The following is a 105,308-nucleotide window of genomic DNA, read 5'->3' as shown; positions in this document are numbered from 1 at the left end:
TGGTCTCCGATTTTTCGTCGCAAACGTGATTCACATCGCAATTTTTCGATCCAGAACGTCTCTAATAAATAACCATCTAACCTTAGTATGCATGGTCAAAAAAATGTCTCCATCAGAAACAATTCTCTATTTTCCAACAGTTATTGACACTGACCACTCAACTTGACTCCACTGCCTAAAATACATTTGGCTTATTAACAATAGCACTGTTATTTTTAGGCCAGCTTCCCCAAAATTTGAATTATAATCTATATCTTTAAATCCTGTGAAAAATCAACAGCTGTGATCCAAACATGTTTGGCAAAACCAAATCAGGATTATATACTTCAGGTTCATAAATTCAATGTTACTAATTAATCAAATACTATTTACATAATTATGAATTCCATACACAAATGTATTGCATATTGTGTTTGTTACCTAAGCAGTTGTACAATACATGATTTCTCTTAGCTGAGGACAGTTGTTTAGTTTACATTTACTCTCATGTATTGTATTTCGACATCTCACCAGTCTTGTTCATGTGCAAAACGTTGCTTGGTAGGTTCAAATTGTTTCAACCTATATAAAGCTATATGATTTGCCCAATAACCCATTCTTTTCTTCTTGAAACATTGAAACACTTGCAGTAGCTTTTTATTTACTTGCTTGGATTTATTTATATGCATTGTATATCTCTTCTTTTTAGTATAGTTTAGAAAAGCATCAGGGTATTATCTACTAGGCAGGCTCTAATAATGACCATACAACTCTGCCTCGCCTCGTTAGTCACCGGTTAGTGCTCAATATACTTTGCCAACTTATCAGGCATTGTTACTTTCTTCCGTTTCTTACTTTTTTGTGGTGCGTTCACGCCCATTTCTTTCTTGGACAGCTTCTGATTTGACTTGTTCCTGGCAACTTCTGCTTTTTAACTGCATTTTTAGGTTCATTATAATATGTTCGAATTCTTCTCTTCTGTGTACAGACAGGTCGTTTCTGCCACAATTCGTCTGCTGTGTCTCACATTTCTATCAGTTTTCTTTTCACACAGTGCCCATTTTGTAGGAGTGAAAGCCCAGCATCGACCAATCTTGCTATTAAAGATCTGTACATTATGCGCAGAAATTTACCAGTAGAAATCGTCTTCTTTGCGAAAATTTGGTGTTTTACTGTTCCACTTGATGAATTTACTTACTACTACAGCTGAAGATATCCTCATGCATCACTCAAGTCAAAACTGGCATTATTGGCAACTATCTAGAGAAGAAGAGGAGAAGGAATTTATTTCATTTTTATTTATTTTTTATTAGTCTACTTATGTTGTATATCCAGATGGTGTTAGACTGTGTGAAGGGGCTGCATGAAATCTCACGAAATTGAGTGAGACATGAAGGAATTTTCGTATTTGCTTCAATCATGATCTTTAGGCCGTGTTATTTAAATACGAGACATATATCTTTTTTGATCTGTTCAATCTCCTAGGGCGTGGCGTCTAGGGCGGCTAAACCTTCATCCCTGTAGAGACTGATTCGGATGTCCTTCCCCAAGCATGTTACAATGGCTAGAAGCAGCCCACAATTTCCACTGTTGGATACCAATAGCTATGATAACCATCTTGTTTATTCTGTTGAGGATTTGTTTACATATCTTTCCTATTTCAAATTGTGATGGACTAATTACTTTGCAAACTTTTTAAAGCTTGGTTTGTGGTGTTCAAAAATTATGAAAGAATCTTTCTTCATGCAAACATTTATTCGATCACCAATTTTCTAATGACATGGCAATTTTCCTATTTATTTGCGTGATTTTTGTAGCAGTAGCATCAGTAGATCTTATGTAGGATATTGTCACATTCTTTGCTAAGTATTTATGGTGAACGAAAATTGTCATTTAGATCATTTTTCGAGGGGGTGATTGACTAAGCACTCATCTCAAAACAAAGTTTTGTGTGCTGAGTACACTAGGCGCTAAGTATTTTTCTGATACCCTGGTATCTAACTCATCAGTGCAATGCATATTTTGGGACAAAAGCTATATGTTGTTGACTATATATTCGTTGTCTACAAGAATTAATTTCGTGTCTTTGAAGTCGGTTATTTAGCTTGTAAGGAAATCCAGTGCTCAAGTTCTGGACGTACAGGTGGCTGAGTGTTCCAAATTGCATTAACTTCTTCTGTCAAACTACACTATCACATATAAAATCTAGCTTTGGTGAATACTTCTGTTGGCTCGATCACATAGATGATTCAAATGCATGTGTCACTGAGTGTTATTTTTTCCGCAGCCTGGAAATCATTGGTTCAAAGAACGGGGCTGCTACTCAGAACAATGTCCACTTTTAAAATAGTTGCACCCTCCAATTTCAAACGTGGGCTATTTTGAGCAAATAAATAATACTTTCATAGCAAATGCTAACAAAGGATGCCGGTAGAAAACTGTCCTCAAGCAGAAATAAACACCATGCTTAGAATAATGGGTATGAGGCAGAGAGTGGTATAACTAGATATAAGAGTACAATATTAGTAGTAACTATAATGAAAATACAAGCTATGTACACATATAATTGTAATGTAGATGTACTTCTAATACACCAAATTGTCCAGAGCCAAATGTCAATAATATGGTGCCCGTGTGTTTTTAGTGAAGATTCTTGTCAACATATGCTACTGTTTTCTCTAGTATCTGAGGTATTCAAAAATATTGTTGTCAATTTTTTTTCACTCTTATGACCTAGGTCAAGGTCAAAGGTGAGGTCAATACGCGGGAAGAGAAAATCACTCAAAGGCCCATATTGTCGCCTGTAAATATTAAGTAGTTTACTGCAAACAGCTTTACATTACTTTTACTGACATGATTTTACACAATACAGCTTTTGTAGCTTCTCGGAGCAATGGAAATGGTTCTGTAACTATTTTTCCATGTGCACACTGTGATTCAAGCTATGAGTGTATCTATGTTTTTTTAAGTATGTGTGTCAAATAAGGAATTATTCAAAATGATTGTAAGGCAAGTGACTCAAGTGAAGTGTAATCAAAACACCACTGGTGCAGATAGCTGTAATACATTTGTGAAAGAACGCATAATTAAATGAGAAGTCAAACTTCAAACATGGAAGACCACTGCAAAATCAATTACACAGAAAATGGCTGACAAGGTGATAGAGTTGAAAGATGATCGTTCTTTATTTGCACGACTACTTGTATTGGCAAGGTCTCGTCCAAAAGAGAATGTTCGTGAATCACTTGGACAATATGAATTTTCTCCCATTGCAAGAGCCTTATATGATTGTACAAGAAAACTACTACCTTGTACAGACAACAGTAAGCTAATGTCATGTCTGGAGAAACTCTCATCAAATGTTCAATGTGTAGAATACCTACAAACACACACAATGACCAATATGAGCCACAACCATACATGCACACTGGCATGGCATTTGTCCAAGAAGTGGGAAACCCATCTGCACACGCACTATGCAACAGATAGAAAGATACATTGAATTCCATGTTATATTCGATCGCTATGATCTAACAGTAGGGTCATTAAATGCAGCAACCCGTAGTTGACGTATGGGTAATGAACCTGTGGCATATCAGCTTTCAAATACGGATTGCAGACGTACATTGGAAAAAGTTTCTTGCCCATAGTAGAACACACAATCAACTGACTGAATTTCTTTCAAATAAAGTCATGAACAATTTCAAAACATCGCCTCAGGTTGCTATTGTGGTATTTCGACACACACTACTTTCAAACAACTTAGATGTAAGTCATCTCTACAGCTCACAAGAAGAGGTGAATACGAAATTACTGCTGCATTATGAAAATATGGAATGACGCCGACGAGGAAGTATCACGACTCCAGCCTCTGTATGTGGTCTGTGGTGGTTTCCAGGCTCCAGCAAGACGTCGACAAAAAGTTGTGACTAAGGTCAAAAGTTGAAACAAGCAAGCTTATTGCGTGGTAAAAAAGGAAAGACGGTATCTGGATGTTTGAAAAATAACAAAAATCTATGTTGCCGTAACTCGATGTTTGGCTAACTGTTATTTAAACTTGGAGGTACTGAATGTGGGCGTTCAACAACAACCAAAATGCATGATGCCCGTAACTCTATTATTAACTGTTAAGGTAGAGATGCAGTTTACCTGACAGGTATTTAATTAGTTAATTAGGCAACCAAGATGACCTCCCTTGTCCATAAAACTATATATTTTCGGAAAGCTTATTGTGTGAATTTTAAAATTTTGTAAGTATTATTTTATGAACACTGTAGTTTGAAATATGCACAAAAAATGTGTTTTTTTTTGTCAAAAGTGATTTAAGGATGTAGTAGAGGTTATTGCTATTGCAATTGCATAGCACATTTCTGAAGTAACATATTCTTTGAATCCCATCAAGATTATTTTTGGTACCCTGTTTCAGAGTTCACATAGGGGAGAGTTGTGTCGTATTTTCTAAAGTCAAAGTGGTAGACAAACTATTGTGGAGCAGCTGGGAGTCGGGATCAACTCTCTAGACTAACCCCAAATACCGATGTTTACTTAAGCGTGAAAAATCACAAAAATATAAAACACACTGTATCTCAGATTTATTCAAAATGTATTACCCTCCTAAACCATCTCTACAATTGTTTTTTCAAGTTAAATGCATGATTCATATATTCGTATAAGAGAATATGGAAAAAAAGTAAATTTGATATTTTCAAAAAAACGTCTACTACATCCTTAAAAAAATTAGCTTTTAAACCAGGTATCTGTTTCCTGTCAAAATTGGTTTACGGGTACATCTGTTTACTATGAAGAAAGTGCCGTCTTGAAATCTGTCTACCAGTTGTCAATTTTGCTGGACAGCAGCTCAAATTTCACTAATTCAAGTTTATGCATAAATTAACATCCAGACTAGTTGTCTGTGCGATTGTTGTAACACTGTTCAATCAAAAACAAAGCCCCGACGGCGTTTTGAAGATAAACACATTGTCAATCATTTGTGAAAATTTCAAAAGAAAAGGTCAAAGCGTCTAGGAGTTCTTTTTTTTAAAGTTCTGGGATGTGCACTAAAAAGAAGCTGAAATAATTGCTAATTTGCATATTTTATAGTTAAGTAAAAATATATGCTGATTCACATCGCCATTGGATTTAATAGAGTTTCACTAATTATTTTAATTTCAAATTTTCATAGAATACAGATGTTCATACAATGCCATACAAAATTTTCAAAAAGTGAAATTTGTCAAAATTTGCAAAATAAACTGCATCTCTACCTTAATTGAACATCGAGTTACAATTTGGACGTGGTTTCAAAGATATGGGCGTGGTAATTTCTGTAACTCGGTGTTCGTAACTCGAACAATTCAGCATCTCGTATTTTAGAAGTCTTGAATAAAGGCTAAAGCTGTCAAATGTTAGATCTACAAAACATTCATGAACTTTATTCAACTTTTTGGTTTGTTTGTTCGTTGATTGTTTCTTTACCGTGGTACTTGTTTTGTAAGAATGTTTTTATTTTTAAAGTTACCTGCATGTTCTTTAAAATGCCATTGAACATTTTTTATGAGCAGCTTGAGATGACAATACCCCTGAACCAGACTTGTGAATTGTAATCATTAAACTAGTGTTCCATGATTCAGGATATGTATTAGAAATAAAAAGGTTATGCAATGCATTTGCGAGGTAATCTCCGCTAATTTTGAACATTTCATTACAAAGTTTATCTTCAACAGATATTCTTTTTGTTTTGAGATTACTAAATTTCTATTTCAATTTCTCCTTGTTGTTCTGTATAAACGCAATTTATGCTATTATCTAAGTCTCTCACAATTTTCCAGAATTGTGTAGGATCATATTTTGCGTTTTCTAACTTGTCCTGGATTATATTTTACTTCTGTAATATGTATTTACGATGAATCGCGTTTACAATAAACCTGCAAATATGTGTCAACGAACTGTAACCCTGCCAATTTACTCACACGTGATATTTCTCGGAAAGTTCTAAGAAACGATATACTTTGGTTGAAAGGCTTCGTCTGGCTGAAATCACAAGACTTATACAAGCCTATCTGTGACTTAATGTAGTCTGACCCGTAAATGGACATTTCTACTGAACATCCTTCCATAAAACCTTTGTAACATTCAAATAAAACAAGACCCACACGTGTTCCTCAAATCTGTTGAAGAAATTTCGGAAACCTGGATTGCTGCGTATCGAATCGGGATACCCATATCATTATTTCGACCAGTATTAACGATACATATGCTAATATTCTCTTCTCCAAGGATTCCGGAAATTCAGTCAAACACCTACCCTAGAAATTCCTGGGAGTATACCGTTCGTAGGCAACGTCAAAAAATACAAATACTATGATAAACCGTTGAGAATTAGCGTCGAAATTCTGCTATTTGTGAATGTATTGAATTACAAGTACATACCTGTACAAACATTTCTGTCCACAATGGAAATAAATAATGGCATTTTGATTATCCTTTAAAAGCCCGTCTGCACTGTACCTATTTTGCTGTACTTTCTTCGTCACAAAATGTGTTCTGAAAAATGTGTTCATCATCATTTACTCTTGACCATCGAATCCTGTACAAACTGGACATTATCGTTCTACAGTTGGGTTAGGGATCCGAATGAAACTTTTTTTGTCACTTGTGTTATAAATTGTTTTCCATTCATTGCACCTAAAACAGCTTCAAGATTAAGGTAGTGATGCTGTTTACCTGACAGGTATTTTAATTTGTTAATTAGGAAACCAAGATGACCTCCCATGTCCACAACACTATATATTTTCGGAAAGCTTATTGTATGAATTTTAAAATTTTGTTAATATTTTTTTGTTATGGACACTGTAGTTTGAAATATGCACAAAAATGTGATTTTTTAGTCAAAAGTGATTTAATAAAAAATAGCTTCTAAACCATGCCTCTGTTTCCTGTGAAAATTGGTTTACAGGTACATCTGTTTACTATGAAGAAAGTGCCGTCAGTTGTCAATTTCGTAGGGCAGCAGCTCAAATTTCAGTACTTCAAGTTTATACATAAATTAACACCCAGGCTAGTTGTCTGTACGATTGTTGTAACACTGTTCAACCAAAAATAATGCCCCGACGGCGTTTTGAAGATAAACACATTGTCAATCATTTGTGAAAATTTCAAAACAAAAGGTCAAAGAGTCTAGGAGCTATTTTTTATTTAGTTCTGGGATGTGCACTAAAAAGAAGCTGAGATAATTGCTAATTTGCATAACAATTCACTCAGTAAGAAGTTTTCTAATGCTCATAATTAAAATGGCTGTAACAATTCCAAATTTAAATGTATTATCATTTTGTAAAAAGTTAAATATAGTGCATAATATGTAGATCCCGTTATTTCTTTTTTTCCACCATGTTTCTTTTTTATTATTTATGTACAGCCTTGCTAAATCTTGCTAAGCATGTTTGACAGAGAATGTTTGCACCTGTTATCTATATTTTAAAATCGTCTTTTGAGTATGTTCAGTCTATAGCCAATGTCACTCCCAAGTGCCCACGAACCTGCATCTGAAAATTAAACAATGGTCATATCAACTTAGTGTGGGTCACTGTTCTAAAAACAGACTCTTCAGGCATTTGCAAAACAAGTTTTCAAGAAGCTGCTAAATAAATCATAGATATGAGAGTTAGGGCAAACAAATAACGGATACATCGGTGGCATTAGCTGATGAATTTAAACGCTGATGCATTGGTCTGGATCACACAGTAGATTCAGCAACTACAGTCTGGCAGCAAAGGTGTAGAATAACATCTTGAAGTGACCCAAAAAGTCATAACAAACAAATAGCGAATGACATGTACTTTCAAATTTTAGAATAAAAAAATGAAAATAATGTTCGAAAAATCAAATTCAAGTGCTGCAGATTAGGAATGAAGTATTGATTGACAGCTAAAATAAGGTTGTAAACCTCTATGATGTTGCTCATAACTGTTTTTCAGCCCAGGCCCAGAAATGCGTCTACACACAACTGGGCTGAATAAAAACAACCTTATATACCGTCGAAACTAGCAAGTATAAATACAGTGGATATCACATTAGTGTTAAGACACGTCAATTGATGATTTGGGTTTGCAGGACAAGATTAAATCATCCAAAAGACACACTAGATGTTTTCTTCAAAGTTAATATTGATGAGAGCTGTGCGTTTCAGTCAAACGACGCAATTACATGTCTGATAGGGCTGTGACAGAAAAGAAATTTAATGTTCTTGAATAGTTTCATAAAACAGTCCTTTCACGTACCTATGCTAATTAAGATACTCATAAAAACACTGGTGGTAGACAGATTTTGTTTTTTCTTCGTCTGAGGATTTCATCATTGTGGTTTCAAGAACTTTATAAAAAGCAAAAAAACAACATCGTTTTAAATTGCCATGGCAATAGATTTAATATTCTGTTTGTCAATGCAGCACATTGTAATAGACTACAACTGCATCTATTTTGTCAGCAACGAAACTGATACATTGTAGCATGCTCGACTTCTTAATTGACAACATATTTGTTGCGTTTGGAGGACAAACCATCGGCACTCCAACAGGAACCAATTGTGCACCCTTGCTGAGCGGTTTTATTTCTTTACTCATATGAAGCAGAAGTTCTTCAAAAACAAGCCCAATTGTTTAATTTTACGTTCAGGTACATAGATGATGTACTATCCATCAACAATTCTACTTTCATACATCCACCTGAACTAGAAATAAAAGAAAATGATATACTCCTACATCATATCTCGACATTTATCTAGAATTTGATTCCATCTCTACTAGACTATATGACAAAAGAGATGATTTCGATTGCGCCATCATTAATTTTCCACATATTTCCGGTACCATTCCACGTGCTCCAACCTATAGTGTATATATTTCACAACTTTTTTCGCTATGCTAGAGTGTGTAGCACATTATGAAGTGCCATAGACTTCTCTAATTCAAGGCTTCTCTAGAGAGCATCTTGCCAGGACATTCGAAAGATTTGTTGGCAGGTATTAAGAACTTGTGAGAAAATATAATCGTACTGTTAAACAGATTGTCTCTGTTGTCATTTGTCCAATGTAGCAAAAAGACCACTGCCTGAATACGATTGATATATGTCATGGGGTCCATATGTCATGCTCTCACTAACTTGTCTGTGTTTGTGTCTCTTTTACTTTCCCCTGTTAGACATATAATTTGGATTTTGGATTAGTATGATTGTTATTTCTATTCCGCTGTTTTACAATATATAGTCGGGAATATGTATTGTGATCGAAAAGTTATATTTCAAAGCTTCTAGGAAATATTTGATACATTGTAGAGTGAATGTAATGTGATGTGGAACACATAACATACTGAGAAAATAACTGTACATCAATACCACTGTACTGTGCTGTGTAATAATAAGATACCTCGCTTCTACATTTAGATACTGTATAATGAGGCAATAAATCTGTTAATCTGAGTATATGAACATCTCTAAACCACACAAAGCACTATACTTCGATACATTCTGAACATTTTGCTAACTACTATTTATCTTTTGTGAAACGTTAAGTTAAATGAAATAGTTTCCAAATTATTCTTCAAAATATATTTCACGCCGGGTAAATATCACTGAATGCTGGTGGTATGTGCCCTAAACAATAATTATGTGACACTATCAGCATCTATTTATTGTTTTCATTGAGTGGTCATGTGTTGGTGTCATCCGGATTACCATTTAATTCCTTTAATTCGTTATCACTGGAACGATGTATCGTCGTTACTGTCCGGTTTGGATTCGCGACCAGTTATCTATAGCCTTTTCCGTCTATTTCCGTAATAGAATTCCATTCATCTCTCAATTCACTCCATGATGAATTTTTTGGTGGATTCGATATTTCCCCAAAGTATTTCTCAACATTAGCCGTCACATCGGCTTCAGCTGATTCCTAGGAATGAAAAGGCTGCGATGATTTTGGGCAATAAACAAAAATTATGTGCCTTTTGTATTTTGAAGTGCAGAATATAGTATTATTAGATTCGTGACAATTTAAAGTTGGAAATATATATGATGATGCATTTTATTATAAATGATTGGGCGATTGTATTAGCACACTTGCTCCTAAGATCGGAGAATTGGAATGACAATTACATAATCACTTACTACAAGTATCCTGCTAGCAAATACTAAAAAATAATGATATTCATCAGATTTCTTCTACACAGATTTTGGTTAATTTCTAAAATGTTGTTTTAGAGGGTATTTGTAACATTTTCTGTTGCAATAAGTGGCATGTTATGTATGTTTTGTCATTGAATTGACCTATATGCTAGAGTTGTGCTGTCCCTCATATCCGAGTCTGCAAATAGGCAGGAAATGTTAACAGGAAATGATAGCACTATAAATACAAGCTACGGAAATAAATAAATATTATCACGTGATCTCGTGATATGATTTGTGTAAACAAACGTACTTTCACAAGACATGCTTTGGTGAAAAGACCTCACCTTAGCTTTGGAAGCGAATATTCTCTTTCTTCTCTATCATATAGTGTAGCATACTGTCGTTGTTCAAACGTAAATTGATCACAACATTGTATTATCCAATATAAGCAGATGGCTATCACAGTGGCAGATATGAGTATGAACCAGCCTATCATTTGCGATAATGCCTTATCATCTTTTTTTATTACGGGAGAAGAATTCTTGCTGTCGCACCCAGTTGAACTTACACAGGCAAAGTAACTGTCAAAGAGGTGAAAAATTACTTATTATTACTTCAGTATGTTAACACAAAGATAAAGTATAATTTATGGTATGGTATACAAATGAGATGTTTCACTCAATTTGGTTGTTCTATTCGGAGGATGGACTGATTAGGAGTAGTTAGTAGATATTCAAACGTCTTTGAATCTTGGCATACGTGAATTGCATGCTTATTTCACTTGAGTTTCCCTCTTCCACATTTGTGTTCAGCAAAACTTGACCGAATATTCTTGTATGCAGAAACCATATTGTGTACGCTTAATATGAGGTTATTGTGAGAATACCGCAAAATATACATGAAAGCAGTACGGCGATCGTATTGACACGTAGTGCATACTTTTACGTATTCTTGTGACAAACTTATTATTATACATCTTTGTTCTACCTGTAATTATAATGTAGTAAGATATAAGTTTTTGCAATGTGTAGATGTTTCCGCTCAGTCGTGCTTCTGCGTCCAACAATGTAAACAAAAAAAGTATTCGAATGTGACGTAAACGCAATGCGCATTTTAAAAATAAAAAATAAATTCGAACGTTCATACAGCGTTTTACGGACAGATGAATTATATTGTTTTTCCTGACAGAGAGATAATAATGTGTAGTATTCACATACATTAACACAGGTTTCTCAAACAGATAAATTCGCATAGTGGAGCTAAGAGGTTTCTGGGCCACAATAGGTCTGTTTGAAATTAAGCGATAGTAGACCATACACATTTGTTATTACTGTGGACGTGTGAATGAAAGGAGCACCTAATCACCAACTTCGTCAGCAAACTTGCTAACGAATTGCCTGTGCTGATTCAAACTGGCATCTGGAGATCGTTATTAGACTAGGTCACCCCATTTTCAATTGGAGGCCAAGATACGTTTAGAGAGGGGCATGATCGGTATATGAATTTTCCGTAATAATTGTTATCGTTGTTGTAATTGTACTTTATAATTTATTACATTTAATAATAGCGCAAAACGAGAAAAGATGCGAAAATTTAGCATAAAGTAACGACTTGAGAGTGCATCCCTCTCAGTAAATATCATTGCCACCATTTGAGTATTAGGTGGCCCAAAGTGTTTCAAATTGATAACAATCTCCTTTAACACAGGCGATTTGTTAGGAAGTTTGCTAACGATATTGGTAATTAGGTGTTCCTTTCATTCACGACACTAAACACGTGACTTACTCGCCATCCCAAAATACCACAATTATCCAGACAAGAGGGGCCAATGTTGCTTGAAATATGGCATTTTCCAGATTGCGAGCCATAGTACGTTGACAACATGTGTTTTTTTCTCTATGACAGCAACCAGTTACCAGCCGCCACAATGTGTTATTAATCAATATTCCTGTTGAAAAAATAGTAGTAGTGTATGTTTGGAATTGTGTTAGTATGTTCACACTAGGCTAACACATTTTATTTATATGTTAAAAGTAAGGTTTTCAAATTAAGTCAAAACGGTTTACTCACCACACCCAAATAGCAATACAGCTGGAGCAAATATAAAGAGCCATCCACACAGTTCACGGTTTGTACAGGGACAAGCAAAAACAGCCAACTATAATATTTCTTCAATTGCAGCAGTAAGTAATAGAATAATTAGGTTAGCAATAGACCCTTTGTTTTTATTTACTGTGGAGCCCAGCCGTTTAAGCGATCCTTTTATTTAACCAGACATAGTTTCCTAATGACAGAAATGAAACATGAACAATCTTACTTATGTGCCTTTTACGACCATATGTTAGTTAAGACTTTCAACTCCCATGGCTAAGAGTAATGTTGATCAAACCAGCCTTAAAGATTGCATCGACACCGGGCCATTAATCGGATCTCACTGCAATCTCCCGAACCAATTCAGTCGCCTTAAATGACGATATCGGGAAAGTGTTCTTGCAGATTTGTCTCGATCCAGCTGATTGCAAGTACACTAAATTACTGTGGTGCTCCGATACCAATAATACAAATAGTGTCGTTATTACATATCGTCTGCTGCTTTGTGTTGTTTGGCGTCTTTTTAAACCAATTAGTACTGAATGCCGCGATGGAAACATTAACGTATGACAATCCGGAAATACGCGCTGTCAATGACCTTCAACAAACAATTTTATTTCATGAATATGACACCGATCTCCTCACCACATGTTTAATCTCCGCTCATGGTGTTCAAATACGAAACTATTCGCCAAATTGCTGCTCAAAACAACAAGGCCAAATTCTCGCTTATCTTGATATTGGAGTTCTATGCAGCCCCGAAAATAACATCCTCGGCCTTTTTTAATACAAATACTATATACATGACAATATTGCCGCTGATCTACGCGAAGTGACCGACATAACATTGAACGACAATAACATTGAAATACACGTCTTAGCATAAGCGTTGTATTCATTAAAACAAGACCTCCGTCGTGGAGTTGCTCCTGGCAACAAAAAAAAACATCGACTTTACCACGATTGAAACTAATGGCTGCCGTGGTTGCTATGCAACTTCTTTGCCTCTCCACTGATTTCAAATACAATATTATACGTCAAGTGTTGTGAACAAAAAAACATACTCGGATAAAAAACAAAGAATTAAAATTGAAAATCCAAAATTTTGGAAGTTCATTAGATTAGATTAATGTTTAGGAGATGTCTTGATTCAATACAGATTCGCACATATTGTTCTAAAGGAATTGACAGGGTTTATTTTGTTGAAATTTGTCGATATTATCATTGCATCGCATTATAGAATGGTTCTGTGTTGGATATCGACAGGGCAAGACATCTTCTATCTGATTTGTGTTACAGAGGGCATATCCTTTTATTTGCTGGCATCTGAGTATGGTGCCTTGTTTAAATTATCAGTGAATGTTTATTTAGAGGAAACTTACTAATAAATTCAATATTTCAAATGTTTGTCAAGTAATCCTCTAAACTAATAGTTTTTTTTAAAGATCGGTAGGTTCTATTGTCATCATATGCCTATTTTTTCCAGTTTACCGAAAATGCATTTTTTAATTTACTATGTCCAACTTTCTTGATTTGTCAATTTTTTTACCAGTTTTTTTTTGTATATGTGGCAATGTAATGCAAGCTTATTTGACTTATTTGATTGTGACCCGTAAATAGACATTTCTGCTAATCACCCTTCCACACAACCGTTGTAATGTTCAAATACAACAAAACCCACAGGTGTTCCTCAAACCGATTGAAGGAATGTCGGAAAAGTGGATTACTGTCAATAATCTAACGTCTCAAACCAACATACCGATCCTATTTCTTCGAGCAGTATTAACGATAGACATGCTAATGCCCACTTCTATAAAGGATTCCGGATAAATTCAGTTAAATTCAGATACCCGCAGTCAGATTCATAATACACCTCCCCTAGAAATTCTTGTGAGTATACCGTTCGTAGGCAACGTCAACAAATACAAATACTATGATACACTGTTGAGAATTTGTGCCGACGTTCTGCTATTTGTGAATGTATTGAAATACAAGGACATACGCCAAGAAACATTTATGTCCACAATGGAAATAAATAATGCCAAACTGGATTTAAACACGCACAGAGCTATTAGGATATTATCGTCACTATTCGCCAGAAGTCATTGACAACAGTGACGGCTTCCTTCGCACCCACGGTCGTCTACATAATACTGAACTAAACGGAATTTACTGCCCGGGAATATATCGTGAAATACTTCGTCCCGCATACATGTTCTAAATATACCGATGAAAATAATTATTTAACATGTTTAAACGAAATGTTTGTTTGCTGATTCAAAAGTTCATATTACGTGTGTTTTTTGGTGAATATGGTCATTGTTACGAGGTCATGGGGTCGAATCAAATATTAACCCAATATACCCAAAAATTGTCATTATCACATGCCTTCATCCGCCCGCCAGTCTAACACACACTTTAGAATAGGAACATCCGGGGATTGTTGCGGTCCAGTGAGCCATGTACAGACCATCGTCAATAGCAACGAGGCGCCGCAATTCTCTGGTAGTTAGCTACTCGGTACAGCGACGGACATCACGTTCAGTGGTTTTAACGGTACTTTGCTTCTGGTGTGCTTCTATAAGACCGTCCACTTCGTCTGGTACTTCATTTTCTGGTGCTGGTCCAAGAATTTCATCAAGATGGCCCCGTCATATCGACCGTAAGCACTGCATAATATTAATTTCGTCTGTTGCATCCATTATCGTCTGCAGGTTGTCAAGGGAGCCGGTTAACAGGATGCGTAAGTGTAGTATAAGGCAATACCTTGCTTCTTAGCACCCGAAGTTATTTTTGAAATTGTGCAATATGATACAGACCCCAAAGCAACGCCACTATTATATTTCATGATAATATCAATTTCCAAAAATATGGTTAAATACGTATGGTGGAATAAATCCCAATTCGCTTGGCTACAACATTTCATAAAATGGTGTTGTTTGTATAACATAAATTACACATTATTTATGTTATACTAACAACACCATTTTATGAAATAGGTTTTTCTGACAGTCGTGCAATATGTCCAGTGAAATCCTCGCACATTTGATCTTTGTCATACTCTACAACCATTCTGGCAATTTGTTTTCCACTGATCACAAAAATAATACCGAATGTTAATAATGATCTCAACAGAGATCTGTTCTATTTTTATAGAATAGCCTTCCCAAATAAAAGAAATTCTAATTTTTGAATAGTTAGTCACTAAACCATGTACACTCAAGCAATAGAAGAGACATGTTGGTGAACTAGCCTTGCATTGTGATTGTTTTATTGTTTGCAGTCTTAAAAACACAATTGTTTTCACAAATAAAAAACTGAAAAAGAAAAAATAATGCAGACCTCATTATATTTTTGAGTGGGCCAGCCAAGTTTACGCATACAAACATACACATACTATCTATATTTAATTTATTTTATTTTATAATATTTGCTCTGAATTCTTTAAAACTAATTTGAACACTATTTCGCTTGATTTCATTGCATTTTTACATTGACTAGGCATACTAAAACTCATAGAAGTAGTACATTGTAATTTAAAACACTTAATTAAAGATGTAATTAATCCAGTAATTCACCAATGTGCATAGTTGCATCAAGTAAGGGGTAGACCAGTAACAATAATAAAGAAAGAGAGGGAAGGAAAAAAAATCCGAAACATCAACTGACGTGCCTTAACTCTAATATGATATTCACTGTATTTATACCCATACTCGGTAGTCTCATCGGTATATAGGGTTGTATGTTCCTTCACAACAAACACTTTCCCAACTTGAACTCGAGAAAGTGCTAGTCTATGAATTCTCATCTTGTTCACATTAGACTTGCCAGGCAGTATCAGTACTTCACACGACAGTCGAGCTGCCATGATTGTCTAGAAGTGTGTTTACGCGTTTCTGGGTCTAAGATGAAAAACATTTATGAGCAACATCATAGAGGTTTACAACCTCATTTTAGCTTTCAGCAATTTCTTCATTTCAAATCCGCAGCACTAGAATTTGATTTCCAGGCTTTATTTTCATTTTCTTATTAAAAAAAGTGAAAGTACATACGCTTGTTATGGCTATTTCTGGTCACGTAAAGATTCTATACTTTTGCTGTCAGACTGTAGTCCAGACCAATGCATCAGCGTTGTCTTGCCGAGGTTTAAATTCATCAGCTAATGCCACCAATGCATCCGTTATCCATCCGTATCCATCCCATGCGATATGCGATGGCGACTATTTATGATACCTTTGATTTTCTCAAAGGTCTTGCACAGTTTTGAAAACGATCCACTATTGTTTGCCCTAACTCTCATATCTAAGATCTAAGATTTATTTAGTACCAACATTTCTTGATAACCTCTTTCGTAAAAGCCTGAAAGTTTCAGTCTCGCAGTACTGGTACTAAGGGAGGTGACAAATAACTTTTCCATTCTTTCACCAATATCCGTGGTACTACACTTGTATTTGTGAATGATGTCTTGAGTTCAGCCTGTACCATTTTCTGTTACTGTAATCCACAGTTTCAATTTCTAAAGAACAGATACTTACAAACATAGTATGGTCTGATATCATCACGGGTGAGTATAACAGTGTTGACCCACACTAAGTTGGTGATACTCAAAGTTTCACCAATGTTTAGTTGTAAATTTAATCCTAAAGTTGTTTTAGGTGAAATAAATTGAAAAGGACATCAAATAGTCTAATTACAACATATCTTTAGTAAAATAGATTACACTTTGCACAGTTTACATGATTACAATTGAAAGACCATCATCAATCATTGTATAAACAATTGGGATAATCTTAGTATGTAGAAATGACACCAATATTAAAATAAATACAATTTTACAATTGAAGAGTTGTATTTTGAAGGTAGGAAAACAAGATAAAAACCCATTTGTGATAATGTTTTCACTATTTTTCAATAGAAATACAAAATTAACATAATTATCATTGTCACCAGGCATCTGGTTCGTATTATGAGAAAGATATTATGTGTTGTAGATAATGGTTTAATCACGTATTTACTATTTTAATCAATCACACGTTGTACACATGTAATTATGTACTTAACTTTCATAGTATAAACTAATCAGAGATGGGTTTTATAGCCCAGAGTTAACACTTCACGAACATAAAATTGTTTGTGTCACGTGACCCAAATCTCACTCTAGCTTTCATAGACGAGTATCCGGGCGATTTAATGATTTACACATTAAACTGTGTGATGTCGTGGTATTTACAAATTGATACAGCGTGGTTCCAGGGTCCAACAAAACGATGTCAACGCTTTTCCTGACCCTGAAATCTGGTGAATGGATCAACGTACTACCATAGCCGAACTCGGCGTCCAACAGCGAGGTCAGACGTTGAACTGGGAAGGAAGCCTGGTGCTACGGTTGCGAAGGTAGAATTTAACACTCCAATTCGTGAACTCAGACTGAAACGATTCGACGCCACACTGGAAAGATTAGGTACCGAACATTCCTACACACACTAGTTAGTCCCTGGCTTTCAGTTATTATACTATTTGTTAATTGCTAGATTTGTTAATTTCCTGACCAGTTTGTGTTTTGTATATGTGACGAGTATGGAATGTCGTTTCTCTCTCTTGTCCCAGGATCGTTGCCGACCTTGATATGGTGTCTACAGTGAGTAATTTCGTATCCGCCACATCTTACTACCCAGGTATTTGCGTTGGTGCGTGGTTAGGATCGTGTTCAGCGCTGAGCTGTTGCAAGACCGTCTATACTATTTTGTGTACCTAATAAACTAGAATTTCCCGTAATTCATGATTAACCGGGTACATTACTGTTCCAAATGTTATATGCATGAAATAGTATTGAACTATACTGGCATCACTCAGCTCAAATTACCCCTGTGTTACACGAAGTAAAAATATTGAATATTATTGGGTATTTTGGGTTAATATTTGATCCGACCCCATGACCTCGTAACAATGACAATATTCACCAAAAAAAAACACACGTAATATAAACTTTTGCATCAGCAAACAAACATTTATAAATAATTATTTTCATCGGTATATTTAGAACATGTATGCGGGACGAAGTATTTCACGATATATATTCCCGGGCAGGAAATTCCGTTTAGTTCAGTATTATGTAGACGACCGTGGGTGCGAAGGAAGCCGTCACTGTTGTCAATGACTTCTGGCGAATAGTGACGATAATATCCTAATAGCTCTGTGCATGTTTAAATCCAGATCAGTTCAACATTATTTATTTCCATTGTGGACATAAATGTTTCTTGGCGTATGTCCTTGTATTTCAATACATTCACAAATAGCAGAACGTCGGCACAAATTCTCAACAGTGTATCATAGTATTTGTATTTGTTGACGTTGCCGGTATACTCACAAGAATGTCTAGGGGAGGTGTATTATGATTCGGACTGCGGGTATCTGAATTTCTCCAGAATCCTTGGAGAAGGGGTCGAAAATATAGGATCGGTATGTTGGTTTGAGACATTAGATTATTGGCAGTAATCCACTTTTCCGACATTCCTTCAACCGGTTCGAGGAGCACGTGCAGGTTTTGTTGTATTTGAATGTTACAACGGTTGTGTGGAAGGGTGATTAGCAGAAATGTTCATTTACGGGTCACAATCGAATAAGTCACAGATAAGCTTGCATTACATTGCCACATATAAAAAAAATGGTCAAAAAATTAACAAATCAAGAAAATTGGACACAGTAAATTAAAAAAGTACATTTTCAGAACACTGAAAAAAAATTAGGCATATGATGACAATAGAACCTACTAATCTTTTTTTTTTTTAAATATTAGTTTAGAGGATTATTGAATTTCTTAGTAAGTTTCCTCTAAAGTAATCATTCACATAGAATTTAAACAAGGCACAATACTCACTTGCCAGCAACACAAATCACAAATCAGATAGAAGAAACAAAAGTCTGTGTTAAATATCACTATTTTTTAGTATTTGCTAGCAGGATACTTGTAGTAAGTGATTATGTAAATGTCATTCAACTTCTCCGATCTTACGGAACAAGTGTGCTAATACATTCGCCCAATCATTTCTAATAAAATGCATCAGCATAATATTTCCAACTTTTGATTTTTACGAATCTAATAATACTTTATTCTGCACTTCAAAATACAAAAGGCACACATTTTTTGTTTATTGCCCAATATCATCGTTGTCTTTTCATTTCTAGAAATCAGCTGAAGCCAATGTGACGGCTAATGTTGAGAAATTCTTTGAGGAAATATCGAATCTATCAAAACGTTCATCATGGCATGCATTGAAATGTAAATGGACTTCTATTACGGAAATAGACGGAAAAGGCTATACTCCATTAGATAACTGGTCGCGAAAACTCAAGAATACCGAATTAAATGGTAATCCGGATGAAACCAACACATGATCACTCAATGAAAACAATAAATAGATGCGGATAGTGTGACATACCACCAACATTCATTGATTTTTACCCGGAGTGAAATATATTTTGAAGAATAATTTGGAAACTATTTCATATAACTTAACGTTTCACAAAAGATAAATAGTATTTAGCAAAATCTTATTGTTTATACTATAAAAATCAATAGTAAATAACCAAGAATCATAGTTTCTGTCGATGTTTGCCAAGTTCATGTAACCATATATGTTTTTATCTGAGATTTTCTATCTTTGAATAAGTGTACAATAAAAGCGTATTGTAAACATTGAAGACATAATATCGTGATAATCAACTACCTGAAAGACAATGTATATTTTTCTTGATGGATTTTACAGTCACCAGTAACTCATACAAAATAATTTATCGAGAAAATGAAATGCTTATTTTTGATGAAGACAAACTTTAATATGACACCACCGTCATTACAGTGTGATTGGTCTATATAACTGTAGAAAGCGGGATTGATAGCAGTTATTTTACGAATGTATCAAAATCAAGTGCTTTGTGTGGTTTAGAGATGATCATATACCCAGATTATCAGATTTATTGCCTCATTATACAGTATCTAAATGTAGCACAGTACAGTGGTATTGATGTACAGTTAAGCTCTCATTATGTTGTCGTATTTCACATCACATTACATTCACTCTACAATGTATCAAATATTTCCTAGAAGCTTTGAAATATAACTTTTCGATCACAATACATATTCCCGACCATCCATTGTAAAACAGCGGAATAGAAATAACAATCATACTAATCCAATATCCAAATTATATGTCTAACGGGGTAAAGTAAAAGAGACACGGACAACATAACTCAGACGCAAGTCGGTTAAAGAATGACATATGGACCCTATGACATAAGATGTCAGGTGTTTCGAAAAGAGTGAGCACTTCCTCCATTAAAATCATCTCTTTTTTTTGTTATATAGTCAAGTAGAGATGTGACCTTTGGGATCAAATTCTAGATAAATGTCAAGATATGATGCAGAAGTATATGATTATAACACCCAACCTTGTTCACAACATCCACTATGGATTCTAAGACTTCATTGCCAATTACTAAAAGTATCTCATCGCCTGGAGATCGGTGAGCAAAGTATTTCATGTCTGTAACACCTAGTTTCTCGAACAAGGTAGGTAATGTTTCTATTTTTTTATTTGCTTAAGATTCTTTGGCCAAGCAATATACTACTTGAAATACCTTCAGCAAGACTTTGACATTCTGAAAACAAGATACTCTATTCAGAAGGGAGGCAGACACTGTATTCTTGTGCAACACGCTTGTTGTTGTTGAAGGTCAGCAGGAAAAAGTTTCCGACTTGTTTTATGGGTTGAAACCACAATGTTTCCTGCAAATGAGACAAAATACAACCTGGCCTTCAACATAAACACACCACCACCATCCTGTTCTCATGCAGTAACTATTGTTTCTGGAAAGAATCTACTCATGATTTAAATGCCTTGGTAGAGTACTCAATCTTTCCTCCTCTGCTTTACTGAACCCAGTACACCCACTTGTGAGAATGGTGTATTTTGTCATTATCAACCCCGGGGAACAAGTCTTGCATGACTTTAGTTGCATCTTGTTTCTTGATAAGAAAGGATTTACACCACCAGAAGTTTGTGGTGTCTGCGATTTACTAGTAAGTACATGCCCAGAGTGACAAGTGTCTTCCTGCTTAGCATCGGACACTGGAAATGAAACAAAGTATAGTACTGGTAATCAAAAATGTGTATTTTTTTCTGGCCAATACTACCGTTAAGCCTATTAAAGCGAGTTAGCCAAACAATTGTAAGCTTTACCATCCTGAGGTAGCATAGCATCTGAACCAAAGGAGGTTCGTGACTGAGAGAGTTTGAAAGAAGGTTTCGCACTCCCAAGGTTCAGCTTTTTTACATAACCATCAGGTGATACCAGAAACTAAATTTTATACCCTAAAGGCAAAGAATAAAAAAATGCAGAATAAAATTCATATGCACAAGTTACCGGTATATTCAGCAGTTTCTTAATGTTTGCTTTTAGGGGGTAAAATTTAGTCTTGGGTATCAATGAAATATTTCATATATGTTTGAAAGATTTGGGGTATTTACACTATATGATCAGGCTCAAACATAATCTATTCATCACACACTGAAAGACAGATAAACTAAACAAATTATCAATTGGAGACTTGAATTCATTCAATACCACATGTCACCATTGAAAATAAATTACAGTATACCAGATAGCATTGTACAACATAAAATGCCAAACATCACTGAATATACATTATTTCAACACAATTTGATTTAGATAGATAAACAATCGGCAGATGTGGTTATGGCATCTTTTATAGACGACCGATTATCTTGTAAATGTATTACAAGGGACTTAATATTACCTTGTTGCGCAACATTGCTTGCTTCAGATATCTTATATTGATACCTTATCCAAAAAAGTCGCCGATTCTTCTTCATTATCTATGAAGAAAAATTATGAAAAATTAAATTCTTCAATTTTTGGATCTTCTATATTAACTCTCATTAAATTGTCCACATGTTCAGTTTTCAACCTATTAAGTTTTGATTAGATTATCTTGGCTAACCCCTCTCTCACAATCCACAGTAGCCATGGGAATCAGGAGACGTCTGCTTATAATTATGTGCCAGATTTGCTGTAAATTAAGATGCATGTATGTACGTAACTCATACTTGCACACTTTCCATTCATCTCTGATTGTGTTGGTATTTATTATGCTGGGGTGCACAACTGCATCATTCTCAATTAATGTTGTGAGCTCATCATCCCCATCCATAATCATACATGTCAACGCTGGTTAAAGGCAAATTCTTTTGGTACTAAGGTTCCAAATGCCTGAAGAATGCCTTTATTTGGAAATTTATTTCAATATTTTACACTAGTTGGCTAATAAACTCTTGTTTGGATTTTCCAAACCTATTTCTGCTTGGAATACCATCTTGAATATTATCACATGAGTGATATTGAAATTAATGATTTTCATTTTGTATAGTGGGCACTTCATAAAGAAATTCTTTGAGATTAGATCCAGGAACATCATTTAACTCCTACAATGCACTAACTGTACTGAGTAGCAGTGGCTGTACATTTGAAAAATCACTATCTGATTTCTAAAAACACAAAGAAAGTCTTTTTACAATTGCTAATGTATCCCTCAAAAATGCAGTAATGCCAATAAACTTGTATGTTTTAAATTTCTTCAACAATTCCTTTGATTTGAAGTTATTATATAGTTCACAGTCAGACTCCAAACAAGTTATCAGGCTCTCAGTTGAAGCGTCTATGGCATCCATAGCTCCGCCAAATGACAACTAACGTGTTTCGAACACAGGTTTGTAGAATTGATTTGATTCCTGTAACACATGTTTAATGTTATTAAGAGAGCGCAATGTTTGGGGGAATCGTGTAAATATTAGTAAATGGAGTTGACAGTAGATGAGCAATGCAGTGAGTGTTGATATAGATGCTTGGATTTCATTCTTGTTGAAACACCTGTCTTGGAACCTATTATGACTGATGCACCATCAGTAGTTAAACAAACCATGTTATGAAGGGATAATTCTTTGGCAGTTAGAGTGTCAACGATACAGTCATAAATGTTGTCAGCATTAGCATTCTCAGTCATTAACTAAAGGCGGAGGAGTCGTCACCTGCGCTTGCGTCAGATGGCCATAGCGTGTCATGGTTTACAAAAAAGTGTCTACCTATAAGCGTTTGTGTTTTAGCGTGTTATGTTATCGTCGCTTGGGACTAAATTCTCGTGCGTGCGCAGGTGAAAAAAATGATTTTCGGGAATGCCATTTTTCATAAACTGCAAATACATATTTAGGTATTGTTCTACAGATACATCAGTACCTTCGTCAATCATAAAAGAGTACAGCTTGCCAGGTTTTTTCAGTATATCATTTTCAATGTGAACAGAAATTGCCTCTCGAAAGTCTGTCACAGACTCATGAGTGTAGGTTGCTATTGAATCAACATTGGAATGCCTGAACACCCTGAAATAAAAACGAGAAAGATTTTAGAAGGTAAGAAACTAGCTTGTATAACACATACTCTGATGTAATCGTTGATTATATTATTATAATAATTTTATCTTGATCAATATGAATTTTGTAAACGAGTAAAAACATGTCGACATTCGGCAACAGTATTGGAAGCATAAATATAATAATATTGATAAGTTCGTCGTCGATATCAATAAGTTTTTAATTATACGGTCTGGATAGTAGGAGCTAGATTTTGAATTAATTGCACTGATTAATTTATTAATAACTAAAGCCACATCTCTCATCACCAATCACACTGGTTTGTATAGTGATCATGAATAACATAGCGATCTAAAAGGCTTTCGATTATAGGGGTAAAGAGATCTTGATGCAAGGTTCGGGCCAATATGTACAAAATAATTATTAAAGGCTTTGATAATATCCCTTTGGTTAAGTAATGTTTTCCCCGTGTCAATCTTTAATTCGCTTGGTAAGGTTGTGTGATTCGTATTGCCATTGCCAACAAGGTCATTAATTATCTCCACGTTTTACCTGAATCACCATGGTATTTAGTGAACTGGGAGATGTTATAGTTTTTCTCGGCTTTTCTCAATAAGTAAGTAAGTACATTCCTGTATCTTTTATAATTTGTAAGTTCCGTTGCACCATAGTTACTTTTCAAAATCTTGGTAAATAATTTTTGTTTTCCCCTAATTGATCTTCTTATGGCTTGCCTATTTTGGTATTAGTGATTTTCACTTTTTTAGTTATTAGAGGTACATGCTTTTTACACACTTCGTTAAATTTACGGTAAAATATTTCACAAGTCTTGTTGACATCGGTAGAGTCTTATATATCATCCCACGATACATTTGAAAGGTCTTGTTTCAAATTAGTTGACTGACGATTCTTAAAATTCCTATAATAAATAAGTTGCGAGTGTGACATTTTAATAGAGAGAACATTCTCAAAAACGCCACCAGTTTGGAGGTGATCTGATACATTAGTAAGAACACCGACACAGGAACTGTGCATTGATAATTAATTGTACTGCTGGTTTTGGTAACTCGTATTGGAACAGTAATAAGTTGGTGTAAGGAAAGGCTTTGAAAAAAAATAGAATGTATCTGAAATATTATTTTCTTTTTAAATATCAATGTTAAAATCAATGTTAACATTATTTCATCGGTAAAATATTAGCTGACACCTGCGTTCAAAGTATCGATCGTCATTTCAAACGTTTCTACGTCCAATCATCAAAAATAAACGATCTTGAAGCCATATGCAAAATTAAAATCTATAGAAAAATACAACTATGCAACTGGGCTTAAGATCTCACCAACGTGTCAAGTGATTATTCAATATCAGACGTGAATTCACGTACTAGCATCCGATTAACTCAACTTGACTTTTTGATGTCTTTCAAATCTTGTTTTACAATAGAAAGGATATATCACGAAACATTGCATCGTCTCAAATTTATTATCTTTACTATTGTTACGTACCAGTAGCAGCATTTTTGAGAGTGAAAGTGTGAAAGCTGTGCAGTAAATATGTTATTTATTATTGACCGTAGCAAGCATGACAACACCTTAAAGTGCGGTAGTCGTCGCGCTGCGCATGTGCGAGATATATGGGTCTCATATAAACAAAGATGGCGACTTTGACTGTTGCGCAGATCAACAAGTACGAACTGAGACGTTTCCAAGCTTAAATTAGGCAATTTTCAAGGTATCAAAGGAGTCACCGTCGATAATCAGTGCAAGTCGCGCCCAGGTCAAACCTCATACTTGTGATTTCCATTTGAAGAACGTATTGGATTGTTGGAAAACCAATGTTTATCAACACAAATGTCGCACATGCGCAGCGCGACGACTACCGCGCTATTAGCGTACGTGCGTCACGGTCATCGCTATAGTTCAACGATACCAGGATATGATACTGCAAATTCTTGAAATTAACATTATTCAAAGAAATGGTCAATGCCATATCGCCATATAGTCCGCCATCTTTATTTTAATATTAGATGCAACCATTATTTTATGGGGAAAAACGGGTCATAACTTGAGGGGAGTTAACACCCATGATTTTAAAAATGCCTTGATCAATAAGAGTCTAAGTTACAGGGAACATCATTTAGATTTTTAGTGGACCAATAAATGCATTTGACAGGGAAATATAAAAACTCTACCACAACAACAATTAATATATATATTCAAGGTACAGAGGCCACCGGCCTATAAGTACAAGTAAGATATGTTAAAAATGTATTACAGAGCGAGTAATAACTGTGTGTGCTAACTAGGATAGTTGTGCACTCCATCTACGTCACTTAATGCACCTCCCAACCACACGCTTTACCATGGCTAGTCCATGAACAATCCAGAACAACTGTCGTATATCTGATAACACTTGGTTTGGACCAACATGTAGTTGTTGTTCATGGTCATTTTGAATGATCAGTTTCGTGACATGATGATTGTGAGAATATATAATTGGATATCTAGCTTGCTGACTGATGGATGTGTTCACTGGTCATCCATCGATGTGTAGAATTCCATTTTCAAATTTAGGATTTATCTTTCGTAGTGGGCTTACATAACCTTCAGCATCTTTAGCTTAGAATCTTCACTCAGAATGTTTAGCGGCCAAGCAAACTCTTTGGGAAATGAGCTTTGTCAGACAATTCTGCAAATACCAATGTTAGCAACTCAAAGTTCATGAACTGTTAATAGGCTTATTTTCAATAAAGTAGATCTTCTTAAGTACAACTTAAACCGGATGAGCCATGCTACACTCACTCGTAATTTACATCCAGAGGAGTATTTATGAAGCAAACAGCTCCACATATCTGTACCCATTGTATTGCTCTGGGTGGTGATAGTCACTTGGACTTTGTCATTGCAATCAATTTCTGGTAGAACAGTAGGAATGCTGGGCCATGTAACTATGTTATTACTGCCTCATTAAAAAAAATTTCCTCGTTATGCATAGTCTGCTGGATTGAACTCTGAAGTGACGTGGTTCCATTGTGATGGAGATGAATCGTCATGAATAATATGTAGATGTTAGAGCCAAAGGTTTGAATTATCATAGCCATGTTGCGAATATAATTGATGACAATTGTTGAATCCATCTTGAATTTGCCTGCTGACCTTAAATTGCTGATGAGCTCACAACATTAATTGGGAATGATGCAGTAGATTCAGACGGAAATGTGCACCCCAGCATAATAAATACCAACACAATCAGAGATGAATGGAAAGTGTGCAAGTATGAGTTACGTACATACATGCATCTTAATTTACAACTGTAGTTGCCATTAATTCAAGCCTTGGCATTGTTCTTACCTTGAGAGGAGTGGCCCATCAGCAAACAGCAATGAATTGTACCATTTGTATCTATCAGCCATAGGTACGATGCAACCCCATAACCTCCTAAAGAGGCATAAGAGAAATTGTGGAGTTCCATTGCATTTGACTGAAACCTGTTGGCTTGTAACATCTAGGTATAGCTATTGTCATCAAAGTGGGTAGTGTCTTCCAACATTCTCTCCAACTCGACAGTTGATCCTCTGGGAATTTTTCATCCCATTCATACCCAACACGATATATTTTTTGTAAGATACGTTTTGTCGGTAAAACAAAAGGGGACAGTGAATCCAAGTGGATCATAGACTGAAGCAACAATAAATAACATCTCCCTGTGAGTCTCTTCGTTCAGTCTGTCACCAATTCCAAAGTTAAAGGCATACTTTTCCACATCCCATTGAATGCCAAGTGCTCTGTCAATTGGCAAGTTCTCCATATCTAGATTCATCACTGAGGAAGCCTCTGGAATCAATGGTAAGATTTCCCAACATTTTGATAGCCATTTTATTAGACTTCAGAAAATCACCTACGCAGAAGTTTATGTATATAGTATTCACAATACAATTGTCACAATTACTTCTGTTGTCATCTGCAGTTCTCTTCAAAGCATATGCTGCACAGCTTGGGACGATGTATGCATGGATGCATTCGCTCAATATCAGCAACAATGGCAACTGGCTCCTTTCAAAATTGAAGAAGTACTCCCACAAGGGAATTATTAAGATCAGGATTTTGCTGAAGCTGGTCATTTAGAGATGTGCCTTAGTATTTGGCAGTGCAGTCAAACAACTCTCACCTTCCCTGGTTAATTCGGATGAATTCCTAGATGAAGTAAATACCAAGTAGAACCATACTTCTTTGCTGACATCGAACATTCTTTTTGCATGACCCTGGGAGATGTTATCATTCAATGTGCCTTCATATTTCTCCATAAGTTCAGGATCTTTCAATAGACTCCTCTTCAGTAGCTTCAACCTCTTTAGTGCAAACTATTTGTTGTTGGATCTTCCAGCAACATGCATGCCCTGGTATCAAACAAATACTCCGAATCCGCATTGTACATGCGATGGAACTGAGAAATTATAGGTTCCAGACACATTAATAAAATTTATGCTGGTACCTCTACACTTCTTTCTGCCCATTGGTCCAATAAAGTTCGATCATAAGGTTGCTTCCTTTTACCACGGCGCTCCTCAAGAACCCAATTTGCTTCTGGGACATCGTTCCCAATAAGGAGAGTGACGTCTTTAACTTCTATCTCTGGTAATTCTATATCATTCAGGTGAGACCATCGGTCACAGTGTAATGCCTGCTTATTGCTATTGAGAGGGGCACCCACAGACCTCACACAATGAATAAATTCACTAAAATGAGGGATTTCCTTGGTGCCAGGATGTGGAAATTGATGACAGTCAATGGCTTCTTCAACACAACATTTAAGAAATACAGGAGACTTGCTTGCAGAGAAATGCTAGGGGCGCCGCTGATAGTAGGAGATCGCATAGCAATTCATACAAGTCTTGATGATAATTGAAGCCTGTATCACTTGTCTAACAATATCACAGCAGAAACACACAGTTGAAATGGTGGACCACAACTGTCCTCAGTCTAGCCTATTTATATGCATAAAGGCATAATTAGGCATAATAGGCACAATTCAGGTACACCACCTGGGTTTCCACATGAGCCAATCAGAATGTGGTCTTGCTAGCAGTAGGCAAGTCAGTAGACCGTAAACATCTTTTGTTATGTAAATCACACGCAGATGGATTGCAATTGTCCTTCCAGAGTTGTACACAAGTATGACCTGCCAATCATCTTTATGACAGTTCTCCCACGGCAATACACACCATTACTTCCCAAGGTTCCATGCACACTTCTATTTGTAGGGTTGAGGTAATATATAAAAAACATAGAATAAAGGATGCTGACATCGTCGCTTTAAATCCAACTTGGTCAGAATACTGTCGTCTGCTATCAGTAATCTGTCCATTTTCCAGACCTTATCAAGTTGATTTGTTTGTGTGGCACTACATTGCGCCTTGCTTCCAATGACATTAACATGCCTCTCATTTTTAGCTGTGGCAGGAGCTTTCAGATTACTTATGCTGACGATCAGATATATCCTTTGCTGAGTTTGATGTTGCAGGATGAAGCAAAAGATGTTGATAGGGCAAAAACATCCACTTCTACAATTCCTATCCAAGTGAGGAGGTCTTGCTTCTAGGCAGCAGTCACAGAGCCTGCGTTCCCTGCAATCCTTTCTCTCTTGGAACGGTTTGAAAGTAATTTCCGGCAATGTTGAAATGTATGGTTCCCACTGCAAAACAGACATCCTCTCTTGCCATTGGCTTCGATCATGGAAGTATCATCAGTATCAGCATCATTGGAGGTAAATTTGGAAGGACGATATATGAGAGTATCAGCTACATGTGTAGCCAATGTAGTAGCTTTATTTGGCTTTTGTCTTGGTCTGGCATTTGAGTCTTTCTCCATCTGGCTCAGATTCTACCAATTTACAAAACCCTGTATTTGCAATTGCTGATCTCTCCATAAAGGTGCAGAAATCCATGTTCCAATGCGTCTTCCATTTGGTCATCTATTTCTTCCTTTGAGCCAGGAGACTCCATTGCTTGGAATGCCCATTCTCGGCGGCTCTGATCAAAGTAATTCTTTCTTTCAAGCTAAATCTTGTACTCACTTTCGACAACACCTCTTGCTATTGGAGGTAGGCACTGCATGTACTCATGACAAATTTTCTTATACGAGTTTAATATTTTCTCAAGAGCATATCTTCCCTTGCTTACTTCAAGGTATGCGGCTTTTGTGGACATCATACTGTCTATCTTAGTGTATACTTTGGTAATGTGACTGCCATATAAATCTGCTGATTTCTTCAAACGATACATCATATCAAGTTGCATACTGGCTCGGTCCAGGTCGAATAAAGTGTCCCTATTTTGCGGATATCTTGGATTCACACTCATTTCCCAGCCTTGCACGGTTTATGATCTAGGATACAACGATATTCACAACACTATATTCACTTGATAGCAGTATTGCCAGTATGTACAAAGTATGAAGTTAACAGAAAATTATGATCGTCAGCAAAGGTTTAAGGACAGCAGTGGTCGTGCCGCGTCCTGTTTGATATGGGACTCATAGCAACGTATACAACGCATGTAAAATACATTGTTTATTTACATGAAATTCGAACACGTGCTGCGCGACGACCACCGTGCTTTAAACGAGAACTATGTAGGCATCCCATGCACCCCCCCTAAAACTAAATTCTAATATTACTGAAAGCACCCCAGGGATATATACTTAAGGAATTTTGATGTTACCAGTGAAAAAAAATGTCCCATGGTGTCCTAATTAGCATATTTCCAAGATGACTGCCACCCGCACTCATTAAAACACTGGGTATCATATCTCAGTTACTACAAGGCTGATTTTGAGGATATTGGTATCAGTATTATGGTTTTCTGGGATGCTGAATAGAATGACAGGATCTCCAAAGCAATTGGAGGTCAAGGTCACATCATTTAGGCGAAGGTCAAGGCAAATTGTTAAAAAAAAACAGGTATTATTAACCACTGCGTCGTCATGAAAAATGAAAAAAGAAGTTTGCTTATTGCTCTAAATATTTATTATTCCAATTAACAAATAATAACTCGAAAAAAAAGTGACCCAGGGATGAGAGGCCTAGCAACAGTAATGGCTCCACTGTCAATGAGCTCGATGGCATTAGGGTGACTGGGCTCCAAGTTGGTCATGAAAGCCTCAAACCATGACAGGTACCTGTGGATAAAATGTAGTGCATGTAAACTATTGTTACATTTTTTTTCAGAATCATGTTATCAAACAAAATCATTAAATACCTGGAGTAGTTATGTCCGTCATATGCGAAGAACAGGTTGGCCATCTTCCCATTGCACACATGGAAGAACGTCCTATTGTTTGTCTTCACGGCATTTATGAGCATGAAGACTAGCCGTTGATGGTCCATGACCGACAGCCAGAACACTGCAGTTTTCCCAAGGTGCCCTTTACGAACTTTGTCCTCGTAATCTAGGTACTGCTGGATTATGCCAAGTGTTGAGGCAGCCTGTAAAACAAGTCTGAGATTCTGGCTTGTGCAGGGCTTGATAGTGTTGAAGAGAGCTGCAGGAGAAAGCTGGATGTGCATCTCTTCAATGAAAACCTCAAGCAGCAACCTCTCTATTGACTCACAAACAGTCTTTAGGCAGAACAAGGCCTTGGCATATGCCTTTCCAGTGAAGACGCTTTTCAGACAGCCACTGGTCACAAATTGTGCCTCAACAGAACTTCAGCATACACTGAACCTCTGCACTTGTGGTTGGTGATCATACCAATGTAATTAATGGATGTGTGAATGGTCCAAGGAGGATAACATGGTCCTTGAACTTGTCAGAATATTTCCACATCAGTGGAAGTGCCTTCATACAGACACCGAGATCAAAGGTATTGATGATGTACTTCTGACCCACTTCTCGTGTAGCCTCCTCTGATCTCAGTAGTAGCTCTTGCACTGTCATACTGGGTGATGGGCTGGTTAATGGGTGTGTAATAGTCAATGGTAGATTTTCTATCAGGTTTTATACCAGTTACTGAGATGCAGCCACCCAGGCCAGGTATCTCCTGTTTACCCTTGCTTGAGATCATCCTGTAAAAAAAACAAAAACACAGTTCTATAAAACTGCTATAGACATTCTATAAAACTGCTATAGACATTACATACAATTACTATAGAAATTATATAAAACTGTTATATGCATTATAAAATTGTTCTAAGAATGACTCATCAATAAGAATACGACACATCTGCACTGATATGCACTAAATATTTTTGTGACTCATAAATTGACAATGTTTTTTTTTTGCAATCGAAAGATCGCTCATTTACTGAAACATCGCCAATGGACAAGATTTTGAATGAGCGGTGTATCGCACAGACACGTATTCAATGGTTGTGTGTAGGTATTAATTTATATTGGTATTAACAATTTAAATTGCGCTTTTATTTTTTCATGACAGTTTTTCTTTCTTTTGAGTTAAAGATATGTTTAACATATATGATGCAAAATAAATAATTTCTGCATCTAAAAAGAAATTTTACAGAAATGAATTTAAAAAAATGTTAAATTACAAAATAAGACACTCAAACAATTTACAAATCATTATTTGTCAAGACAAAATTAAGAATAAAAAGTCAAGAAATTTTCTATTTGGACCACATTCTGGTGATACCACATGATACAGTGATAACATATCTTGATAACAAATTGAATAATGACGAAATAAAATACGCGTCTTTTTTGAAAGCACTGTTAAATTACATAAAGAAATGCTAATCATTTTAACTATATGCAAATTAGAAAATTATTTTCACAGATATGAAGACAAATGATGAAGTTCAAACGTAATACTTGTCATTAGCGTGACAAGCTTGATTGATATATACCACATATTACTGTAATACATTTTCTCACTGATATGCCAGTTTTTTTTTAATACGCAGTCGACGTCAGACGTATAGGTTGTCAATTGTATTATTTTTACTTCATATCAGTTAAAATAGTGGAAAGTACTCAAATTTGTAATTGGCACAGCGCAGCCGACGGTTGACTTGCAGCTTACTTTGTTGTCATAGAAATTGTTTCCAGTTAAACAATGTCGTACTAAACGCCACTCCGACAACTTGTTACGTAAACGGTACTTATTATATGATAGTATGGTTTATTAACGTAAGCTAAAATAGGTTGACATTCAGTATTTAAATATTTTGCTTCCACCAACGATTTCGCGATTCACGGGCAAAAAAATGAAATACAGAATTGAAGGTATGGGCGGCCACGGGGTACGGCGAATATATTACTTTATATTTACTAGATTCTATTATTCTATATTATTTAAAATTCAGCCCAAAAATGTTTTATATAACGACTTTCAAAAGACTCGCGAGTCTCTATAATATAAATATTTGCTTTCAGCATGAATTAGTGTGTTTGCTCTTTGAAAACAAAATACGTCATTACAAGAATTAAAGGGCCAGTTCACTTATGTCAAACAGCTGATTCGCTAATGTGCCCGCAATGTGTGATAAATTTCTCGTTAAATTCCATCTTCACCACAAATCAACAATATTCTCCCACAATAAATTATCGCAAAAAGGAAATATACTGTTGAAATATATAATAGTAATTATTCATATGTACAGCGTCATTGACTGTATAATAAAGACCTAATAGATGATTCCCGTTCACTGCAGCACATTATTAAGCATGGAAATACCCACAGAATATTTTCGCGTTTGTCGAATCCCACGCGATGTTTGACGCCACTACAACGATATGACCTTTGTTTGTCCTGTTTTTGACTTTCGATTTCACTCATAACGCGGGATGTTTAACATGACAACACGCCCTCTGGTGACTGCTTTATGTTAATCTGTAGAATGGCAAAACGTGATTATGTTCGATTTTGTGATGCACAATGTTAACAGAATTTGAATTCAGTAGACGTCGTGTTCCCAAACAGTATTTTTCCACCAGGGTGGGGGCAAAAGTGGGAATTAATCACAAACAATACTTCCCAGCATATGAAATGTTGCCAGCTGTCGATAATTCAAGCATTGGAAAGGAATTAGTATGTTGAGTTTTTTTTTCATTTGGCAATGCATCACACTCTCTAGGGGGAATTTGACACAGTTGAAAAAACAGCTCGGTAAAAAATACTGATAGGTGCATCCCACTGCATGATGTGGTTTATTCATATATTGGATGAGATGCACTCAGTAGATGGAAGGCTGAGTACATTATGTCCTGTCGTTGTTTTTACGAGTACGATAACAGTACGGCGACACCGTTGTCCTGTCGTTGTTTTTACGAGCACAATGAACAGTACAATGACATAATTTTGGTGTAAATAACTTGTTGCTGTTTATGACGTATTAACGGTTAAATTGAATACTCCCGGGAAAGGTCGTGTGGATGTAACATCGATACTTTCAGAGGCCTCCTCCTTTCCAAAATGCAAAATTAAATTAGTCTTTACACAATATTTATGATTCATGAAATATATTTCATTGTTAAAATAGATTGTAGGTAAACATTTTTCCATCAGAAATTACGTTTTTTGAAGAGTAAAACTCAGAAACGAATTTTAACTACCGGATGAATGTCACAAATATCCACACAAAAAAGTTTTCTTCTCGACGGATACATCAAGTGGAAGTACAAAAACGAGTAGGTGAGAAAATAACGGGATATTGAGTTTATTCTGTAGCAATCGAAGCTATCATTGAGGTTGCCGAACGTGGTAACATGGGCTATACCCTGCGCCTCGTACACCCCTACGTAACACCGATTTGTTCAACTTGTAAATTAATAAATTTTGAGTGTACGGTTTCAGGGCTAATGCAAAATCATTGAAAAAATGTCGGGTCCGGTTTGTGTGTATGGATAGTGTCTAGCGTCTTCTAGAATTGAGGAACTCTCTATTTATTTAACGAACACAACACCATCGGGGCTGGCTTTTCATTAAAAAATATCATACATCAAATAATCCCAGAGGCGGTTTCTTTCGAAGAAACCACTGCTATACCCTTGCACGGGGCCCACCAGGGTAATTTCAAAGGAGTCTTAGATGCCCGAGTACATACCTTTAACAAATTACGTTGAGGGATTTCGAGATTCTGACGAATCGAGCGAAGTTTCGCAAGATATTGGAAATGAAATATTTAATTATATATTTTTGTTAATATTATTTTATTAATAAAAGCTTCTGAGAAAATGTGAAAAACTATTAAAACGTTATATGTGTAGAAATTAATGATGCCCCCTCCCCCATACACACATACTAATGGCGCGAGAACGGACTGTAGTCACGTAAATGTTGGGATTAATATTCAAGATAGTATTCTCTGGTTGCTCTAGTGGTGGTGGTGGTAGTGGTGGTGTTGGTGCACAGTAGGGTAGTATCACACGTGGGTGCTCCTTTGTTGTAAAGCAACGCCCCCCTCCCACTGAAATAAATATAGAAGCTAAGAAGTACTTGTTGCTCTTCGCATAAATTGGCCTGCGAAAGTTTCGCTTACTGGCTGTTCGTCAAACTGAAGTAACTGTTCGATATAATTGAGACGTGTCACTCTATTTTGCTCGAGTTCATATAAACTGTGCGTTAAGGTAGAGATGCAGGTTTGTGGGCACTTGGGAGTGATTTTTTTTTTTTTGCTTTTTATTATCCAAACAGTCTTGGCTATAGACTGTTAAAATTGTGTAGAATTGTGAATAGTGGAACATACTCAAAAAACGATTTTAAAATATAGATAACAGGTGCAAACATTCTCTCTTTTGATATATAGAAGATAATATTTGGTAATCGTAGTCCTAAATAACTATTAAAAATAGCTAGACGTTTCGAGCAATGGCTCTTTATCGATAGCATAGAAGAAAGTGTTATAAGATTGAGTGCTTAGCAAGATTTAGCAAGGCTGTACATAAATAATAAAAAAGAAACATGGTAAAAAAAGAAATGACGGGATCTCCATATTATGCACTATATTCAACTTTTTACAAAACGATAATACATTTAAATTTGGAACTGTTACAGCCATTTTAATTATGAGCATTAGCAAATTTCTTATTGAGTGAATTGTTATGCAAATTAGCAATTATCTCAGCTTCTTTTTAGTGCACATCCCAGAACTTTAAAAAAATAGCTCTTAGACGCTTTGACTTTTTGTTTTGAAATTTTCACAAATGATTGACAATGTGTTTATCTTCAAAACGCCGTCGGGGCATTGTTGTTGGTTGAATAGTGTTACAACAATTGTACAGACAACTAGCCTGGGTGTTAATTTATGCATAAACTTGAAGTAGTGAAATTTGAGCTGCTGCCCTGCAAAATTGACAACTGGTAGACAGTTTTCAAGACGGCACTTTCTTCATAGTAAACTGATGTACCCATAAACCAATTTTGACAGGAAACAGAAGCATTGTTTAGAAGCTAATTTTTTTTTAAATCACTTTTGACCAAAAAAGCACATTTTTGTGCATATTTCAAACTACAGTTTCTATAAGAAAAAAATACTAACAAAATTTTAAAATTCATACAATAAGCTTTCCGAAAATATATAGTTTTGTGGACAAGGGAGGTCATCTTGGTTTCCTAATTAACTAATTAAAATACATGTCAGGTAAACTGCATCTCTACCTTAAATACCAGATTAAGCATGTTATTTTTGTAGCGCACACAGTGTAATAATATTACGTGATATCATATTGCTCATAAATGTCAGCTATCCCTAGTACGAGTAACACGAAATACATTGATTACTGTCAATTCTTACATTTCGCACGATATTTCTCTAGACACCATACACTACGATGGTTGTTTGAGATAACCTTTCTACGTGATATTATGGCGGCAGTCATTTCATTGATATACATGTAATATTACAGTACGCTTTAGAATAGATTTGTACATGTATTCGAAGAGCTGGGGGTGTATATTCGTTGCATCAATATGTCGAGGTTACCACTAAGTTCAGTTATTAAAGGAACCCCGGCCTATCGTCAAATCAAAACGATCTCAATTGACTAAAGTTATATGCACATACATTGTAGTTTTATGTCGATGTCGCGACCCTTTAATTAACCCTTATCCTTGCAGTTGCATGTCCTTTTATATTGGTTTAACCAGATAAGGGTTAAAGCCCCCTAAACAGAAACGAATACATGGAATAGAACGTACGTATATTTCGCCTGTACGAATCAATTCCTTGCACCTATATGGCACCTTTTGTACTTCGCATACCGTTTCAAAGTTAATCAAAAGCATTAATTGTACTCGCTGTATTCTGAACTCCGTTCATTATTTTTTAATGATTTGTTAAGATTTCCTAGTATTTTTTCATCGGGTGTCATAGTTTCTTTTCAGCAACACCCAGGGGGATTGAAACGCTTCTAATACCGCACAAGGAGATGCAATGTCAGTGTTTCCATAGCAACGGTCTCTAGTTTGTCTTTTCTACCTTAAATTCGCTTATTATAGAAGCCTCGAATTATAATTCTGAATTGTATTTGACGGAGGATTGACGTCACCATCCGCTGAACACGTGTTAGTGACTCTCATCGTGACGCCGACGCAATACCCCGCTGTATTTACTATACGTATTAGCACGACTGGGTATTGCTCTCACACGAGTCAGGTGTCCTGATTTTAAGCTTCAACGCGAGTGGATGGATCCACGTGAAGACAAGGTCAACTGTAATGACTGCATACCAACCTCATGATCATTGAGAAAATTGATTTTCCATTTGATGGTCAATTGCACAGTGTTGTGGTTTCCATATCTTACGAGTGCTGATTACCCATTAAGAAATGTACAATGAAGCGATTGGGCTCACACCATGCTGTTCGCACCAATCTACGACGATGAACATTGCACGCGAATAGTTACTGTATACAGTTTGCGATAAGTCGTTCCTGTCTTGATTACCTCTTTGCGTACATGCTTTCGCGTCGCTCAGTAGAACTTGCTTCAAGGTAGACCTGGTTCAAAGGTTGGACTCTTCGGGTCGCAATGTGACATTAAATAACGATGTTCCGATGAGTATTGCAGTATATGTACACAGTGAGGGGCAATATTACAGTGTACTAAACTACTTTATTTTGAAGAGTGACTCCTCGGCAAGGATTAATAACATATATGGGAGCGGAATATCAAATTGCAGACTAACATTGCTGTAAGTATTAAACCTCTTTCATCAGTAGAACATATTTTAGATTGTTGAACAGCCACTATGAAGGCTATTTTATGAGACGGCCTCACCGAGAGCCCACATAGATACTATGAATATCACGCACGTACCACCTATCACCAACGTTATCGATAGTAGGCCTGTAACATTATAAAGTTACATCGGTTTCTCCAACAATCGTGCGTTTCCTAAGGCTATTTTTTTTTCTCTCCTGAAAACACGCTTGAAAGCGACTACCAGTACAAAGCGGCATGTTTTGATTAATCTGTTTATTGTATCGGTTGTAGTCTTGTTCGATGTTTGTGTTCAATAACTCCCATATAAAAGAACGCCCTTGTTGTCGAAATCTTCGCTTTTTCTGTAGTATTATTAGGCGTGTTCGAATCGATTCATACATTTTGATCTTTTCAGATTATGAATCAATTTACCAGTAACAAAGTTCGTACTTCTTAATCTTCACAGTTCGGTTATAACTGTTAATAGTGATATGATGTTATGAATCCATGCTCGATTGACACATGATAGATACCAATGATATACTATCGTGACTGATATGTGTCGTGTGTGTTGTTTGAGTACGTTTTCAAGTCCGCCATTTTGTTTATCTTCGCTCACAACTACAAGTGTCTTAACACTGACTTGTTATCATAGCACTAATTTGCAGGAAAGTGTGCGATTTAACGTATGTCGAATTCCTAAAATATGCCTAGTCGTTTAGTGTGAATGTATGTAAATACTAGGTGATCGCCGGGAACAAGCTTTGCACGTGCCAACTACATTGCTGACGTAATCGAGAGGAATATCGCGCGACAAATGGCCCATTGATAAGAGATTGTATTCTATGATTGTTTTAGAAATACTCTCTATGGGACTCGTCAAATACCCATAAAACCCTGACAAATAACAGACTATATGGCATGCATGACGATTATCGTGATGCTTTAAAGAATAATCGCCTCGCCATTGTGTAATCTGATTGGATTCTAACGCACAAAGTCAGCAAGGGGCAATACTGAATGTATTCAGATGATTTATGAAGACTCGGTTAAGATTCTGTTTATTATGATGAATACATATTACGGTGTCATACATGTTCTTCGAACGTGACATTAATCGAACGGGTATGTACACGAATCCATAAACATTTATTATTTTCGATTTTAACAGATCACTGGACTCGTGAATAATTGCGTCTGGCTTTTTGTTGCCATTTTAATCCTTGTACCATTTCGAAGTTTTGTAATTAATATTAAGAGGTTAATTCGTACCTAGGTGTGCCTTGCCGTAGTGATTATTTCGGATAAGCTTTTAATAGCGATATATTGTGCCTTAGAAACAAACAGCGAAATTTTTAGAGCGTTCATACACGGTGCTTTGTAATATACAACGCCTTGTCTCGCACCACAGTTGTCGCGTTACGTGGTGTTTTATATGGGCTTATACGATGTGCACAATGCGTGTAAGAAAATATTGTTCACTTAATCGAAATACGAACGCAACTGTGGCATTTTAAAGCGAGGGGGTCGTCACCTGCGCACGCGCGAGAATTGAGTCCCAAGCGACGCCGAATAACAACACATGCCAAAAACGCAAGGCTCATGGGTAGACGCTTGTTCGTAAACAATGACACGCTATGGCCATCTGACGTATGCGCAAGTGACGACTCTCCCGCTTTAAAGGCCCATGAATCGTCGCGACCGCGCGAGTTCGAAGTGCGTTCTTACAATGACGTCACACGCGGTCGCGACAGTCACCGTACAGTTCAGTGCTGATCGTAAGCGCGAACGTACATATCAAAATAGAAGTATTCGTATTGCGCGTGACGTGGCCAATATACCAGCAGTACAATCACATGGCATCTACAAAAGCTTCAGGGGAATGCAAAACACCCGGATGTCACTATTAGAAATTTGCGTTAAGGTGCAATAATATGTCATATTTTTGTGTTTCAAGCGAAATTGAAAAATATCCTTCCAAAACTAACCATATAAATTCAATTTGTTCAATCCACGACTACCGAATTTAATCAGCTCAGCATGATGACATCGCGGCTCTCCCAGGAAAACATTCCTAACCACAAGAAAATTACAAATGGAACTAAAAATTGTCAAATAGCGACAACACCACAATCCACGATGAACTTGACATTTAGATATATACTATAAAAGTGTGCCATTTTAATTGTACAACACAATCAATAAATATGGGGAAAGTATTCAATATAGGGTCGATACATGTCCACTGTCATGTCAAATTCAATGCAGTGTCTAAATACACGAATGTGTCGATAACAAGGGTACATGAATGTGTCAATAACAGGAATACATGAATGTGTTAACAACACGAATACAAGAATGTGTTGATAACAAGGGTACATGAATGTGTTAATAACACGAATACATGAATGTTAATAACACGAATACAGGAATGTGTTGGTAACAAGGGTACATGAATGTGTTAATAACACGAATACATGAATGTGTTAATAACACGAATACATGAATGTGTCAATAACACGAATACAGGAATGTGTTGATAACAAGCGTACATGAATGTGCTAATAACACGAATACATGAATGTGTTAATAACACGAATACATGAATGTGTTAATAACACTAATACATGAATGTTAATAACACGAATATATGAATGTGTTGATAACACGAATACATGAATGTGTTAATAACACGAATACAGGAATGTGTCAATAACACGAATACAGGAATGTGTCGATAACACGGGTACATGAATGTGTCAATAACACGAATACATGAATGTGTTAATAACACGAATACAGGAATGTGTTGATAACAAGGGTACATGAATGTGCTAATAACACGAATACATAAATGTGTTAATAACACGAATACATGAATGTTAATAACACGAATACAGGAATGTGTTGATAACAAGGGTACATGAATGTGTTAATAACACGAATACATGAATGTGTCAATAACACGAATACAGGAATGTGTTGATAACAAGCGTACATGAATGTGTTAATAACACGAATACATGAATGTGTTAATAACACGAATACATGAATGTTAATAACACGAATATATGAATGTGTTGATAACACGAATACATGAAAGTGTTAATAACACGAATACATGAATGTGTCAATAACACGAATACGTGAATGTTAATAACACGAATATATGAATGTGTTGATAACACGAATACATGAATGTGTTAATAACACGAATACATGAATGTGTTGATAACACGAATACAGGAATATGTCAATAACACGAATACAGGAATGTGTTGATAACAAGCGTACATGAATGTGTTAATAACACGAATACATGAATGTGTTAATAACACGAATACATGAATGTTAATAACACGAATATATGAATGTGTTGATAACACGAATACATGATTGTGTTGATAACAATAGTACATGAATGTGTTAATAACACGAATATATGAATGTGTTGATATAACGAATACATGAATGTGTTAATAACACGAATACATGAATGTGTTGATAACACGAATACAGGAATGTGTCAATAACACGAATACAGGAATGTGTTGATAACAAGCGTACATGAATGTGTTAATAACACGAATACATGAATGTGTTAATAACACGAATACATGAATGTTAATAACACGAATATATGAATGTGTTGATAACACGAATACATGAATGTGTTGATAACAATAGTACATGAATGTGTTAATAACACGGATACAGGAATGTGTTGATAACACGAATATATGAATGTGTTGATAACACGAATACATGAATATGTTGATAACACGAATACATGAATGTGTTGATAACACGAATACATGAATGTGTTGATAACACGAATACATGAATGTGTTGATAACAATAGTACATGAATGTGTTAATAACACGAATACATGAATGTGTCAATAACACGAATACAGGAATGTGTTGATAACAAGCGTACATGAATGTGTTAATAACACGAATACATGAATGTGTTAATAACACGAATACATGAATGTTAATAACACGAATATATGAATGTGTTGATAACACGAATACATGAATGTGTTAATAACACGAATACATGAATGTTAATAACACGAATATATGAATGTGTTGATAACACGAATACATGAATGTGTTGATAACACGGATACAGGAATGTGTTGATAACAATAGTACATGAATGTGTTAATAACATGAATACATGAATGTTAATAACACGAATACATGAATGTGTTAATAACACGAATACATGAATGTGTCAATAACACGAATACAGGAATGTGTTGATAACAAGCGTACATGAATGTGTTAATAACACGAATACATGAATGTGTTAATAACACGAATACATGAATGTTAATAACACGAATATATGAATGTGTTGATAACACGAATACATGAATGTGTTAATAACACGAATACATGAATGTTAATAACACGAATATATGAATGTGTTGATAACACGAATACATGAATGTGTTGATAACACGGATACAGGAATGTGTTGATAACAATAGTACATGGATGTGTTAATAACACGAATACATGAATGTGTTAATAACACGAATACATGAATGAGTTGATAACACGGATACAGGAATGTGTTGATAACAATAGTACATGAATGTGTTAATAACACGAATACATGAATGTGTTGATAACACGAATACATGAATGTGTTGATAACACGAACACATGAATGTGTTAATAACACGAATACATGAATGTGTTGATAACAAGGGCACATGAATGTGTTGATAACATGAATACATGAATGTGTTAATAACACGAATACATGAATGTGTTGATAATACGAATACATGAATGTGTTGATAACACGAATACATGAATGTGTTAATAACACGAATACATGAATGTGTTGATAACACGAATACATAAATGTGTTAATAACACGAATACATGAATGTGTTGATAACAAGAATACATGAATGTGTTAATAACACGAATACATGAATGTGTTAATAACACGAATATATGAATGTGTTGATAACACGAATACAGGAATGTGTTGATAACAATAGTACATGAATGTGTTAATAATACGAATATATGAATGTGTTGATAACACGGATACAGGAATGTGTTGATAACAATAGTACATGAATGTGTTAGTAATACGAATATATGAATGTGTTGATAACAGGGATACAGGAATGTGTTGATAACAATAGTACATGAATGTGTTAATAATACGAATATATGAATGTGTTGATAACACGAATACATGAATGTGTTGATAACACGAATACGTGAATGTGTTGATAACACGAATACATGAATGTGTTGATAACACGAATACATGAATGTGTTGATAACACGAATACATGAATGTGTTAATAACACGAATACATGAATGTGTTAATAACACGAATATATGAATGTGTTGATAACACGAATATATGAATGTGTTAATAACACGAATACATGAATGTGTTGATAACACGAATACATGAATGTGTTGATAACACGAATACATGAAAGTGTTGATAACACGAATACATGAATGTGTTAATAACACGAATACATGAATGTGTTAATAACACGAATATATGAATGTGTTGATAACACGAATATATGAATGTGTTGATAACACGAATACATGAATGTGTTGATAACACGAATACATGAATGTGTTAATAACACGAATATATGAATGTGTTGATAACACGGATACAGGAATGTGTTGATAACAATAGTACATGAATGTGTTAATAACACGAATATATGAATGTGTTGATAACACGAATACATGAATGTGTTGATAACACGAATACATGAATGTGTTGATAACACGAATACATGAATGTGTTAATAACACGAATACATGAATGTGTTGATAACACGAATACATAAATGTGTTAATAACACGAATACATGAATGTGTTGATAACAAGAATACATGAATGTGTTAATAACACGAATACATGAATGTGTTGATAACACGGATACAGGAATGTGTTGATAACAATAGTACATGAATGTGTTAATAATACGAATATATGAATGTGTTGATAACACGAATACATGAATGTGTTAATAACACGAATACATGAATGTTAATAACACGAATACATGAATGTGTTGATAACACGGATACAGGAATGTGTTGATAACAATAGTACATGAATGTGTTAATAATACGAATATATGAATGTGTTGATAACACGAATACATGAATGTGTTGATAACACGAATATATGAATGTGTTAATAACACGAATACATGAATGTTAATAACACGAATACATGAATGTGTTGATAACACGGATACATGAATGTGTTGATAACAATAGTACATGAATGTGTTAATAATACGAATATATGAATGTGTTGATAACACGAATACATGAATGTGTTGATAACACGAATACATGAATGTGTTGATAACACGAATACATGAATGTGTTGATAACACGAATACGTGAATGTGTTGATAACACGAATACATGAATGTGTTGATAACAAGGATGTATTATTGTGTTGACAACAAGGACACGTGAAATTATTAACAGCTAGAGTACAGTATTACTGATGCGGTGCTTTATAAATGCATTAACTGATTGCATATAATTTCCGCACGAGTTCATGTCGCCGTATACGGACTTAAAGATTATCATGCTCAATCGAATGAAAACCCGTACGAGTCGAGCATGTGCTTTGCTTTTCCGAGCTGATTCATTGCTTGAAAATCTTCGGAAATAAGTGCAATAATCCAGATCTCGTTTCTATGGTTATTTAAGTATCTGCTCCTGGATTTCCTATCAATTCATTTCTCGGGATATTCTGCACAATGGACTGATTGTAATCTGAACAACAACTTGAAAGGTAATGTTAAAGGGCAAAGTGCATTCTTATAGGATTTCTGTGGTATGTGACTTGGCGATGGCGTGTTGAGCTAGTCTGTAACATGGAAAACAAATTTAATCAAAACTCGCTTGAGGTCACCAGTCAGATCCCAGATTAGAAACAGAAAAGCTACATATCGAAATCGCAGAGACGGGTTTATCGAGGATTTTCTCTGTAATTGTCCAGTCTTAAAATACCATCGATTCATGTTCACTAATTCCTGAATATATCATTTCACGATATGCAAAATATCATCTTCCTGTTGTAATGAAGTGTGCTTGTTTTCATTTATGTTTTCTTCCTTAAAAATTGCTATATTATTGAATAAAATATTTGGATTATGAGATACCTTAGAAATCAAACAATAGTAATAATTGTAATAGACATGACTGTATCGACTTGCATGTTGTACAGTATCATATTTTAGGTGCATGTTGATTTTTAGTGAAACAAATGACAAATAGTTAATTAACAATATTACAAGTAGCGGGTTTATTTGTTTCCATTTCCATCGCAACTGAAATTGAACGTCTAAATATTTGTTTCAGTTCGTGACATGGTGCTTTTCCCTCGTAACAAATCTTCAACAACCGGAATAACGATGTACAATATATATTACATTTCGGATATAACATTAAAACCTTGTGACATTTTCGTAGTACATTACTTACACACTAGTTTTTTGTGGTTTTGCGATTTTCCCGTGAGTCCTATTATAATGTTTTGTTGGACAAACATCTGTGATGAATTCCTATCAATGAATTGAGGTCATGGTTTCTGTATATATTTTTTTTACAAATAGAACACATCTGACCAAGATCTGTAGCGAGGGATAGTCATTTGACAAATTGAATTTATACACGTTTTAATTAATATAGGATTGTGGTATTATTTATTAACACTGTACTATGAAAGGGGAGTAAAATCTATCTACATGTCGCAGTGTTTCGTTTTCTTCTATTTATGTATTTTTTACTTTTGGAAGTATGTGTGAAAAAAACATTGGACATAGTTTACGAAATTGTGTAATTAGTTTGAACGATTTTTTTTTAAACTTTACATCTACTTGCATGTTTATAAATTGAAATATTTAATTTAGCTTTATTATATACGTTATGAATAGTGCTGAGGATAAAAAAAATCTGTTATTGGGTAAAATATACATTGTTACGTTATTGTAATGTGAACCTTGTATATCATGCTAATTCAGACGATAGTGAGTATGTGAGTTCCTGTCGAGGTCACGCGGTAACATTTAAATACGACCTTTTCTGGAAACTTTTCTGTGAAATTTAAAATAAGAATACATCTATTCGATGCGGCACTGTGAGCGTATTGCGTTTCCCTTCGGTTGCCTTCACATGTATAGTACTGTTATTTTAGTTGTGCAATAGGCGTTCACGGCGAGTGGGCATTATTTGCTTCAATGATCTCGTCTGAGCCTGTATTATGACGCTCTATTTCTTTTTACGGTCTTAATTGGCACGTATTTATGTTACATATGATGGATGCGAAGGAGAGCAAACCCCTGAATGTGCTGAGTTTCAAAAGATTGCGAGTATATTTTCGATTCTTGACTGAATCCTATTTTGTAGGATGTTTCTTCCGATTACAATCACTCCGTGCTTGAGTGATTAAGTGCACGTGACAGGGCACGAAGTGTATATATATAGTACGTGCGTGATAGTGATCTTTCTCACCTTTTTATTTGAATGGATACAAAGAGGCGCGGAAGGTTATTTCTTCAGATAATATAGGGGTAGGATGTGACCGCAGTCGTTTCCGTGAATTGTCAACAAGCAACAAAACATTTATTTAAAACATAAAGAGGGAGGTTTCATTGTGAATTTCGTATTCATATGGATATTTCATGGTAAACTTTCTTATAGAAATATTTTTCCAGGAAGGCTATGTCTGTGTGTTATTTTTTCTTTGGGAATAATTCTTTTTAATCGATATCTAAATTGAATTATGCTGCCTTCTATAAAAAAGCATGTTTTGAGATTTGACAGGTTTGACCGTACTTGAAGTGAAAGCAATTGATTGTTCATACTCTGCTTGACGCTGTAAACTTGTTTAAAGCTGATACAATTTAAAAATAAAATATGGAAAACCGTATCTGATTAAGTTTTTAAGAGTTTTTACCAATGGTGGCTAATATTACATTGATTATCGTAGCTAATTTCAAATTTGTAATTTATTACAATTTATTGTAGCCACGGCCTAAATAAACTTATTCATTTTCCCGGCCAAAACCCAACATTTACAATTCACTACAATTGATTTTATACTGATGTGTTGTGACAAGACATATATATATTACACAATATTGTATTATCACCATTTTAACCAATTGAATTGCGCCAATCGCTATTGAAATAATATATCATTCTTGTAAATTTATTCCCGCTGTATTTATTCATGTAGGGTTGTTGCTTGTGTTGAAGGAAAACTTAATTACGATCAATTTCAAATAGTTTATCAGCTCGTTACAACAACTGAACGCTCTGACGCGTGTAATTGTGTGTCTCCGCGTTGTTATACGCTGACGATTTTCATAAGGTTTCACGGACACTTAAATTATGTGAAGTTTATTGGTCGGTATTGTAATCGAAATTCAAACAATAATAATTTGTTGAAGCAAAATCTTCAACTGAAACCTAATTCAATTCTCCACTGAATTTAATCCTAGCTAATATGTTAGATGTACGATTTCAATTCCAAGTTTCCTCATCAGTTTGGCAGCATCTGCCACTTTTATCACAACATGGCCCGATTTTAAGACAAACACGCCATTTTATGTAAAGCATAAGCCCTCCCCCATAACGCCACCAAGCTGCAGGTAATTATCGCCAATTTATGGCACTTCTTACACCGACGAGAATGTTCAAAAAAACAATTAAGCCCTGGATATATTTATCCATGAATTTGAAGTGAAAGGATTGTTTCTATATGGTTCTATATAATCAGTGTCTGTGCTGTAAAAGTTGTTCTCGTATTTCATGGTATACTAGTGTGTTATAGACCTGGGTACTATATAGAAATTACTCTTTTGGAACGTGCTGCTGAACTGAGAGCGTTTTTTAAAGATTCTATCATAGTATGTGGATATATATATGGGTCTTATTCACTGCCAAATGTGTCTAAATTAAGGGCACAAATATCTGGCAGATTGTAGCTGCTCGGGTGGATGTTTTTGAATTAATATGGATCTTTACACAAGAATCGAAATACCGCATAAATATCGTTAAATTGTTTTCAATCACGCCCCAGGGACGCCTTTCATGTAGTCCAGGCAGATATACGCAGTAAAATAGGGAGCGCAATACCTTTAGTGACTACATGTTAGTTTACATATGAGTTTGCAAAAAATGGACTTTGACAAAAACATGGATATAAAAATGTTAAACCCATTTGCCTAGTTTTGGCTTCACTTCCCAGAGTTAAATATGGGTTCTCCGTCTTTGAAGCTACAACCAGCGCTAGGTCTAGCTCGTCCAGCATTCTCTGCTTTCCCCTATCAACATCGAGAGTTAACTTAAAGCTGAACATATAATTCACAGTAACAATGCATCAGTCATTAGTAACCGCCAGTAAAATACACAACTGCCATAATCCCTGCTTCCATAGGGAGACTGAAACCATGCACGTGGGTTAATATTACATATGCCCCGGGATTTGCCCTCAAGATCTTGTTTCTCAATTGTACGCGTACATGAGTATACAAAACTATGTTAATCCCTATATGGTTACATCCCATGATCCGGGTTGTAACATTCCGACTGTGGTGCAAATGGCTAGATCACAAATGTATACGTCAAAAGTAATAACTTAATAGAAGTCAATCAATATTAATGTTTTCTCAGATTTGTTGATAACGCAATAAAGTTAAAGTTGCGAAAACGTGATCATTGCTGTGTCCACAACTACAATTATCCGGTTTTACTTATTCGTTGCTTGACATGTGTATTTATTTATTTATTTATTTATTTATTTATTTATTTATTTATTTATTTATTTATTTATTTATTTATTTATTTATTTATTTATTTATTTATTTATTTATTTATTTATTTATTACAACTCTGAAAGTAATCTACCATGGGATCACACGTACACACACAGATATTATAAAACAAACTGAACTATCTATCAACATTCTCCTTAATGAAAATAACCATAAGACGCTTAAAAATTGGTAAACTGGTACATTGCCTAATATTGTCAGGTAGAGAATTCCACACCCTTACACCACGCATACTGAACATTCTGTGCTTATTCCCTGAACGAAATTTGGGTACAAGCATATCCTGATGTGCTGCACCACGAGTTTGATATTGATGTACTTGATTCATCTGAGTAAATTTGTTGCATAGATACAGTGGAGCAGTACTATTGAGACATTTGAAAACAAGGATAGCAGTGATATAATGAATACGCTGTCTAACTGAGAGCACATTCATTGAACTAATCGGATTGAACTAAACTAAACATAGTCGGAAAAACTATTACTACTCATAATTAATATAAAGCTTTAGATTATATGAGACGGCTGAATTGAGAACAGTCACGTTGAGTGCCCGGGGACAGTCAGACAGCGAGTCTAAAACAATCAGCTAATGAAACTATGACGAACATGACGAGTCACAAAACAGTCGTATCTAGCTGTATAATATAAATAATGTTCTGGACGGAACGCTGCCTGGCAATGCGACCAGTCAGTCAGTCTAGTGGGCAGGCGGCGCGTCTGAAGGTTTTGTTGTAACGAACTGAGGCATTGAAGCCGGTAACTTGGTTGTGACACAGCTCGACTGAAATCGACTTCGTTTGTGTTTAAAGCGGGGGAGTTCTTACCAGCACTGTGTAATGTGGCCTAGTAATAATTCACTGTTTAGATTTGTGTACTGTTCGTACTTGACCACATATGTACGTGTAACATATGTATGTCTACATTTGAACGTGTATGTGTCATTGTTTACAAACAAGCGTATACCCATGATCCTTTGCGTTTTTAGCTTGTATTGTTATCGTCGTTTGGGACTCAATTTCCGCGGTTGCGCAGCTGACGACTCTCCCGCGTAAAGATTTATGCATATTCAAAAGTTAAACAAAAATGTCATTATTGAAGACCACGTGTTCAGTTATTACCACAAAGCATTTTATATTGTATTATGTTTAATTAGAACGCCCTGAAATTAGCTGTTAAGTAAGTTACTTTAATTAAATGCATTCATTGTGCAGAAGTTTAAAGCGGGAGTCGTCACCTGCGCACGCGCGGGAATTGAGTCCCAAACGACGATAACAACACACGCTAAAAACGCAAAGGCTCATGGGTAGACGCTTGTTTGTAAACAATGACACGCTATGGCCATCTGACGCATGCGCAGGTGAAGACTCCCCCGCTTTAAATATGAAATGACACATTTTAGAATGTTTAACCATAAAATCATTTTCATTGCGTATTCCCCAATGATTGTCTAATATGTTTGAATTACATAGTTTGTCAACTGTGCGTACGTTCTGTTCATATCGTAGTGTTCTTGGCCGTGCATATTCTCGTCTCGTCTCCGGAGACACGTGATCTTTGCTCGAGACGCCTCCCGTGATTTGTGTCGTCTTCTTTGTTTCACATATCCCGTGTAGATTTATCAACATGAAACGTGACACATGCGAGAAAAGATAGCTGTTCCCTGGAAGAGCAATATTCTAACACTAAGACCAATCACATTCCATGACACAGATATATCTGGAGTATCTCATTATGGTTTATTGGACACCGGAAATGCAGTGTTGCATCTTCAATACATTATGACGTCATGGTCGCCAGTCTAAATATGTAAATAATTTGTTTCCGCTGAAAACTTTTTCAGAATCCTTTACATTATAATACCCATATATAGTTTAGTCTACAATTTATAAATAGCTAAGGAATTACTGATATGTACACTGAGCAATCAGATTTATCATGGACATGGAACTGATTTATAATTGTAATGAATTAAGGAACTTGCGTAACTGAACTCTAGCGCTTTTGCTTTCTCTTTTATGTCCTTTATATGTATGCCGGCTGCCTTTGATACTGACTAAACATATAGCGAAAAAATGTGTTAACTCCATATTAAACGTTGCAAAGGATTGTGGGATAGAAAATTGAACTGTAGAGGGCGTTTGGGGCTCACAACTTTTCCGTCGAGCCCTATATTAACATCTGCTGTTCACCTCTTATGTTTTCGAGCAACGCGTTAATTTTTATTTTAATGAACCTTCCATTAATTTCACCGAGAAGATTGTTTTGAAGAATTTGGGCTGCAAGTTGTCTGACTGTAATAACCGTAGTGATAAGTAAGTGTATCTGATTTTTACTCATTTATTCATTCTTTTTTATGTTTTATTATTCTGAATACGACCTTTTCTTGAAACTATTCTGTGAATTTAAAATAAGAATATATCTATTCGATGCGGCACTGTGAACATATTGCATTTCCCTTCGGTTGCCTTCACATGTATAGTACTGTTATTTTAGTTGTGCAATAGGCGTTCACGGCGAGTGGGCATTATTTGCTCCAATGATCTCGTCTGAGCCGTATTATGACGCTCTATTTCTTTTTACGGTCACAGTTAAAAAAAAATGCATCTATCTTGTCTACTAAAAAGATGTGGTTGAATTTAAATCAGTTTCACATTTTAAGTGTTTATAGAAATTTTAATGGTGGACATCTTTTAATAAGATTTATCCTTTTTTGCCTCAACTCTGGCTTTGACTCTGCTGACACCCTCAGGTATCCACGAGATTCTAGAGAAAACTTGCTGTTGATGTTGCTGTTGCAACTCAAAACACAGCAGTGGTGTCCTTTGCTAGGCATAGTTGACTGTAAATTAATTAAAAAATAGATACTGGTATTCCATTAAAAGGCATTAAATTTTAATTTCATCAAAATACATATGTACTGATGTATGAGAGTTATACAGATTTTAATATCTCACATACCAATAATCCAATTAAATATTTTGATTTTATACTTCTTCATATATTAGTATCAAAGATCCCCCCCCCCACCTTTCCAAAATATGCCACGCCCCTTCTGAGGTGCTAACATTATGTCTCTAATTTGAGTATTAAATCCCAGTAACAGGATGTAACCCAGCTTAAAATTCCTACATTAACATTACACAGGCCTGTCTTTTATTCACCTGAGATTACACCAGTCTCAAAAAAAAAAGGTCTCAGTCACCCTTTGCAAAGATTCAAACCTAAATTGTGAAGTCCTCCATTGTTCCATCGTGGAACTACTGATCGGTTGGAGCTTGTGTTTCTTTGTTGTTGTTTTTTGGGTTTTTTTGTAGCAAATTAGCCATGTCATGCTATTGTGCCTACATATGTTATGCAATATCCACAGTCATAATAAATTAAATGCGAAGTTGAGAAACGCGTTTTTCATACTCCTACAAAACATGAAAGAATACCATCCGATTTGTTTGAGCAACATTAGGCCAACCGCTAACAAAATTCAGCCAAATTCGTCGTTTCATGTTAAACTTTTGAGTTGAAATGACAATTTTGGTTTCAAATACCCCAGGAAAGTGTTCTATATTCTTCGTGTAATGAGGTTTTCTTATTCAAGGAATTTTTCCACACAAAAACGAATAATTCGGCCGAATTTTGTTAGAAGTAGTTTTAATATTACCCCTAACAGACTGCGAAAGTTTGGTATTTTTCCTGTTTTGTAGGAATTTTGAAAACGCGTTTCTCAACTTGTCTCTTATTTAGTTCCATGCCGTATTCAAGACGAATTTCTGTGTTTAACGTACTCTTGATCATATTGTAAGCTGCACAGAACACGGCTAGACGATCTGGAGCATAATTGCCCCGGCGATCTAAATATGCGGCTGATTGCCGAGACCCTGTTCAGCAGAAAATATTTTGAAAAAATTACATTGCTATAATGGATGCAATGCTTGTTGATAGAATACAAAATTCATAGTATAACTGCAAAGTTCAAATTTCTCTGTATAAAAAGTTTATTTACATTTGTATTTTAAATGCAACCACATGCATTGCGTACTTGATTTGCAGTATGCTAAAAAAATAGATGCAGCATTAGTACTTTCACTCACACTCAAAGTGTGGGAAGCAGTTTGGTAATACTTCGTGTTGTCATCGGTACTGGCTGTAATTTGTTGCCATGTAGATAAATTTTCCCGCTATTTTATGTTAACCTCTGATAATTCTCACCAATTATCAGTGAGACGTTCGAGTCGCACCAGTAAACTGTGTTTTCTATTTACAGGTTTTATTTCAAAATTTCACACCACCACCGAGTGTCCACGGCGAAAAATCTTACCGTTATTGGCAGGGATAATATCAATTGTAGCTGAGCTGCGAGAAAGTTTCACATTTGTTTGCAGTTCATACTTTTTCAGCAATATTCTACGGACAATATTCCTAGATATTATTTCTCTCACCAATCATATACAACCAAATAGATTAAAGGGTGGTGGTCGTCGCGCCGCGTCCTGTTCGATAGCAAAGTATATAACGCGTGTAAAATACATTGTTTGTTTACATGAAATTAAAACACGTGTTGCACGACAACCACCGCACTTTAACTTTCACTCATAAACCATAACTTGAAAATTATACTTTTTATTTACAAATGAGACTTTGAAGCATTTTACAATTTTTGTAATCACATTGAATATTTTGTTTATATTTCCAACAAATGTGTACACTCGCTGTATCATCGTCAGTCAATGTCTGTTTATTCAGCCTCCACTTTATACCAAACTCTGGGCATAATTAGGTAGTCTAAGAATGGAAACAAAAAATAAGTAAATCTTAATGATCAGAAAACTGTAAACAGCTATAGTATTATATATTCCCCACAACAATGCAACATTTAAATCCCAAACTGATTTCACCCCGACAGCTTTAAAGCATAACGTATAACGGTCGCCGGAAATATTTCCTGATCAATCGTGTTGTCACAATTGCGTTCCAAATCAAATTATTCCAACCCCAAATCAGCTCAATTACTATAATAATAAGTTATTTTACATTATGTGGATACATTTTGATCAACAATTTATATTTACGGCTAAAACTTCACTGTCGTCGACGATTTGGGCAAAACATCACCCGTCTTCAGTACAAGCGACCGCAAAAAGTTACCGGTGTTCGGTCAAACCGGTAGACAGAAATCGGAGTCACTCCCGGAGTAACCACGCAAAACGACAGCATGAATTGGAACCATTTTAAGGCACATTATAATCATAAAAATCATAGATTGATGTTCGTTGAATTTGAAGGGCGGCGGTCGTCGCGTCGCGTCTACCGCCCTTTAACAATGATCTTTTTCATTGCTAACATCGAGAGTGTAACAAGTGGTATTCAGATACCGTAGTTTTATGTATTTAATCTTTGACATAATTATGTTAATGTTGTACGCATGCGTAGTATTGTGTTGTTCTTGAACGGCATGGCCGACACTCATTAAAGTGTAGTTGTTTACCGACGCAACAAAGACACTGTTCACGTTGTACTCGCTTCCGTTTTCGTCCAAGATCTATCTAAAATAAGCGATCTTGGAACATGGTGTCAGAAGTGGCGGACTGAAAAAGAACTGAAAATTAAAAGACAGAGAAAGAAACAGTTTGCAGATCGCCGTCCGTTCGATAATAATGCGCGTGAATACGGCATGGTAACAGAAAACTGTGAGTAAACGAGCCTTATACAGAACAGTGCCGATTGCAAATAACATCGTTGTGATTAAATTTGGGACATTTAGAAGCTATATGTCTTTGTGAACATTGCACGGAAAGCACAGAAATCACCTGTTACACGTGTATGTGGCGAGATACGGTAGCCCAGAACAGCAATCATTTCCAAGAAAATACAGTGTCCCAGAAGTACAATCACATATTCACAGAAAGTAGCATTCCAGCAATTTTGAAGTAATTCTTGATACAGTTGAAAGTATTAATGCATTATGGAGCACCTTAGAGCACCAGACACGCTTGATGTCAATGCAAAAAATCTATCTTTAGTTTGGAAAAGATGGAAAGAAGAATTACTGCTGTATGTGGATTTAGCAATGGCAGGTAAACAGGAAAGCCAGAAATGCAAGCTTTTCCTATACCTTATTGGCAGAGAAGGTAGAGAGATTTATGAAACCATGCAACTTACTGGAGATGAAAAGGACCGGAAGCTGGATGAAATAATAAAAGCTTTTGACAGCTACTGCAACCCTAAGACAAATGAAACTGTGGAACGCTACAAGTTCTTCACTCGTAACCAGGAGCCAAATGAACCACTGGACAAATATGTCACAGCCTAGCTGCAACATGCAATTTTCTGACTCTACAAGAATCACTAATTAGAGACAGAATAGTTTGTGAGATAAATGACTCCAGACTTGGAGAAAGACTGCTGAGGGAATCTGACCTGGACCTCACTGTCGCATACGACTTATTTACCACTTCCGTGTCACTGAGAATGTTCTAGAGCCGTACATTGTCTGGGTGGAATATTCTAGATTTTTTTTAGAAACTGGTTGAATAGGTAATAGAACACTGTAGGAGGCAATAGAAGGTAATGGAACATTCTAGAAATTTATATAATAATTTCCAGACTCATTATGTATGCTGATGTAATTGTCTATTTATAGACAGTGTGGGTATATAGGGAGTTGTTCAACACTGAGTTCAGATCGGAAATCTCGTTGAATTGTATTGGAGTTTAAGTATCTAGTTATTGGAGTAGTGGAGCGTTACCGCGTTATTGTACTTGATGTTTGCAGAGTATAATATTACCAGTACCAGTTGAAACCTCATCTGTTGGCTCTGTGTTCATATGTTATCATCGCCGCCAGGGAAGTCTTTCTGTTACTGATGCCATTTTGGTGTTTGAACCATCACACCTGTACTATACCAATTACGGTAATATTACGTTGTGTGTGACACTCACTAAATGCATACAGACATGCAAAGCTGCAGAAATATCCAAAGAGCAGATTAAAACATTAGAGGCCCCAGCAATGATTATGGCAGTGAAACAGCAGCAACATAGATTCAACAAACCGCAGAGGAAACAAGCACAAGACACAGTTACTTGCAAATACTGTGAAACAAAACACGAGAGGAGCAAAGAGAAATGCCCAGCATATGGCAAGAAATGTCTCTACTGCAAGAAGATGAATCATTTCGCTAAATGTTGTTTGAAAAGAAACCAGAGGCAGAAAAAGGTTCACTGTTTGGCAGAAGATATGGAAGACAACAGTGACGATGACAATTATGAAGAAATTCAGTCAATAACATTAGCTGAAAGTGAAGAGGTGAACAAGGTAACAGAAAGCCCTTAAGCGAAACAAGTGTTTGCTACAATGAATATAGACAAACACCCTGTGAAGTTTCAACTAGATTTGGGAGCAACATGCAACATTATTCCTAAATCGTGCTTAAGCAAGATCAATGATTATGAAATCACGGATTCTGGAAAGTTACTGATCATGTACAGCAAAGCAACATTGAAGCCATTGGGACATACCAAAGTGAAAACGGTAAACCCGAGAAATGGAAAAAAGTATTTAGCACCATTTGTAGTCATGGATGATGAGCAAAGTACCCCACTGCTCGGAAGCAGAGCAATACAGCAAATGGGTTTAGTAAAGATCAACTATGACCAGATACTTGCAGTAAATGACAAAAGTGAAGAAAAGACAAGTCAGACGCAAGAAGTGGTGACTAATCAGGGTGTACAGCCAATTACACCAGCACAACTTCTAAATGAATATCACGACGTTTTTGAAGGAACTGGATTACTTGAAAGGAAGTACCATTTGAAAATAGACCCAAATGTGAAGCCAGTTGTACATGCACCAAGGAAAATGCCAGTAGCCATCAAAGGTCCGATGAAGAAGAAACTGGATGAGCTTGTGAATGAGAACATTTTAGCTCAAGTAACAAAACCTACACTATGGGTTTCAAGCTTAGTGGCAGTCGTGAGACCAGACAAAATTAGAATCTGCATAGATCCCAGAGACCTGAATACTGCCCTCCAGAGAAGTCATTATCCAATGCCAACCATAGATGATATACAGCCCGATTTGGATAATGCAAAGGTGTTCACTGTATTGGATGCCAAGAATGGATTTTGGCACATAGAACTTGATGAAGAGAGCTCTTATCTGACCACCTTCAACACATCTTTTGTCCACTACTGTTGGTTACGAATGCCCTTTGGTATTTCAACGGCACCAGAGGAATACCGGCAAGATCAAGCCATTGAGGGTCTTCCAGGAGTCAAGTCTATAGTGGACGACATATTGATCTATGGAGTTGGAGATACGGTTGAACAAGCCACTGCAGATCATGACATCAAGTTGAATGCCTTGATGGAACGTTGCAGAGAACGCAACTTGAAACTCAACAAAGAGAAAATCAAGCTCAGATTAAGCAAAGTTCCATATATTGGACACATCATCTCAGAAAAGGGACTCCTACCAGATCCGAAGAAGGTTGACGCAGTGAGACAACTGGAAAATCCTGAAGATGTAGCGGGAGTACAGAGATTCATAGGCTTTGTAAACTACCTAAGCAAATTCATACCAAAACTAAGTGAAGAATGCAAACCACTTAGAGATCTAGCACTGAAAGGAACTGAGTGGTGTTGGTTGGAAATACACGACAAAGCCATGGAAATAATCAAACAGCTAGTTAGTGACCATACTGTGCTGAAGTACTATGATGAAAAAGAAGAACTTACATTACAAGTAGATGCATCAGAAGCAGGACTAGGTGCAGCATTGACACAGAAAGGTCAGCCAGTAGCATTCGTGAGCCGAGCCCTGACAGATACTGAGAGGCAATATGCTCAGATTGAAAAAGAGATGTTGGCTGTTGTGTTCGGAGTGGAAAAGTTCCACCAGTATACTTACGGCAGAGAGGTCACAGTACAGTCTGATCATAAGCCTTTGGAAGTTATAGAGTGGAAATAGAGTCAGTCAACATGGTACAGAGTCTGCCCCTCTCACAGCCAAGATGTCAGGACATCAAGACACACACAGAAAGCGATCAGAGCCTACAGCTCTTGAAAAGTATGATTCAAAATGGGTTTCCAGAAACCAAGGCTGACATGCCAATAGCACTAACACCATATTTCCAGGTTCAACATGAACTCAGTGTCCAAGATAGCATAATATTCAAAGGAGAGCTAGCTATAATCCCCAAGTCACTTAGACATGCTTAAACGTGTCCACTCATCACATCTTGGAACAGAGGGATGTCTCCGAAGAGCAAGAGAATGCTTATATTGGCCTGGAATGAATGCAGAAATCAAATGTGACGTGTGTCATACGTTTGGAACGCGACAACAAAAGGAGACTTTGATCACACATGAGGTCCGAATCAGACCATGGGCCAAAGTTGGAATTGACCAATTCGTATTTGATGGAAATGACTACCTGGTCACAGTAGATTATTTCTCTAACTTTTGGGAAGTAGACTACCTACCCAACACAGAGACAAAGACCATCATCAGAAAGCTCAAAGCTCACTTTGCCCGTCATGGAATACCAGACATTTGTATCACAGGAAGGATCAGAGGAATTTGAGAAATTTAGCAAGGCTTGGAACTTTGAACACATTACATCATCCCCAAGGTATCCACAAAGTAATGGGAAAGTAGAAAATGCTGTGAATTCAGCAAAGAGCATAATGAGAAAATCCAAACTAGCAGGAACAGACCCATACCTCGGAATACTTGACTTCAGAAACACACCAACTCAAGGCATGACTACAAGCCCAGCACAATGACTGATGAATAGGCGAATCAAAACATTATTACCCATCACTGACAAACTCCTCAATCCAGCAATTAACCAGAGAGTGAGTCAGGAAATAAAGAAGAACAAGGATAGACAAGCATATTACTACGACAAGGATGCCAAAGACCTACCAACACTTAACCAAGGAGATATTGTGAGAATGATGCCTTAAAACAAATCAGATAAAGTATGGAAAAAAGCACAAGTAGATCGCCAACATAAGATCATTTGAAGTGACAACAGAAGAAGGCAGGACATATCGCAGAAACTGCAGGCACCTGCGGAAGACATCAGAAACATACCATCCAAACACAAGTGATGTCTACTCAGAATTTTCCCGACCACCACAAGTGAGAGAAAATCAGCAAAAACATGCGGAATTACCAGTGAATAATGACCAATCAGCAATTAAGACACGATCAGGTAGAATTGTTAGAAAACCTGCATATCTGAAAGACTATATCGAAAATTAAGAACACTTAGTTCTAAGAACACTAGTTTTGAGATTCAGTAAGAACAATTGTTGTCTTGTTATATATGCGTCGGTTCAGATGTATGTGTTGATAGTTAAAGTAATACAAAATACAATGTACGCAATATGAATAAAACAATTACAAAATAGTCAAAATATATAGTCAAAATCAAATTAATACATCAGATTTTAATCAGATTCGGCTCGTACTGTGAAATAACTACGTGGTATCTATCCCATATATACATATCACATATACACGTAAAGTAAAACAACCATGTCGCATTTATCTCGTATATCACGTTATTTATATGTAATCAGAAAAAAAAACGTGGTATTTATTCCGTATATCAATACGCGTAATGCGATACAGTCATGTGCAACTTTGGAACTTTCATCATCGCTACGGGGTTGGAACTACTTTCGGCGTCAATACAGGGTTGCGACTACTTTCAGTGTCGATACAGGGTTGGGACTACTTTCAGTGTCGATACAGGTTCGAGACTACTTTCAGCGTTGATACAGTGTCGGGACTACTTTCAGCGTTGACACTGGGCCAGGCTACCATCAGGGTCGATACAGGTTGGCTTCTGTAGTTCGAAAATGTAATTGTTATGAAAAAACACGTTTGCAAATTTTTCCATTGCAAATTGTTCAGGAATCGTAAGACTAAATGAACATCAGTATACTAGTATAATAAAATGAGGTACGTATTTGGACTCGTGCATGTTTAGGAAAGATGTTTACAGCACTGTGTAATAATTCACTGTTTAGATTTGTGTAATGTTACGTAACATCGTACTTGACCACATATGTACGTGTAACATATGTATGTCTACATTTGAACGTGTAAGTGTCATTGTTTACAAACAAGCGTCTACCCATAAGCCTTTGCATTCTTAGCGTGTGCTGTTATCATCGTTTGGGACTCAATTCCCGCGCATGCGCAGGTGACGATCCTCCCACTTTAACTTACTAGTAGTATACAGACGATTAATGTACCTAGATTGATACACATTCCCAATAAGTTTCGCCTTCTAAAAAGAGCGCGTCTATGGCGCCAAAATGACGTAGCAAGTCGTCCTATTGAAATAGGCAATTTGGCTGTACAGTCATTCACCATTTAGATAAAAAGCATTTCTAAAAACAGCATTTTCTATTAATGAACGAAAACCATGGTTGGGATGTGAACTGCCTTTGTTTTGTTCATTGACGTCACAAACACACTTTGTCGCTATAGGGCACAACATACACGAAGGCGTATTACACGATTTCATTTATGCACTGAGGTTATCTGCCAACTTTTAGGTCACCAAAACAACGGGTATTGCTCATATGACCTATTTTACGATATAGTCGGTGTATGATGTATATTTCACACCCCACGTCCATCTAAATGGTTGCATGCGCTGATGTAAATACTACTCAGTGTTATGTTATTAATGTGTTCCGGAAAGGCGACATGCATGATCGAAACAATCCCGTATAGAACGTGACATGTGAAGAGTGCATTTAGTTGTCTCTTAACGATTCGAGTATGTCCCCATGGCTACGTAGAAACACGCAGTTTACAATTACATATACCGCAGCCTTTCGTACCATGGAGCAGTAACGCGTCATATACTGAGGGCATTTCATGAAACGATGCCAACCAGTGATACACGTCCACACATTCGCACATACTGCAAGCAATCTGGTTCTAGTTCTAAGCAAACTGGAGGACGCATCGCCAAAGGATTAATTCAAATATGATTCTCCCACTGACATTCTCGTAAATCGTACGTCGCTCGTAACCATAGCGACTTACTTCTACAGATTGTGAAAATGTGGATACCAAACATGAAACGAGGGTATCTAAAACTAATAACTATAAAATCAGATATACCGAAGCAAACAATCAAGTTGTGTGGCGTCATACCTATAATTTATAGCATAAAACATATCAGTGATCATATTACGATAAAAACATTGTGTAGTTGGTGCATAGATGATATAATTGGGGCTTTGACAGTATTATTCAATTACACTATTGTAGATATAGTGTTATATCGAGAAATATCGCCTGCTCCGTCAATAACGCGCGCAATGGCATTACACATGGACACCAATTTGATAATAAATAAATCACTACGCACATTCACAATAATGTCAGTATAAAATTACCCGAGATTCTAAAGTTGGTTAGATTTGTCTAGTCGTATTCACCAGCAATCTGAAAACTGACCCTTCATTTCCATATTTTGTCATTCATCATTCATCTTGACATCCGTTAATTGGTTTAATTGAACTTTCCGGATCTGTTACAATATTTTTAGCAGTAATGGCCATTGATTAGTAGATAATTTAACAACATTAATTGTGCCAGGTAACATCGTGGTAATTGACTTTCAGTAAGATTACGTGAAATGGGTTTGCAGTGAAAAATTGCAATTATTATTTACGTGATCGGAATGCATATATAGTGAATGTTTCAGTTCAGCACAAAACGAGAAACAGGGGTTAACAATTTCGAGACTACCGTAGTACCTTACAGTGTTGGTACCTCACAATATCATATTTGTGTTCATTTTATTCGTACTGTGTGTGTGCTATTTTTTTCACGTGGTAAATACTTAACCATAACTCACTTCACTGTACGTATAAATTACGGTTCTGAATGAGAAAACAGACAGAGAATGCTTTATTCAAAAACGTCATCAAACTCTTCTCGCTACCTTAAATAAATGTGAATACAAATGATCAACATTATTTTCTGTCAAGGGTGTCTAGTAAGCCCAAATATTATACTAGAAATAGTACTTTCTAAGTCACATCCTTTCTATCCATCCCATTTCCGTGTACACGTGCGTAAAGCTATAAACAATGTTATAAAGCTCTCATAATGGCAGCATCACTTAGGGTCAAATGAATTCTCTACGTCATGATTACGTTACATCTGTGTTCCGTCATATTCGTGCTCTTTGATTATTTATTTATATTAGTGATAAGCGAGTTAATTGTTTAATAAATTATGTGAATAGTGATCAAAGATTTGTTCATTCATAAATTTGTAGCTAACTCAAAATAGAACATAGTGGAACATGACGTAATCTATTTGTATAATATATAAACTTTTCTTAAATCGAGTTAAACTATTCATATGTGTTATATTACTTCTTAGATGTATGTGGAACGTGTTTAAAATCACGGTCTGTGATATTAGATGCCAACTTGTCTCAAACAGAGAACATGATGTAGAAAAATAAGTGATCGAAGTGCATAGCAGGTGACTCTAACCCCTCTAAATTGGTATACTGTTATTTCAACTTTTCAAATATGTGTAATATGATCAGAAACGACATACACTTGATGGGACGGGCCTGTCGTTATTACTGCATCTCTCTAGCAGTGCATGAAGAAAGTTTGTCGCTTATCCCACATGTGCTTGGCAACTTCCGGAGATTCCGAAACTCTTCACTAAGAGAAGACAAGCCTCTGTGGTTTATTCAAGCCCTGTATCAAAACACTCTAGAGAATCAATGAATTACTCAATTAATTAACGAATTACTCAATGGATTACTCAATTAACTAACAAATTACTCAATTATTTAACGAATTACTAAATGAATGAATTTGCATTTTCTGATCACTTTTATGGCGTTACAGACTTTATTGGGACCAGGCAAAGTAACATTATTACATTACCGATGCGAGCTTGTGACAGGAAAGATATTTGAATATTGAACAGTACATACTTTTTCGAACATCATTCGATTATAGATTTCGATAAAGTTTTGATAGTTCTAATGACTATATCAATGTAATTGTAACTATGGCAATAATGTGAAAGTTTATATATACGTACTGGAAGCTGAGACTGATTATTATCCCGATTTGTTAACTACACGGACAGAGACTAATTTAGGCGTAATAACTTAATAACCGTGTCAGTCAATAACACTTTTTAATGTAATGTAAAATATCAAATAAGACGCAAATAATACATTTTCTTATTAGTTTTCATTGACCACAATAGAAACTTTTTTTTCAATTGAGAAATTAAGATATTTCCGCGCCATAAAAACCAATTCAATAGAACCAATATAACGGATCCTTTTTTCATTATAATAACATCGAATTTGCATTGTATTACGAAACAATGAAGAAAATAACATAATTTTCACTTGACTAATGTTTTACTCTAATTATGAGTGATATGGTCATTATGGCATTGACTCAAATCAGACATCATAGTCTTTTAAAAAAAGTTCATCATTCGGAGGTCAACTTCTTGACGTCACCGACACATTACATTATGGATAAGTGTTTATTATTAACTATGTCTTTTGAATCGGTTGAATAGCCAGTATAATATTGTACCAAATGAAATCTGTCATCAAACGCGTGTTTATCAATACCGGGCGACGACCAGAGAAGTAATCAACGTCAATCCGTGGTACTTATAACATTGTGTGCCTTTCATTTAGTCAATGTGTGTTTCTCTAGACACTACTTTATTTCGGATAAAATGCAAACGGTGTCACTATCCAATTCGTGACAACCTAGACGACTGTTTGACCGCTTTATTCTGCCCCCGCCACCCAGATGACTGATTACGTTGTGATTTGCGTTTGAATGAACGTCACATTTGTGTCTAAATTTGAAACTGGCAATTCTTAAAAAAAAGAGAGAACACTATTATTATAATATAAATTACATAATATTTACAGATTTAATTTCACATACATTTATTATTTTTAACAATGTTTTAAAAATTTATTGTATTAAAAATAATCTTTATTGCATGTTTAACGTCACATTGGAGTCATTGGCTAATAGCTCAGGATGTTCGCTAAAAGTAGTATTGACAGTGGATCCAAGAAATAAACGAGGCGGCGATAAACAAAACACGCAGCACGAAATATTAATATTGATTCTAAAACCTTCAATTCGGGTCACACGAAACGATCAATGTATACATTTATAACCCATTCTGAAACAAAATTCAATTTCAGACATCAATCTCGGGTGAAAAATATCTTCGTTATCACCAGCTGACTCAACTTTGACCTTCAAACTCACTCATACATTTCCACTACAATGAGTTTAATGAGTTTTAATATATTTCTGCCGTTACCCACAGGGGTGAAATTTTCTGCAGATATTAACAATTATTATTTTATATTGAACATTAAACAAAATATTATTCTATTTTCAGGGATAATACAATTGCCGCGTAGATTAATAAGTTGCTTATACCCCAAAAAGACGGCTACGTTTGGGATTTGATTCATATCAGACGACAGCTCTGGAAAGATGGCACTTTCACTTTGAGTTTATGTACATTATTAGCAGAATTGTTAGATCTAATCGGCATATACGGTTGACTTGCTTATCAGTAGTTTCGCCAACCTTTCGAGCTAGTGTTTTTCTTTTTCCAAAAATATGACCTAATCAAAAAAGACAAATAAGAAATCTTAATTTATAAAATAAAATGGCTTATACCGATCTGTGTTCAATTTGTTTGTACGATTGCGATCTTTTAGATTATATCTGAATTAAGTCTGTCAAAATTCTCAAGATTGGAACACTTTTCAATTTCATCAGCATTTTACTCGGAAAACGTGAAATCGTCAGTTCAATGGGCATGAAATTGTGGTGTCCATGCATGAACTCTGAACTCTCGCTTTATAGTAAGAAGTCAGCGTGTCAGATTATCCCAATGTCAGATGTATCATTAGGGTCAAAGTTGAAGACCAGCGATTATTCCATCTTGAAATGTCCCATACATCGTGCAACGAGCATTCAATTTCCATGTAAAACAAACAATGTATTTTACATGCGTTGTATACGTCGCTATGAGTCCTATATCGAACACAACACGGGTACTATACATTCATTACTTATCTACTGTGTTTTAATATTCCAAACATAAGCGCAACTTAAAACCACGAGAATTAGGAAAATTAAAATTGACTACTTCGTTTCACTGGGAATCCGTTAATTTAAAAGTCTTTACATAATATCCGGCTTTTTCCACCTAGATTAATTTATGGGCCGTCACACGTTTAGACGGAAATAAAAAAAAATCGAACTCATATTACTAACAATTTAGTAATAATTTAATCATATTAAACGACCTTTCATAAATGTATTAATATAGAGTTTAATATAACTGAAAACTGACGCTAAGACTGCCCAATGTGACTAGGCTTCACGGAAAGCAATAAAACAGTAGCTGTATACAGACTGGTACTGGAAGGATTTCATATCAGACACACCGTGTTTGCAGTTTCCATGGTGCATACATAAAGAGGTTTGACTTCATCAAAGCATACATATCATATGTACTGCATTAATGTTAATTTCAAACCTCTTGGCTATTCTTATAATACTCGACAGCAACAGAAGCAAACCTTCCGCATTGAGCAGTTCCGAACTACAGGTGACCTGTTCTTAATATTTTAAAAGACTCTAAATTATGGACGGACATACCATTATTATTAATATTAATTTCTTCCCGCGGGTCATTCAAAACATCAATTAAAGAATAAATGTAAATATATTGGCCTATTTATTTACGTATTTTGTTTTTTTTATTACTGTATGCTGTTCAGTGTTATCCTTTTCTTCACTAATAGTGTAAGTACAGTGTTCTCCACGAGGGGTTTTAACAGGGCGCCGAATTAAATTGTCAGCGCCCTGTTATACTTCTGTGCGCTCTGCATGGTCCCAGACAAAGAATTGTTTACAAAACAGGCCAACACTCGGTTCATTGTTTTAAGCAAAGACAATGTCTTTGTTTTAAGGCGCAACTGTGAAAATTCCGGCTTGTTATCGTAGCAGGTCACCGTGTGGTGATAACACCACCGAACAAAAAGTTTTTTCAACACGATTAAAAATGAACATGTGGCCTAGAAAAGTGCATTACCGTACCCACATTTTTACTGCCAGGGTGACGTCAAATATATAAAATGGTTATCGGTAAAACCATTTGTTAAAACATAAGGTCTATAGTTAAAACCATGGAGGTTAAAACCAAGCTCACGCCGTGACTTGTAGCGGCAACATCGTCACCGACGAGTGGAACAAAGGCAGCCATGCACTTGCATGATCAGCGCAGCCGACGTATGTTAAGCCACTATTTTGGTATTTGCCACTATTTTGGTACCCGGGAAAATTAAAACCAACGTTCTCTTGCTTTTTGTTATTATTTTTCTTCACAAATCAATAAATCTCATAATTCTGAATAATTCTGGACAGTTTGTGTATAATTTGGAGTAATTTGTTATGTTTAATGTAAGTTTCCTTTGCTTGCGCATCTTTTCCGACCGAATTGTCATCTTTTTGACGCAGACACAGTGACGCTAACTTAGGGGGTATTACAATCAGCTGTCCTAACAGCCATATCACGGAGCTCAATTCAACTGTTGTACTTTTAAAAATCAATTGCATAGCATACCCGTCGCCGATTGAAATGGTATTCGTGCATCGAAACTGTTCGGCGAAGCTGCTAGGTAAGTATATGGCGATTCAATACTAATATTGATATTTACTAGCTAGCTACGCACTATGACTTGTTCAGTGTGGCTACTCAGACTGCTGCGGCGTCTCGAGTCGTCCATTTGATTCTATCATCATCACCATCATCATGTTGTGTTCAATTCCAATTTCGAATGTGCATCAATTTCTCAAAACAGTAATTTATAGACATGTATATAGTTCATCTGATCCAGAAAGTGATAGTTTAAACTTCATGTACTTGTCCAGCTTGAATTTAAATAATCTATATGCGGACGTTGAGCAGGCGGACAACAACAGAGCCACCGAGCGGTATGCTATTTTCCGTTTTGTGTTTCTTCCATTTTAGATGCATTTCTGTAAAATATTCCGTATATGATGACTTTCCAGAATTCGCTGGTGTTGTCAAGTTGTACCGTTAAAGTCCTAATATAAACCGCATACGTAATAGTAACCGCACCCCCAATTCCGGCTTCGGGGTTAAAGAGTTCTTAACAAAAATTGAAAACTTGAAAAGTACCTATTACTAACCGCACCCCCAATTCAACAAGACCGTGACTGACTTCATTGTTTCAACCAGCTGTTCCAAAACGGCATTGTTCCTAATCCTATTCATTTGTTTCGACAACATGCCTAAAAATATTCACACCTATTTATTGTTCAGCGGTGATAAGATGTCAGACAGGCAATGAAACTGCTTTTGTTCTGTCGGCGACCTCTGTCAATACTCTTTCTGAATACGTCTGTGTTTCGTAAGTTTTAGACAATGAGCTTTTATCACCGTAAAAGTGTTAAACTGACCATTGAAGAATAATTTATCTTTCGAAAACAAATAATTTCTTGATTTAAAAAAAAAATCATGCCGTTTTCCCATGGAAATCAAAGGCAAAAGATTGCACTCCATTATCGGTAAATCTCTTCTCTTAACATATTTAAATGAGCTATGTAATTTAGACACGTGGGCACCATCCAGCATTTTGATTGGTTAATTAGCGACTTGACCTATCCGGTCAATAATACGTCAGGTGAGCATTCAAGAGCATGGCGGATATCGTATCGGCTGTTTACATGTGACTGAAATCATTCGCTTACGGGGAAACTAAGTTGAATTTTACTTGCATTTTATAACAATTCAACGAATTTATTTTTCGTGCGTTATTGTAATCACTACAAATAATAATCACCAATATCAACACTTCGAAAACAAGTAAGTTATTCACTTGTGACCAGCAGCATGGCCGGATCGAGCTACATGTGATCATTTGCTACTATAAAGCAGTGCATTCATGTTTTTATTTGAAACTTCTGTTAGAATATACTTTTCGTTACCAAGAAAATTAAAAAAATAAATGCATATTACATTAAAAATACTGAGTATTTTTTGTATCATGTGGAATTTTTTTTTGATTGACTGTAATTTTTCAACATTTCGTAACGCCTATTTTAGAACCAAAATAAGGCCCTTCACTCTTCCCCGACGCCTATTCAAGAGATTGTACGGTGTATTGTTTGTTTTGTGCATGTGTTGTGGACAAAAAATGACCACGCCCATTTAGTGATTGCAATATGTACGTAATAGAAACCGCACCCCGAACTTGAGCTTTTGATCCCAATTTTTAAATTGATACATTGTAATATAAACCGCGGTTTATAATAGGACTTTAACGGTAGCATCCATTCTGGAAAATCCATACTTTAGCAGCTATTTATTTTCTTGAAATTAAAACGCAAGATTTACAGTAATTAATGAGGTCTTGATGTTAGTAATTTATATTCATAACCAGAATGGTATTCTTGTATAAAACATGTCAGTCACTTTCTTATTTTATCATATTTTTTCTCTATAACATGACGAGATAGAACAATTTGTATAATATATTATACACTTGCGTACATGACAAAGGTGTGTCAATAGTCAATAAAACAGCCAAGGCAATACTATAGTCATTTAGAAAAGACATACAATTTGTTATTAATCTCATTATACACTTGTTATTAATCTCACTATTAACAACCATTCATGGTTATTTCAATTTTTGTATTAAATTTTAATTTGTTTAATAAGTTTTACAATACAAAAACCATCTTTATTATTGCTGCATTGTGGATATACTTTTGTAAATGTAGCTCCAGAATGCGAGTAACCACTTGGAATTCCTACTGAATTTTGGGATGCCATGAATTCACAGAAATGCTTTCTTAATTTCATTTCCAAATACTTGCTGTGATAGATGAATGTTTAAACTATCATTTATACATGTACCATAAGTGAATAAATAATATTACTAAAAAAATCCTTTGAAAATCAAAAGTTTACCATTCAATCTATTTGTATCTAACAACCTTGGCCTGACTCACTGACCTGATGATCAATGGGATAATGGCGTCCTATAGAGGAGAAATGTGTTAACTCAATATTGGATTTTGCAAAGAATTGTGGGATTGAAAATTGAACTGAACAATATAACCATAAAATTTTTAAAAATAATTGCACGTTGCTTGAAAACAGGAGAGGTAAAAAGCTTATTTTAACGGAGGGCTCTATGGAAAAGATGTGAGCCCCCCCCCCAAATGCCCTCTACAGTTCAATTATCTATCCCACAACTTTTTGCAAAATCAAATATGGAGTTAACACAGTTCTTCCCTATACATGTATATCTAAAACTGGATATTATGAATCACTACCTTAACTATGAAACAAATAATAAGGTATAATTATTCCCTCAGAACCTAACCTGACTCACTGCACTAACAACCAATAAGACATTTGTTACTCATAATTAGGACTAGGTATTATTATTATTTTTAATAATTTTTTTGTGCCAGACAACAGTTCCAGACATTGAATGTCACTGTTGTCTCTCGTGACTTTTTTTAATGTGCAAATTGCAACTGCTGACACATAGTGCATTTTTGCCACAGAAATCATATTCAAGTTTGGGACTACATGACAGGGCTGTGTGGCCATTTTCCTATCAAATGGCAATTTAATGCGCTATCCTAGTGGACCTTAATCAAGGTTCCCCCAAAGTCGCATTCGTTAGTGAATAAATCTTGGCCAGTGGAATTGGGCTTTCCATGTTCAGCCTAAGTAGGATTTGAACTTGGGTCTACAAATCATGAGTATGATGCGACAACCACTATGCTACCAGTGACTGGTAGGACTAGGTATTATTAATCGAAGACGACCTGACCCGACTCACTGCACTAACAATAAAACTAATAATAAGGTATTATTATTGCCCTAGAACCTAACCTGACTCACTGCACTAACAACCAATTGGACATTTTTTACGTACATGTACAACAACAGTGTTCTCCCCAGACCTCTAAAACGTCATGGTACAGTGATGTGACCCTGTGAGAAGTTCTTTCAAGGGTGTGGCCCCTCTAAATCCAAATCAAATACTAGAATATTAATAATTTGCCCATTGCACGTAACAGCAAAAATGTGACAAAACAAGTCTCACAAATCACAAATGCTGCATACGTCTGGAAGATATACTGATTTGGTATTTGGTATGTTATCGCATGACTTTGTGGACATTTTTTTTATCATCCCCAGTTCTTTCTAAGATTAAAACATTAACTCGAGACACACGTTAGATCAAAAGAAATACCTGGATTGCCAGTCTGTTTATTAGTGGTTCTAAGATAATCGCCAATGAATCATTTTCAGGAATTTTTTTAAACAAGAAACAGGGGCGCATCACCCTCATGCCATGGCCATGCGCCCCTTACCCTAGGGAGCAGATTTTCTGGCAACCACAAAATTCTGAATGACAAGGGATCACAAATGGCTTCAGTCTTCAACTTTGACCAGTCTGACAATAATTTTGGCCCCAAGGATGCCATAGAATGCTCCACACCCTGATAGGGAAAACCCCAGCTCCCCCTCTTGGTGGTGCCGCTGAATTGCAGTGCTCCTCCCTCTTGCAGTTTTTTTCAAGAAAAAACCCTGATTTGACTTGTATCAAATTACAATTTGATATTTTCGACTTCTTGTTAGAAACCGCGAGTCCGATTGCTTTGATATTACATATATAGGTACTACATGTGGACCTCTCAGATTTGTTCATTTCATAATGATACTTTAAATTCTCTAATTTTGGTGAATATTTTTGTTATTTTTGGTAAAAAGTGATATTTTTGACTTCTTGTTGAAAACAGCAAGTCTGATTGCTTTGCTATTATATATATACGGTACATATAAGTGCTACATATGAACCTCTCTCAGATTTGTTCATTTTGTGATGATATCTTTAATTCTCTAATTTTGGTCAATATTTTTGTAATTTTTGATAAAAGGTGATATTTTCGACTTCTTGTTAAAAACCGCAAGTCTGATTGCTTTGATACTATACATAAAGGTACCTCAAGTAAACCTCCCTCAGATTTGTTCATTTCATGATGCTATCTTCAATTATCTAATTTTGAAGAATATTTTTGTCATTTTTGGTAAAAAGTGATATTTTTGAATTCTTGTTGAAACAGCAAGTCCGATTGCTATACATACTATACATATTGTTCATTTTCTTATATGATATCCTCAGTTCTTTAATTGAAATGTGCCTTGTTAACAGCGGAGCTATCTCAGCCGACAGGCTGCTTGTTTTGCTGTTCTATTTCAAACATTATTTGACTTGATAAATACATAAAAGACAATGGAGTAAAATAATATAAAATATCAGACTGTCTCGTCTTTAATTAATTGTAGATAGATTGTTAAATAATTTTATACTAACACAGTTATTGTATCACAATGTTCAATGGGAAAATTATGCAAATTAGATACAGTGTTTGACATGGGGTCTGGGGAGAACACTGAACTTGGACTGGATTATATTAATCCTGAGGCCCTGACCTGAATCACTGCACTAACAACCAATGAGACATTTGTTATCTATAACTAGAACTGGGTTTTACATGTATTAATCCTGAGGCCCTGGCCATAATCATTGCACTGATGACCAATGGGACACAGGTTACCTATAACTAGAACTGGGTATATTAGTTTCAGAGGACCTGACTTGACTCAGTGCACTAACTACCAATAGGTCATTTGTTATCTATAACCAGGACTGGGTATTATTAATCCCAGAGGACCTGACCTAACTCACTGCACTAACTAGCAATGAAACTTTTGTTGCCTATATCTAGGACTAGGCATTATTATACCCAGGGAACCTGATCTAATTCACTGCATTAACTACATTTGTAGCAATGGGACTTTTGTTACCTATATCTAGAACTGGGCATTATTATACCCACTGAACCTGACCTAACTCACTGCACTAACTACCAACCTAACAATGGGACTTTTGTTACCTATATCTAGGACTGGGCATTATTAAACCCAGGGAACCTGACCTGACTCACTGCACTAACTAGCAATGGGACTTTTGTTACCTATATCTAGGACTAGGCATTATTATACACAATGAACCTTACCTAACTCACTGCACTAACTAGCAATGGGACTTTTGTTACCTATATCTAGGACTAGGCATTATTATACACAATGAACCTGACCTAACTCACTGCACTAACTAGCAATGGGACTTTTGTTACCTATATCTAGAACTGGACATTATTATACCCAGGGAATCTGACCTGACTCACTGCACTAACTAGCAATGGGACTTTTGTTACCTATATCTAGGACTAGGCATTATTATACCAAGGGAACCTGACCTAACTCACTGCACTAACTAGCAATGGGGCTTTTGTTACCTATATCTAGGACTAGGCATTATTATACACAATGAACCTGACCTAACTCACTGCACTAACTAGCAATGGGACTTTTGTTACCTATATCTAGGACTAGGCATTATTATACACAATGAACCTGACCTAACTCACTGCACTAACTAGCAATGGGACTTTTGTTACCTATATCTAGGACTAGGCATTATTATACCCAGAGAACCTGACCTAACTCACTGCATTAACTAGCAATGGGACTTTTGTTACCTATATCTAGGACTGGGCATTATTATACCCAGAGAACCTGACCTAACTCACTGCATTAACTAGCAATGGGACTTTTGTTACCTATATCTAGGACTGGGCATTATTATACCCAGTGAACCTGACCTAACTCACTGCACTAACTAGCAATGGGACTTTTGTTACCTATATCTAGGACTGGACATTATTATACCCAGGGAACCTGACCTGACTCACTGCACTAACTAGCAATGGGACTTTTGTTACCTATATCTAGGACTAGGCATTATTATACCAAGGGAACCTGACCTAACTCACTGCACTAACTAGCAATGGGACTTTTGTTACTTATATCTAGGACTACGCATTATTATACACAATGAACCTGACCTAACTCACTGCACTAACTAGCAATGGGACTTTTGTTACCTATATCTAGGACTAGGCATTATTATACACAATGAACCTGGCCTAACTCACTGTATTAACTAGCAATGGGACTTTTGTTACCTATATCTAGGACTAGGCATTATTATACCCAGAGAACCTGACCTAACTCACTGCATTAACTAGCAATGGGACTTTTGTTACCTATATCTAGGACTAGGCATTATTATACACAATGAACCTGACCTAACTCACTGCACTAACTAGCAATGGGACTTTTGTTACCTATATCTAGGACTGGGCATTATTATACCCAGTGAACCTGACCTAACTCACTGCACTAACTAGCAATGGGACTTTTGTTACCTATATCTAGGACTGGACATTATTATACCCAGGGAACCTGACCTGACTCACTGCACTAACTAGCAATGGGACTTTTGTTACCTATATCTAGGACTAGGCATTATTATACCAATGGAACCTGACCTAACTCACTGCACTAACTAGCAATGGGACTTTTGTTACCTATATCTAGGACTAGGCATTATTATACACAATGAACCTGACCTAACTCACTGTATTAACTAGCAATGGGACTTTTGTTACCTATATCTAGGACTAGGCATTATTATACCCAGAGAACCTGACCTAACTCACTGCATTAACTAGCAATGGGACTTTTGTTACCTACATGTATATCTAGGACTAGGCATTATTATACCAAGGGAACCTGACCTAACTCACTGCACTAACTAGCAATGGGACTTTTGTTACCTATATCTAGGACTAGGCATTATTATACACAATGAACCTGACCTAACTCACTGCACTAACTAGCAATGGGACTTTTGTTACCTATATCTAGGACTAGGCATTATTATACACAATGAACCTGACCTAACTCACTGTATTAACTAGCAATGGGACTTTTGTTACCTATATCTAGGACTAGGCATTATTATACCCAGAGAACCTGACCTAACTCACTGCATTAACTAGCAATGGGACTTTCGTTACCTATATCTAGGACTGGACATTATTATACCCAGGGAACCTGACCTGACTCACTGCACTAACTAGCAATGGGACTTTTGTTACCTATATCTAGGACTAGGCATTATTATACCAAGGGAACCTGACCTTACTCACTGCACTAACTAGCAATGGGACTTTTGTTACCTATATCTAGGACTAGGCATTATTATACCAAGGGAACCTGACCTTACTCACTGCACTAACTAGCAATGGGACTTTTGTTACCTATATCTAGGACTAGGCATTATTATACCAAGGGAACCTGACCTTACTCACTGCACTAACTAGCAATGGGACTTTTGTTACCTATATCTAGGACTAGGCATTATTATACCAAGGGAACCTGACCTTACTCACTGCACTAACTAGCAATGGGACTTTTGTTACCTATATCTAGGACTAGGCATTATTATACCAAGGGAACCTGACCTTACTCACTGCACTAACTAGCAATGGGACTTTTGTTACCTATATCTAGGACTAGGCATTATTATACCCAGGGAACCTGACCTGACTCACTGCACTAATTTCATGTACAAATCAGACTTTTGTCACTTATACTAATACTGGGTATTATTAATCCCTGAGGCTCTGTTCTGGCATTTGTTAATGAGGACTGGGTTTTATTAATCCCAGAGAACCTGACCTGACTCACTGCACTAATGACCAATGGGTCATTTGTTACTTATAATTAGGACTGGGTACTACCGGTATTAATATTAATTCCCTGACCTAACTCACTACACTAACTACTAATGGAAGACTTGTTACCAATAACCCTTAGGCCCTGTACTGGGATAAATTACAAAACATACAAGCTTTGTATTTTGATGGATATTTTAACAATTTTTTTTTATTATTGTAGGAAACTTGGAAATACTATACAGAGAATAGAAAGAATATGATATCAATGGCTTTAGTACCCGTAACAATGATTTATGACTTTTTAGTAATTGTATTACCACTTTTTAGCTCCGCTGTTGACTTTGTCGAGCGGAGCTTATCATATGAGTGATTGTCCGTCGTCGTCCGTGTCAATGTTTTACTTTTTCAACTTCTTCTTGAAAACTACAAGCCTGAATGCTTTGATACTTGGTGTATATGTACTTTGGGTAGACCTCTCTTAGGTTTGTTCATTTCATGTTGATATCTTCAATTCTCTAATTTTGGTGAATATTTTTGTTATTTTTGGTAAAAAGTGATATTTTCGACTTCTTGTTAAAAACAGCAAGTCTGATTGCTTTGCTATTATATATATATATATATATATATATATATATAAGTGCTACATATGGACCTTTCTCAGATTTGTTCATTTTGTAATGATATCTTTAATTCTCTAATTTTGGTGAATATTTTGGTCATTTTTGGTAAAAAGTGATATTTTCGACTTCTTGTTAAAAACTGTAAGTTTGATTGCTTTGATATTACATATATAGGTACTACATGTGGACCTCTCTCAGATTTGTTCATTTTGTGATGATATCTTCAATTCTCTAATTTTGGTGAATATTTTTGTAATTTTTGGTAAAAAGTGATATTTTCGACTTCTTGTTAAAAACCAAAAATTCAATTGCTTTGATATTACATATATAGATACTACATGTGGACCTTTCTCAGATTTGTTCATTTTGTGATGATATCTTCAATTCTCTAATTTTGGTGAATATTTTTGTCATTTTTGGTAAAAAGTGATGTTTTGAAATTGCTTTGATATTACATATATAGGTACTACATGTGGACCTCTCTCAGATTTTTTCATTTTGTGATGATATCTTCAATTCTCTAATTTTGGTGAATATTTTTGTAATTTTTGGTAAAAAGTGATATTTTCGACTTCTTGTGAAAAACCAATAGTTCAATTGCTTTGATATTACATATATAGATATTACATGTAGACCTTTCTCAGATTTGTTCATTTTGTGATGATATCTTCAATTCTCTAATTTTGGTGAATACTTTTGTCATTTTTGGTAAAAAGTGATATTTTCGACTTCTTGTTAAAAACTGTAAGTTTGATTGCTTTGATATTACATATATAGGTACTACATGTGGACCTCTCTCAGATTTGTTCATTTTGTGATGATATCTTCAATTCTCTAATTTTGGTGAATATTTTTGTCATTTTTGGTAGAAAGTGATATTTTCGACTTCTTGTTAAAAACTGTAAGTCCGATTGCTTTGATACTATACATATTGTTCATTTTCTAATGATGTCTTCAGTTCTTTAATTGAAATGTGCATTGCTAACAGCGGAGCTATCTCAGCCGATAGGCTGCTTGTTCAGTTTTCTGATTATTTCGTGACTATATGGTGTATTTTGTTATAACATGATGATAATAACAAAAATATTAAATAACTGTATTACAAAGATACCTTACAGTATAACAAGAATTATAGTGTGATTATACATTTATACTTAATCTACAAATAACGTTTCTCTTCTGTACCCTTGTCAGTGTTGGTCACTTTGTAGTAAAGCATGTGATCATGTCAGCATTATGGATATTGTCAACAATTATAATATTTGAACTCTCAATATTTTCCAAATGAGTGAGATGATAAGTAAGATGGTGCATTGTTTATTTTCAAACATGCTATATATTACATTGCTCAGTACTATAGAAAATTCTATAATACTTGAAATTGCAGTGTTGGATTCTTTAATTGGGCAAATAATACAGTTTGTACAACTACGAGACAAAAATATATTATTTCTGCTTCTTGCAATACCACATTGTGTTGTGTTTATATTCTACAAAATGTTTGCTTTAAAAATTTAAACTTGATTGAACATAAAGCTTCGATCTCTATGATTTAGTCTAATAATTTAAAAACAACTGTTCATATGTAGCACAAATTAGGGGCTTACAGTTTGACCTAGGTTCATGGTGTACACTAATTGTGGTTGGCATGGTTACACTAATATCCCAGCAGTGTAAAGGCAGATAACAACAAACTTGATATGAGCATCATACATGGTGGATTGTTATGTCACATTGTTTTGTTCAAAAATGGGAACTGATTGGGATTGATCTTTGTGTGTGTGTGTACAAGCGTACATCTCCAGCTGCATCGTTAACATGCCAGGACTGCTAACATTCTAACTGTACACATGCATCAAACATCTTGTGATATACCGGTATATATCAATATGTATATACATTGTGCTGAAAAAAGAATTAGATATTTCTATCATTCTGAAACCAGATCTTGGTCGTGTGTATGGGATTCTTTCAAATTTGGTATAAACATGGGATCATCCAATATGACAATAAAATTGATCATGTGTGGGGTCCAGTGCCCTTTAGTTGAGTTCTATATTTTCTGATGAGTCAAGTCTACTCAAAAAATGTAGCCCAAATAGAAATATTCTTGGGATAGATAAGTATATGAGGTGACTGAGATGGTACAATAACCTCAGTGTAGAGCCACTGTTATACCACTGCCAGCTGCTGTTGATTCATACGTCGAGCAGAGGGCAGGGATATTAGGTAGGGTTGCAAATTCAACACCACGCCAAAGCACCATTAGATTACAAGTGGGAACATCAGTACTGTATTTCTGGTGACAAACCAGATTGTAAAGGAGACCCTGTATCATATGATCCAGTACTGTTGGTGGGCCCAGATGTACCATTCTTTTGCAAGGAAGAATGTCTAATCTTGCGCATGGTGTTAAAGAAATTTTAATTTCCACATAAGTTACATTTTTCTGATTTACCAAGTGCTGCTGCAGTCCCTGGCTTTAAGCTGGCACTCAATGGACAATACAAGAATTTACTGATCGTAACGTGTCCCTTTTTTTACATGGCTAACATCACCCAGAATGTTGTATTTATGATAAAAGGATATTCACTGAACAGAGGCATGCAAAACTATTTTGATTCAATGGGACCAAATATAAGGAATTAGTTTGGCCCAGTCCTGCCTAGGTAGCTTGCCATTTTGAGGGCCTCAACAGAGGCAGCAGTCAACCATATTGCCAGAACCAATGATGCTATACATGTATGTGCCAATATAATATGTGTTCTAAATATGGTAAACTAAAGACAGATACACACGAACAGTAATCTCATTCATAGGGTCAGAATGCCCAATAATGACAGTCTGGTCGAGGGGAATGCAGGAACAATCATAGCAACCAAGGAAATGATCGTTGAGGTGGATGTGGTTGGGGTCAGGTGTTATCAGTGGTATGAATTAAAGGATTCATTTTGTTTCCCAACCCTTATTTCCTGTGGCGTTAAATTGTTCGGTTACCATAGCAAACTGGCTAACTATCACAATGATCCTGTAGGACCTTTCAGTAGTCAAGCACAGCTACAAGATCAAGTTGGCCAAAAAGCTTCAGTTGACTACATCACCAGTGTCAATGGCTCTGCCAAGAGTAATGGTAGGCATGATTTTCCAGGAAGTAAGAGAATTATTGGCAAATGGCAGCAGTGCAGTGCCTGTTATTCTCCCATATTTTTGGTAAACAGTAAAGAACAATATAGACCCAAGCCAACTGAATCAGTATATTCTCTCAGAGCATTCATGATGGTGACCCCAGCAGAGGTACACTGCTGTGTACATCAGGGGATTTTCTGATATTACTCAATCTCATACATTTGTTTCAAGATATTAGTTCAATGTTTGCCCATTGTAGCCAGTGCCAGTTTTGTGGCTGCACAGCAGGCCAACAATGAGAATCCATTCTATCAATATCTGGTTGATACAAGAGCAGTTATTTTAGCACACATCCTTCAAACAATCACATTTAGTATTTCCGGGAATGTATTCTTGGGAGTGTTTCAGGTTGAGAGACCCGACAGCCACACTTTTTGGCATGCAAGCACAGCTCAGACAATTAATGAGCTTTGTGGAAATGGCTTCATCGATGAGAGGCCTTGTGCCTCAAACAGCTCTCGAGGGTATGCTCGTCCAGGTCCACACACTCCAGTTGTGTGGGTCGCCACATAAGAAATATCATGGACCCCACAAAGCTTGACTGCCCTCAAGTGGATGGACTTAACCAACATAAGACGGAGATAACAGATTGCTCCATCAACTCCGGCTATAACACTGGTCATGGAGCTGAATAGAGCTGAAGCCCCCCCTGACAGGGGTTAGAAACAGTGTGGCCAACACAACACGCAATGCCGTGTTGCACATTCCAATCTTGTGTTTCAGTTTATATGTTCATATATGTGCCTGTAATTTTGAATAGATAATTATTTAGCTGCGCCCCTTTCCCCATTTTGGGATTTACTTGAGGATCACTAATGGGCTTGAACTCCCGCAGTTCACTCACCACCAGGGTATACTTTGTACCCATTGAACATACATACAATATAATGGTTTTGGCAAGGTAGGTATGGCTTCACTATGCAAAATTTAGAATAGTTCCCCGGGAATCTGATAACAGAATATTACATGCCACTATTTTTGTACCAATCCTATATCGATTAATAACAGATCCCGACAACAGAATAATACATGCCACTATTTTTGTACCAATCCTATATCGAATAATAACAGATCCCGACAACAGAATAATACATGCCACTATTTTTGTACCAAATTCTATATCGAATAATAACAGATCCCGACAATAAAATAATACATGCCACTATTTTTGTACCAAATTCTATATCGAATAATAACAGATCCCGACAACAGAATAATACATGCCACTATTTTTGTACCAATCCTATATCGAATAATAACAGATCCCGACAACAGAATAATACATGCCACTATTTTTGTACCAAATTCTATATCGAATAATAACAGATCCCGACAATAAAATAATACATGCCACTATTTTTGTACCAATCCTATATCGAATAATAACAGATCCCGACAACAGAATAATACATGCCACTATTTTTGTACCAAATTCTATATCGAATAATAACAGATCCCGACAATAAAATAATACATGCCACTATTTTTGTACCAAATTCTATATCGAATAATAACAGATCCCGACAACAGAATAATACATGCCACTATTTTTGTACCAATCCTATATCGAATAATAACAGATCCCGACAACAGAATAATACATGCCACTATTTTTGTACCAAATTCTATATCGAATAATAACAGATCCCGACAATAAAATAATACATGCCACTATTTTTGTACCAATCCTATATCGAATAATAACAGATCCCGACAACAGAATAATACATGCCACTATTTTTGTACCAATCCTATATCGAATAATAACAGATCCCGACAATAAAATAATACATGCCACTATTTTTGTACCAATCCTATATCGAATAATAACAGATCCCGACAACAGAATATTAAATTGCCACTATTTTTGTACCAAATTCTATATCGAATAATAACAGATCCCGACAATAAAATAATACATGCCACTATTTTTGTACCAATCCTATATCGAATAATAACAGATCCCGACAACAGAATAATACATGCCACTATTTTTGTACCAAATTCTATATCGAATAATAACAGATCCCGACAATAAAATAATACATGCCACTATTTTTGTACCAATCCTATATCGAATAATAACAGATCCCGACAACAGAATATTAAATTGCCACTATTTTTGTACCAAATTCTATATCGAATAATAACAGATCCCGACAATAAAATAATACATGCCACTATTTTTGTACCAATCCTATATCGAATAATAACAGATCCCGACAACAGAATAATACATGCCACTATTTTTGTACCAATCCTATATCGAATAATAACAGATCCCGACAATAAAATAATACATGCCACTATTTTTGTACCAATCCTATATCGAATAATAACAGATCCCGACAACAGAATATTAAATTGCCACTATTTTTGTACCAAATTCTATATCGAATAATAACAGATACCGACAACAGAATAATACATGCCACTATTTTTGTACCAATCCTATATCGAATAATAACAGATCCCGACAACAGAATAATACATGCTACTATTTTTGTACCAATCCTATATCGAATAATAACAGATCCCGACAACAGAATATTACATGCCACTATTTTTGTACCAATCCTATAACGAATAATAACAGATCCCGACAACAGAATAATACATGCTACTATTTTTGTACCAATCCTATATCGAATAATAACAGATCCCGACAATAGAATATTACATGCCACTATTTTTGTACCAATCCTATATCGAATAATAACAGATCCCGACAACAGAATAATACATGCCACTATTTTTGTACCAATCCTATATCGAATAATAACAGATCCCGACAATAAAATAATACATGCCACTATTTTTGTACCAATCCTATATCGAATAATAACAGATCCCGACAACAGAATATTAAATTGCCACTATTTTTGTACCAAATTCTATATCGAATAATAACAGATACCGACAACAGAATAATACATGCCACTATTTTTGTACCAATCCTATATCGAATAATAACAGATCCCGACAACAGAATAATACATGCTACTATTTTTGTACCAATCCTATATCGAATAATAACAGATCCCGACAACAGAATATTACATGCCACTATTTTTGTACCAATCCTATAACGAATAATAACAGATCCCGACAACAGAATAATACATGCTACTATTTTTGTACCAATCCTATATCGAATAATAACAGATCCCGACAATAGAATATTACATGCCACTATTTTTGTACCAAATCCTATATCGAATAATAAAATATACCGACAACAGAATAATACATGCCACTATTTTTGTACCAATCCTATATCGAATAATAACAGATCCCGACAATAGAATAATACATGCCACTATTTTTGTACCAATCCTATATCATATAATAACAGATCCCGACAACAGAATATTACATGCCACTATTTTTTTACCAATCCTATATCGAATAATAACAGATCCCGACAACAGAATAATACATGCCACTATTTTTGTACCAATCCTATATCGAATAATGACAGATCCTGACAATAGAATAATACATGCCACTATTTTGGTACCACCCCTATAGTAAAGTATAGCAGTTCCCGCCAACTAAATTATATGTGTTATTATTTTGGTACCATCCCTATAGTAAAGTATAGCAGTTCCTGCCAACTAAATTATATGTGCTACTATTTTGGTACCATTAGCATGGTGAAGTATAGCAGTTCCCGACAACAAAATTATATGTGCTACTATTTTGGTACCATCCCTATAGTGAAGTATAACAGTACCCGACAACAAAATTATATGTGCTACTATTTTGGTACCATCACTATAGTGAAGTATAACAGTTCCCGACAACAAAATTATATGTGCCACTATTTTGGTACCATCCCTATAGTGAAGTATAACAGTCCCGACAACAAAATTATATGTGCTACTATTTTGGTACCATCACTATAGTAAAGTATAGCAGTTCCTGCCAACTAAATTATATGTGCTACTATTTTGTTACCATCACCATAGTGAAGTATAGCAGTTCCCGCCAACAAAATTATATGTGCTACTATTTTGGTATCATCCCTATAGTAAAGTATAACAGTCCCGACAACAAAATTATATGTGCTACTATTTTGGTACCATCACTATAGTAAAGTATAGCAGTTCCCGTCAACTAAATTATGTGCTACTATTTTGGTACCATCCCAATAGTGAAGTATAGCAGTTCCCGCCAACAAAATTATATGTGCCACTATTTTGGTGTCATCCCGATAGTGAAGTATGGCAGTTCCGGACAACTAAGTTATATTTGCTACTATTTTGGTACCATCACTATAGTGAAGTATAGCAGTTCCTGACAACAAAATTATATGTGCCACTATTTTGGTACCATCCCCATAGTGAAGTATAGCAGTTCCTGCCAACTAAATTATATTTGCCACTATTTTGGTACCATCCCTATTGTGAAGTGTAGCAGTTCCTGCCAACTAAATTATATATGCTACTATTTTGGTACCATCCCTATTGTGAAGTATAGCAGTTCCTGCCAACTATATTATATTTGCCACTATTTTGGTACGATCCCTATAGTGAAGTATAGCAGTTCCTGCCAACTAAATTATATTTGCCACTATTTTGGTACCATCCCTATTGTGAAGTGTAGCAGTTCCTGCCAACTAAATTATATTTGCCACTATTTTGGTACCATCCCTATAGTGAAGTATAGCAGTTCCTGCCAACTAAATTATATTTGCCACTATTTTGGTACCATCCCTATTGTGAAGTGTAGCAGTTCCTGCCAACTAAATTATATTTGCCACTATTTTGGTACCATCCCTATAGTGAAGTATAGCAGTTCCTGCCAACTAAATTATATTTGCCACTATTTTGGTACCATCCCTATAGTGAAGTATAGCAGTTCCTGCCAACTAAATTATATTTGCCACTATTTTGGTACCATCCCTATAGTGAAGTATAGCAGTTCCTGCCGACTAAATTATATTTGCCACTATTTTGGTACCATCCCTATTGTGAAGTGTGGCAGTTCCTGCCAACTAAATTATATATGCTACTATTTTGGTACCATTCCTATTGTGAAGTATAGCAGTTCCTGCCAACTAAATTATATTTGCCACTATTTTGGTACGATCCCTATAGTGAAGTATAGCAGTTCCTGCCAACTAAATTATATTTGCCACTATTTTGGTACCATCCCTATTGTGAAGTGTAGCAGTTCCTGCCAACTAAATTATATTTGCCACTATTTTGGTACCATCCCTATAGTAAAGTATAACAGTCCCGACAACAAAATTATATGTGCTACTATTTTGGTACCATCACTATAGTAAAGTATAGCAGTTCCTGCCAACTAAATTATATGTGCTACTATTTTGTTACCATCCCCATAGTGAAGTATAGCAGTTCCCGTCAACTAAATTATGTGCTACTATTTTGGTACCATCCCAATAGTGAAGTATAGCAGTTCCCGCCAACAAAATTATATGTGCCACTATTTTGGTGTCATCCCGATAGTGAAGTATGGCAGTTCCGGACAACTAAGTTATATTTGCTACTATTTTGGTACCATCACTATAGTGAAGTATAGCAGTTCCTGACAACAAAATTATATGTGCCACTATTTTGGTACCATCCCCATAGTGAAGTATAGCAGTTCCTGCCAACTAAATTATATTTGCCACTATTTTGGTACCATCCCTATAGTGAAGTATAGCAGTTCCTGCCAACTAAATTATATTTGCCACTATTTTGGTACCATCCCTATTGTGAAGTGTAGCAGTTCCTGCCAACTAAATTATATATGCTACTATTTTGGTACCATCCCTATTGTGAAGTATAGCAGTTCCTGCCAACTATATTATATTTGCCACTATTTTGGTACGATCCCTATAGTGAAGTATAGCTGTTCCTGCCAACTAAATTATATTTGCCACTATTTTGGTACCATCCCTATTGTGAAGTGTAGCAGTTCCTGCCAACTAAATTATATTTGCCACTATTTTGGTACCATCCCTATAGTGAAGTATAGCAGTTCCTGCCAACTAAATTATATTTGCCACTATTTTGGTACCATCACTATAGTAAAGTATAGCAGTTCCTGCCAACTAAATTGTATGTGCTACTATTTTGTTACCATCCCCATAGTGAAGTATAGCAGTTCCCGTCAACTAAATTATGTGCTACTATTTTGGTACCATCCCAATAGTGAAGTATAGCAGTTCCCGCCAACAAAATTATATGTGCCACTATTTTGGTGTCATCCCTATAGTGAAGTATGGCAGTTCCGGACAACTAAGTTATATTTGCTACTATTTTGGTACCATCACTATAGTGAAGTATAGCAGTTCCTGACAACAAAAGTATATGTGCCACTATTTTGGTACCATCCCCATAGTGAAGTATAGCAGTTCCTGCCAACTAAATTATATTTGCCACTATTTTGGTACCATCCCTATAGTGAAGTATAGCAGTTCCTGCCAACTAAATTATATTTGCCACTATTTTGGTACCATTCCTATAGTGAAGTATAGCAGTTCCCGACAACTAAATTATATGTGCTACTATTTTGGTACCATCCCTATTGTGAAGTGTAGCAGTTCCTGCCAACTAAATTATATATGCTACTATTTTGGTACCATCCCTATTGTGAAGTATAGCAGTTCATGCCAACTATATTATATTTGCCACTATTTTGGTACGATCCCTATAGTGAAGTATAGCAGTTCCTGCCAACTAAATTATATTTGCCACTATTTTGCCACCATCCCTATTGTGAAGTGTAGCAGTTCCTGCCAACTAAATTATATTTGCCACTATTTTGGTACCATCCCTATAGTGAAGTATAGCAGTTCCTGCCAACTAAATTATATTTGCCACTATTTTGGTACCATCCCTATAGTGAAGTATAGCAGTTCCTGCCAACTAATTTATATTTGCCACTATTTTGGTACCATCCCTATTGTGAAGTATAGCAGTTCCTGCCAACTAAATTATATTTGCAACTATTTTGGTACCATCCTTATAGTAAAGTATAATTTGTGTGCAATTTTACTGTTAAAGAATTTTTGTCATCAAATCCATTTAATTTAATTTGGAACACACCTTCAATTTATTTTATTTTCATGCTATAAAACGTTGATACTTTTACAATCCACCAATGTCCAAACAAGCTGCAAGTATTTTGGTTACCAGTGGCGGTCTTTATTGTCGCAGTAGTTATTGTCCGCTTGTTCATTAGTAGTATTCAATAGGCTTTACTGCCACCTCCTAGGCCGCTCATTATTGACACGGTACCAGATCACCAAGAAGTCCACACGAATGCTTTCTTGAACATGTAAATGTTTATATTTAAATGTCACTGTTTAAAGTTGAATTTTCTTTTAATCGCGATTTAAAAACCCCGATAAAACGGCCATGCTTTCAACTGGCATCATAAGTGGAGGAAATAAATTTACTTGTGTTCTTCTTGGAACAAATATTCTGATTGGTTGTTTTTCGCGTCAATGCGTGGCTTTGGCCAATCAAAAGCATAGTTACATAGTATCAGGGTGCACACAGTAAAATGAACTGTTTCCGGGTCATAGCTGTTTTCAAGAAGCAGACATCAAACTTTCGATTCGAATGAAAATTATTCTTTTAAGTATGTATTTTGTTTTTTATACCTAATTCTATTATTTTTGATAGTAACTGTTAACTGCAGATCGAAAATCTTCTATTGTGTACATTTTATTTCGTTTGATCATCTTGCTTTTTGGTGCCATTCATGCAGGTTTTTTAATGAACCAATTACAAACGTTTGTGCGACATCATACATTTCATTTTGCTTCGTCCAAATAAATATAAATCATAAATATAAATTTTTGCTAAAAATTAAATAAAGCATGTATGTATCTATTTGGGAAAATAAATTAACAAACTTGTTACGTCTTTTTCTGGACGCGATCATTACTGGTAAACAACTGGTGTCGCCGCGTGATGAATCGTGCAGCTGATTGTGCGTGCTGACGTTTACTTAATAATAGCTCTTCAAAATTCTCATTTATTTTGTAATAATAAATATATATTATGCATATGGAATAATATGTAGATTAATAGATTTTTTGGTTTCCATTTTTCAACATCCATGCCAATGATGCACGTTACAAATGTGACACGCCCACTTCACATTGGCGCGCCCTGTTTAATTTTCAAACCGTGGAGAACCCTGAAGTAGCACGTTCAATTTTCATAATGTCAACTTCTGTTCAACTATTTGCAGGAAATCAGACTAGACTAGCTCTAAACTACTTTCTGATTTTTTCATCCAACTTTTATTTATCATCATTCTTTATATTAGTTTCATTATGTATTTTATTATTCTTATGTTATGGCTACTGTGTAACTATTATTCAGTGACTAAACATTCATTCATTTTGTTCTATATAACATTGTGTGCTGCGTAACTTTGACAATACTTCCTATTTGCTTTTCAATGTAATATCTGTGTGGTTTAGGGGTGGGTTGAATATATCGCACTATTACATCAGAAAGTAATTTATATGTAAAATAAGCAAATCAAAATGGAATTCAGCTTCATTTTTGATAGCAAGGCGTGACACCATGTGACTCGCGTTACTTGGCTTGTGTTAGAGCTTGAGGTGGCAGCGGTGCGTTAATTTGCATATATATATATATATATATATATATATATATATATATATATATATATATATATATCGTGTAGATAAGGTAGGCGTAATCATTTTGTATATTTGATTGCTTTGATGTGGATATATATGTCGGAAACAGAGGGGGTATTATAAGGGCGTAGCCCGGGACTTCTCCCTGATTTCCCGTGATGTTAGCTACCTGTGCACTGGTTGTTTCAATTTGATTTGAAGTACTAGACAAAGTCAACATAATGTTCCCAATTAACAGATCATTGTCCAGTTTCCACCACCTATGACACCGACCAATCAGCTGTAGTGCGGCCGCTGATTGTCCACTCACACTGCCAATCACTTGGCCGGTGTATAATTATATACGTGTAGTAGGAATGAGCCAATATACATATTAAGTTTTCTGTGGTGTTATAAGTCAATAGGATTGGTAGGCGTGAGTCAGTTTTGCATATTTAAAAATGTCTCACGTACACACCCAGCCAATAATGCGTCACACTATGACGTAATCGCAGATAAAACATTTTGACGTGTGCGCGCCATGGCGCCATACTACCCAAGCGTTCTCGGCGTTTGTTTATCGTCGTCCTAGAAACGCCGACGATTAACGTCATATGTGCAGTCGAGACAAAGCTTGTTCATCTCCTATAATAGCAATAAAATCACCCTCCATTCTAATTTTATCTGACAATTTCTAAAAACAATTCATTGATTGCAAACTACTCATACTCTATATGGAAACTTTAAGGTGCTTTTCTCCAAATTGGGAAAAAAAAACATTTAGATTTATGAGCACTGTGATACAAGAGACCAAGTCTAAACTCCAAGCAGCGCGAGATTCGAAGCAAAAACTACGATTAAGCGTCTCGTCATTGGAAGCAGACGCAGGTCACAACACGATATGCTAACTGCGCCAAAATTGTAATTACACTTAGTTTATCCCAGAAACAAACTCTGCATATATCTTCCAGCACACCATGCAACTGGCATTGACATACGCATATACACTGCCATTCTCATCAGAATTGTTTCGTGTAGTCTCCATGGAAACCTGTAACAAGTGACGTCGCCTTGGTAATCATGAATGTTCGAATTATCCAGTCGGGTAGCCACAGTAGCTCAATTAGAGGAAATGTTTCTCATTCATTTTACTGGCACTGATTATTCACGTTTGTGTTTTATTTCTTCAATAAGTGAATTATTATTAATTGACATATTGAATCGTCTATCACGCAAGACAGTAAAATCAATGTATATAAAAGCATATGTTGTACTCTAAGTAATATATATATTAATCTATGATTGAGAATGACGTGTGAGTGGTAGTCAGGCAATTGTGGGATTTCTTTATTCGGTTTAGTAATGGAACCTTTGGTATTTAGCCTGCTCCCCTTATTCTTACATTGACAACAAATATTTTCAATATTGAAATTTACGGAGAACATTTTCTGCGCCCTAAGCCATGTATCACTACGCAGTCACATTATAAAATCCAATTTAATTTCGGTAAATTGTACCCATATGTTTGGTTATGGCCACTGATCTACACCACATTTGTTTAAAGTGTAAAATTGTCTGCCGCGGCGCCTCTAACAGCTGAACACGAGTAATAAAACAAAATGAACGAAGCTTTGTAATAGGCTACTGCTGGTGTCCATTTCCTGGTGTAGAACGGAGTAAATATTCGTATCTCGTTCCGATCAATTTGCGATTTTATAGCTCCTACTTTTATGCGTCAATCTAAAAATCAGATTTTAATATAGAACTAGACGATGCGACAATGTACACCCGAACCAATAACTCAACTATATTTTTAATATTATAAAAGTGCACCTATTTTTACGCTTGATAACATCGCAGATAGACGAGAACCACTTTGTTTTCTAATTAGATGTGATTTGTCATAACCTTGATACAGCTTTATCCGTGAAGCGCGTACATAGCCAATGACGAGCGACAGAACGATGACGTCAAATGTAAATTTTCTCTGACTGGCCAAATACTGTTCGTCTTTAGTATTTACAAAGCACATAATAGTATATCGGGATTATGACCAAGGTAGGCATCTGTTTCGACAGAATTAATTTATTCAAGGCCTTCTTCACACGTACTCCTTATAAACCCGAAATAAAGTACGCACTGCCGGTTTATGATGGGTGATCGTATAACATAAATTGAAATTTACTGACGTAAAAACAGTTCGTGATTTCATTGAATGGTAACTACTACATTCATTACTACTACTATATGCGCCGTGAAAAATCCATTCGTAAATATTTATATTATTTCAAATGTTAATTGGGGTTACTATAATAATGAGTCTGAATGTAGACTTCTAGTTTCAAAGAAAAATCATTCACGAGTGAAAGCAATCGAAGTTGTATGAAAATAATGATTGAACCCCATTAAAGAGGCAATATGGACGAGAAAATGTAATTTTAACATTAATTTATGATGCTATTTACTGATGAATACTTTAGATTATCAATCACTAAAAACACTATTCCTGTAGCACATAGCTAATTATTCGTTCAATAAAATACTCTAATACGCATGTGCAATGATCTTTTTAGTACGCACAACATCATTTACTGGGCATGCGCATCAGTGTTTTGCATTTTACATCGAACGAATACTATGCAGTGTACTACAAGATCAACATTTTAGTTTTCAATAAATATTAGTCCAAATATGTCTATGTTTTCGTACAAATGGCGTCTTTATCGTCAACTGTAAATTCCCCATATACACATGGACGATTTGGGGGTCTCTTCTTTCCTCTTTATAAACAAACTCGCTGAAAAACGTTAAATATCGACACTTTTCTCACAGCTATCTTTATCCATATATATTATGTCTATTCCGCGAAAAATGGGATAAAACAATTAAATTAAATATTTAAGAATAACCCCGGGGTACATCAATATCCCTGTTCCATCTACTACAGCATACACATAAGTTTCCTTTGATCTCAGAATCTAATCCAATCATAAATTTACATGTTATTCAACCAGACACTTGTTTAATACTATAATGCAGATGAATTACGTAATATACGAACAGAAATGATTAGTGCACAGCGTCTCAATCAGAATACTGGTACAAGCGATCAGTTCTTATTTTCCAGTCATGCGTACTGTATTCACTCACCGTACTTCGCCGAGTCACTGTTACTTCTATCGAACTGTCAAGAGTGTTTACCCTCACATTCATCAAATCGACTATTCAGTAGATTGTTCCAATTATCGATTTTTTTTTCTGAAAACGTTTATAACGGCGGTTAAACCAAGTACACCGGAAATAATTGCTGTGAACCGATCCCATAATTGTGCGAAAACAAATGGATGCGAATTAACCCGTGTGTGATTAGGGCCGGGGAGGTCAATTATATATATCACACCTTTTAGAATTACTCCTGCACAGACTCGTGTGTATTTTGTGATTTAAAATTGAGTCTACGGTGGATCGTGCAGTGCTAGGAAACAATCACACTGTCTAGCCATTTGTATATACGAGTAATTTGCATAGACTGATTTCGTGTTTCGTGTTGTCTGCATTGTTCCTAGTCTATTTGCCTTCCCTTTCAATGTGTGTCGCCAGTAATCTAATTTGGATACATTTAAGCATGCACTAGAGAATGAGATTGGTTTTAATCAACCATGCATCGTGATTGGATAGTGGTTATTATCTGCCGCATATGGTGATAGGTTTTAATATGTTGCGAACAGAGATTCGCTGTAAGATGCCGAGGATAGTGGTTATTATCTGCCGCACACGCTGATAGGTTTAATCTATCGCGCACAGTGATTGGCTGTAAGATGCCACGGATAGTGATTGGATTGTATACGTTGCGTTTATTGATTGGTTGTAATATGTCGCGCTCATTGATTGGTTGCATTTGTTATTGGTCGTGACAGATGTAGTGGGAAAACACAAAGTATATCCCACTTATTGAAATCAAAGTTAGCGTAAATTAGTAAGTTGCTATTCTTACCACGTGTCTGAGATAAGAATTAATCGTTTTTGTGCTCGCATTCTCTGATGTCACTCACTAATGACTTCCGTTTCGTGATCTGGTAATTTAATTGCCAGTGAAGTGCAAATTTTGATTTCAAAGTAATTTTAAAATGTGTCATGCATATGAATAAAAGTCTTTTGGTAAAAAAACGTTTGCTGATGTGTAATTGACACTTTTTGTGAACTTGTGAAAAATCATATAAAACATTGAACGACTTGGGAATTGTATTATGAATTTGATAATTGTCTTGAGCGAACAGAATATCGCGATTAAACTATTAGCAGCAACAAGCATATTATGGGCTATTATGATAATGAGACTCATACCGACTTGATTTCCTTAGATGGATGCAGTTTCTAGGTTTTGCTGGGATTTTTTTTACTTGAAGACCCGTTATTGACCATTGATCAATTTGCACCATGTTCATTAATGCTTCTATCAAGCTTTCCAATATTCCGTGTTAATATTTACCCAGTGACGGTTCGAGCTAATTTTAGGAACTAATTATATGTAGTGTGAAATTGATATTTGAAAAAATGATACTTCAAGTACATTATATGTGCAACCGTAATTAATATCTATATATGGATTACTTGATGTTTGATCTTGACAGTGTTGCTGTAGCATGATGTATAATTGAATGCTTCAAAAATACAAATGTGTAGTATAAGTTATTATAACACGTGCACACACAGTCACACGCACACACACAAGCACGTCAATTAATATATCATGTTGATGGTAGGTGTTTCTTCTTTCTTAAGAGTTTGGTTAAAGCGATGTTATAACTAATATCAGCTTTAATAGCTTTCATCCCTAAGCGCGCAGTGGTACACTCCTGAATGTCTTGAATTGTAGGTCATGTATTCTGTAGGTTAATTGCGTGGGTTAAAGTCTTGCTGTATACACATATATATTCTGTAACGGGTGGTTTGTGGTGATTAGTACTGTTAATATCAATATTACCAACACTTTACTTTGAAAATCATGATTGCAGACTGATTTATCTACGATTATCTGAAGGTCAGTAGGAATCCATCTCAGTATAGTTATCAGTACGTCTTGTGCAATCAGTGTGTCTATTTGTACCCGGCATTAAGGGTCAGGATTTGCCACCGTGATTGTCTGCTATTATTGGCGAGGATGGTGTGTAACTGCGCTCGTATTGCGAGTCGCGTAATTAGGCGGCGTGGAAAGAAAGAATATTGAAATATTACTCGGTACGTATGCGTTACTTCGGGAATGCCCGCGGCGTGTTCATTTCTATAGAGGTTGTTCATTACTTTCACATCAGCGCTAACGTATACACTATAACATGTGTTACAGTTTATGTAAATTTACTGAGCTGTGTAGTTCTGTTACTGTATGGCGTGTGATATTTGATGAGCTGAGCGTGATCTTCTTTACAAACACGCGTTCATCAAATAGTTGTTAGTTACTTTCCCCCCATTGCTGTAAATGCTTGGTGGGCTAGACAGCAATTTATGAAATGAATTAATCGACGGCAATATGTTATTAAATATTGAAAAATGCGATTCAATAGAATTGTAAACAGGCGAGTGATACGACGTCTCTTATCAGAGAATGTCATCTCATCACTATGGTTGTAAATACAGATTATACGAGATATTGGTAGGTTTATTGCTGTGCATCGTTGTCATCGTCAACTTCGATAATACAGCTCAATATTGAAACTAGTCCCAGTAATCTGTTATTGGGCCGACGTAACTGCTTAAGAAGCGTAACGCATGTAGTTTGTTGTACGCCAATTTTACTCACGCATACGTGTTACGCCGTCAATATGGTTAATTGTCAGATGACATCCGAATTTGGTGTTACTAACTAACAGATGACGAATATATCACGATGGAGACTAGGTAGTCGCGTCAGTTTTTCTGAGATACATTTATCTAGTATACACTTTCACGAGTAAGTGACGTCTGTTTCACTGTTAGAAATACATGATAGGACTCTGTAGTAGTTCACTAGTGGCGGTTATTTATTTTATCTAACAATCCTTTGATGAATTTCCTCAACGTTGCACTTATGGCGTACTTTTTTTACCCCGACAGCTAACATGGTAATTACGCATGCGCTACTCGAGTACTATGTGGACACCGATCGTGACGATGGTCACCATAGCAACAGTAATTATGCAGACTATAGGTGGGTACCCAATTTCAGTGTCTTTATCAAACATTAGATACATCATATCTATTTCTACATCATCATCATCATCATCATCATCATCATCGCCGCGTTTGTTTTTACTCCCTTGACTTAAAAGGACAGATACCATTATTTTAGTTCGTGTTGCGGCCATTATCATCAACATGCAATATGAACTATTGTAAGCGAATTCATTTCAGTGTGTCTTGTTCAGGATATGATTGTGCATACTGAGTTTAGCACGTTTCATAAAAACAAAAACCTACTAAAAATAGTGTGCAAAGTTGTCCATTTATATTTGCTACACATTTTTTATATCCTGTTAGCAGAAGAATGGGTTCAATATTTGTTAATTACAGTGACGAAGCGTTCACCATATCATGATCATTGGGATTACGCTAAATATCGATTTATCAAGAATGAATAATTAATATCATACATGGGGATACAGATTACTATGTATATTTTTCATTTACAATCTTTAGGGTATGCTGGAAGCTTTAGTTGTTGCTATTCATTGGTATCAAAAGGCTTGATGAATATTTGATATCACAATAAAGGCTGGGTTGCTTTTGAAAATACGTAAAGTTAAATGTACAATGATACCAAAAAAAAAATTGTTTAATGACTACGATGTATGTGAATATGAGTATGTGTATACGAGTTCCCAATGACGACGGGCAATAAAAGATCATTTCCACGGGAATATGTCGTAATGAGTATTTCCATAGCAACGCAATAACATGGAGTGTAAAAATGTGTAACAAGCTTTGGTCATTTTTTTTTGCTGACCGCCCGCTGCAACAAAATGGTTTAGTAAACACGATAAGAGCGATGCTTCTGAGGTGGTCACATGTTCTTTACCATTTACATTTATTTCATTGTTTTGTTTTAAAATAATGTTGTTAACATTCATCACCCAATCTGTCTTGTGAACACAACACCTGAAAGCCTAGAAACTATCGATGTTATGAATTATGTCAGCCATTTTTCTCAGCGAAGTGATGGCCATGCTACATCACCCAGGGTTATGTGCTCGTGTTTTGGTACAATTTGTCTGCTTAACGTTGTTGAGAGCACGCCAATTGTTCATTGTTGTAGTGTATCAAGTTCAGCGAATAGTTTGTGTTGAATCACGTTGACTGACCTTGAACACCTGAATTTTAACAAATACATTTAAATTTTTAAAATGTTATCAGACGTATGTTGGTTTTATATCTCTAAAACTAGGCATTTACTTGTCACCTTACATTCCAGTATATTCCAGTTTTGTTGTCTGAATCCCGTTAAATACCATAAATACCCGCCAAATTGTTGGTGATATATTTTTGTATGTATTTTTCAATATTTTTTAAATAATTTTGAGGCAAATTGGCGTAGTTTCAGTCAGGTCGTTGAAAATATGAAAATGTTTATTTTGCGAACTTTGATAGAGTAATACACAAAATCACTGAGCCAAACACTTATTGGAATCTGAAATGTGAGTTTGGTAAGTTCATATATGACGTCACATGTCAGATGGGGGTCAACCAACGCAAGCTGCGTCTTACCTGCGTCGTTCAAAATATACATTCTGTAACCAAATCCTCGTTTACAGGAGGTGTCAATGTAACGGATCCACGCCAGCGGCAACAAAAATCAACGAAAATTGTGCCACGCACAATCAGACATCCTACCCAGGCAAAAACTACATGGACCGGAAATGACGTATTTCTTCGCGGGATTACAGAACTAGACTTCCGGTTACCTATCGCAAAATACAGTATTAGCTGGACCAAAGACAACAAGAAAATAACGTAGGTTTGTTTTGTTTTTTGTGATTAGTCATTTTCAAGAGGCATTATAGACATTTGTGTTTATTGTAAAATAAAACTAATTTTAATGAAATGATCAGCTACACAAGTGTTCACGTGTTTCGAATTACTAGTAAGTGTTTGCATCACCAGTACGTACTGTTAATTTAAAAGCCATGCGCATTTACAATGATACGTACTGGCAATTCAAAATATTTGCGCAGTTCACTACGTTATCGAACACATATCCATATTGTCTACCATATACCCTGAAGTGTACATTTATCCTGCCTAATATGTTCATTAATATTTAATAATGACTGGTAATAATAACTAATGACTGGTCAAATAAAATAGTAGAATACGTTTTTGAACGAGGGTAACATTTATTTTTTATGTCTAATGCTGTGAGAGTGCTCATGATGATATCAATATAAAAGGCCGTGTTTTTGTTATTTACAAAAAAAGTTTATCTACAAATAAATGAATCAAGGATAAAAAGTAGCTAAGTTTCTTGACATTTCCCTTGATATATCTAGCTTATTGATATGTAACATCATTCGAGTGAGTGACGCCAGCGAACATATCAAATGTTCATTTATCATAGCAAAGTTGAAAGGTATCGAATAAATGAACAGATCATAAGAATTATAAATTTCTAATTAAATTCCGAACATGCTCGAAGGACGAGGTATATTGGTTTGTATTTTATACACTCGTATTTTTTTATTACAAAGCATTTTCTGAAAGCGTGAAAGCTACGCTTCGTGCAATGATACAGAATATGACTTAGGTAAACCTATACCCTTTCTCTAGGGTCTATGAGTAAACTTACTGCTTGATATAACCAAATAAATGACAAAACAAATGGGCTCTCAGGCAGTGAATGTAATAAAATTACCCCGTTGCTGACATGTTCAGTGAAATCGATGCAGATATCAATTACGTAATCATGACGTCACCATGACAACGTCAGTGTGTCCGTGTTTTGTTTGCTCATATTTTTAGGTGATCACCCGTATGATACGTTTAATAATTCATTCTGTATATTCAAGGACTTTGCAGTTCCCCCTGGTTACCTATTGAGCTGAAATTAATATATAGTTTGGAGCGATACTATACAGATAATTGCGAGCACTGACTATAGCGGCACAATGCAAACGGTAATCATTGTCACGACTGGAATACCCGAGGGATGTAACTTAAATTCGTGACCAATCGCGGCCATCGAATAATGATCGGGAATATTCTGGGCTCTATTAATGTAAACATGAATACTTCCCCTTCTCGGGGATCGACTATTAAAACTCGGGGTAGTAGATTTTCATAAAAGAAAAACAATATCAGAAATCAAATCTAATTTATATATTTTTTACCGTCTTTATTCATAAGGATATCGTTCTCCTCAGTGACTGGGCAGTCATAAACATTGTCGCCCCATCACAGGTTATTGTCACAATTTTACGGCGCGTGGTGCCATTCTTTGTGACTATTAAAGCGCGGTGGTCGTCATATAAATAAACAATGTATTTTACACTCGTTGTATACGTCGCTATGAGTCTCATATCGAACAGGACGACTGCCGCCCTTTAAACTCGCCGCTTCCGCATCTTAAGTTGGCGATACAAGATATCACAAGATACGCGTTCGGAAAAGACGCGCAAAAATGACTTCTGGAACATGAAATATGCTACACTCAGGGTAGGATAGGAGCTGAAAGAAAATGTGTCCCTGTTAGTCACGTCGATACAAATATAATTTAAATTTATTTACAAGAGCAATCAGAATATACCGTATGGTGTACCGTCGTCGTCGTCGTCGGGTTGCGTCATTATTATTATTATTATTATTTTGCAATATTGTACATTGTAATTAGGAGTAAACGGGCGCGTACTGTTATTTGTTTTACTGGTGTTTAAAACGCTCAAGCGTCAAATTATTAATTATTCTCGATTTGTATGCAATGCACAATTTCGTTGTCGTCATTCTGTTTGATAGAAAAAACACACAATGGTGTACGTTTCTCGGTACTCCACATTATAATATAGTTCCCATGACAACATTGGAACAATATACGCATACAAACAAACTAAATGTTTTCAGCATTAAATCAAAACAATAAAACTGATCGATGTACACACTAGATATTGCACGTATTATACCAATAATGTACATTTTCATGTTTCCATAATAATAAAACTTGGGACAAGGCGCTGATAAGGACGGACAACAAATCGGTGATCTGTACTAATTACGTTATCACATGTAACAGTTAAGGCCCATGACGTCATCTCTCAGCTGAGACAATTGAGGTGCGATTGCATGGCTAACAATATATCGGCCATTATCAGCACATTAATCTTACTAACAATATCGTAATATTTCCTGGTAGAATTACATTTGATTCGGGACATTTGATTTCCTCTATGTTTGAAAATTAGTTCACAGCCAATATTCATGAATATGTATTTGGGTACAAGCTGTCGACATAAATACATTTGCGATGCCGTAAAGCAGTAAGCGATATAATTTAGGCGGCCTGTCAACGGCACCTGGCTCTTAAACTTGGCTAAGTAAGACATACGAGTTCACGGCATTTCTATTACACGGGAATACGTCACGCGCGTACATATACATGTGATATAAACGAGATGGTCGTATGTGGGATTATAAAAACCGCTACACTATTTGTACTTACAAAGAATTACGTGACCCGTTCAACAGATTTATTACCGTATTCCTGCATGAACCGTGCTCTGTACAATATGGTTTAAATCATTGGTCTAAGAAAACACAGAAAGAAGTGGCAAAGGAACCTTATTGATGAGTTATAAATACCATCGTATACTTAGATCGAAATCAATACCAGTTTAATCGTAAACTGTCAAATATAAACGAGACAAGACTAATACTGCAAGTAAATTGGCTGCATAGCACATTATCGATATCGTATGTGAATACTGAAAACATTTCTATTGATTGCTTAAAATTTGAAGCTACTCATTGTTCAACATTCGCTCCTTGTCTTAATGCTTTTTTTTTAATGTTCGAACTACTGGTACGTAATTAAAATTTTGTCATGCGCAATTCACACATCAAAATCCGTCCCCGCAAAGATTTTGAAATCGCGTCTCTAGTTGCACTTCTACCTAGAGTCGGTTGTGTGTCAGATGTTATCTTGTCAGAAACACTTAAAGCAAACATCTGTGTTTTAAACACTATTTTCAATAAGTTGCGCCTTCTAGCTGTGAAACGCTTCAGTGACGTCACAGTTTTCCTGGTTGTGAAGTCTTTCACTGTTTCATTGCGATACAATAACGATATCAATTGCACCTTCTGGCAACAACTCGCTTCTGTGACGTCAATAAGACGATAGACTGGCGGAATCGTCTCTTACACCATTTATATAGCAGAAGCGCTCCAGTGTAGAGGGCGTGACATGTACGAGAAAATAACACGACACATACCTATTCTTCTCATTTCACAGGTATCTGGAGACGACTCGTGTATACTTCGAAAATAAGGGTTTACATTTACGTATAAATGATGTAAGAGTCAGTGACGCAGGCCGATATGAATTTGTTATTATTTACTTGACCATTGAGGACCAGCAACGAACGGCAATTCGAGAAATCACGGACATTGTTTTGTCGGTGAACGGTAAGTACGCATACTGTACTTCTTAGCATATTTTCTTAAAAAGAGAAATTGCCGACTCTGAAATCTATGTAGGTCACTGATACCCTCAATGGTGGAATGTCACCGTGATAGTGCGATCTCTTTTATTGTGTTAGTCTTCTGTCATGTTTTAATTTAATTTTATGATGGTGAGGTTAGTAACACAATTAACTTGACTAGAGCAAAAATACGATGCAATTAGTAATATACAGTAAGAAGAGAAATAAACATTATGTTTTACGGTATGCAAATTTATACGTGATTCATTTCTGTGCTTGTTTAGTGTCCTTCATTTTTGTACATAACAATATGCTTTTGGTGAAAATTTAAAAAAAACACTAAAACATGCTTTTAATTTTTTAATGTTTTCGTAGATGACGGCGATGTCTGCTCTGACAGCGAGATCGTCTGCAAAGGATATTGTATACCAAGCGATCAACAGTGTACAAGTACGTCATCTTTATGAAGTGGTTGATTCAATTTAAAAGCTGGTCATTGCACCAGACGAAACATATTCATTCTGCTGGTGACGTAACGCCTTCTACGTCAGAGAGCGTGGAACATTTTGAATGAGGTGGCAGCGTTGATAAAATGTTCATTGTTATTTTCCTTTTGTCTTTTTTTAGATGAAACGACATCGCTTGGACTAGTTATTGGTGCCGTCGTTGGGGGCGTGATTGTTCTGCTCACGTGTATTCTTTTATTTCTTCTTAGTCGGAGAGGGCGCAACTTCTGTAAACGTGAGTCTGGTAAGCGGGCACGGATTGAGTTTAATTGGGGCATTCTTTCTCATTCACAAAACTGACGAGTTTGCTGATTTTGACGGCATTTTTTTTTTCATGATATAATTCAATTGTGTCATGAGAATACCATGAAGGTATGAGTGCTTCCGCTTATTAGGAGCTCCGATCGAATACGGAACTACAAATAGGTATAACTGTCAAGTAATGAACATCCCTTGCTTCTAGCTTCTAATATAATGTACACCAATTTCCTCCTTGTGCGACGCCACCCCTATTAAGATATTTGTTATGAACACATTAAACACGTGACGAGAGGGAACTTTATTGACCTAAGCATATGAAACAAGTAAATCCAAGACACTGAGCCAAGTAAGCTCCAGCCCCAGTAATTAATTCTCAATGAAAATTAAGCACTACACTACACACTACTTTTAAAGCGAGCAAGAACTCAACTTTAATTACAGGTGTGAAACCTATAGCTGTAGATTCTAGTAAAACGTGTTTGTTTGATGGATGCATGTTTAATTACTCACGTAGTTACATTGAATTTTAACCATTTGCGAGGCAAATCTTACCATCATAAAAGTGTTCGTTATCTTTGCAGGTTTTACACGATCAGATGGCGGTCTGTGTGAGGCAGCCTTGTCAGCCACTGATGATGGTACGCCGTGTACGAGTAGAAGAAACGGAACTATGGTGTCATTCGCCGCCAAACCAATAGTGCAGATATATGAACGAGAGGACGAATACACCTCGGATAGTGGAGGATGCGGTTCTGATGGTGAAAAGCCTAGCAGTCCAAACTACGAATCAAACGGAGATATGTCGTGTAAAACCACCACTGTGTAAGAAATTGTGGTCTCAAAACAATGTTGTAACCATGAGAACCTCAGTGTCAATGTTAAACACGAGTAACACATTTCAAGTCCGTTGAATAATTCATCTCCACGCTCAAATATGATACATAGAGCTCTCTGATATTGGAAATATAAAGGCGGTTATTGGTCGATGTGTGCCCGCAATGACAAACATAGGAAATTCATGTTCTGTTATTTATTTATTTCTTAAGATGAAAACTATATTCATCGCATCTACGGGGTGCACCAATTTATAGGACCATCGTTTTCGGAGGAGTTCAGAGGAAATACAGTGATCATTACAAACGGGTCGAGAGATACACTGCTACAAAAGAAGTCTTTGATTGTGGTCGCAGAATACTGAGTTCCCGTCTTATACGCATCTATAAGTATTTATAAATAAGCATTTTTTTGTTAAAAAACACAGTAACTGTCAATGCTGGGATTGTTCAGAGTGAGGAATCTCAAATTTAATTTACGGATATTTTGTCCAAAATTGGATATTAGTCACTGTTTTTGAGTGAGAGAATTGGAACTATTTTATGGGAGAAATAATTTAATAATACAATAATGGTGACAATAGTAATGTAGTATTAATATTGGATCAATGTACTGGGACATGTGTTCACGTAATGTTAGAATATTTAGAATTAACTATTTTCGTTGTACATAATGTTTTTTTTTTCCATTTATTTGGAGTTTTCCCGTAATTATACAATTCAATAAATGTTATTTTCAGAGGGTAAAAGGTGTACATCATGTCTACAATCGGCATAAAGCCTAAGGTAAGCCTGAGGTAAACTATTTGCTGAGGGGTGCACTCTAACTTACAACACATTGACCTAAATGCGCTGAGCTGTCCAAACAATTACTTTGCGAAAAAGTATGATCGAGGGCTTCAGTTTCTGATTACATAAACACGGTTTTCACCCTCAAAAGCGAGTGATTCAAGTTTCCCTCAAGAGGAAACAATGGTTAATTCGCATTTTGTACTATGATTTGAAACAGTTTCGTGTGCTTCACATTCATTTGCCTTAAATGGCGTTTTTGGGTTCGATAACGATTTAGTCTCAATTTCCGTGGCCATCGCCATTAATTCACAAAAAAAACTCATGGTGAAATACTAGTATTAATTAGCATAAAATGTTTTTCACCTTTGTCGTCATTTTTAATTATCCTTGCTATTTCCCACATCAGAGTGAATAAAACTGGAACACTAATACTTACAGTATGTCACTAAAGCAGTATAACAAGAATGCATGATGCAAAACCCATTCCATAAATTTTTAAATGTTCATTGGTTAAAGTAAGAAAATAGGTGATAATATCAGAGCATGGGACAAAAGACAAATTCCCAGATTATTAGTTGTTAATGACAGTAATTCTCAACTCCGATGAAAAGACCAGTTACTGTGACAAAGTCCTACTCAATGCGAAAGCTAATTACTACGAAGCTACAAGTAACCCCAAGAAGGGGTGGGGGTCACCCTGTTTTGTTTTTTGCTTGAGAGGGGGGGGGGCAAAGTCTTTTCAAACTTTTGCGAAATCAGAATCCCCGGCGCCCCGGGCCAAAGAAAATGACCAATCTCCAAAACGTCCGTGGCCGAAATGTCCGTGTCCGAAACGTCCAGGCTGAAATATTCCTCACATGGTCGGGTATTGTAAGTAGATTGGCGTCTTAAACTGAATCTGATTTTTAAGCAGGTAAACGCATGCGCATGTCAAATTGTTAAACTTGCCTCAGTGGCCGCCGTATTCACCCCATGTATGTATCATACCACCAATCAGCGCCCGTGTTGTTAGGAAACGTTTTTTTTTTACCTGAAACGCGATGTGTGAGGGCGTACTTAAATTACGTCAGCTGATATACTCATGTGTGAAGCTTTGTTCTTTGACATGTATCTTGGCAACTCTCGATTAGACACTGAAAAAAGAAATTCACACAAACGCTGATTTCTACGGAAATCTAATTAGTGGTATGAGCCCTGGTATGAATGCAAGCTTAATTTCTCTGCAATTACCGGGTTCAACTCTCGCCTGCGTAACTTTTTCTACAAGTACGTAAATAAACACAGAAACTACTCTGACGCTGACAGTTGCTATCAGCTTAACAGATACACTTAACTGGTATCTGCCCAGTTTAGACGTCTGATTTCAAACAGATACACCAAACCAAATATTATATTTCTGTCAGTTTTAATAATTGTGTTATCTGGTTATGTAGAAACAAACCTTCACTCAGATAGCCTATCATGTCGACTCAATAATGCCAGGAGTCTGAAGTACAAATATAAATAAAAATAAAAAAAAGTACTGTAGTTTCATAAGTTGGTTCATGGTCACGATGCATTGGTTATTACAGTAACCGAGTAATATTACATTCTGGATATGAGAATGAAAGGCGAGATAGGGAAGGTTTTAGAGGCGGTGGTTATTGCTGGCTTGTGACAGTTCCCTTAATTCAAGATGGCGTGCCGATCTCGAATACTATACTGCATTGCACAATGAAGTAATCGTCTGTGAACTGTTTTCAACTAAAGTAGAAAAAATTTCATTTATTGTATTTTGTAAGCCATTAAATAATTTCAACGATCAATAATCTTTACACTGTTTTACGTAATGTTACTACTGCGAGCTTTCCACAAATAAGTTTATTAGGGTTTAATAGGTAATAGCTGGACGCAAAGTTATCCCCACGAAGGAGTACGTTCAAAAATACTGTAACATGTTCTTGGATTTTGGCTTGAGTAGAAGTGGAAACATTTTTGGATCTACTTTTAGCATATTTTCCAGAACATTACTCAACGTTGGAAGTTTTGGGAGAAATTTTGTAATCAGATCATTAAATTGTTAAATTTAGTTTGAATGTAAAATTTATCTGAACTGTAAATGATTACCAATTTCAATGGATGGTCTCAGAAATACAATTAATGATAGTAAGAAGTATTATAACTATAAAGAATTGGTGTTAACTCTGCGATCGTAAAAAAAGTTGTGTAAGATCTACATGCGATATGTCTGCCTAACATTTTGAAGTCTTTTGTCTGGAGAAAAAATGAGGCTGGTCACAAGGTCCGTTTCTTCAACGAATATTTTAAATCGGCAAACATAGAGCGGTATTCAACCCTACCACAAATTAATTTATCAACGATAATCTTTGTAATACTAGTGTAACATATTATGTCGGAAGCTATCGGAAGTGGCCTCCTCCTGCTGTGACAGGTAGAATACTCAACGAATATGCATATGAATTGCCATCTTCAACTGCTTCCTTTCTAAGTATGTCAATGGACTCCTCTGTGTCTCAATCCTTAATGTTGGCCCTGTATACAAAAGTGAGGACAAACATCTTCTAGAACATTATAGAACTGTCTCACTCTTGCCAGTAAAGAGTTTGATAAGTTTATATTCAATGTTACAGTAGTCTATGTTTAGGTAAAACCAACATTCACTACACTGGTTTCTCTGTCGAAGGTCAACAGTCTCACAGTTATTAGAAGTTTTTGATAAGACAGATATTATTTAATTCGATTTTCTTTGAAAGCATTTGCTAACGTACCCCACAGACTTCTCATTCACAAGATAAACTTTTTCCATGGTTTGTTGTACAAAGTGAATGTTCAAAGTGGCTTCATGTAAAGTCACGTGTTTCCAAAGGATCAATTCTATTCTATATATATCTGTTCCATTTTTATAGAAGAACCTTCCCAAATAAAAAAAAATTCTAAAATTAAAAAATATAAGAAAAAAAAGAACTGCAGACCACACTTCTTTATATTTTTTAGTGGGCAAGCCATGTTTCCACATACAAAAATACACATAATATTTCTATTTAATTTATTTTATTTAAAAAAAAATATTTTAGAAGCATAACAATACAACGACTAGATTTGGTGTCACAGTTTGCTCCCAATTCATACTGGAATATTGCCAGCAATAATTAATAAAGCTTGTTCAGAAAACCATTTATTCCCGACATCATATTCAATGGCTAGTTCTCAGGATCTACAACAGTAAATAAATAAACAGAAATCATTTTGATGCGTGGTTTTTAGATGACACTGCCATATCGCACAGATATTCAACACCACCATATCGAATTTGGATTTGGACCATACCATTTCAAGCTGCAGGGTGTCTAAACAATAACTCAACAAACAATAAACACATCTCCCACAAACCACACAAAATTTTAGCCACAATTGAACAACCAAGAAAGCAACAAATATCAGGCTGCATCTTGAAAACAACGAGATACCACATTACAACCAGTCATTACAAACATGAAATCCTCCACCCCTCCCAGTACACCCTACAGCATTAATGGTTCCTATACTCATATATATATATATACTGTAATTAATAACAAAATAGCTTTGTTTGCTGGTTATGCAAAAATATTCAAGAAAATACAGTGTTTATAATATTCTATTCAATTCGATTTGTATACACTTGACGTTTGGAGCGTAAAATAGGGTATGGTTTACAATGCAAGAAGCTGCAAAGTGCTGTCTGTTAGTCAAGATATGTCTTTAATAATTGGAATATACACCATGAAAAACCTAGAGTTAGAAATACTAGCATCTTTTTCTTCGGGGATCACTGTTACGAATATTTGTTAATGGAACCATCATATTGAAATAAAAATTACGACCCTTCAAGGGAGATTCTCTTATTTCGTTTATACCAAATAGACTTAATGACTGAATGAATACTTTATGTCACGAGAACAAATCTGGAATACAGTTGCCCAGTATGGTCCTTAGGAACCACGAAATCTGTGTAATTATATGAGGCCGTCAAAAACGTGTCAGTAAGAACATGAGCAACAATTATGACATTGAGTTTAAAGAGCGTCTGCTCAAGTGTAAGTTGTTACCATTGTCATTACGGAAAGAGTTGAATAACGATATTTCTTTTATAAATTAACCAATATTTTAATTGATCTTGAAGAAGCAAAATTGCCTACCGTGGTGATCATAACTATGGAATGGAACACGAGTATGCAGGGATAATACTAAATTATATTTTAATTTTACAAAATCTAAGTCATGTAAACTTTTCTTTACATATATTATCCCTTTTCAAATAAGATCTAAATAATTCAAACAACGTTCTGTACACTTTTAAAAGA

General features: G+C 35.8%; 1 protein-coding gene across 3 annotated transcripts; it reads left to right on the top strand.

Moving 5' to 3' along the window:
* Positions 1 to 20,681: 20,681 nt before the first annotated feature.
* Positions 20,682 to 100,922, top strand: LOC144359432 (uncharacterized). Of its 3 annotated transcripts, none has more exons than XM_085501747.1 (7): positions 20,682 to 20,793; positions 93,007 to 93,100; positions 94,701 to 94,899; positions 98,384 to 98,556; positions 98,949 to 99,023; positions 99,201 to 99,323; positions 99,922 to 100,922. In XM_085501747.1, the coding sequence occupies exons 2-7, from the start codon at positions 93,025 to 93,027 to the stop codon at positions 100,164 to 100,166; spliced, it is 891 nt and encodes a 296-aa protein (XP_085357873.1). In that variant the 5' UTR covers positions 20,682 to 20,793; positions 93,007 to 93,024; the 3' UTR covers positions 100,167 to 100,922. The 3 variants fall into 3 exon arrangements, with proteins under 3 accessions (XP_085357873.1, XP_085357874.1, XP_077868725.2); XM_085501748.1 differs by lacking the exon at positions 20,682 to 20,793 and adding an exon at positions 37,238 to 37,814 and having other exon boundaries at positions 99,201 to 99,314; XM_078012599.2 differs by lacking the exon at positions 20,682 to 20,793 and adding an exon at positions 37,238 to 37,814.
* The last annotated feature ends 4,386 nt before the right edge of the window (positions 100,923 to 105,308 follow it).

The sequence above is a fragment of the Saccoglossus kowalevskii genome, chromosome 7 (genome assembly GCF_978046115.1).
Source record: "Saccoglossus kowalevskii chromosome 7, keSacKowa6.1, whole genome shotgun sequence".
NCBI classification, from domain to species: Eukaryota; Metazoa; Hemichordata; class Enteropneusta; family Harrimaniidae; genus Saccoglossus; species Saccoglossus kowalevskii.
Note: the sequence above shows the minus strand (reverse complement) of the source record. Positions and strands in the feature narration are given on the sequence as shown.

Coding starts and splice junctions, on each gene's coding strand:
- LOC144359432 (XM_085501747.1), top strand. CDS start 93,025: ATGCGCTACTCGAGTACTATGTGGACACCGATCGTGACGATGGTCACC. Junction 94,900..98,383: donor AAAGACAACAAGAAAATAAC/GTAGGTTTGTTT, acceptor CTCATTTCACAG/GTATCTGGAGACGACTCGTG. Junction 99,324..99,921: donor CTTCTGTAAACGTGAGTCTG/GTAAGCGGGCAC, acceptor TTATCTTTGCAG/GTTTTACACGATCAGATGGC.